At 39.0% G+C, this 144,179-nt stretch overlaps 1 protein-coding gene across 1 annotated transcript; it reads left to right on the top strand.

Annotated features, from left to right (window-relative positions):
• The first annotated feature begins 91,726 nt into the window (after positions 1 to 91,726).
• Positions 91,727 to 124,899, top strand: Stmnd1 (stathmin domain containing 1). The gene is made up of 5 exons (XM_020154686.2): positions 91,727 to 91,849; positions 107,971 to 108,151; positions 113,341 to 113,492; positions 120,367 to 120,498; positions 121,189 to 124,899. Exons 1-5 carry the CDS (start codon positions 91,769 to 91,771, stop codon positions 121,471 to 121,473), a joined length of 831 nt encoding a protein of 276 aa, XP_020010275.1. The 5' UTR covers positions 91,727 to 91,768; the 3' UTR covers positions 121,474 to 124,899.
• The last annotated feature ends 19,280 nt before the right edge of the window (positions 124,900 to 144,179 follow it).

Genomic DNA, 144,179 nt, shown 5'->3' with positions numbered 1-144,179 from the left:
GACTCACATTAATTTCCTGTGCGTGGGTGTTACCTTCTAGGTTAATTCTTTTTGATCTAACCTTTTCTCTAGTTGCTGGTCCCCTTTGCCTATTGGCCTCACTTGCTTTTAAGGTATCTGCTTTAGTTTCTCTGCGTTGAGGGCAACAAATGCTAGCTAATTTTTTAGGTGTCTTACCTATCCTCACCCCTCCCTTGTGTGCTCTCGCTTTTATCATGTGCTCAAAGTCCAATCCCATTGTTGTGTTTGCCCTTGATCTAACGTCCACATATGAGGGAGAACATATGATTTTTGGTCTTTTGGGCCAGGCTAACCTCACTTAGAATGATGTTCTCCAATTCCATCCATTTACCAGCGAATGATAACATTTCGTTCTTCTTCATGGCTGCATAAAATTCCCTTGTGTATAGATACCACATTTTCTTAATCCATTCGACATTGGTGGGACATCTTGGCTGTTTCCATAACTTGGCTATTGTGAATAGTGCCACAATAAACATGGGTGTGCAGGAGCCTCTGGAGTAACCTGTGTCACAGTCTTTTGGGTATATCCCCAAGAGTGGTATTGCTGGATCAAATGGTAGATCAATGTCTAGCTTTTTAAGTAGCCTCCAATTTTTTTTCCAGAGTGGTTGTACTAGTTTACATTCCCACCAACAGTGTAAGAGGGTTCCTTTTTCCCCGAATCCTCGCCAACACCTGTTGTTGGTGGTGTTGCTAATGATGGCTATTCTAACAGGGGTGAGGTGGAATCTTAGTGTGGCTTTAATTTGCATTTCCTTTATTGCCAGAGATAGTAAGCATTTTTTTCATGTGTTTTTTGGCCATTTGAATTTCTTCTTTTGGGAAAGTTCTGTTTAGTTCACTTGCCCATTTCTTTATTGGTTCATTAGTTTTGGGAGAATTTAGTTTTTTAAAGTTCCCTGTATATTCTGGTTATCAGTCCTTTTTCTGATGTGTAGCTGGCAAATATGAAAAATATGTAGATTTTAAAAACTAAAATTTCAGGCCAAAGTTGTTTGCATTGCATGTTTAGTCATATTTTTCTCCCTGGTTCGTGCTATCAACACAAAAGCTGCTGCATCATGACAGCACAGAGGGTGGAGAAATTGAGGTGCAGCATACAGCTTTTGACTTTCTACAACCTTTTTTTTTTTTTCCCAGTACTGGGGCTTAAACTCAAGGCCTACACCTTGAGCTACTCCACCATCCCTTTTTTGTGTTAGGTATTTTCAAGATAGGGTCTCATAAAGTATTTGCCTGAACTGGTTTCAAACTGCGATCTTCCTGATTTCTCTCTCCAGAGTAGCTAGGATTACAGGTGTGAGCCACCAGTGCCTGGCAAACTTTCTACAAAATTTTTTAAAAACTCAGAGAAGGTTCCATTGGACTGAATGAGCTAACCCAGGAAGCAGTCACTTCAGGTCAATTACCCTGCTCAGGTTGCAGCTGTCAGTTTGGTAGGCAATCTGGTTGTTAGCTGACAAAGTGTTGTGAAAGCAGATGTGACACTCCAGTACACACACACACACACACACACACACACTCACGCTATGCACACATACACATTAATGTTACAATCTGAACTCAAAGAAGAGATGCAGTATTTCTTACAAATTGAAAGTAAGTAGGAATGCCTGTCTTATTTTCTGTCATCCTCATCCAAATGACACTGAGACATGAATTGGGACATTTGTTATCTATTCAACTTCTAAGATTAACTCCACAATAACAATCAGGAATAGGAAGTTTAGTGTATGACAGTGAGTGCAAAAAGAAAATAGTCCAATTTTCTAGCAGGGAACTTCCATCCCATCCCTTCAACCACAGAGTAGGAGTTGAAGAGGCTATGTGACCCTAGCCTGCCTTTACAACTCTAACCAGAGGGCAAGCTCTGCTCATTTGATGGGATAGTCAATGCTCCAGTGATCTCCAGTGGCTATTCTAACAGAGCAAGATAATTGCCACTTGGGCAATTTTTAAATTTTTTCTTTTTGAGATAGAGTCTCACTATGTAACTCAAGCCAGCCTGGAACTCAAGATCCCTCCTCAGCCTCCTAAGTGCTGGAATTACAGGCACACACCACCACGCCTGCCTGGAATGTCCATTGATAATGTCAAAGGCCTTATATTTCTAAATAGCTGTGTGTTTGGGTGCATTTTCCAGGTGTACATGTCAGATCAATGCTCATTCTTTCATTTTTAGTTCATATTTTTCAAAATGCAAGCTTTAATATCTTAGTAAGTAATAAAGGTTTTCTTGGACATGGATTTAGAGTGCATAGAGCTAAGTCTGTACAAGGAAAAAGGAGTTTGTTGTTAACTCAGTTATATGGAAATTACCCTTCTAACATCCACTCTCCAGGAACTCCTTTGTAACTAATGATACAATGACATAAGTGCATTGCTAGTCAGGGCCACTGCTGACATTTTTTTTGTAATTAACAGTGGAAGCTTCTGATCTAGTTGCACAACCAGAAAGTGAGTGACTTCAGGGTATCTTGAGCCCAAGAATGCAGTATTTCTGGGACTTGATTCTTTGCATTCATAAAATTATTTCCCACTAGTCTATTTGCAAGGATTTTTGCTCCTGTTTGTTCCACACACCATTGCCAGATTGATTTTCCTAATGCAAATTCTGATCTCAGCCTTCTCCTGCTCAGTGGCCATTCTTCATCTTAAACTGATGTAGAAACTTCTCATCCACAATTGAAACCTGCTGATAATGTCAGCTGATTGTTTAGCCATTTTCCCCTCAAATTCACACTCTGCCCTTGAGCCAAAGTGAATTTTTTTCTTCTGTGACCATCTTTAATTCTTCTTTTTACAATCTCAATCTTGTAGCATCTCTCAGGTCCCTTAAAACCCATCTCAAATTCCAGCTCTTCAATGAAATTTTTTCCAAGGTCCTTCTGTTTAAATAACTGCTGAATCTGGTTCTCTCTCTCTCTCTCTCTCTGTCTTATTTTTGTTGTTTGTGGGGTATTTTTTGGGTAGGGGAGGGTGGTTGCCAACAGGCTCTTGTTACGTAGCCCATGCTGGCCTTGAACCCATGGTCCTTTTGCCTCAGTCGCCTGAGTCCTGGAATTATAGCATGTACCACCTTGCCTGGTGCTTCTTTAACAAGGTCTAGATTACTTCGAGAAGTGTGTGTGTGCTTATTTCAAGCCCATCTTCCAATTAGACTGAAGTTCCACAAGGGCAAACGACAAGTCTTCATCTTATCTTTGTGCCCACAGCCCAAATCATACAACACAACGCCTTGTACAAAATGAGTATCTGTGGAAAGGAATTGAATCAATATATTTTCCAGTTTATTTATAAACAAGGCAGTGTCAGGTATTAGAGGGGATGACAGAAGTGAAGTATTAGATATGAAAGATCTATGGAGAACCTGTTGTTTCTTCCCCTTAGAAAGAAAGAATATCTTTCCATCCAGTTTCATACTGGCCTGTTACTTCCCCATAACATAAATATACTGGTGAAATCAAGCAAAGAAAAAGAGAAAAAAAACAGGGCTTCTGATTTCTACACTGTGTGCCTCCAGAGTCTTGGAAAAGACTTGGAAAGACTGTGGAGGGTGGGTAAATACAGAGAGGGATTTAGAGTGGGTGGGGCACTCTTTATCAGTAATCAAGAAAGTTGTGTGTTTGTGGGGGTGATGGAGTGTGTGAGCATGGGGCTGGAAAAGAAAAAATGAGGCACACTGAAGGGCTGAACTTGTGGGTGGGGGTGGAGAGGACAAAAACCTTCGTGTTTGCTAAGAGCCAGACTCCTGAGAACCCTCTACACAGCTCTGTTCTTCTTTTAACCTAATCTCTGTCCTTACCTCCTTGTGTATGAAATTCCATGAGTCAGTGGAGGTCTAGAGCACATGAAGACTCTTGAATTAGAAGGCATTAGGTAAAGGCAAAGTGTTATCATTATTACAAGGAACCTGTTGTAGACAGAAACAGACACCACAATGCATAATTTTTTAAAAATAAATGCTGTCAAATTGGAAACTGACTGGCTGCTAGATAATTTGGCAATGGTAGCGGAGCAAATGTTCAGGAGAGGTGAGTGTTTTTCCACTCTTCTAGAAGGCTGAAAGCATAAACAGCAACAATTTTTGCATCAATCTTTCAGTCGTGTCCATCAAATTAGGCTTTCAAGTTTAATGTTGGATAAAATACCTTGAACACATTAGAGAGCAAGCCCAGGCTGAACATCTTCAAAGTGGTAAGCTGAAAGAAGAGTGTGCATGTTCCATGTGAACGTTGCAGCAGTTCAGAAAAAGGAGCACATTAGAAAAAAAAAAATCAGCCTGTGAATTTCCTCAGTGCATTCCCTTTTATCGGTCCAAAGGGAATTTCTGTTTTAACAACCAATGCTCTGTCATAGCCGCTCAGGCAACATTGAGAGTATCAGAAAGGAAAGAGCAGTTAGCTGGACACCCTGTACTCTATGACAAACTGGGACACTCTAAGAGCAGAGAAAATTTTTACAATAAGAACGTCCATCATGCAGGCCAGCTCTTCATACCAGCCCTCAGCACAAGACAAGATCCTCTGTGTGTGTCTGGATTTAGGACAAGGACGTAGCTGGGGGGAGTGGAAGTGGTGGCGTCCAGCCACGTACTTCCCCATAAGTAAAGAGATTGACTAATAATAGTTATGTTTATACCAGGGAGAATTGAGGCCACAGCAGAATGGGAAACTAAAGACATTAAATTTTAGTAGAGCTAATTTTGGAAGAATGTGGAAGAGGGAAATGAAACAGGATAAAGCTGTAGAGGAGAAAGCCACAAAGGAAATAGAAAGTGTTCAAAGATAAATTAATGCATGACCAAAATCACTATGAGCTACCCACTCATAAATATTCCAGTGGGGGGAAAAGGCCAAGGTGGATTAAAAGTGAAGATCAATGGTGAGAGAGACAGAGATGTTACATAAGAAGAATTTTTAGAAGTATAAGAAATCAAGGATTGGGAAAAAAAAAAAAAGACCATGACTGAATGAAAATAAAATGCAGAGAGGCAATTCGTTTGTTGAACAAACAGTTCTGTTTACTTCCCTATACATTCTTCCCAGTTCCTGTCATTCTGTAAATACTCCTATTTGACTTTTCTGTCTGGCATCCACTTCACTTCTCATGTTTACTCCCATATGCTCTTGACAGAGGGTGGTAAGGTGTTTCATCTGAAGTAACAGGTTGAGAGTGGCACCTCGGTGTCTTACTAAGGACTTAGTAGCTACCTTGAGTATTAAAACTCCCTTGGCCTCAGAACAGGACATGATAGAAGGTGTCCAAAGTTCACAATGAGTAAGTTGAGAGATAGACAATAGCCCAGAATCTTCTTAAGCAGGACACAGTCACTATTTGTGTTAGTCAGTTTCATGTCATTGTGTCAAAGTACCTGAGATACTCAATTTATAAGGGGAAAATAGCTTTGGTTCATAGTTTCAGTCCCTGGTTGCTTGGCCCTGTTGTTTTGTGCCTATGAAAGCACAGTGCCATGTCAGGAGCATATAGCAGAGGAAGCCTGTTTACTTCATGGTTCCCAGGGAGTGAAAAAGAGAGGGACAGAAAGGAACAAGGGAACTAATATTCCCTTCAGTTGAACAACCCTCAATGACCTAACTTTTTCCCACTAAGCCCCACCTCCTGCATGTTCTACCACCTCCCAGTAGTGCCACGGGCTGAGGACTAAGCCTTCTTCACATGGGTCTTTGGAGGACACTTATGAGAGGAGGAGGAAGTGTCACTCCCTCGCTGCTCCCTTTAGGACATTCCTCTGGATTCAAGGCATTCCTCTGGCTCTGTCCATCTATGACTCTGCACAAAGTGAGGAAGGCACCAGAGACCTAGAGCATTAAGTCCTAACTCTCAGTAAGTAGGTCAACTAGAAGTCTGCAAATTAAAAATGGAAATCAGGAAGGGGCAAAATTTATACCTCATGGCTAAATTACCAGCAAATGACTCCAACTCAGCATGACAAAAAGGGAAAAAATAATAAAACGAATTCTCTGATCTACAGTAATCAAATACACATATCAACAAGCACACATACTCTGCAATCCAAATAGCATGAGTATTAATATTTCACTTTAAGAGTGTTTGGGGGGTCTCTGTTTAGAGGGTAGCTTTCTTTTAGTACAAAGACTCTTAGAGAAAAGAGGAACCTTGAAAAGCTGACCAAGGACAATAAATTCACAGCTTTCTAAGGTCTTGAACCAATATCCCAATGTTGTGGGTTGTTTGAAGGTAAACGGAGAAGTCAGAAGACTTTTTCAAAGGTGAGTCTCAAGACAATTTTGATGTGTATGAAAGCAATATTTTAATCCTTATTGTCCAGAAGCTACAGAGGGAACAATGGGCAAAGGCAGAAAAGAAAGTGTCTTGTTTCCAAGAGGCAATGTTTCTAGCAGCACTCTGTTAGAGTTATTTCTTCCCACCCAAAAGCCCAGGGGAATATAAATTCTTCCTCTTTGTAGGCTTCAAGGAGACCAAAGAGACCAACTGATTGTTAAAATCAGTTTGGAGGAGATTCAGGCATTTTAAAATAAACCACAGACATCAGACTGGGAAGCTGTGTGGGCCATTGCTTCTGGGGTATTCTACAGTTTCATGGCCAATTCTTTCCTCAATCTTCAACATCCATTTACAACTCTTCACAAGTTTCCCTGAGGACCCAGCATCCTTCTTTCTTCCTCTTTTTTCTTTGTTTTGTACAACCTTATGTTTCACTTCAAAGAGAAAATTCAGGCAGTCCACCATGGAGTCCCTCTACCTCCTACCCCTTTTCTGCAAAGATCTGTTGCATCTCCACCTTTCCATTCTGCACCAAAGGAAAAGGTTCCTTTCCCCCTATGCTCAAAGTCAACTCTTTCCCTGTACTCTGTGTCATTTTCTACTCACAGAGACCTGGAGTCAATAGTTATCTCCTGCAATAGCTCCTATAACCATCAGTGGCCATTCTCCCCAATATCTTCCCTTTTGGAAGATTTTGGGAAAAACAAACTGCATTCAATCAAATCATTTCCAAACCACCCTGTTGCAGTCTGGCTTTTGATTCTATTATTGCACTGAAACTTTCTTAAACAAGGTGGTTACCAAGTTCGATGGACACTTTCTAATTCTTAGTGTAGTCAACAATATCATGGTGTTTGGTATTACCACCTTTTGAAATTCTACACTTCCTTGGCTTAACTGACACTGGGAATACTCTACCCAAAGGAAATCACCTATACCCATGTCATTATACACTCTGATGGTCCCCAAATATTATATAAATGTCTGTTCTTTCTCCTTATATTCATATCCTTTGGGGCATCCTGACTTAAGCTCTAAGTTCAACTATTGATTAGCTCTATTGCAACAAGTTCAAGGCTAAATTGGTCAGTCAGCTGTTTTGCTCTTCTTGGTCTCCTCCTTAGCTTATTTCATGCTTTACTGATACTTCGGCTAAACTTTCTTGAAGCACTAAGCATCTAGCTGAGTGGTCCTGGGTTTGATGAGCTAAATAGGATCTTGGAGAACAATAGAGGAGAAAGGCAGGCAAATATACAAGTCTTAGTTTAACAATAGAAGCAAAAGTAAAAGTGTGCACAAGATATCAAGGTAGCATGGAGTAGGGGTAATTGTCTGGACCAGAGTAGGAATGAAACTATGTCAACAGTGAATGTTTCCATAGGTAAATGAGATCATCTCTTCTCTCAAATTGCTGTTGGTCTACCTCAGTCAAGGCCACCACCTAGCCTAAAACATAGGAATTTTCCTATAGCCATCTCTACATCTATCCTAGAGTCATCTTCTATATTAGATTACTTCCTACCCATTATACATGCAAAAATCTCTCAAGGTTTATCTCTTGAAAACTTGCTGTCCCAACTTGCTTGATTTCCATTCCCTTTCCAATTTTACAAGAACAAGTTCATCTACTTTGCTGCTTTCTGGATCATGCATGATTAGATCCACTTAGTGGATTATACTTAATTGATGTTGTTGAATGCAAGGATGCTCCAGAGTGATACTCCTAGCATCAAACCTAGATCTGCCCATTTCTTTTTTACTCCATAAATCTTCAGAGATCCTTGTAACAATCAAAGTCAAATGGGAAATCAACTTAGCAAACAAGCCCTTCACAATCTGGTCTCTGAAGATTCTTATCATTCTCATTTTCATCACTTCCTCTGTTCAACCTCATTTTAGCCACATGAAACTACGACTATCACATTCTTTCAAGTTGGTGTGCCTTTGATCAGTCTGTGCTCTCCGTAGAAATACATTCACCCTCCTGGTCCTTATGGCAAACATCCATTCATCTTTCAAGATTCAGCCAAGCATCTTTTTAATTCTTCCATTCATCCTGTCTGACCAAATAAGGTTATGACTTATCCTTGACCCTCCATGTACTCAGACTCTTACAATGTTAATCACTAATTATATCTCTGACATATTTACATATCCTCTTCTCAAATAAAATTGTGAGCTCCTTGAAGACAGGGACTGGGAGTCAGAACAAAAATATCAACCTAATTAGCATGCAATGATGTCATTCTTGGGTCAAAGAGAAAACCAAAGAAACAAACAAATCCAAGCTGATCTGAGATTCTCCTTCTCCCATACATGTGTTGCCGTCTCTCTGGGAGAAATTATATTTCGTTTATATAAGAAGGCAGTCAAGTGTGTAATGTATTTAGAAAGATTTCTATCAAAATGGTTGGGACTTTAAAAAAAATATTTGGGAGCTTTCAGAGGATAAGCTTTAATTATCTAGACGCATTGGTATGGAACACCTCATTGCCTTCCTGTGATAGTTTAAAAAATGGAGATACATAAAGGTTACCAAACACACGGCAACACCTTCAGAGCCCATGTGAGGTGACAAAGTCCATTGGGATGATCTGAACCAATGAGCCCCAAAGAAACAACTAGAAAGACCATGGATAAAAGCCACAAAACTGAGGAGACTATAAAACATTCAGTAGGAGAAGGGCGGGGTTTGTGGCAGAAGGGACAAAGTTCTAGAAACCTGAAAGAGAACTTTCTTCTCTTAGACACAAAGGGCGACTGCTGCTTATAAAGTGTTTCCAAAATCATGATATTTATTATGACTTTGACCCTCTTGATTGGCAAAGCATGAGTATGAATATTAAGTAATTGGTCTACCTGCAAAATACTCTTTTAATTTCAGTTACTGGGTCCCAATTAAAAGTGAGCAAATATGCCTAGAGAAACCATGTAAAACTTGGTGGTTGGGCCCAAATCCTCTGTGGCAATGAAGTCAGCCCTTGCAGTGTAAATTCTTCAACTTGGGCCAGTGTCTCCCAAGTTCTGTAATCTTCATGAGATAAATTTAGTTCATAAAGCACTTTTTTACTTTTAATAATTGATTATTTTAATAGGATTTGGAACAATTACAAATGTACCATCTTAATTATGATTGTATGAGCTTAGCAAGAGTTAACAAAGTTAAAAAGTGAATGTAGTCAAAGAAAAATAGCAATGGAACTAATGTCACATGCCTATGAAGAAAGCCACCATGGTGGGAGATGAAATAACTAAAGTTTTGGGAAGATCTGAATAAGAAGAATGCTTACTTGCATTTTGAAAGTTAGGCCTGTTTATTTAATCTCCATGTCTACAAGAAAATGATTATAAATTTTTGAAGGTTTTCTTTTCTAACATGAAAAAGGAGGATGATATAAGGAAAAGGGAAAGTTGCATGCAATTCTAAAATCCAGTTAAAGAAAACTAGCAGAAATAAGTCTTTTGTATGCAGAGTATACAACAGTGTGCAGAAAGATGTAGCTCTATTTTATTTAGAACTTGGCTCTCTTGAGTGGCCTGGGGAGACAGGCTTCTCATTTTCCGGAGGGGTACAGGGAAGCAGCAGTCACTCACCTTTCTTCGTGCCAACATCTCACACAAACAGCACACAGCAGTGGCCCAACTGAACAACAGATAGCACCAGGAAGCACTCAGAGCCTGGTGCTCTTAGTAGAGAGAAGGATCTTGCCTAGAGGCATTGATTAAAAAAAAAAAAGGATTTTTGAAACTTCCTTTTTTTTCCTCTCTTTGTTCAAATTACATCTTCTAATTGCATGCTTGTAGTTGATAGGAATTTAACGAAGAAACCATAATGAGAAATATAAGAGAAAAAGTGTGAGAGAGGCATGTCATGTCAATCCTTCAAAAGATTGTTAAAGCAGGAGCCATGAGCTAGATCTGCCAGAATAAAGGCCGAAAGCCGCACATTTCAGTCCCAAAGGTGTGCTCTGTGGTCTCCTGTGGAAGGGTCCGACCTCTGGCCTTTGGAAAGCATTCAGCTTTATTTCTGATCATGTAAGCTCAGACGGCCCTTTCTTTCAGCTCAGCTGATACCTTCTTGTTTTTCATAACTAAGCTGGACCTCAGATCTTTCAGAAAACTTCCATGGGTCCTGTGGTCTGAGTCAGGTTCAAGGCTGGGGATTACCATAGTGTTCTCTTTCTCCCGTTCTCCATCCTTTCCTCCCCTGCCTCTCTTACCATACCCTTTAGCTAATATTTGTTGAGCGCCTTCTGTGTTCTGATGATTATTCTAGGCACAATAACAGGACTTCAGTTTTCATGGAATATCCATGGGAAAGGGTAGGGAGTAGAAAACAAGACACAACTACCTTAAAAACACCCTAAATTATAAACAACATAATTTTGATAATTCTGAAATGATAATAAAAAGGCACATGTCATGATGGGAATGGGGCATTTCCTTTACATGACAGTCCTTCTCCCTGAAGAGATTGTTTTAAGTTGAGGCCTTGATAACCCAAGGAATCATACATGGAAAGATTGAGTAGGTAAGCAGCAATAGCACATACAAATGTTTTAAGACCATGAAGGGCTCTCAGGTGTTTTAGGAGCAGAAACAAGGCCAGTGGAGCTCAAGTTGGGGTGAGTACAGATGGAGTCAAGATAAGGTCTAAGAGGGAGGCAGGGACCAGATCCTACAGGACATGTTAGGTCATGGTGAAGCGTGTGGATTTTATTCTAAGGGCAATTAGAAGTTGTCTACATAAGTAGTGAAGAGAGAGGATCTTGTCAAAATCTTTTGCAGGACTAATTTCATATTCACTTGTTTGTCAGACATTTGATCTCTCAGGTTTGGGGATGCCAGGCACCACATATGGTGAACTTCTGACTAAGATGCTCTGAACATACTTCAAACTTGACAATGACCAAACTCACCAACTTCCTCTCATTTATCCTTTATGTCCCAACCTCTGAACAAAGTGACTTCTCATGAACCCCACTGCAGGCATTGGCACTTCATACCCATCAAGTTGAAAATGAGGGTCATCTATGATTCTTGGTTCACCAAGAATTGTGAATTCTTGGTTCACAATTAAATTTAATCAGACTGTACTGTCACTTTTATCTTCAAATTACCTCTTGACCTGGTCCCTTCTCTCCTTCCCTACTGCCAGCTGCATTTGTTGATTCTATTCCCTCTCACCTGATGTCTTTACAACTGTCTCTTGGTATCTGCAAGGGATTTGTTTCAGGACCCCAGCAGATACCAAAATCTATGGATGCTCTTGTCCCTTCTATACTATGACAAAGCATTTATTTGCATATAACCTAGGCACATCCTACCATATACTTTAAATCCTCTCTAGATGACTTATAACACCTAATGCAATGTAATGTTGTGTAAAGAGTTGTTATATTTCATTGCTTAGGAAATAATAAGGATCAAAAAGTCTGTACATGCTCAGTACAGATTTTTCCCCAAAATACTTTCAGTATGTAGTTGATTTAATCTATGGTTGTAGAACCAATGAATATGGCGGGCTGACTATAATCATCTTCTAAACTCCCCTGTTATTTCTATGTGCAAACGAGCTTTCATATTGTACTCAGTGTTCTCTTTCACAAGCAGGGAGTATCATGCAGGTAGTGAGTTCAGGGAGCCCCTTTCCAGCAATGATAACCTTCTTACCTGTTGAGTATTGCTGACGACTCTAATGCACTTAAAAGTTAAATTTCAAGTTCTTATCCATTTCCCTAGCATCCCTTTTCCTACTTCTTGGCTCTAGAACACTCCTTGTCTTTTCATGTCTGTCTTCTTATAAGCTCTTTCTTCTATGTGGAATATTCTCCCTATGCAAAATTCACTTGATTTTTAAATTCTCACTCCAAAGGCTCCTGTATAAGTATAGGTTGTCTGTTATCAATGCCTCTTCATACAGCATTTAACACTTTATATATTCAGGACTTCTTATTTTGGTTATGAATATTTGTATAAGTCACATGTATCTCTATTTCTAGTGTCTAGTATGGTATCTGGCACAAAGTGCACAAAAGACATTAACTGAATGGATAAACCAATGAATTATCTCTCCCATTTGTTATTTACTTTAATAACCAACTCCCCTGCACAAGCAAACAATAACAAAAACAACAAATAACAAGGTTCAAAATTTCAAGCCCATGTGGCTCAGTGGCCCCCATGGATTCTTCATCAGTCACAGCTTTAAATAATGCGAGGTGATGCTAACTTGAAATTATCTTGGCACAGTCACTGCACCTAAGATTTAACTGAGTGTAGGCCAAAAGATTTCATTTTTCAAGTAGTTTGCCAAAATGGCTAAAACGGAAGCATGTAGACCTTGCTTTAAATATGGGTTTCTTCCTCTTTGTGCTGGGAGTGACTGATACACTTTATTTAAATCCAGTAAAAGCTCCCCAGGGGAGGATGAGTCTTCTTAGTTTAAGTAAAGGTAGAACTGCCACTGACAGACGCTGGAGGGTGTGAACCCTTTGTCTGGGTTTCCCTGATGTAGTGCTCTGCTAACTTGCTAATGAAAAAATGGTTTCATTAATGTGTAGCTAAGCTTAGAAGTCTAAGCAAGGAGTCAGCAATATCTAGAAAGAAGATGTCGGTCTATCTCCCTTAGACAGAGGTTTACTCTTCCCCACCCCCTGCTATCACAAAGCAGAACACAAAAAGCAAAGGCAGCTGTCAGGCTGAGCTAAAAGACTTTGATGCATAATCCCGTTGAAAATCAATCAGAAACTAGGAGAAGGGGGATGCCTATGCACAGAACAGACCTCTGTGCTGTTCACTTGGATTGCTCAATCGTGTCCATCTTTGCCTGGACAATGAAAAGGCAGCTTCATTGAGCTGTGGTCTCATTCTGTAGAATGTGAGTTGCCCAGATTCTGGGTGATGCCAATCCCACACTGGCAAGTTTCTATTTCCTCATCTGTAAAATAGGGAATTCAAGTGTAAGAGAAGATGGCTCTTTGAGATAGAGGGAACCAAAGATTGCTGACAGGGGGGTGTGGCACATGTCAGGAAAGACTGCACAGAAGCAATAGACTTTGAGCAGTAACTGGAAGAATGCATGAGATTTCACAAGAGCAGTTAAGGGAGAGTGAGGGGGACTGCACCAAAGGGGTTATTAAAGTGCAGAGGAAAGAAACATGCTCTGAGGACAGTGTGCAAACCAATTGGGTAGGACAGCTAAATTCTACCAAATCTATAATTTAAGTCTTTTATCTTCTAGCATTAATCAAGATCCACCTATAGACTGAGCATTATATTAGGAACCTAAGCAGACAGAGAAGACATAGTCTATGTCCGAAATAACTCATAGTCTAATGGAAGAATTAGACTTGTAAACAAGGTCAAAACAATGTGATAGATGCTATGGCAAGAGCGGTAAGCCAATGCCTTGGAAAAGCTTTCAGAATGGAACTGCTGACTGCAGGAGAGATTATAGAAACCTTCACAGGGATAACCATTTGAACAGGTTCTAGAGATAAGCAGGAGCCTCTTGATTAAGGCAGGAAGAGAACTCCAGCAGAGAGAATAGGATCTCTCTAAACCTTACTTCTTGCTTTTACTCCATGTGAACCTCCCTGAACCAACCCACCCTGACCTTGCTCTTTCTCCTTCAGTCCCTACCTTGGTGATTGGCACCTACTCTCTTGTTCAAGCCAAGAACCTGGGAGACATCCTCCATATCTAAATAGAGTTGCCACAAAACTTGACATACAACTTGCTGTTCTCTTGACAGTGACAGGAAGGAGTCACAGTTCTTGCTCTGAGAACGTTCTGAACAAGCAGGACCTACAGTGACTCACTTCTTACTTTCTCTTGCTACCTCTTTCTTCTTTCCATCACAGGCACTCAATCACCAAGTCCAGCTGATTTCATCTCCAACGTGTCTCTTGGGCTGTACTGCCCCATCCACATTGCCTTCATCTCTTGCTTAGATTATAGTGAGGGCTTCCAAACAGTTTCCTGCTCACTGTCTTCCAGTTTCCAGTCTGTTTTCCTTCTAACAGAGGTATCTTTTGAAAGCATATAATCATCTGATCCCTATTCTTAAAAATACTTCAGGAATCTTCCATTTTTAAAGAACAAAGTCCAAATTCCTCAATCTTATTCCCATTTACCTCTTTAACATCACTTCTTATTATACTTATTTCTCTTTACCCTGGGAATGATGCTATAGACATATTAAACTCCTAGAAGCCCATGGCAAATGCTATACCTTCCCATGCCCCAGCTCTTGAGCATGCTCCCCTCAGTTCCTGAAATTCTTCTCTTGCCCTCACATCTTTCATATAGGGCTTCTTGATCCTTCAGAACCCCTTCCATATTAATCCAGAGGCTTACACTCACCCTCTACCCAGCAACTGAAATGACCTAGCTAAAGCACAAAATTGACCATGTCACTTCTTTGTCAAAACAATTCAGTAATATCTCTTACAGCATAAATTCCAAACACTTTAGTAGATGTCTGCAAAAGTTGACTTCCCATTGGTCTTTCTTTCCTCTTAATGTTTTGTGTGCCTAGAATGCCCTGCTATATTTTGGGGGAACACTTAATTTGAGTCTTGGTTCTAATACTGACTTAGCTGGGTGATATTGGTGAAGTTTTTAACTGATTTGTGTTTTAGCCTTATCCTCAGTACAATGGAGAGGGCCTATCTACGTATCTTATGTATCTCAGAGTTATTAAGATAACATAAATTAGTAATTGAAACAGTGCACATAATAAGCTTTCAAAGCATGTTAGTTATCATTATTATTATCCTTATTGTTGATGTTCTAAGCATGAACTTCTCCAAGAAATGTTTGCTCAACCCTAGGGTTTTATTTATCAATTTGATAATATTTACTGAGCCTTTGCAGTGTTCCAGAAACTCTGCTAGCACTAGGAAATAATGATTAACGAGGTTGTCCTTGCTCTCAAGAATATTATAGTGGAGTCTTGGTCCCATGATAGTAGATAATCATATTCCTTTAGCATAATGTACCCAAATCCTCTGCCCACATGTCACCCACCATGGTATATAATATAATGTGCAGAGGCAGGATAGGATGTGCTCACTTTTGCCTAGTATACTCCCTGGCACATTGCTAGGTTTTTCAATTAATATTTGTTGAATTCGACAAACACTGCACTTCATCATTTTGTTCTTACTCAACTCTTGGCTAATATTCTGCAGACAAGTCTCAAATTCATAAAACCCAGCTTATTATATCAGTTTTAAATTTTCCCTTCTTATTTCTGTTGTGATTAAGAAAATAAAAGTGCTGCTGTACTGTTCTATTATCTCTGATGGTTTCTGTTGCCTGCAAACTTTATAGACAAAGTATGTTACAGCATCTTAAAAGTTATGGATGGAAATGAAACAACATTTATTTTGACTACCTTTTCTTAGTAGGCTCCATAAAATCATAACTGTGTACTCCTGAGGAAGCATCAGTAACAGTCCTTTTCTGTGGACAAATTTCAGCAAGATCACCAAACTGTAAAGTATCCACCCATATTTCTTACCCTCCCTTCTTCCATCTATCCATCCATGCATACATACATACATATATACCTATATACATTTATGCATCATGTATACATACATATACACATTTATTCATCTATCTATCCATCTACTCATCCATCTGCCCTCCCCTCCAGCCATCTACCCACCCATTCATTTACTAATTAATATCTACTAAGTTAAACTCTATGAGCAGAATGGTGTTGGGATGCTGAATGTTTTGGAGTTATAAGTATTTCTTCTTATACAGCATTACAAGTATAAGTAGAGGAAAATATAATACGGATGACTAATTTTTCCTTGACACATTTGTTATCAAATCATAAGCATTCTAATCAGAGTTTGTGTTAAATGTGCCATATTTTGAGAGGAATTACCTTTTTAAGAGAGCAAAATATTTTTTAAATTGCTTTGAGAAAGCAAGCATGGGTGAAGAATAGAAGCTCTAGGAATTTAATGAAGCTAGAACCGGGGACCTAATGAACAAATGAAGAGAAATGATCATATGGTTCTAAGTCAAACAGTGAATTCCCCACTGCTCAACTGGCAAATTGTAAGCATTATCAGTGCCAAGTGTGCTAATACATTATTAAATCCAACCCCCAAATCAAATTTTATTGACTTGGAATAATTGCAAAGAATACCATGAACTCTGTCTGTGGTTGTACTCTATCAGAAGCAACACCTCAAGAAACGCTTCCTTCTAAAAGAAAATACCCCAAGAACAATTCTGCCATCATACTTTGTGTTTTCAACTCTCTCAAGTTCTTATATCCTTTGGAAAAAAAAAAAAAAAAAGTCTGGCCTACATATGTCATTTCCTGCATAGTAACAGAGCTCCACCTACTGAAGAAGGCATGGACCAGCAGCACACCTGAAAACCAGGAGATTTCAAGGCCAATAAAAAAGACAGGATCTTAAACAGAAACATACACTAATAAACATTCAGCACTAGGTAATTGGTTTAAAAAAAAAAACAGGATCAGATCCATGATAACAAGGAAACTATCCCACACTTAGTATTTTAAGAGCTTCAACCTTCTGAGCTAAGTTAACTTCATTAAGTGAAACTAGGTTGTATTGGTGTCTTGCATAGTCTATCTCTATGGCAATCATAGGAAGTTGGAGGAATTTAAGACTATTTCCAGAATTACCTGTTTTCCTTCTGCTGTACATGGGCCTTTCAGCCCTAATCTTACATTGAATCAATACAAACATATCTAAGTGTGAATAATTGATGATGCCATCCCAAAAGAGCTTGTTTTCTATGTTCCAAAACCACTGCCAGGTGTTTCCCTTTAGAATGGACCATCAGAACATCGCAGACTGTGCTGCCCACCTTCTCGTCTGGAAGTAGCAACCTGTGGACTCAGCAGCAATACCTGAAGTCATTTTCTTCCTTAGATCCTTTATAGCTTTTGTCTTCTTGAAATCTTAAGAGGCTGGCAAGTCAAACCTCCTCTGTGGAAGTCATTGGGGAGACATTGTGCCAAAGAACAACCTTGGAGCCTTTTGATCTCTCATATTGAAGGATCCTAATTCCTCATTACTAATTATTCACTATTCCATGGGACTCCCTGAGGCTTTCTTAGCTATAGAATGTAAACACTATCTTTTTGCTATCTTATCTATTGATTTTGCTCTTCCCTTTGAATTCTATTCTTCTAATTACTTATTCTAGAATAAAGTAATGGAATCATCATCTCAGTAGTTAGATGCCTCAGATCTGTCACCCAGAAGCAGCCCACTGCTTGGAAGTGGTCATCTACAAGGGGACAGACTCCTTAGCAGGGATCCTTTGGGAACTTCTGTGAGACCATACAAATCAGGCCAGCCATGCAAGTGCTGAAAACAACCCACAGCAACCTTGCAGGCAAAGGTATATTTTGGGACAGCACAGCATACTGAAGTGTTCTTTCTTTCTCTCTCCATCTCTATCAATCTACTTCTCTACCCTTCTTTCATCTTATTTTCCCTAGTGTATTCCTTTCATTAAAACATTAAAATTCTGTTGCCAAATAGTTACCATTAATTGAGTCACAGAAGCTAGTATGCTTCACTCCATCCTCATACTCTAGAGATCTGAAAGAATAAGGATTTCCTGTGAAAAAGAAATGTATGTCTTTGTATTCCCAAGGTTTGGATGCTAAAGAATGGTCCAGATGCCTGCAAAAAATGTATAGAGAAGCATGCCTCTGGGAATATGGAGTGCCAGGTCTTCTAACCATGCCAAGGCAATCTTCAGCAAATTAATAACTTCCTAGGAAGCCATGTGGAGCTGAAGGCTAGGCCACAGGCTATCAGAATTCAGGTTGAAGTCATTCTGGTGATTTTATAAAAGTGATAGTATTAAACCCTTCCTGTAGAAATGCTTCTAACCAACCTTCTACAAGTTTCTGACGAAAAGACCTACAACCAACTTATTGCATCTGTGCCTCCACTTCAGTCCTATCCAACAGCCACAACAATGTCTCGTGGGCATTCTGAGTGAGAGGAAGAAGCAGAGTATTTCTAAGTAGGATCAAGAAAAATGATCAGAAATGGTCATCTAAAGGAACACTTCTCTTTTCTCTTTGTGCACTTGCTTAACTCAAAATAAATGGATCCAAGGCAGGAAAAGGGCCATTAACACAAATAATAATTAATTGAAGTTAGTAATTTCTAAAGAATATAGATCTGAAAAGAAACTGCTTTTCACTTATGAAATGTGTAGAGCTTCTAAACTGAGAATGGCAAATGCTATCAAAGAGATGGTGGAAAAGGCAGCGTAGGTAATGGTAGGCTGGTAAATTGGAAGAATGGTATTGGAAACCCGTCTGATGGACCATACAGATCCTTAAAACTTTTCATGGCTGTGACATAGTAACACAACTTCTGAGTAGAATTCTGGAATAGATAAAATATTAATTCAGAGATATTCATCTCAGCATTCATTATTGCACAAAGAAAGAAAAAATGGAAACAATTTTAATAACTACCAATAAGGAAATACTTATGAACTAATGTTTCAGGGAGAATTTTAAATATAGAGAAATGCTTATGTACAATACTGGGGGAAAGCAAGACAAGAAATAATCTAAACTATGGTGGTGATAAGAAAGAAAATCTGATTATGGGAATATAAAGGATTATTTTCCTTCTGACTTTATTGTGCTTTAAAAATAAAGCAAGGATTTGTTTTTTAGTTTTATAAAATCTTTACAATATTCAAATATCATTTTAATGATCTGGGGGTAGGGCATTGTTTGGCTGTAATCTGAGAGCTACGGGGTTTCAATACTTTGATGGAGACTTCATAATTTAAACTCTTCTACCAGTGTATAATGCTTGATTCGCTAAAATGTTCATTTGTAGCATGAAAATAATCCTCTTAGCTCACTGTAGTGCATTCATCCTTAATAAACCGTAGACTCAAAGACAGAAATTGAAACACTAATACAAACCTTCTAACTAGACTTACCAACCAATTCTCTGAAGTTTGGTTCCCTGAGAAAGCAGCTCAGGGAAAGAAGGATAAACGTTTCCTTCTGAGATCCTTAGACTCTGATAACTTTCTGTAATTATCCTTTATTGAATTAAAATAGTCACATTGCTGATTACCCACCCACACATAGGATTTTTAGAAATCTTTTGGAGCACATTCTTAAATCCTCCAGGGTTTTCTGTAGTTGCAAAATCAGAGGGTTTAGCTAAACTGGATATTGCATGAAAATGACAGTGTTACAAACTGGCTTACAAAAATTCTCTGGAAAGGTTTTAGTAACCATATTTGGTATTTAAATGGAACCAGGAGAGGATAGACGTCATATTTTGAGCCATCTTGATCTGGAAAATCCTGCTCTTACTTAAAAATCTCTCCCTGGGGACCTAGGACTGGCTTCAGGTACCACAAGACTATCAGTGGTCTCTCTTTCCATCTGAATTTAAGATGCTCTCCTAGAACCTGTAGCTCAGATAACTCAACATTGTCTTTGATTTGTGTATTCTCGGTACCTATATTTGTCACATATACATGTAGTAAAATTATTTTCTTCTTGTCTGCGGTTTGAGATTTATTTTCTTAATGATTTTAAATTTTTTGTAAAGTTCAATTTGTTAATTTTTTTTCTTTTAGTTTTAGTGCTGTTAGGTCCATCCTAAGAAATATTTGCCTATCCCAAGTTCACAAAGGTAGTCTTCTGTTTCCTTTCACAATATTTATGGCGTTAGCATTTTCAGCAATGCTGGGATTTGAACTTAGGACCTCACACTTGCTAAGCAAGCACTTTACCACTTGAGCCACTCTGCCATGCCAGCCCTTTTTTTAGATTGGGTATTTTCAAGACAGTGTCTCTCAAACTATTTGCCTAGGCTGGCTTGGACTCACCATCTTCCTGATCTCTGCCTCCTAAGTGGCTAAGATTATATGCATGAGCCACCAGTACCCAACTGGCTTTAACTTTTAAGTATAGGTATATATCTATCTCAAATTAATTTTTGTGAGGTGGAGTTGTTCTATTATTCAGAAATATTTTATTGAAGAAAGAAAACTCTTTACTTAATTCTCTTGACACATTTGAAGAAAATCAACTCAATATGCATGTATAGGTTTGACCAGCGTCTATTGTATCCCAATACCTGTACATCCTTATACCCACATCTGTGTCCTAAATAGAGGGCTTCAGAGTGATTTTTTTCTGTTTTTCTTTTTTTGGTAGCACAGGATTTGAACTCAGGGCCTCATGATTGTTAGGCAGGTGTTCTACCACTTGAGCCACTCTGCCAGTTATAGTGAGTATTTAAATCATATCCTGCAGGCCTTCCAACATGGTTCTTTTATTCCAAGATTACTTTGGCCCTTGGCATTTCCAGAAAAATTTTACAATGAGCTCTTCAGATTGTACATGATATCTGCTGAGATTTTAGTTGAGAATGCACTGAGTCTACAGATAAATTTAAGGACATTTGACATTTTAAGAATATAAAATCTGCATTCCATGAACATGGTACATATTTCTGTTTGTTTAGGGCCTCAGTTTCTTGTGAGAATAGCTTATCATTTTCAGTGTGAAGCTCTTACATGTCTTTCATTAACTTAATTTCTTAGTGTCTTATGGTTTTAAAATTGTTTTGAGTGAATTTTTTTCTATTATCCCATTCTTTGCTGTTAGTTTGCAGAAGTGCAATTAGTTCATGTACATTGATCATGTGTCCTGTGACCTTGCTATTCTTACCTATTATAGTAGTTACATAGATTCTTTAGTATTTTCTATATAAATCCTCATGTTCTTTGCACATAAGGACCATTTTGTTTCTTTACTTTCAATCTATATCTTTTATAGTTTTATTAATTTAAAGTCATCATACAAAAATTGAACATATTTAATGTGTATAATTTTATGAGTTTTAACATATGTATAGGCCCATAAACCATCACCACATTAAAGATAATGAAAAAATCCATTACACTAGAGTTTCTTCATTCTTTATATATTCCTTCCCTCTAACTTTTTCCATCTCATTGCTTTTTATTTCTTCAATCAGCCTTGTTGCTTTGGCTAGAGATCCAAATTATATATATAATGATGAAAGAGATGGCATCACTACAGACCTGTAAATATTGAAAGGATAAGAGAATATTATGAGTATCTTTATGCCATGATTTCATAACTTAGGTTAAATGGGCAAATTCCTTGAAAAAATAAAACTTACTGAAACTGAAGCTAAAAGAAATGGAAGATCTGAGTTACTCTATGTCTGTTAAAGATACTGAATTAATTGTCAAACACCTGCTCACAAAGAAAACTAAAAGCCCAGTGGCTTTACTATTGAATTCTATCAGGTACCAAAGGAAAAAGCTAAACAAAGTACATGAACACTTTTAGGAAATACAAAAGAAAGAAGCACTTCCCAGCTTGATTCCTAGTTGTCCTGCACCAAGAAAAAATGGGTACTTTCCTCCATGTTCCATGTAGGTTTTTAACCCCATGGGTGGTTCCCTTCCATCAAAGATCAATCATCCAACCATTTCTGCCCATTTGGGGATCATTTTCCACTGACTTCGGTCATTGCTTTTCTATATTATAAAGATCAGTCTAACCTAGGTTACTTTCCCACCATCTGAACTAGAATTCCTATCTCTATTTGTTTATCAAATTTTTTTCAGAAAGACCTTATGCTTTACCAATGTTTAAGATACTGGTGGAGATTGTATCCATGTTTGTATATCAAACAGTCACAGGTCACCTTTGGAAGGAAAGCTGTCCTGTGGGCAAGATGCTCTCTGTTCCTGAGAGCAGAGAGAGGGAGAACAGAGACCACTCTCACTTGCTCCAGAAGATAATAAAGGCCACTTTTTCTGGATTTAGATAGGGTTTTACAGATTAAGTTAATAGTATTGACTAAATGAATCTTTGTAATTTTGACCAGCACTTCAAGAGTTTGGTTGGTTGGTTGGTTTGGTTTGGTTTTTGGTGGTATCAAAGATTGAAATTAGCACCTCACACTTACTAGGCAAGTACTCTATCACTTGAGTCATACTCCCAGTCCTTTTACTTTAGTTATTTTTTCAGATAGGGTCTCATACTTTTGCCGGGATTGACCATGGACCATGATCCTCCTACTTCTGCCTCCTAAGTAACTAGGACCACAGGTGTGTGCTGCCACATGCAGTTTGTTTTTGAGATAGGGTCTTGCTAACTTTTTTCCCAGGCTGGTCTTGAACTGTGATCCTTTTATCTCCACTTCCCGAGCAGCTGGTATTACAGGCATGCACCATAACACTCAGCCTAATAAAAAGATTTCTGCAAAGAAACAAAAGATACAGATATATAAAAACAAACCAAACACCAACTTCTCCTACTCCTAAAACTGGTTCTTTGAGAGACACTTTAGGAAACATTAGCACTGATTTTGGAAAGTTATTCCAAATTTTGGAAAGTTATTCTCCAATGCAACAGTTTGGGAGGTGGGGCCTAATGGCAGGTGTTTAGGTTGTGAAGACTCTACCCTCGTGAATGGATTAGTGCTAACTCTAAAAGGATTTGATGCTGAAAGTTCCCCCCACCAATTAGGTAATGCAGCAAGAAGACCCTTGCCAGATGTGAGTCCCTTGATCTCAGACTTCCCAGCCTCCAGAACTGTAAGAAATAAATCTCTGTTCTATATAAATTATCCAGTTTCAGGTATTCTGTTATAGCAGCATAACATGAACTAAGACAATGTTCCAATCAGATCCAGTGATAAGTCAACCAGAGAGTATGAAAGCAGCAGAGGTCACCTGGAACCTTATAGAATATCAACTGCCAGAGGGTGAGTGAAGGCAATGAGCAACTACGTGTGTGACCCAGAGCTCAGTAGACTTCAGGGACACTAGAAGTGGAACAGAATGTGGCATCAGCCCCATAGGGAGTATTTTTTATAGCATCTTATTTTAAATTAGTATGTATTAATAATTCAAGGAGGTTTATTGTGATTGTGATAATCTCATACATGTGTACAGTGTACCTTGAACAAGTCACCCCTCCCTTATGTTCCTATTCTCTCTCTCCTCCTCCCAGTTTTCAAACAGTGTTTGGTGGGTTTCATAGGCTGTCATAGGTATATATGCAGTGTACTTCCATCTTTATCACCACTCGGTATCTTGAGAGGATGGGAAGTTGATGATCTGCAAGTAGCCGTAGAAGAGACTTAAGCTTAGGATAGTTAACTATATTTTGTTTCTTGGCTCTTTCAAGCAAGAGAGGGGTTTGATTTAACTTGCCCACATATAACTTACTCAGGAGTCAAATTACTCTGGATATTTACTAAGAGAAAAATATAACCTGAGAACCTTTTAATGGTGAAATATTCACTCATATATTCAAACCCTAATATAACAGCATTTTAAAATACTTGTTTATTCTACTGCAAACCTTCCCCTACTATCCCCAGATCTCTTTGTTTTTACTTTTATTTCTCATTGGCAATAATTGCACATATTTATGTAATACAGTGAGATGCTTTGGTACACGTAATGATCAAACTGTAGTCATTGTCATATCCATCACCTCAAATGTTTTTAATTTCTTTGTGGTGAGAATATTCAAAATCTACTATTCTGAAATATGTAATGTATCATAGTCAATTATAATCACTCTTCTGTGCAATAAAACACCTGAACTAATTCCTTCTATCTAACTGCAACTCTGCCTTTGCTACCCTCCCTAGCTTCTAGTAATGTCTTTTCTACTCTTTATTTCTTTTTAAATTCTGTACATGAATAAAGTAGGTGGTATTTTTCTGGCTTATTTTACGTAATGTAATATGCCCCCAGGCTCATCCATGCTGCCATAAAATGACAGAACTTCATTTTTTATGACTGGCTAGATATTTTATAAATATACCACATTTTTTTAATCATTTGTCAGCCAATTCCATATCTCAGTTATGGTGAATAGTGCTGCAATAAACATGGTGTGCCCCCTCATCTTGCCCACATGACTGGAAATATCTGTCTATAATCACTCCATGGTCTTGTCCTCTCTTCAGTTTTCAAATCACTGGGGTTTTGCTTCTGCTTCCCTAGGATTACCATGACCTTGCTACTGAAGCCAGCACACACCCTTCTGTTCTTACTGACTGACCTCCTCACACTACTACTGCTGGCCCTTTTTCCCTAGCATCTGTAACACACCAGTTTCCTGGTTCTCTGCCCATGGTTCCATTTCAGTTTTTAGTAGACTCCTATTCCTTTCTCTAGCCTTGAAACACCAGTATTCTTCAAGACCCTAACTTGGTTCCCTTTTCATTTCCTCCTTTTTCAAAAAATTTCCCCAGACACTTTGTCATTCTCATAGCTGTCATTACCAACTGTCTCCCAATGAACTCCAAATATCCATTTATAACCCAAACTTTATCCTTGAGTCCCAGATATTACATCCAACTGCCTATTTAACCTCTCCACTTGAGTGTCCAAACTCAACACACCTCAAACTGAACTCATTGTATTGCTCCCCAAACCAGAAACCTGCTCATCTTTCCATGTTCCTTGACTTATAAGAATGGGAAGTTCAGTTGTTCAATCAAGTTCTTGGGAATCACCCCAACTTCCACTTCTTCCCTATTATGTGTTGTCAAGTGATCTCTTAAATACAGATGCTCTTTAACTTATGATGTGATGATATTCTGATAAACCCATCTTGAATTAAAACTGCATTTAAGCCTGGTATGGTGGCATGCTACTATAATCTCAGGAGGTTCATAGTCCAAAGTCAGCCTGGGCAAAATCAGGAGACTCTATCTGTAACATAAACTAAAACTAAAAGGGCAGGAGGGAAGGAGTGGCCAAGTGGTGGGTTCAATCCCCAATATCACCCCTTAAAAAAACAATAGGTTTAAACTAATAGCCTAGCCTAGCTAAGAACACTTTGAACATGCTCAGAACACTTACAATAGTTTACACTTGGGCAAAATCATATAACACAAAGCTTAATTTATAATGAAGTACTGATCACTTCACTTTCACTGAAAACCAGAAAGGTTATATGGGTATACTCACACCATCATACAATCAAAAATCTTTTTTTTTGACAGAGAAGGAGAGAGAGAGAGAAGAGAGAGAGAGAGAGAGAGAGAGAGAGAATATGCTGCAACTCATGATCCTTCTGTGTGGTCTTCCTGAGTGAGTGCTGGGATTATAAGTGTATGCTACTTATTAAAAAAAATCTTAAATCAAACTCTTGTTTTAACTGAGGGACTATTTGTATCTCATAAAATTATCAAATCCCTTTCAATGTCACTGAAGTACCTAGTGAAATCCACCATCATCTCTCTTTGAGCATACTCCCATGTTCTAATTTTTCCCCTCCACCCCTAAGTCTTTTCTCCCTCTCTTCTCCATAGTTCGGCCAACTGGTATTCTAGAACTAAAATCTGATCATGACACTCCCCTGTTCAAGACTGTTCATGGCTCTGAGCTGCCCTTATTCTGAGATCCCACTGTCTTAGCCTACCTTACAAGGCCCTGTGGGATCTGATTGGTGACATGGCCCTTCAGCTTCTTAACACCCTACATTTCCCCTATCATAACATCGATCTCCCAATATCTTGACACATCAGTCTTCCCGCTTTTCCTTTCCCAGCATTCTTGTGCTCACATTACTTTTCTGTTTGTCAGAGGTATCTATTTTGCCTGAAGAGGTAAGATTGTTAAAGCAGAAATTTAAAAACAGGAAACAGTCAATGTTCAGTGTTTCTTTTTAAGAAACCTTCTAAAAAGGATTTTTGAATATCTGAGGAAAAGTCCAGAGGGGATCAGAGAACAGAGTTTAGACCTTAAAAAATAGAAGTATAAAGAGAAGAAAAGAAATCAGAGCATTACCTCCCCTTCCTATACATAGGGAAGGGCATTTGGGCTTAGGAACAAGAGTGTGATTGAGTGAATGATGGTCTTGGCCTTGAAGGAACTGGTGGTGGGAATGAGAGCTTTGACACACAGGACAAATATATAGCAGCATCAGAATCACTAATTATGGTGAATACCACCAAAGATTCATTGCAAAGGCCAAATAATGCTTGCCAATGATTTGTTGACAATCTCGGGTATATCACACACTGCTCAAAAAAGGAAGTCAGGCCAGCTGTTCATCTTGTTCTTAACAGCTTCCATTATAATTGTGCAATTATTTTCTGCTTTTCCACCGGGTAATGTGTGGGAAGTCTCTGGTCCCCTTCCCTTATCAAGGACTTATGGTACTCAGAAGGTCTTTTCCCAACAGAAGAGAGTGATAGGGCCATGGTACTCAGAGAAGAGATAGTGGTATAGAAAGGACAATCCCAGCACAAAGACTTGAGTATAACTGGGCAGTGGTGAAAAATAGTCCTATATACTGCATAATCAATATTGTAGTAACTTCTTTAATTTCCCTATCCCACTAGACTATATGCTTATGAAGGAAAAGATCAAGTTGGTCTTGGTCAAAATTATGTACAAAGCCCAATCCAGTGCCTGGTACATGGTAAGTACTAAGTAAGTGTTGGTTAAATCAATGACATAATAAAAACGGAATGATTTGAAAACATTGGTTTTAGTGGTTCCTTTAAAAATAGAAAGAATATCAAGATGGTGACCTCTTTTTATCCTAAGTATCTGTGTTGGTTAGGTTTTCATCACTATGACAAATACTTCAGAGAAACCATTTGGAAGGAAGAAAGATCTATTTTGGCTCAGGGTTTCAGAGGTTTCAGTTCATGATTAGCTGGAGCCACTGCCTTGGGCCTCAGGCAAGGCAGAATATCATGGTTGCTGGAGCATGTGACAGAGGCTGCTCACCTCATGGTTGCCAGGGAGCAGAGAAAAAGAAAATGCCTGTGCTAGTAGGTTTCCATCCAGGCCTCCAGCCTGTTGGGTGGTGCTACCCACATTCAGGGTGGGTCTTCCTCCATTAGTTAATTCTAACTGGAAGCACCCTCACAGACACACTCAGAGGCATGCTTTACTATTTTATAGGTGCTTCTCAATGCAATCAAGTTGACAATCAGTATTAACCAATGCAGTATCTAAGGACTAACATTTTTAAAACTTACAAACTAAAATGTTAATAATTTAAAAGTAATTTTAGAGCTCCCTGTTCTCTTGTTAAGACTTTCCAACCTTTGAGGTCTGTTTATAGGCTTTTGATTTCATCATCTGAAATATCACATGTATCTTGAATTTCAAACGGCAGCCTCATTGATAGCATAATACCTAGAGAGTTAGTCTGAGCACATGTTATGTATGGCAAGCAACCCGCTTCTAGCTGAAGAATAATTGTACTTAGAGAAAGCTATTATATTACACTTTTTTCCTTAGCCCAGTTTTAAATCAGACTATTGGGGGCATTGCTATGAGTTGTGTGACTTCCTTACATATTTCAGATCTTGAATCTCTCACATAAGGTTTGCCAATATTTCCATCCATTTGTTTAAACTTTTTGATTGTTTCCCTTGTATGCACAAGCTTTTAAGTTTGATGTTGTATCACTTTTTAATTCTTGCTTTTGTTGTTTGTGCTTTTGGTGTCACATAAAAAAAATTGTTGCTTAGACTAACGCCAAGGAACATTTTCCATATGTGCTCTTCTAAGAGTCTTAAGGTTTCACATCTTACATTTAATTCTATAATTCATTTCAAGTTAAAATTTTTATTTGGTTTAAGACAATGCTCACATTTCATTATTTTGCATGTGTGTACCATGTTTTCCAGAAGAACTTATTGAAGAGATTTTGTTTTATTCTTAATACATGTGTCAAAGATTAGCTGGCCATATATGCATGGTATTATTTCTGGGCTTTCTATTCTGTTCCATTGATCTACATAGCTGTTCTTATACCAGTACCATACTGTTTCATTACTGTAGCTTTGTAATATACTTTGAAATCAGGGAGTGTGATGCCAACAGCTCTCTTCTATTGTCCAAAAATTGTTTTGGCTAGTCTGTGTCTTTTGTGGTACAATACAAATTTGAATAAAGGCTAAAAATTATATAATTATTGCAACAGTTATAGATGCATTTAATCAAACTGAATATCCTCTCATGATAAAAACTCTTAATAAGTTAAGTATAGGAGGAATTTACCTCAACTTAATAAAGGCCATACTGACAAGCCTACAGACAGCATCATTCATACTCAGGGGTAAAAAACTGGAAGCTTTTCCTTTGAAGTCAGGAATATGACTGTGGTGATTACTCTGCCTATTTCTATTCATCATCACACCATAGATCCTAGCCAGAGAAATTTCACAAGGAAAGAAATAAAAGGCATTCAAGTTGTAAACCAAGATGTAAAATGGTCTTTGTTTAAAGATTATATCATCTCTTAGATAGAAAACCCTAAAACCCCACCTAGAAACCAGTTAGAACTAATAATAAATGAATTCAGTGAAGTCTCAGGCTTAAAATCAACATAAAAAAATCAGTGGTGTTTTTACACACTAACAACCAACCATCCAAAACAGAAATTAAGAAAACAATCTCATTTATGATATCATCAAAAAGAAAAAAACACTTGGGAGTAAATTTAACCAAGCAGGTAAAGATCTATACACTGAGAATTATAAAGGCATTGATAAGAGAAATTGGAGAAGACACAAATAAGTGGAAAGATAATTCTGTATAGGCAGATGGGAAGATTTAATGTTGTTAAAATGTTCATACACTCAAAGCAGTGTACAGATTCAACACAATCACTATCAAAATTCCAATGCTATTTTTCACAAAAGTAGGAAAAAAAAACCCGACAATTTATCTGGATTTTAGTATTGCTAACCTCCATAGTTGTAAGATAAGTTTTGAGTCTAGGAAATGAATGTCGTTCTGTAAACTTCACCAGTTGTATTAGGTGTGTTCACGAAAGAAGGTTTGAGAGGAACTTTCTGAGGTAATACTCAACCTGGAGAGAAAGGGAATTCTATAAACAGATCCAGTTAGGCTAAGGAAGTTAAATTATTCATTTATGTATGAATTATCTTATGAATATTTATAAGCATATCTCTGGATATTATAAACATATCCAGATACATATATATATATATATATATACACACACACCTCACACAAATACACACATATACCTCATCTTAAGAAAGGTGTAAACAGAAAAGTGTGATACAAGGGTATCAAATCCATTTTTAAATTACAATGCCTTATACAGATTTTCCACATATAGTACTTTGTTTTACTTGAAAAATATAAAGTGTTGCTGTAGATAGTTTTAGGAGGGGCAGATAGAGTTATTGGGAGGTAAATGGATTAATAATTAGAATTAGTTAAATGTAATAATTTGAAAATGTACCAGTCTTCCGTGGTGGAGGAATTCTTGACTTTACTGATTTTTTCTAAGAAGATGAAAATTCCTGGACACTTTGTGAATACATCTGGTCTTTGAGCAAAGATGAAAAAGTTTATGGTTCTTCCTTTATATTATTAAGATATTACTTGGTACTAGGATATCAAGTATATAAATAGGTACCTTGAGTTGTGGTACCAACTTTTTAAAGCTAAATTTTACCCCCATTACAATGTTTTGAGAGGTACCTGTCACTGAGAGCCTCCTAGTCACATTGTTACCCTTCATCCTCATCATAGGACTAAAGTACAATTAGCAGCAGTTTGTTCCATTAAGACCTCTTGTCTTCATGTGCTTTTAAAATCCCAACTTCCATAGACTGGATAACTCCCCTAGTGGTCATCACTAACTATCATAGCAGGAATAACTAATGTGGATTCCTTTTTAGGGAATTAGGAGGTGAGAAGGGAAAGGTATTTTTATAGGAGAAAAGAGAATGCCAGAATTTGTTTAACACTGGCCAAGCCAATCTAAGAACTCTGTGCTTAAACTATTACCAAACTTAGCTGTAAGCAAAATTGCAAAATAATTGCTAGCTGCATTAATTGCATTGTCTCACTTTTATCCCTACAAAAAGTCCTATTTATTAAGTGCTAATAGTTTCCAAATTTGCTGGTGTACAGAGTAAGGGATCGTTTGAGAAATGGAAGTCATCAAAACTGAATGCCAGGTCTACAGCGCTCAAAATGCTGCCTCCATTTTTCTCACAAAGCTTTCCTTTGGCATCATTCTCTTCCTCTGCTCCTCCATCTCAGATGCTCGGTACTCTCCTGTCACCCTGTTGCTCACAGTCTGTCACTCTACAGCCCCCATTTTGAGGGGCTTAACTAATTTATCTCCCTCCCTCAGTGGTAAATCTGGGGATTGGTTTAACTCAAAGTGAGTTGCAGTGAGAACTAAGAGATTCAATGGAGCTATCTTGGGCTTGGCAAGAAGTCTCAAAAGACAGAAAGTTAGCATCATGCTATTTCAGTGGTAGGCACCAGGCCATTACCATATATCTGTGTATTGAAACTCTACTCTGCACAAGGTGCTATGGTAAATGCTGGACAATTGCAGTCATAGCTAAGAATGTATGAGAGCACACAGTGGGAACACAGCCACATGGCTTGGAGTTCAGAAGCAAGACTTCAGTGTAGACGATTTTGTGCTAGGGTCCAAAACAACAATTCAGTGTTGAAAGTGAAGTACAAGAAACAAAGCAAGAGCCTGGTTACTAGACTAGGACCCAAGGTGAGAGTCAGTAGTCCAAGTAACAAGTTTGCCTTGACCTTGAACTACTCAGCTGAGTCTAAATTTCTGCTTGCTTACTAATGCTTGTCCAAACTAGTTATATAGCCTGAGATACTTTTTCTCAAATCATACAGGAGTCATAAGTGAGTACTAACCAGCACTCTTTAAAACAAATAAAATAGACTAGAATGGAATAGAAGAAGAAGCAAATAAGAATGTGCATTGTATATAGATCTCCTCTTATAGGTATATGTGTGCCTTGCTCTGTGATGTAAAATATATTTCCTAACATTACTGTCAAGAAAAGCTTGACTTTGAGTCACCTCTTTGAAACTTAACTTAAATATTAATAATGAAAAACAGGACTGCAAAAATGGTACAGTGTATGTGTATGTTGGAGGGCTACTACTGGGAGGGAGGAGGGTGAAGGAAGAAGATTAAGTTGAGGTATATGGTAGATGGACTTCATATATTAAATAGAACAAAGAAACTTCTTGCAAATTCTTTAAGTGGGGTGAGGAGAGGTTGAGGGGGAGAGACAATGGGGACAATGTAATTAATGTACAATATAAGTCTACTCGGAATTGTCTCTACGTATCCCCCCCATACAATGAATATATCCTAATAAAAAATTTATTTAAAAAAAAAGCTTCTGGTTTGGAACTAAAGTATGATATAGGGCAAGACGTCAGGTTAGTCATTATGTTTAAAATATTTTCTGCTTTTCCCAGATGACTGTGTGCTAATGTAATAAACCAACCCAGGCTGTAGTGTGGCTAGATATGAATGAATTAAGGATCACAGTTTCCCTCCTGGAGATTTTCCACATATAACTGTGCTTGAGAAACAGAATTGAGGAATAAAGATAAAATACTTTTTAAAGGAATTTATTATTTTTAGAACAGTTTTTGGTCCACAGCAAAATTGAAAAGAAGATACAGCGATGTCCATATGTCCCCAGATCCTACACTTGAACAGGCTTCCCTGTTATTGACATCTGTCACCAGAGATGACTAACCAACATCAGTGCATCATTATCACTCAAAGTCATAGTTCACATTGGGGTTCACTCTTGATGTTGTACCTTCTATGAGTTTGGACAAGTGTATAATGACATGCATCATAGCTATTATAGTATCATAAAGAGTACTTTCACTGTCCTAAAATTCTTTCATTTTCTACCCTATTTATTTCCTCCCTCCCTTAGCCCCTGGCAACCACTGATCTTTTTTACTATTCAGTTCTCCCTTTCCAGAATATCTTAGAGTTGGATCCACATAGTTTTGCAGCCTTTTCAGATTGGCTTCTTTCACTTATTAACATGTATTCAAGTTTCAGCAATGTCTTCTCACAGTTTGAGAGCTTATTTCTATTTAGTGCTGAATAACAGTCTATTGTCTAGATATACTAGAGTTTATCCATCTGCCTAATGAAAGACATCTTGATTTCTTCCAAGTTTTGGCATTATTAATAAATCTGCTATAAACATCCATGAGCAAGCTATTGTGGGGGCATAAGTTTTCAATTCCTCTAGGTAAATACCAAGGCATGAGAGGGTCGAATTGTATGGCAAGAGTATGTTTGGTTTTATGAGAAACCACCAAACTGTCTTCCAAAGTGGTACCATTTTGTATTCCCCTAGCCACAAATGGGAGTTCCTATTTATCTGCATTTAGTTTATAGATTAAATTGAGGATAACTAACATTTTAATAATATTGAGTCTTCTTACCTATGAACATGAAATATCTCTCCATTTATTTAGTTTTTTTTATTTCTTTCATCTGAGTTTTATGATTTCTTCTTATAGATTTTGAATATATTTTATTAGATTTATGCCTAAGTATTTCATCTTTGAAGGTACTTATGCAAATAGCATTTTGTTTTTAATTTCAAATTCCACACATTCATTGCTGGAAGGTCGGACGGTGCTTAACCTTTGTATGTCAGTCTTGTACCCTCCAAACTTACTGTGATCTCCTGTGAGTTCTAGGAGTTTTATTGAGTCTTTTGCATTTTCTACATAGACAATTATGCCATCTGTGAAAAAGACAGTTTTATTTCTTTCTTCCTCATCAGTATGCCTTTTATTTCCTATTCTTGTCTTAATGTATTTCTAGGACTCCCAGTATGATGCTAAAATGGAGTGGTAAGAGGGGACATTCTTGCCTTATTCCTGATCTATAAGAGAAAACTTTTGCCTTCTCACCATTAAGTATAATTTTAGCTGTAGGCTTTTTTTGCAGAGATTCTTTATCAAGTTGAGAAAGTTGCCCTCCATCCTAGTAAGATGAAACTCTTTACTTGCAGGGGTATATCTCCATCTTAACAAAAGTGTCACATGGGTCACTACCCTATGAGCCATTGAGCTGTTTGGACTTTGAGAATAGTGAACTAGAACTTGCTAGGAGGACCTCCCTCCACCCAGTCTAACTGAGTGAGTCAAGTTTTTCATGTCTTCTTTATCTCAACAGTTAATGCCAATGAAGCAGAAATCTGGATCCTGAAATCTTCCTTTGCTTCCAGGTCTTCATCTTTAATTACTTACTAGATATTTTCACTTCAGATCTTTCCTCCATGTAGTCCTATCAAAAACTTATCTTCTTTCCTAAAAAGAAAAGAATCGTCTCTTATCTTTTCTTTATTAATAGCACCAGCATCCTTTCAACAACTCACATTTAAAACCCATGAGTTGGCTGGGCACGATGGCTCGCGTCTAAAATCCTAGAGGCAGATATCAAGAGGAAGAAGGTTCAAGGCCAGCCCAGAGAAAAGTTGTGGAGATCTCATCTCAACAAATAAGCTGAGTGTGGTGGCATGTGCCTGTGGTCCCAGCTATACTATGCAGGAGGTTGTAGGTAGGAGGGTAACTGTCTGAGGTCCCCTGGGGCAAAGCAACAAGACCCTATCTAAAAATGAACTTTAATACAAATAGGACTAGATGTGTGGATCAAGTGATAGATCACAAGCAGAAATCCCTGTGTTCAAGCCCCATACCTCCTCAAAAATAAAAATAAATCAACAATTAGAGTCATATTTCATTCTCTCTTCCTCATTCCACTTTCAAGACAAAAGAGATATTTGTTGAGGTGTCATCTTACCTCACATAAATCCCATTACCTGTACAGTAGTCTTATCTTGGAAGCAAGGACCAGGTATGTAACTAGTTTTCACCTGTCCCTTTTGCTTCTTCTATCTCTTTCTTATCTATCCTCCCATTCACTCAAGCCTTGAAACCCTGGAGTATGTGAAAATATTACACAAAAAATGAATTTACATTAGAAATCATCATTTTATAGGCATAGCAAGGAGGCCTGGAGCATTTGTTTTTGGTCTTCTATGAAACAGATGTTAACAAGACAGAAATAGACATGTGAGAGGGGTATTAGGCTAAATGTTTGTGAGAGAATGGGATAGTCAATGGAGGTGCAGACCATAATTAGAGCACAATGCAGGGATGATTCTTGTAAAAGAGAGGAAAGAGGTTGGGTGGGAGAATTTCTGATGGCAGCATAGTTCTAAGAAAGTCTCTGGTGCCTGTGGAGTACTTAAGTTAAAACTTCCAGCAAGAGGAGACTAGCATTTCATAGGAAAAGATTACAGCAGGAATGCTGAGCCAAGTCATTGTCTAGAGCAACCCAAGGACAGGGTTGTCTGGGATGAACATGGAGGTAGATTTGGAGCACAATATCTGTGATCATTAATCAATTACACTTACTATAGCAGATTCTGAGTAACACATTTTTGTGATCATCACTCCTGGAATTGAACTGAATACTGAAATCAGAATCATAAATCCTAGCATTAGATCCCAAATGTATCATTTACCAACTCTGCTCATTCACTTAAATGCATCTTTATACCTTCATTTGTAAAATGGGAATGACCAATAGTTTATTAGGTATGATGGTTAATTTTGTGTGTCAGCCTGGTTGGACTAAGGGATGCTCAAGTATTTAGTAAAATGTCATTCCTGGATGTGTTTGTGGTAGTGTTTTCAAAAAAAATTAGCATTTGAGTTAGTAGACTGAGTAAAGATCACTTTTTCCAATGTGGGAGGGCATCATTCAGTCTGTTTAGACTGAATAAGAGCAAAATAAGAGCAAAAAGCTGGAGTAAGGGTGAATTCTCTCTTCTCTCTCTCTCTCTCTCTCTCTGTCTCTCAGCTGGGACATCATCTTCTACCTTTGTATATCAGACCTTAGGTTCTTGAGCATTAAGACTCCACTGAAATTTACCTCATCAGCTCTCTCAGTTTTCAGGCATTGGGACTCAGACTCAGTTATACCATCAGCTTTTCAAATTCTCCAACTTCCAGTTAGCAGACCTAGGATTTCTCAGGTTCCATAATCTCATGAACTGGGCTCTATAATAAATTCCTCTTTCTCTATCTACCTATCTATTGTTATCAGGTCTGTTTTTCTGGAGAACTATGACTAGTGCACTGGCCAATCATTAGGACCACATGGCAGCAAGAATGTACAGCACTGTGGCTGTACTACATATGAGCTTATCAACTATAATTACAATAACACCTAATATTTGTGAAATATTGCCCAGGTCACAGAGAGCTTTTGTTCCATCCAATAATCCTGTGAGGCAGGCAAGACAAACATTCATTTCCATATCCATTACCCTATTGACTCTCTGAGAAACAGAAAGGCTCTAGAAGAGAACTTTAAGATGTGCAGTACAGGTAGGGACAGGATCCAGGGCCCGTTTGACAGGTAAGGACCTGCTTGAAACCATGGCAGGTGAGGAATCCAATTCCTGAGGAAAACATGTGTAAAGGATCAGGTGGGCCTTGTTGGTCCAGGTAGCTATGATGGCTGGCCAGGAATCAACTTAGCCCGAAGGCAGACTGGACAAAACCAGAGTCCCATGGTCCCGGGTAAGAACAGAGTAGCACCTGCACATCTGAAACCCAAGAAGTGAGTTCTGCTTTGGGATACACATAGAGCTAATGCCCCCATCCTTTTCCTTGTGCAGGTGGAGGCAGACACATAAGTGTGTGTAGCAGGTTCAGGGAGAGGAAGAAGCTGTCAGTCCAACTGGCTGTATGTGGAATCAAAGAACTCTGCCTTCAAGGCCAGTCAGCTACTGTGGGATTTTGTAGTAAGAACTTCCTGGGTAACTCTTCATATGAGATCCTGGACTGCAAGACTAGTGCCAAGATAATAACCTAAGATCTAACTCTTCTCTTCAAGGAGAAGCATGGAGAAGGTAATGCCACATACAGGGAAAACTTCTTGCACTTCTATTCAATACCAGGTTGAAAGAATACCAATAGCACTTATGATCCCATTCTAGATACAATTTTGGGTAGAACATGACCAAAGTGCTACAAGTAGTAGAATTCTAAAAGAAACTAAACATGGATTCTGGATGGGTTGAATAATGCCCTCCCCCCAGAAGATATGTTGCAGTCTTAACTCTCAGTATCTCAAAATGTGACCTTGCTTGAGAAAAAAAGCATCAAATTAGAATAAGGTCACTAGGATGAGCCCTAATCCAATATGACTGTTGTCCTTAGAAAAGGGGGAATTTGGAGCTGGGCACCACTGACACAAGCCTGTAATCCTATCTACTGAAGAAGCAGAGCTCAGGAGGATCGAGGTTCAAAGCCAGCCCAGGCAAATAGTTCTTGAGATCTTATTTCAACTACACCCAATACAAAACAGGGCTGGTGGAATGGCTCAAATGGTAGAGCACCTGCCTAGCAAAGAAGAGGCCCTGAATTAAAACCCCAGTACCACCAAAAAAGGGTGGTGGGGGGAAGAATTTGGACATAGACACATGTGCACAGGGAAAACACCATGTAAAGATGAAGGCAGAGATTAGGGTGGTACTTCTATAAACCATGAACCCCAAAGATTGCCAGCAACCACCAGAAGCTGGGTGCAAGGCCTAGATGGGATCCCTCCCTCACAGTCCTCAGAGGAACCAACCTTGCCAAGACCTCACTGAGAACTTTTAGCCTCAAGCACTGGGAAACATATTTCTGCTGTTGAAGTCCTCAGTCTGTGGTACAGCAGCCCTGGAAAACACTAATACAGGATCTAGAAAAGTTCATCCAAGCCGCCATTAGTTCTAGAGGAGAATGGAAATGAAGTATACCACTGTACTTCTCTGTGAGGTCAAGCCCATAGCATCTCTTCCCATTTCTTTGTCCTCACTCCTGCCCTCCCACTCAGTCCCCAAGTTCTGTCCTAGAGAGATCTGAGAATGTGTAGTGACAGGGGGTCAGGGTGGGGAAGCTGGGAGAAAGTGATTTCCACTCCTTTTTTCCTACTTCCTATATATGGAGTATCTGACATAGAATATGAGACAAAACAAGAGAAGACTGAATGTCCTCAGAACATATCTGCATCACAATACCAGCTTCTGAGGTGACATGTGGCATCAGTTGGCAGGGTCTTGGAGTTTTTAAAGAACAAAGAGGCCTTCAGAAGTGACCTCACCCTCCTCTCTCGCATACTAACTTTCACTTGCATGAATGCAGGCCCTCCTTTTCTCAGAAGAAGAAAAAACAGATCTGTGGAATGCAAACCAAGGAACTCTATGATTGCGCAGCCTAAAAACACAGATCATCAGACTCACTACTTCGGAAAATGGTGAAGTCCACTGCCTTGAGCCCTTATGACATGAATTTGCCAGGCAGGCACTAGCAGGTGTGATCCAGGTTGTTCCAGCCTCCAGCACTGTGCCCAGGCTTTAAAAGGAAATGTAATACTTGCTTAAAATCTTCGTTTGCTGAAAAGCACTGACTCCTTATTTGGGATCATGAATTAACTAAAAGCAAGATAAAAGTGAGGCATCCCAGCCTCCATTTTGAATCTGTGTCCCTCACTGTGAGCCATTCTCTTCGGCAGTCCCTTTGCAGCCATCTTGGAATCCAGGAGAGACGGGACTGATGGATAAACATCCTATGACAGGAGACAAGTCTGCCCTCTGCCAGGCAGCAGTGACTCTTACTATAACAAGGCCCCACCTCATCAGTACTGAGACAATTTGCTGCTAGACCACCTTTGGCTGCTGCCAGCCAACTATGCCCATCAGAACACAACTGTGAATGGAACTACTTAATAATTATGCATATCTCTCCCTCTGTCCCTCCCCATTCTGCCTCCTATTTAAACCTAAAGCAAATGACTGTATGGGGAAGATGGGGTGAATGGCCAGACCTGGCCTACAAAACCCAGACGTTTGGGTCAGGGCCCTAAAACATCCTCTAACAGAATTGCTGTCTCAGAAAGTTTTGACAAGAGTCAGCAGGCTAAGTCTTTCTTTGAAATGTAGGTGGGAAGTTGGCATTTGCTCTCTCACAAGACACCCAGGGGGCTGGCAGCACGTGGGAGTTATAGGTCACCTGAGAGAAAACTACCTATGGTCACTTATGTAGCCCCAATATAGTGTTTCTGTTAAACAAACAAAAAAGGCTCCAATTTTAAGTGATGAGAACACCGTGGAACATGCTTTGAAAATCATGTCATGCCCAGTTCTGCCTTCCTCAGAGGCAAATAAATTCTTGAAATAAAAATGCTTCCACTTATTTTCAGATCTTTGCATGGGTTGCACCTTTCGTCACACATTCTCTCTCATATTACTCATGGGCAGCTTACATGGAAGTTAGCACAATGAATACTCTTCAAGACTGGATCACAAGATGAAGCAAGTTGTAAAGCCCCAACAGTCAGAGGGGGAAAAAGCAGATAGAATTTGCTTTCATCTAAAAAAAACAAAATGGCTATTTTGTGCAATTATGTATTGAGGGGAATGAATACAGTGGTCGATGATCAGGAAAAAATCAACTGAATCCAACCCACTTGTTAATTCACAAATCCACTTCAAGTGGAAAACCCAGCTGCGCCCTTAAGGAGTTGCACAAATGAATCATAAGATGAGATATGGCCCAATGCCTGGACGCTGCTGAGGTCACTGAACTCATTACTCAGAAATAAGCCAGGAGCCAGGCCCTCATTCTATTGCATTTTACTACAGCGAGGTGAATCCTCTGTCTCTCCCTGTTCCAACCTCTCATCATTAGACGTAAAAGGGGACTCCCAGGTGTTCGACTTTGAGAGTCTTACAGGGACTCAACGTGGCCTCTTTCATGTCACATCCTGGCTTTTTAGCTGGAGTTCTTCTTGCTCTGTCGAGAGGCATCTCAGCAGTTAATGGGAGTGATTCAAATGATCCTACTCCAATTCTTGCTATTTTAGGATACTTAGCTTTTCTTAGCCATGGATTTCTTCTGTCTAAATCTGCCCGACTAAATTGGAAGCTGCCCAGAATCTTCTTTGGAAATTACATTTGTGCATCTAGGGTATATTTGTCGTTCCACCCACGCTCCAGCCACTTTTTGAGAAGTGCAGAGCAAGTCACGTGACAGCCATCAGTGTATTTGCACCCTTTTTTGTTTAAAAACATAATCTGCATTACAAATTGCACCAATTCCTGTATGTAGTAAGTCATCATTCAATAAAAAGCACAAATGTATGCCTGTCACACTCAACATAATAAACTGCAAGTAAATACATCTTTCCTCAGTCCAAATCAGCCAGTAAATGATGTCTTTATTTTCTCTGTTAGGCACCAAGTTTGCAATCAGCTTTATTCTTGATTCTCTCAGGCCAAGCCTACACAGCTTAGGAGCAAAGGAAGATGATGCTTTTATCAGAAGCATTTAGACACCTGGGGACAGGACCACTCTATTTAACACAATCCATTTCCCCATTCACTACAAATTTACTACCTTCTAGAAAAGATCTGTTACAGTGTGTGTATCTGCAGGACAAGATGCTGCTCTCTCGCTGCCTGGCTGGGTTTGTAGCTTGAGAACTGGGAAAGAATCACCATCTTGTCCCTTAGATTAGGCACTTGACCATGAAATATTATTTAACCTCTGAAAGCCTTGCAAGACAAATATGGCAGCTTTCATTTGTACATGTGTTGTGCTGATTTCACAGGTTTTGCTCAAGTAAGTGTTCTACTGACACGACCATGCTCTTTAACTAGAGACATGAGCATGTCCTTGTGGAAAAGGGCAGGCTAGCCAGGCTGTGTTAACTCTGGCTGTGGTATTAACAACAGTGATTATCTTCATTGCTGCTGTGATCTCCTTTAATTCTGTCAGATGTGGATATGGTTGGCTCTATCATTCCATGTTTATCAATGAAGAAACTGGCAAGAAATCAGCCATATTGTTCTGTGTTCAATTTGGATTTATTTTCCACAAAGATCATGACCACTCCTATCAGCCCTCTTTCTGTCCCTCAAACAACTCAACCTTATTTCTACATTAGGAACCTTGTACTGGCTGATTGTTCTTCCTAGAAAATTCTACCCTCAGCTCTTTCCTTGTGTGACTACTCATTTAGGTTTGCACTCAGATGTCACCTCCTTAGGGAGGTTTTCCTGTTAATAACAGGCTCCTCATCCTAGCCAGGCCTTTAGCCTTCAGCACTGGAGGTCTTCCTGGACCACCCTGTTTATTGCAGGCTCCTTGTCCCAGTCAGGCTTTTGGCCCCCAGCACTTTATATCTCTACACTGGCCTATTGCCCTCCCAGTAGTATAAGATTTCTGTTATATAATAGCTAAGAATGTGAGCTAAAGAATTAAATGATTTGGGGACCAGGCAAGGTGGTTCATATCTATAATCCCAGCTACTCTGGAGGTAGAAATCAGGAAGATGATTCAAGGCCAGCCCAAAGGAAAATTAGAGACCCCATCTCAACAACAAGCCAGATGATGGCGGATGCCTGTGATACCACAGGTGTCATAAAGAGGAAGATAGTGGTCCAAGGCCAGCTCCAGGCAAAAGCATAAGACCCTATCTAAAAAAATAACTAAAACAAAAAGGACTGGGGCCATGGCACAAGTGGTAGAGTACCTGCCTAGCAGGTGCCAAGGCCTTGAGTTCAAATCCCAGTACTGCAAAAATAAGTAAACAAATAAGTAAAAATTAGATAATCCATATTTACATTTTAGTTTTAACTACTTATTGGTGTGACCTCAAAAGTGATTTAATCTTTCTTTCTGGGCTCCTACTTCCTCATCTATAAAATGGGGATAATTTCTCTAGCAACATAAAACTGCAAGAGGGATCAAATGAATACAACAGGTGGAGTATGTGAATCAACAGCTGATGTAGGGTAAACCCTCAATAAATGCTAGTGAAGCTTTCACAGTTGGTTACAGGCACACCTCACCCTGACATGATCTCAGCACCTGGCTGTTTGTTGCCTATACCTGCTCCATGAAGGCATAGCATGTACTTGTCTCAGGACAATTAGAATCACTTCCATTAGACATTCTCTAGCATCTAGACTGGCACACGGTAGAGATCCAATAAATGCATTGTTAATGAGTGAAAGAACATTAGGCATGCATATGAGATCAGGGAGCAAAAGGGTGTGGAGTGAGATAGGGATGGGCCAGAGCTGCTGTGTGTTAAAGTAGGAGAGTTTCTGAGGTGTCCTGTCTCTTTTCACTGTATATTGTACGTTTGATCTCTCCATGCCTTCCAAAGCCCTCTGTTACCCTTCATTCTGTGTTCGTTTACTCAAGCACAAATAGCTCCTCCACAAGCACTCACAGTTCACGGATGTGATTTCTAAACTGTTTCAGCTGAGGAGGAAAAAGCCACGTCGAATACCCTAGAAATAATCACAGATTTTTTTTGCCTACTCAATTGAGGCAAGCAGTGGGCTGACTCTAAAAATCAGCATTGCCATAAAAATAGAGCAGCATCCATAAAGTGAGCAAAAAGGAGGGGGCTTTGACAAAGCTGCTCTGTCACACGCCCTCAGGTGCAGATGCACTGACACCACAAAGCAAAACCTCTGCCTTGCAGGGCCTTTCCGTGACTGGTAGGAATGTGAATGTCTGTGAATTGTAGCTCAGAGACTCACAGACACTGTCTGACTCTAACTCCTCCGATGCATGCAGACCTGCCAGTGGCCACAGCACCTGCCTCTGTCTCTTTACCTTGGCAAACGTGCACATGTCTGCTGCCATTCTTCACCCTTAGGAATCTCAGTACCCTCCATTGCTGTTCTCTATGCATCATTCCAAGTGGCCATGCCTAGGATGACACATGTCCCTATTTACCTGATACAGCCCTGATTTACACATGAAAAATGGCACCCATTTTCAGCAGCATCCCAGTTTGAACATTAAATTATTCCATCCCCTAGTTATTCAGTTTCAACTGCGAGACTCAGAAGAAGATGAACAATGAGAGTCATCTCTAGTGAGCTCTGAAAACAAGCCATTGAGTCTTCTAAAACTGATAGTAAGTTAGTAATCTTGAGCTGTTCTGGTTCTAAAAGGAGGGGAAAGACATAGAAGAATGTCAGGATGCAAGGCTATGGGGGAAAGATGGAATATAGACGAACTTTAATTAAATGTAGTGAACTATAACAAAATAGGAAAAGTGGGATCTTCGTCAGCTTCCTACATCAAGTCAAAAGTAGATGTATTTGTCTGGCATTGATGGCTCACGCCTGTAGACCTAGCTTCTCAAGAGGCAGAGATCAGGAGGATAACAGTTTGAAGCTAGCCTGGGCAAATAGCTTGCAAGACCCTATCTAGAAAAAAAAAATCACAAAAAAAGGCTAGGGGAGTTGCTGAAGGTGTAGGTCCTGAGTTCCAACCCTAGTACTGAAAAAAAAAAAAGTTGATATACTTGCCATTTAGAATAGATACAACCCTGAAGAGCTGCCTGTATGACAAATTTCAGTTTATCATAATCTATGTGCCTATTGAATTTCAGTTTAAAATATATTGTTCAGTATTTATATATTCTCCTGGAACAAGTGTATTTATAAGTCTAATAATATTTTATGTAAGTGTCTCAGGGGTGAATATCTAGGCAGTATGGGTGCAGGAGTGTAACTTACCACCCAAGAGTTCTTCCCAACAGTGCATTCTCACAGGGTGTGGTAGCTTATGTCTGTAATCCCAGAGACTTGGTAGGGAGTTTGAGGACAGCCTAGACAAAATGTTTGTTAGTTGAGACCCCATCTCAACAAAGAAGCTAGGCATAGTGGTTCATGCCTATGCAGGAGTCAGTGGGTAGGAGGTTCACAGTCTAAGGCTGGCCCAAGGCAAAAATCACCAGTTCCTATCTGAAAAAAATAACTAAGGCAATGGCCCAAAAGACCAAAAATCATATGTTCTCATATAATGTCCTCATATGCAGACATTAGATCAAGGGCAAACACAATGAGGGGATTGGACTTTGATCACATGATAAAGCAAGAGCACACAAGGGAGGGGTGAGGATAGGTAAGACACCTAAAAAATTAGCTAGCATTTGTTGCCCTCAACGCAGAGAAACTAAAGCAGATACTTTAAAGCAACTGAGGCCAATAGGAGAAGGGGACCAGGAACTAGAGAACAGGTTTGTTCAAGAAGAATTAACTTAGAAGGTAACACACATGCGAGTCAACTCCCTGTATAGCTATCCTTATCTCAACTAGCAAAAACCCTTGGTCCTTCCTATTATTGCTTATACTCTCTCTTCAACAAAATTAGAGATAAGGGCAAAATAGTTTCTGCCGGGTATTGAGGGGGTGGGGGGTAGAGGGATGGGGAGCGGTGGGGGGGGTAAGGGAGAAGGAGGGAGAAGGGGGTGGGGGGGAAGGGAGGAGAAATGACCCAAACATTGTATGCACACATGAATATAATAAAAAAAAGTCAAAATAATAACTAAAGCAAAAAAACAGCTGAGGACATGGCATAAGTGGTAAAGCTCCTGCCTAGGAAACACAAGGCCCTGAGTTCAAATCCCAGCACTGAAAAAAAAAAGTTTACATCCTTAGTATGCTGCATTTTACACACTTATTTTATACACTAACCCTGTCTAGCAAGAGGTCCCAAAGGTTAACTTAATAATCTCCAAGTCCCTTCTAATTGTATCCTCATCTCCTGAATAAGACTGCAAGTGTTTGAAGCAGGAAACAAACATGGTAGTTTTCCTACTTTTCATTCCACTTTCCACACAGATAATAAAAATACATTTTTAGTGAAATATTCAGGTAATTGGACTGAGGGTGTGGTTCAGTGGTAGAGCACTTGCCTAGCATTCATGAGGCCCTGGGTTCAATCCCTATCACTGCACAAATAAAACAAACAAAGACACCAATTTTTTTTTAATTCAAGTAAAGGAGGAGCAAGATGGCAGATTGTTGACATCCCTATACCCCAGCAGTGACTAACTACCCTGAAAAAGGAAGATCAGGGAACCCCAAAAGGTACCCATAAATCAGCGAGAAGCAAAGCCCTCTCTGAATCCACAAATAGAGAAGCAACTCACCATGGGAAGAATGGGAAGAACAAGTTGCAGCTCAACACTCCTGATCCCCCACCCTGAAGTCTCCACAAGACTACAGTCTCCATTACTCAGCAGCTGGGGGGTAAGTCCTGCTTCCCAGCACACACACGAACTCAGAGCTCCACACTCCCCCCTAATACATAACCTGCTACCTGCTACCTGCTACCTTCACCCTGAAATGCCAGGGAAACCCGTACCCCTGTAGAAGCAGGATGCAGGGCTCCCACTGCTCCTTGGGTAACAGAAAGAGCAAGCCAGCAAGCTTAGTTCCCCCGAGCCAGCAGCAGTTACTGTACTGCACTCCCGGAAGCCTACTTCAGCAAGCAGGCCTCAGGGCTCCCTCCCAAAGGCTTGGTTCCCCCATGCCTACAGCAACTGCTGTGGCTCCTGGAAGCCCACGCCCCAACACAGTAGACCCCAGGGCCTCTGCTGCCTTGTGGGCACCAGATGATTCAAGCCCATCAGCTTTGCTGCCCCACAGGCACCCTCAACTTGCTACTCAGTGCCAGGACCCTGCTGCCACACAAACAAGTGAACTCCAGGCTCCATGTTTTGCTCTTCTGCTGGTGCCAGGAGGCTTCCTTCCTCACAGAGCATGGAGGCCCAGTGCTGACCACCAAACCGTCCCATGGGAGAGCTCCCACTGCCCTGTCAAAGAACAGGAACCTAGTTCTCCAGTGAGTGGTAATCTGCCATTCTTTGGGGGACAGGAGATCTGCTTCCCTGGGCACAAAAAGGCCTAGCACTTCCCACTGTGCCCATCCATGGGAGAGCCCCTGCTTCTCCATTAAAGACCAAAAACACTAGATTGCCCACTGAGGGGAGGAAAGCTATAAAGTACTACTCAGTTGGTGGCACCAGAAGGCCTGCCTCCCAAAGTGCACAGAGACCCAATGTCCCCACTGTGCCTGACAGCTGGAGAGCCCCTGCTCCCCCATCAAAGAGCAAGAATGCGAGGTTCCCCACTGAGGGGAGGAAAGCTGTAACTTTCTACACTGTGGACAGAACCAGAAAGCCTGCTTCAACAAAGTGCACAGAGGCCCAGTACTTCCCACCTCACCTGCCTACAGGAGAGTCCAGTCTCCCTTATCTAAGGGGTAACATTTCCAGTGTACCCCTCTCTGAGAAAAACTGCTGGAGCTCCAGGAGAGAAACACTCAAATTCCCAAATACAGGAGCATGAAGGATTAAAACACTAACGAAAAACAGCTCCAGATGCATAAATCTCAACACAAAAATGAAACAGCAAGATAACTGCTCTCCCTCAAAAAGTCAATGTCACCACTAAGGATCTAAACGAAGAGATATCAAATAATGAATTACAAAAAAAAATAGTGTCCTACACCTAAGAGACCCCCAAAATTCTACCAAAAAACTATTCGAAGTCATAAACTCTTTCGGCAAAGTAGCAGAATAAAAAATTAACATAAAGAAATCAGTAGCTTTTCTATATACCAACAATGAACAGACTGAGAAAGAAATCAAGGGAAAAATCCCATTTACAATAACCTCAAAAACAATAAAGTACCTTGGAATAAACTTAATAAAAGAAACCAAAAACCTTTCAATGAAAACTATAAACCACTGAAGAGAGAAATTGAAGAAGCTATCAGAAAATGGAAAAAACTTCCATGCTTGTGGATTGGTAGAATCAACATTGTAAAAATGGCCACACTACCAAAAGCAATCTACATGTTCAACACAATTCCTATCAAAATTCCAATGACATTCTGCACAGAAATAGAAAAAGCAATAGTGGAATACATATGGAAACACAAAAGACCTCGAATATCCAAAGCAATTCTGAGCAAAGAGTCCAATACCAGAGGCATCACAATAACTGACTTCAAACTATACTACAGAGCCATAACCAAAAAAACAGCATGGGATTGGCACAAAAACAGACAAGAAGACCAATGGATCATAATAGAAGATCCAGACATAAACCCACGCATCCATAGCCAGCTGATCTTTGACAAAGGAGCCCAAAACACACAATGGAGAAAAGACTGTCTCTTCAACAAATGCTGCTGGGAAAACTGGATATCCACATGTAGAAGACTGAAACTAGGTTCCTGTCTTTCACCCTATATCAAAATCAACTCAAAGTGGATCAAAGACCTTAATATAAGTCCTGAAACTTTGAAACAACTCCAGAAAGCAGTAGGAAATACAGTGGAACAGATAGGAATAAGGAACAACTTCCCAAACAGAACTCAAAAAGTTCAGCATCTAAGAGAAACAATGAGCAAATGGGACTGTATCAAACTAAAGAGCCTCTGCACAGCAAAAGAAACAGTCACAGATTCAAGAGACAGCCCACAGAATGGGAGAAAATCTTTGCCAGCTACTCATCTGACAAGGGACTAATATCCAGAATCTACAGGGAACTCAAAACACTCAGCCCCCAAAAAATCAACACCCCAATGAAGAAATGGGCACATGAATTAAACAGGGAATTCTCAAAGGAAGAGGAACAAATAGCCAGTAAATACATGAAGAAATGTTCAACTTCCCTGGGTATAAAAGATGCAAATCAAAATTACAGTAAGATTTCATCTCACCCTTATAATGGCTATAATCAAGGGTAACAACAGCAACAAATGCTAGTGAGGATGTGGTGAAATAGGAACCCTTATACACTGCTGGTGGGAATGCAAATTAGTACAACCACTATGGAAAGCAGTATGGAGATTCCTCAAAAAACTAGAGCTAGAACTGCCATGTAATCCAGTGGCACCATGCCTGGGCATCTGCCCAGAAGAACGTAAGACAGGATACAGTGGAGACATCAGTACACCAATATTCATTCAGGACTATTCACAGTAGCCAAACTTTGGAAACAACCCAGATGCCCTACAACTGATGAACACATCAAGAAATTGTGGTATTACTCAGCCATAAGGATGACACGTGGTTTGAAGGTAAATGGATGCAATTTGAGGACATCATGTTAAGTGAAGTAAGCCAGGATCAGAAACACAAAAGCTGCATGTGTTCTCTCATACATGGAAGATAGATCCAAAGATAAACATATACACAAAAACATGCATAATCATGTACAAACTCAGATGAAGAACATGTTTGTAAAAGTGGAACTACTGTATGCAACTCGGGGGAGGAGGGAAAGGAAAAGAGAATGACAGAGCATCAGTAATATCACATAACATAAGATGTGAAGGTAGAGGATATAAGGATGTGTATTGAAAGCTGTTGCAAAATGGGGGTTGGGAGATAAAGAGTTAAGGGAGAGAAATAGAAGGGGTCAAATGGACCAAAGTGAAGTACACTCACAATGGGCAGACACTGAGACATCACTTTGAACATCAACTTAAATATTAATAATGAAAACAGGACTATAAAATAGGTACAGTGTGTTAGGCAGGGGGGTTCTAGTGGAGGGTGGAGGGTGAATGAAGGCGATTAAGGTGAGGTATATGGTAGATGGACTTCATATCCCTATATGAAACAGAACTAAGAAACCTCTTGCAATTGCCTTAACTGGGGTGGGGAGGGAGTTAGGGGGAGAAACAATGGGGGCAATGTAAATAATGTACAATATAAGTCTAATCAGAATTGTCACTATGAATCCCTGTATAATGAATATATCCTAATAAAAAAAAAATTCAAGTAAGCCGGGCATGGTGGTGCTTGACTATAACCCCAGCTACTCAGGAGGCAGAGGTAGGAGGATGGCGAATTTGAAACCAGCCCAGGCAAAGATAGTGAGACTCTATCTCAGAAACAAAATACAAATAAAAAAGCTTGGGATGTGGATCAAGTGTGGGACCCTGGGTTCAATCCCAGCCCTGCAACAACAACAAAAAAATTCAAGGAAGCTATTTTTGCATCCTCTCAAAACATCTTGCACATACTGGGCGTAAAACAGTTGTTTAGGAAAACTTAAGTTCAGTAGATAACACACAGTGGTTCAGCATATTTGAAAATGCTGCAGATAATGTTCCATTAAAAGATTTTGCTCATTGGGAAATTGATCACACTTACAAAAGAGTGTATTAAACATATGTGTAGAGTTCAAGATACAGTAATAATGAGAATGCCCTAATACTTGTCATCCAGCTCAAGAGACAGGTCATTCCCAGTATGCTGGAACTTCATGCAGATAGTTCCTTCTTCCTCCCCCAAAGGGAGCTGTTATTCTGAAATTATCCCTGCATTTTCCTTACACAGCAAAGCAGTGTGAATTGTTTTCCAGTGATTATGCCAATTTACATTCCCACCGAGAGCAGATGAGAGTTCTTGATGCTCTGTCTTTGTCAATACTTGTTATTTTAGTCCTCTGGAGTTCTGGCAGTGGCTTTAATAGGCAGTGACGTTTCATTTACTTTCTAATCTGAATGTCCTGGATGCTAATCCTACATCAATGATAGCTTGTAGAAATATCTTCTAATTTATGGATTCTCTTTTCACTTGTTTTATGCTATTCTTTGGTAGATATCCTTAATTTCAATTTATATGTTTTCCCTTTAGGTTTTGTGCTATTTGAGGCTTAAGAAATGCTTCTCTGTCTAGAAGTCATAATGGCATTCTCTTATATTCCAGGTATTTATGATTTTTGCCTTCCACACATTTAATTTTTAATTTAGGTGGAAATTATATTTGCATATGGTATGAGGTAGTGATGTAATTTTTAAAGTCTGGATAGTCAGTTTTTCTAGCACAACTAATTAAATAATCCATCTTTCCCCTCAATCCTCACATCATCTCTGTAGTACTCAAGTTGCCGCATATGCATGAAGTGCTTCTGAACTCTCTGTTTTATACCATTGTTCAATGCATCTCTTCCTAAATTAAAACCACATGTGTTGATTATCTTACGAGTGATCATTTTTGATAGCTGGGCAGGCAACTTCCCTAGCTCTTGTCATAGTTACTGTTTTTTCTCCAGTCCTTTAACAAGCTCTACACAAAACCACATTGTAATTTTTATTGAAATTTTACTGACTTGCTTTGTTTTTATTGTTAAACAAATTGCAGATGTAGAAAACCACACAAGTATATACTGGTGAATAATTATTTGGTAAGGTAACATCTTTGTCAGCCATCCTGAAATCTCCCTTTGTTTCCCATCCCAAACACAACTTCCTTGAATTTTACACTAAGCACTCTCTTTAAGTCCTGTATTTCTAACTGTTGTATTGCTTATTTTTAAAATTTACATACTATGAAATTAACTCTTAGACTTGTACAGTTCAATACATTTTAATATATGTATAAATTCATGCAACCACAACAGTCAGGTACAGAATTGTTCTATTTCTCCCAACATTCTTTCTTGCTTTTATGGTCAAACTTTCTCAACCCCTAACTCTGGTCAACCACTGATCTTTTCCCTGGTCCTGTGAGACAGTAGAGCATATAGCCCTAACACTGGCTTCTTTTGTTCATCCTCCAAAGAAAGATATCATGCTTGGTATCTTAACTACTGCTGAACAGTAGTCTACCATATGGATGCACTAGAGTTTTGTTAATCCATTCACTTGATGAAAGAATTTTGAATTGTAATTTTGTTTGAGTGATTATGAAGAATTCTTCCACAAATATTCATGTACAGGTTTTTGTATAAATAAAGTTGCCATCACCTGGGAGAAAATATCTAGGAGTAGGATTATGGATCCAATGGTAACGGTTCTTTTTACTTTATAAGCAGCTGTCAAATTGTTTCCCAGAATGCTGGCATGGTTCCGCAGTTCTACCAGCAATGTGGGAAAGTTCTAGTTGTTCTGTTTCCACGCCCTCAGTTGGAATCACAAGTTTCATCTTTTTATGTTTTGTTGTAGCCGTCCTAACAGAAGTACAATGGTATTTCGATGTGTTTTTAGTTTGCATCACTCCAGTGAGTAATGATTGTTGAGTGTTTTTCCATACACTTATTTCACGTTCTTATATCTTCCTTTGAGACGTATCTACTCAGATCTCATTTTTAAATTGGGCCATTTATTCCCTTTCAGATGTTCTTTATGGGCTGTTGGAGTGGCTCACATGGTAAGAGAGCCTGCCTAGCAATTATGAAGCCCTGAGTTCAAACCCCAGTGCCACAAAATAAATAAATATAAATAAATAAATAAAATGTCCTTTATGTGTTCTGGATACAAGTCCTCTGATGCATATGAAATCTGAAAAGTATTTTGTCCCTCCAGGCAGCATACTTTTTTGTTTACTTATCATTATCCCTCAGAGAACAAAATTTTTTGATTTTTTTAAATGTTGACAATGCTTTATCATTTGTTCCTTTTATAGACCATATTTTTTATCTCATGTCAAAGAACTCTGTGTAGTCTAAGATCACAAAGATTTACTCTTTTTGAGTAATAGAGGGGGTTAATCTGATTAAAGTAAAATATATTTACGTGTGAAATACCATAGTGAAACCCCTTTGAACAGTGAATATGCACCCAAAAAACTGAAGGACAGTAATACACAACAGGTCCTATTTAGGAGTGGGTATTAATGGGAGGGAGGAGAGTGAATGGAGTGGGTGAAGGAAGACAAATATGACAGTGTATGTTATATACTTCTAGGAAAATAGAACAATGAAACCTGGTGACATTGTTTTAAGTGGGGGAAGGGGATGAGGGAGAATGATGGTGTTGAATCTAATCAAGTTACATCACAAGCATATATGAAAATATCACATTGAAGCTCCCCCACAATTAATTTTTATACTAATAAAAATGTAAAAAAATACTTTTTTCTTCTAAAATTTTTGAAATTTTATTTATTTTTTAATTTTTTATTAGGATATATTCATTGCACAAGGGGGATTCATTGTGACAATTCCAAATGGGCTTATATTATACATTGGTTAGATCACCCCCACTGTCTCTCCCCCTCAATCCTCTCCCTGCATGTAAAGCAATTGCAAGAGCTTTCTTTGTTCTATTTCATGTACATACATGAAGTCCATCAACCATATACCACCACCTTAGTCTCCTTCATTTTCTCTCCCCCCTTCCACAAGTACCCCCTCACACACATTGTACCTATTTTACAGTTGTCTTCTGTTATTAATATCTAAATTGATGCTCAAAGGGATTTCTCAATGTATCTCCACTGTGAGTGTACTTTACTTTGGTCCATTCAACCCCTTCCATTGCACTCCCTTACCCCTTACCTCCTACCCTCCATTTTACAATCATTTTCAATATATATCATTATATCCTCCAACTCCACAGATGTTATGGCTTACAATATTGTTGATGCTCCATCATTCCCTTTTCCTTTCCTTCCTTCCCCAAGTTTTATACTATAGTTCCACCATTACTATATATACGTTTCTATATATATGTTTGTATACAATCATGCTTGTTTTTGTGTATATGTTTATCTTTTGGATCTGTCTCCCACATATGAGAGAAAATATGTGACCTTTATCTTTCTGAACCTGAATTACTTCCCTTAGAATGATGTCCTCCAGTTGTATTCATTTACCTTCAAATCATATCCTGTCATTCTTCCTATGGCTGAGTACACACACACACACATACACACACACACACACACACACAAAATCATATTTTCTTCATCCATTCATCAGTTGTAGGGCATCTGGGTGGTTCCCATGGCTTGCCTGCCCTCCCCACTTCTATTCAATATAGTTTTGGACTTCCTATCCAGAGCAATAAGATAAGAACAAGAAATAAAAGGGATTCAAATAGGAAAGGAAGAAATAAAACAATCCCTATTTGCAGATGACATGATCTTATACCTAAAAGACCCTAAAAGTTCCACCAAAAAAATCTTAGAAATCATATTTTTGGCAAAGTATCAGGATATAAAATGAATATACAGAAATCAGTAGCCTTCCTATGTACCAACAATGAACAGACTGAGAAAGAAATCAGAGAAATAATCCCATTTATAATAGCCTCAAAAAATAAAGTGCCTAGGAAAAAATTTAACAAAGGAAACCAAAGATCAATAAAAACTATAGATCACTGAAGAGAGAAATTGAAGAAGACTTCAGAAAATGAAAATATCTTCCATGCTCATGGATTGGTAGAATTAACATTATGAAAATGGCCATTACCAAAAGCAATCTACATGTTTAATGCAATCCTTATCAAAATTCCAATGACATTCTTCACAGAGATCCTAAAATTCGTATGGAAACAGAAAAGACATCAAATAACAAAAGTAATTCTGAGCAACAAGTCCAATGCTGGAGGGATCACAATACCTAACTTCAAACTATACTACAGAGCCATAACAATAAAAACAGCATGGCATTGGCACATAAACAGACCCAAAGACCAATGGAACACAATAGAAAACCTAGACATAAATCCATGCAACTACAGCCAATTGATTTTTGACAAAGGAGCCCAAAGCCCAAAATAAAGAAAAGACAGCCTCTTCACAGATGTTGCTGAGAAAACTGGATATCCACATGTAAAAGACTGAAACTAGATCCCTATCTCTCACCTTGTACCAATATCAACTCAAAGTGGATCAAAGACCTTAATATAAGGCCTGAAACTTTAAAACAACTGCAAGAAGTCATTGGAAATGCACTGGAGCATATAGGCATAGGGAACGACTTCCTAAATAAACTCCAATGGCTCAGCATCTAAGAGAAAAAATGAACAAATGGGACTGCATCAAACTAAAAAATTTTTGTACTGCAAAAGAAACAGTTACTAGGCTTAAGAGACTGCCTAAAGAATGGGAGAAAATCTTTGCCAGCTATTCATCTGATAAGGAACTAATATCCAGAATCCACAGGGAACTCAAAAAACTCAAACCCCCAAAGAATCAACATCCCAGTGAAGAAATGGACACATGAATTGAATAGCAAATTTTCAAAGAAAAAGGTAAAAATGGTCAATAATTACATGAAGAAGTATTCAACTTCCCTGGCTATAAAAGAGATGCAAATCAAAACTATGCTAAAAGTTCATCTCACACCAGTTAGAATGACCATGGTCAAGAACAAAATCAGCAGCAAATGCTAGTGAGGATGTGGTGAAATAGGAACCCTTATACACTGCTGGTGGGAATGCAAATTAGTACAACCACTATGGAAAGCAGTATGGAGATTCCCTAAAAAATTAAAAATAGAACTACCACATGATTTAGTGATACCATTCCTGGGCATATATCCAAAGGAACATAAGTCAGAGTACAACAGAGACACTTGCACACCAGTGTTTATTACAGCACTATTCACAATAGCCAAGTTATGGAAATGTTTGCAATTTTAAAAAGTTTTAGGTTACGGGTGTAGCTCTATAGTAGAGAGCATACTTGTGATGCAAAGCATCCTGGGTTCAATCCCCAGCACTACAAAAAAATGTTTTAGGCTTAATATAAAGTCTATCTTAAACCAAATTTTGTATAAAATGTGAGGTGTATAGGTGACAATCGTTCCAGGACCATTTGTTGAAAAGACTGTCCTGTCCTCACTGAATTATCACCTTTGTAGCTTTCCTAAAAATAAACTGACCATATTTATGTGGTCTAAAAACAATGGAACCAAATGACCATGGACTGAAACCTCTGAAACCATGAGTCAAATAAACCTTTCCTCTTTTTATTTTTTCTTAGATCTTATGTCACAGCAACAGAAAGCTGCCTAATACAGAAAGTGCCCTTCCTATTCTGTTTTCTGTTCCAGATCAGGTACATAAGCATGCTTACTTGGGGGTGCACTTGGAATCTCATATAGAGGTTCATGGGATTCTCAAGGTCCCTCCTCTTTGTGATTTTTCCATGCTATTTCCTGGAGCCCTCTTTTTCTGGTCCCTTCTTGGAAATACAGGACTTTTATCCTCCCCATTGTGTAACACATTTTCCATGGTTGGTCCATGTTCAGGGTAAAATTAGAAGAAAAAAGAAACAACAGTAGTATCAAGATTCTCCCCACACTTCCAGATAACAGAGATCCTTTTTCCCCATCCCCTTCTTAGGGGAGAAGGATTTTTCTCCATTGGTGTATGGATTCAGTTTGACATGACTGCAGCCATCTTGAGTCATAACCACCATGATTGCTTCTGAGTGACCCTGCACCATGTCCCAGTACTATATAAGTAAAGAAAACCATTGAAGTAAAAGTGAAATTTTACACTGCTTCCAGGCATGTGCCTGACTCTTTGATATTTGCCTAAGATAAAGCAGGAACATTCTGACTTGAATGGAGTCAGTTCATATGTATAACCTTTCTCCTGACCCAAATTTCAGGATCCATTTTCTTCTTGTGACGCTGAGGACTGAACCCAGAGTCATTTGCTGAGCAATTACTTTACCAGTGAACCACATCCCCAGCTCTCCCCTCTGCTCATGAATGTTGCCCAGTTCCAGGATCCAGCTTCTTTCACGCTAGTCAGGGAGTTATGAATAAAGAAAAAAATAGCAAAGTTCCCACCACATCACCATTTTCTAAGTTTTCATTCCCTCCCCAATTACCTGCTATGATTTCTTTTCACAGTCTCAAATAATTGCTTTGTATATTCTGTCCAGTGTTTTTAGTTGAAGTAGTGTAAAGAGAGAGTGCTTACTCCATCAACTAAGTATTAAAGTCTGGTTTTTTCCATTTGAACAAAATTTGATATGTGGATTAGATCTCTTTTAATCTTAATATTCCTCTCTATTTTTCTTTTCCTTGTAACTTATTTCTTCAGTGATCTGGACCATACTTCCCTTACTCTAGGTTTTGTGGCTTAAGTTTGCGGTTTGACCTCTTTTGCAGGATAACTGTACTCTTCCAATGGGAGATAAATAATGCTTTGTTGTTGGGTTTTCTATAATCTTCATAACCATTGTGCTAAACCTGAGATGCATTAATTAATTAGTGGGTACAAAATGACAATATGAACTTCTATAACTTATTTGTTTATCATTGGGATAATTTTATAAGGAGATATCGCCATCTGATATTTGGTTGCTCACTGATACAGTTCTTACAGGAAAAATGCTTGGTTATTTCCCTCCTTGCAATTATTTTTAATTAAAGGTAAACCAGTTCCATATTTGACAAATAGAAGCTTCTTCAAGTTGGCTCCTAAGTACTTTTGACACAACTCTAGTAGTCTTTGAGAACTTTCATGCTAGCTGCTATGATAGGCTAGTCTAGGCATATTTTGTCCATTTGTTACTCCAGACCTAGAATCAACCATTTCTCCAAGAACCCTTGCTATCCTTCAGTGGGAAGTCTTCGCTGGTATTTCAGTGCCATAATCTAGAGGAGTGATTATTGCTACTGTGTTGATTATTGTTTCTATGGCATTTTTAGTAGGTTAAGCTAGAAAATGTGTATGTGTGTAATTTAAAATAACTAATAATTTCATATAGTCTTACTATTTAAATTAAAGGTATCTTCTTTCCTGGTTCTAAATGATGCCAAGGAAGATATAATTAGAATAAACTGTAATTATTTATTTTAACCACATAATGTATACAACAGTATCAGAAAGGCAAGCCAAAACTACCACCACCTTAATGAAATATTATTTAAATTTTTCCTCCTGAAAACTTTTAAAATTTTTTTGAAATTAGCTTTTACTTACTGAAAACATTTTTAAATTTTTACATGCTCTTCCCATTTTAATAGTTGTCCAGTGCCTACATCATCAAAGCATATATTCATTATACACTATCCTCTCTTCCTTTTGAATCTGTCTTAGTTCTAGTAACAATGCACAATGTCCATTAACTATCCTTATGTCATATACTGCTAATCATTTTGGTTGTCTGAATGCCTTTCTTCAGCAGATTACTCAGAAGCTCGTGTGAACAATATTCTCTGAGTTCCTGTATAATTATTAGTTGCTCCTATGTATGTTTGAGAGTTGGTTTTGCTGGGTATAAAAATCTTTCTCACACATTTTTTTCCTTCAGAAAAAAAAAATTTACCTGTTTTTAGAAAGTTTCATGATAGTCTAATTTTTTACCTTATATAATTGCATATCTTTTTGACCAGCTATCCCAAGGATTTTCTTTCTTTTTTTTAAGATTCAGCAGTTTTGCTAGAATATTGCTTGATGTTTATCAGTCTTGGTAGATATTCCAAGGTATATGGGTAGCTTTTCAATATGTATTTTCAAAGTACTATTTTTTTTCAAAGTACTGTTTTTTTTCAAAGGGGTTATTTTGAATTATAGTATTTTGAGAGGATTAATCAAATAATATGACTAAAGTGTCTAACACATTATCTTTTATGTTTTAGCACTCAATTAACATTAGCTATGATTAAATATCAAAATTTAGACTGCCTCTCTTCCCTGGTAGAGATAAAGGAACATTTTTTGCTTCAGGTTTCTAAAAATCTGAGTGTACTGTTTGAAGGAGAGAGGGATAGTAGCCGTGAGGAACTTATATTCACCACAGGCTGTCAGGAACTAATTTCCCCCATGCAAGTTCTAGGTGAGAGCAAGACTCTGTAAAGGTGTGCTGGTTTTGATTCTTGAACTTTGGAGCCAGAAATTCTCTGTAAGTTAGTCCTAGTTTTAGATCACACTTAGAAACTTGGAATAGAACAGTCTTCATGGGTAAAATTTATTGACTCACTACCCCATGTAGGACTGGACCTCCTGAGATATAATTGGAAGTTGGAATGGATTATGTCTGCATGAAGCACTGAAAGTTTGTTATCTGCCCCATTATATCTTTCTCACCAGACTGATCCAATGTCTGAAGTCTCCCCCATGACCTTCTGAAGAGAGCTCAGGTACAAACATAGCAGTGATGTAAACCAGAATCTTTCCGCCCTCCATGGCAAAGTTATCAGCATTCTGCTCTCTTTAGTTGCCTTCACATAGCTGCAGGCATGCACTAGCACTGTAATATCTTGATGGCACCTGTTTCCCAACCCGTCTTGGAGAAAAGCCATACATTTGTTCCAAGCACTTTGCCTTTGGTTCCCCATTGCCAATCTTAATAGTCAGCTCTAGTGGTGCTTGACTTTGCTGCAGCATGTACTCTATTAACTTGAGCTGTGTTAAACCTATAGGAATCCATCCTACAGATGTCAGCAAGTGTTTGCCTATGTTTCCACTTTTGCCCTTGGTCCTATCCTGCAACTTTGCTTCAATACAAAGAGCTTTCTTTAAGATTTCCCTGCCAGGCTGGCTGGCTGTGGAGGTGGCTGCCCAGAATTCCATAGTCAGGCAGCATTGTTGCAGTCACCTTCCACTGTTTACTTAGAACAAGGGTAGAGACTTTTTCTGTAGAAGGTCACTGACCATGGGACAAAAAATGTATCAAATATATATTAAATATAAGTCTCAGCTACTTTACACATGAAAATTTTTAATAAGAAAACAATAGGTCTCATTCTGTGACTGTTTAAAAGAGAAATGGAGAAAAAAGGAAAAGGAAGAAAGGAAATAGCATTGAAAATAAGCAACAACAAAAATGATTTTGATGGATGGAATAAACCCAAAGATCTAAAGAGAGCAGTTGAATATATATACAGATACATCTATAAATGCATATATAAGTATATGCATACATATATTTATATACCTATATTAAATTGAATATGTACATTCAATGATATATTTGATACATATTGAATATAATATTCAATACACATACACACAAGCATTGACAGAGTGAAAAAGATGTTAAAAGAGACATACCCTTTTGTCTACTCTACTTTGAGTTTCCTCTCCTCCCTCTCCAGCTCTTTTAGCTGTCTCCGTTAGCCTCCTGTGGACTCCAATTTGGCCCAGTTCCTTCCTGAACAAATTGTGAAAGAAAAGACCACAACTTTACTGCTGTCAATTGATGGATCTTGAAATTGAATCTCAGGACACAGACTTGGATTCCGATTGTCTAGCCTCATCTGTTTGGCAACCCAATGGCTCAACAAGTCTCTGTGATGTTCCAAGAAACCTGAAAACTTGGGGAGGGGGTGGAAAAGTATCACAAGACTGGAATCTCTGTGACATGGCTGAGCTGAGGTTCTCCTCCCCACCCAATTATTGTCCGGACTTTTGTTTTCCTGTGTCCAGAGCATGTTCCTCTAGGTGGAGGTGGGTTCATTTCTACAAGAATCATGCTGGGAAGAATCACGCTTCCTTTTTGCATGGGGCAAAAAGGAAGACTCAGAAGCAGATCTTAAACTGGAATACGGGGAAGTGTCCTTTCTCTGACTCTGGATTTGTTTGGGCCCAAGAACTGAGATGAGGAATACTTTGGAGCTCTTTGGGTGGGGTCTGGTGAAGCAACTGGAGGGTGACTAAGTATGTGCATGGTGTCAGCACATTTCTCTCCGAGTTATGCTGCTATGAACTTCCAGCAAACTCCCATAAGGCCCAGGCTGGTGACCACTCTCAGCGGGAAATTAAGGAGAAAGGACTTATCCCAGGTTGGTGGCAGGGGAGTGAGAAAGGAGCAATGCCTTCTCTCTCCAGGCTATGGTGTTTTCAGTAACAGTTGTCTCAGTGGCACCAGAGGAGAGTTGCTCCCTGGCCTTGTAGGGAACAGCAGCAACAGCATTTGGTGACAATAGACAGATGACTGGAAGCTTAGGGACCTACCCCCACACCCAGAAACTGCGAATTCAACTTGAAGAGGGATGACTTAGATAAGAAGATTTACGATGCATGCACCATTGGGTTACCACCATAACAAAACTGCTGCTCATTGTGTAAAAATGTTTTCTACAAATGATTCCACTTAATCATCTCAATACCCTTAAAAGGCTAAAATCTTTATTACTGTTTTGCAAATGAGGACACCTTAACTGAAACTCAGTAACAGCAGATAGCTAGCAAATACCACCCCCCAGGGCTGTGAACACAGACCTGTCGCCCACAAATCCATGCACCTTCCACTACTTGTGTAACAACAACAATGTTGCATTATGAAAATCAAAAGCTGCAAAGGGAATAGGTGAGGCTTGGGCACATGCCCCAACTTGTGGGCTTTTAAAGAAGTTGGTAAGGTCACTTGTATGTTTCCATTGTGTTTGGGCAATTTTTATGCATAAATGAAAATATAATATCTCCTTATTTGTTTGTACATAGCATTCCATTTAAGTTGAAGCATGGATCTGGCTCCAAGTTCAAAGTTTCTCCAATCTGATCTAAAATAATTTCCTCTATTAATTCCATTTTTTAGACACCTGGCCTCCATATAACCTGAGCAACTGCAATATTACCCTATTTTGTTCTGTCACTTGCCTGTCTCCTGATTCATTATCACAAGCTCCTCCACAGTCCCTGCTCAAAGTAAATATCAGTTACTGAAAGAAATTAACATGCCACAGAGCCTTCCTTCAGCAACAAAGAAAATACTGCAGTCACGTTTCCATATGAGGAAACCTCTAATTCAGATACGTGAAGTTTAAACAACCTTTAAAGATGGACCTTGAAAAGCTTTTTTTTGAGACGAGTACATGACACAAAAATAGAGGCTTCAAAATGTGTTCACATTGGGTTCGATATGTGCCACTATTTTCTCATATGTATTTTACTTTTATTTCCTAGTTATTTATGCCACTTTGATTTGCAATTATTTCATGAGATTTTAACAGATGGCTATACCGCTCTATAACATGTATTTGCAGCAGTGTGAGGGTATCTAACTACATTAAAATCATGACAAAATTTTACATTCATTAAGCAGTTTAAGAAGAAGAAGGAAAACACTCCAATAGCTCAGATTGCATGCAAAGCAAGATATATTCTGGGCACTCATCTCTGTACAGTGAGTTTTCTAAAGCCTAAATTCAGCTATAATCTCTCAGGTGTTTTGCTGCTTCATCTTGTAATCCTATCCAATTTAAATGGAAGGCTGGGTGTCATGGCCTATGCCTGTAATTGCAGCTACTCTGGAGGTAGAGGTAGGAGGATCATGGTCAAAGGCCAGCCTAGGCAAAGTAAGTGAGACTTTATTTGAAAAACAAACCAAGAGCAAAAGGGCTGGGGGTGTGTCTCAAGTGATACAGCATTTGCCTAACAGGTGAATTCTATCCCTAGTACCACCAAAAAAAATTTAAATAGGAAAAAGTCAAAGCAATCACACTGAAATCCTCTAGGTTCCTAGTATCAGGACATTAAATAGTGCTTCACTTAGATGTTACACAAAGTGGTATCAAAATCCTCTTCTTTTAGCAGGTCCATGGCTGTTGCAGGCAATTTGGATGTAGACTAACACAAAATGTCCTTGATGCAATAGGGATAAACTTTCAAACAATTGCTAAGCTGGTATGTAGGGTTTTCCACCTAAAATCAAATCTCATGATAAAAGACTCCCAGGTTACAGTTTTTGTTGGTTGGTTCATTTGTATTTGTCCTGTCCTGTTCCTGTGAACAACTGACCCTTGCTATCTGTCTGATATGGCATCTCATGCATTATTAATAAAAACTCTTCCATTCTGAGCATGGGAATGAAGAAAGCATTTTGGAGCTTTCTCAGTGCATCATTAAGATATCACCCAAACCTCATTCTGGCCCTAGTTGTCACTTCTAATCTTTTAATCCATGAGCCATGATTTTTAATGTATAGATGTTACTCTTTTTCATTTTAATTGACTAGGAACTTTTCCATATTCACAGTGCAAGGCAATGTGAAAAGACCTGATACTCATCTGAGAATGAAAAAGTCTTGATTCTAAGTAATTCTGTCCCCTAGGTGGTTTCACTCTAGGGAAGCAGGAGGAAGCTTCAAAACAAGACTTATTTATTTACCTGATTACTCAAGACCAGGAAGTGGTGACTTATATTGCATGCACTTTTGTGATCATTGTAGCAGCTTTCATTTATTAAGTGCTTAATCCATCCTTGGCTCAGTAATAGACAAAAGGTGTACATACACTTGGCCTTTACAATAACTTTGCTATTATCCTCAACTTATGACATAGAAAGTTGAGGCTAGACAAGTTAGGGACCCTGTTTAGAATGGTTTGGCTTTTCAGGCTTCAAAATCAGTCAGCCTGGCCCCAGGGCCTTTCCCTTCACCAGGATGAGACTGTGTCTCCCATCAGATGATATAACAACACACATCTAGGCTCACAAACCTCTTACCTGCTTCAGGGTCTATGAAAGAAGCTAAGCTGATTTCACTCATATTTACACATGGATTGGTTTGGTCGCTCATTTGGACATAAGCGTGGAATAATTGCAACCCCCATGGTTTTCATTTAGATTATCAAATTTTTCAAACATCCTAGACGAAGTGACTAGATTATAGATATGTCTTGCACAACATAATTGACAAGTATTTTCCTTGTAGTTGGCATTCATTAACTGAATTAGCAGAACTGGTTAATATTGAAGAGGCCAACACTTGGAGCATTTAGTTGAGAAGAAATTCAGGCAGAAGACCAACATCAATGCTGTTTTCCAGAGTTCACCCATATGACTAATCAACTTTTTACATATCCAGAGTACACATCCATCCCATCTCCATGAAAGTGAGTTCAAAGTCATGTCCAACCATAGCAACCAGCTCAACACTAAGCATCTACAGTCAACAAAACGTTAGCTCTGCCCATTCCAATACAATAAGAGAGATGTGCCAGGGTGGCCTTCAGATTCCCTTGGAAAGTGGAACAATAGCAAAGGAGAGAGAATTGGTTTAGTAAACTTACATAATCTCAGCAGGCCAGACACAGAGACAGACAGAGAGAGAGAGGAGAGGATGGAGGCTAGAAGAAAGATAAGAGCTAGAGTAGAATGTGTCAGGAGGGGCCCTCTTCAGGAGGAACCAAACACCACTTAACTCATTTGCAGGTGAAATTGGGAAACAAGGAACACTTGTGTTCCAGAAAATGTACTGCAGCAAATCAACTAAGAATAGTAACTTCTTGGGGCCAACATGGTGGTGCACTGCTTTAATCTCAGCTACTCGGGAGGCAGAGATAGAAGGATCATGGTCCATGATAGGCCTGGGCACTATTGAAAAACAAAGTAAAAGCAAATAGAGTGGGGGTGGTGGGGAGAGGGAGGTTGAGGCTTAAGAGGTACAGTGCCTGCCTAGCAAACTGGAGACCCTGAATTAAATCCCCACTTTAATAAGAATAGTAACTCTTTATTCTGTGCTTCATTCTCTCTGTGCAAATGAGAGTTTCCTTTACACTAAAGGATTAGTCCCTGCAGAAGTGTGTTGTAGCAGACACTGCTGGTTGGCTATACAGCTATCTTCCTTCTTGACAGACCTTTACTTTTGTGAATGTTCATCCTTCATCTTTGGAACTAGGGAGCAAATCATTATTAGCCTCCTACAATCACAGTGGTCCTATTCTCCTGAACAATTTTTGGTTTAAGGTGGGCATATTGCTCAGTTCTGGCTAAATGAGACACTGGAAGAAATCTACTGGGGTGAGGAGCACTTCTAGAAAAAGAGCCATTTTCTTATGTAGGAAGAAATAGTCCATGTTCTTCTACTTCATATTAGTAGCAGTATATAGATATAACAGCTATAGAAACAACCACCTTAGTTTTGTCCTCCCAATACAGAATAACTGGTGTCCTTAATCTTTCATGTATGCAAATTGACAGTGAAACTCTTATCTGACAAATTTTAACAATGCATTGCCTTTTTCCAGGAAAAACCAATATTCCCGATGCAAAAATGAATGCACATTTTTCACAGCAGTGCTTTCTTTTCAAACTTTCAAAAACTTCTGTAAAGATACATCCTTTAGTCTAATGTATTTCTTCTTCTAAGTCAGCAAAAAATTAAAGCAAAAATTTTTAATGAAGAATGATTCCTGAGAGGGGTGTAGAGGGAAATGCAAAGAATCTTATATTCTCTAAAGCAGTTGTATTTAATGAGCTAAACAGTAGTTAGAATTGGCCAGCAGTGATGAGTAAGGAGGGTTATTTGAAACCTCAAAAAGTTCCCTTCCTGGGATGAGGATAGGTAAGACACCTAAAAAACTAGCTAGCATTTGTTGCCCTTAACGCAGAGAAACTAAAGCAGATACCTTAAAAGCAACTGAGGCCAATAGGAAAAGGGGAACAGGTACTAGAGAAAAGGTTAGATCAAAAAGAATTAACCTAGAAGGTAACACCCACGCACAGGAAATCAATGTGAGTCAATGCCCTGTATAGCTATCCTTATCTCAACCAGCAAAAACCCTTGTTCCTTCCTATTATGGCTTATACTCTCTCTACAACAAAATTAGAAAGAAGGGCAAAATAGTTTCTGCTGGGTATTGGGGGGGGAGAGGGAGGGGGTGGAGTGGGTGGTAAGGGAGGGGGTGGGGGCAGGGAGGAGAAATGACCCAAGCCTTGTATGCACATATGAATAATAAAAGAAAAAGGAAAAAAAAAATTCCCTTTCTTATGAAGACAACTTTGGAAGAGTTGAATATGTCATGAGAGACTAGCTATTATGTAGCTAAGAGCATTGTGACCATGATGGGCCTAGACTGGATGTATCCTTCAAGTATTTTACATGTAACTATAACGGCCTATAAAACATCTCTGTACAATGAAGCAGTGTTCCTGCCCCCATATCAAGTTCAACCCATTTCCTAATAATGGTCTCAGCTACTTTAGGATTCAGAGTTAAATGATGATGATAAGAGCAATAACAATCATAGCAACTGTAATAGAAGCTATCATTTATTGAGCATTTATGATGGGTCAGGTTTTACATGTATTAACTCATTCACTCCTAATATCAACCCCAAGAGGAAGGGGTATTATTTTTACCTTCTGTTGCATCATACCAAAATCTTATGAACTTACCTAGGCTCAGAGCCCCCATTGTCAAGATCTACCTTTTGTAGAAGGAGATGAGACAAAGAAATTTATAGAGGTTGAGGAGATGGGGAGACAGGTAGGAATAGTTACAGTAATTATGACTAATGATGATGATCCATACATCTTTCTTTCCCTCCTTCCTTCAAGCCTCCAGCTCATTTCTTCTAATGTGTATACCCCAGTAGTAAATACAATAACAATTTTGAAAGCCAGGCTTTAAGCTACATAAAATAAGTTTGAGAGCTGATACTTTGATTAAAACAGCAAGGCAGAGATTCACCGCAAGGTATGTAAAGGGTGACATAGCTCTTCTTATCTTTTCCAGATGGTTTCCTATGAGAAAATAAATTTAGACTCAGGAATAAAAAGGGTTTATTAGCTAACATTTGGAAATGCATAGGGATTATACTTGCAGAAAACATAGTTCTCTTTAGAAATATCGATAATCAATAATCCATAATCATCTAATATCCAGGTACATCTAGAAGTGGATTGCATGGAAACATTTGTATTTGTATAATAATATATAGAGAAATTATTTCTACTTTATTCTTTGCTCTGCAGAGGAAAAACAAATGTCTGAAAGAGGAGAGAAATTAAACCCAAGGACAGCAAAAACAGTTCAAGTGATCTAAAATATTTATACACTAACCCATGCATTGCACAGTGTGGAGGACAACATAGTAAAAATTGAAATGCTATAGCATTTGTCCACTAATAAGTCATAATCTAAACTTGGCCATTAATAAAGGAGTGTCAAATCTACTGGCAGGAATTTCTAGGTCCCACCTGATGGAGGAAGAACTGCCTCAAAATAACCACATGAATTCTGACAAAAAATTTAGGACAAAAGATCAAGAATGTGTGGCCCAAATGTTTCAGTACCCCTAGCTGTGACTATGAATGAGAACATTATAGAAATAATTCAAACTTTACAGTCTATCTATATTTGCATAATCCATTTCTCCACCTCCCACTCCTACTTGCAAGAGGGTGTTGCACACACACTCCTGGAGAACCCCTCTTATGCTGTCTTACCCCCATGGTTTGCATTACCCCTTGGGGTGGGATGCCACCCCTATCACTACACAAAGTGCCCTTGTGTGGTGCTATTGTGGAGATGCTAACTTCATGATGGAGAAAACTATGTCTGACTTTCCCAAAATGTTTAACTATTACATTTCAAAACACTTAGTGTTCTGGAGTCATATCCTATTATTTGCAGAAAAGGGAGAGCCAGCCACTGGGTGCTGCTTCAGGTTCTGGCACCAAGTAGCTCTATATATCCCTGTCTTATATCTTATGAAAATCCCTCCAGTCTGCTGCTACCTGCAGCCCCTCCCTCCTTACTGCCCAGATATAGTTTATAGGGCCACCCTTCATCTTTGAGAAACAAATCAAGATACATTTGTAAGGCACTTCAGAAGATTTACCATCCCCTTCTCCTTCTCTTCCAGCTGTGTCAATGAGTAATTAAAAATTTACGAGCTTCCCAGAACAAGAATCTCATCTCCTCACCTACCATTATCTCACTTCCCAAAGAATGGAGCCTGGGATATCCCAATATTACACTCTTGCTTCTATACCAGCAACAACCTGATCACCACTAAGCCCTAGGAGACAGTCCAGAGTTATTGAAAAATAAAGGGAAGAGAATACCTAAACTTGTTGCATGCATATTGTGCCAATTTTGGAATGTCTAATGAGTTAACACCCTCTATTCATAAAAGTGTTTTTACAGGAAATGCATGACCAACCCTTCAGTTATGTGTATCGTATTTAATTTTGTACTTTGTAGCCATGGCTGACTGGACAAGTGATGGAAAGGTGCACTTAAGGAAATCACTCTGGCAGCTGACCATACCAGTCATGGTCCTGGGAAGAAAGAGGCAGCATTTTCAAACTGGGGTACTGAGAAGAGTTAATGCTGTGCATACAGGCGTTGAGAAACCTAGTAAGTTTGGTTCAGTACCCCCCAGGCTAGCAAGGGTTAAGAGTTATTAGTAGCAAAGGGCCTGAAGTGTAAGTGAAGAAAGGAGTTGTTAGATCTCAAAGAGAATAATTATATCAAAAGAGCCACCTGGCAGGAAGCACTGCCTTTGGTGGAGGGATGTGGCTAATCCTTAGAAAGCCATCAGAGATTGGGATGAGGTAATACATAATTCATTCTCACTCTCTTCCCACCCTCTTATCTCCCCCTGGTACCTCTCAATGGCTGAACACAGCCAAAAGATACAGTGCAAGGGTACCACCGGCACATCTTTATAGGTTAGCTTCCTGATGACAGAGAAGGATGGAGTAGGATTGGGAAGGGGAAGTAGATCTGGAGGAGTAAACCAAAGTCTACCTCTTCGGCCATTCAGTCTTCACACTTGAACTTTTCAGGTGACAAGTTATTATCTCCAACAGAACAGATGCACAAAATTGCATCAATAGTTCTGTCAATGTAAGAAATATAAAATTAATTATCACCAGTGATCCTCCTAAAAGGTATCAGGGGAAAATGAAAAGGTAACTAACATAAAGTGTAGTTGCTACTAGAGTCTCCCTTTCAGTAGCTGATATGCCAGTACTCCATGGACATTCTATATTACTGTCTGTTATTTCTAGCGAGTAATCTTGTTAGAGTTCCTGTGTGGTGGTGACTTAAACCTTTATTCCTGTAGGGTCTGAGTCCTTAGTGGTTCTGTTGTTACTGGGTTATTCTAATTTTCCACTGACAAGGACTAGTGTAAATGAAGTAATAAAAGGCGCTCTAACAAATCTACCAAACTCCAGACAATAATTTTTCTTGCCTATATTGTGTGGCAGCAATAAAACTCCCTCTAGGAACCAATATAGGTGATTCAAGAAAAATTCTGTCTCTTAGTTTAATGGCATGTGGAACCCTAAGTGATCAGGGAGTAGTTTCAATATCCAATTTAAGGGAAACATTACCCTGTTCCCTGGAGGAAGGATTTCTCCCTTGGGTATCAAGACCTCCAAACCCAAATCCCTCTGAGACCAAGTTTTTCGGGATGGAAAACCAAAAGAATTAATTACCAGCAGATCTAAACTCCAAAAAATATTAGAAGAAGGACCTCAAGGAAAAGGAAAATAATACCAGATAGAAATTCAGATGCACATAATGTCCATAGAATGTACATTTGAATGTAGAACACCAGGAAAGGCAAGTGTTTACATAAACATGAATTTTTCTTATGTTTAGTCTCTTAAAAAATAATTCAAATGGCAAAAAACACATGAAAAAATACTCACCATCTCTAGCCATAAAGGAAATGCAAATCAAAACCACACTAAGATTCCACCTCACTCCCTTTAGACTAGCTGTCATCAAAAACACCATCAACAACAGGTGTCAGTGAGGATGTGGGGAAAAAGGAACCCTGGTGCTCTGCTGGTGGGAATGCAAGCTAGTGCAAAAATTTGGAGGCTTCTCAAAAATCTGAACATAGACCAGCCATATGATCCAGCAATCCCACTCCTGGGGATATACCCAAAGGAATGCAACACAGGTTACTCCAGAGACACCTGCACACCCATGTTTATTGCAGTACTATTCACAATAGCCAAGTTATGGAAACAACCAAGATGTCCTACTATTGACGAATAGATTAAGAAAATGTGGTATTTATACACAATGGAGTTTTACTCAGCCATGAAGAAGAATGAAATCTTATCATCCTCAAGTAAATGGATAGAACTGGAGAACATCATTCTGAGCGAGGTTAGCCAGGCTCAGAAGACCAAAAATTGTATGTTCTCCCTCACATGCAGACTTTAGATCTAGGGCAAATGCAGAAATGTTGTTGGACTTGGGTCACATGATAAGGGGAGAGCACATACATGAAGTATGAGGATAGGTAAGAAACCCAAAACATGAAAGGTGGGTTGGTGAGGAGAGAGAGAGGGTGGGGGCAAGGGGAGAGAAATGGCCCAAACAATGTATGCACATATGAATAAATGAATAAAAACAAGAAAATTCAAAGAAAAAAATTATTTAAAGTAGAATAGTAATGTTACCTAAAGCATGATAACATTATTACAAACAGGAGGAGAAAATGGAAATAAGTATTCACATTAATTCCTAAAACAAGTAAGCAGATAGTGACTATAGACAGAGAAGGCTTGAACACTATCAAGAAACTTGTTATAGAATACCCCACTCAATAACAACAGAATATACATTAGTTTAAAGTACACAGGAAATACATGCCAGGGCATAGCATATTGTGGATCAAAGAAAAACAAATCTTAGTTAAAAAAAAAAAAGAAAGAAAGAAAAAGAAAAAGACTACAGATGTCTAGTGTTAGCATGGATATGCTGGAACTCTCATGTATCAATTTAAAATATGTGTAATAGTAAAACTAATTTGAAAAACTGATGATTTCTAATAAAGTTAAACATAGCCTAATAATATGTATGGATCCAAGATTAATGAGTGGGCAATATAAAAGTTCTTGCACAAGAATGTTCACAGTTAATTTATTCATGCAACCCCAAACTGAAAAAAGAACCCAAATGTCCACAGACAGGAGAAAGGGTAAACAAAAATATTCTGGTATATTCATAACATAGAATGCTATTTAGCAAAAAGAAAAAAAAAGAGAAGGGTTATAAATGCCTGGTATATGCAACCATATGTATAAATCTCAGAAATATTATGTTGAGTAAATGAAGACTGTGTTACCCACTTTACATTGCTCTGACAAACTAACTGAGAAAAACAACTTAAAGGAGGAAAAATTTATTTTGGTTCATGGTTTCAGAGATTTCAGCCCATGGTTATGGTTGTTTGGTCCCACCTCTTTGGGCCTAAGGTGAGGCTGAGCATCATCCTAGCAGAGCATATCATGGCACCCAGGAAGCAGAGAGAGACAGGAAGGGATGGAGAAGAAAATAATCCCTTCAAAGCCACACCCACAGTGTCCTACTTCCTCCTACCAGGCCCCATCTCCTAACAGCCCATTCAGCTATGAACTTATCACCAGATTAATCCATTGATAAAATTAGTGTCGTCATGATCCAATCACTTCCTTATAGCACCACCAGCTGGGAACCAAGTCTTCAACACATGAGCTTTTTGAGAGGGCACTTCATACCCAAACCATAACAAAGACAAAATCCCAAGGAGCCAAATTTGTGAGGCCTTTTATGTGGAATTCAAACCAGGAAAAAGCTAATTTAAGTTGAAAGTGAGAAAAATTGTTTATCTGGTGGGAAGTGGAGTGTTAACTGGGAAGAAAAGTGCATGAGGAAACTTACTAAGGTGATAAAAAATATATCCTGTGTCTTAGCCAGGAGCCAGTGGCTCATGCCTGTAATCCTAGCTAGTCAGGAAGCAGAGATCAGGAGGATTGTTGTTTGAACCCAGTCCAGGCAAATAGTTCAAAAGACCTTATCTTGAAAAAATCCACTGCAAAAAAGGGCTGGTGCAATGGTTCAAGGTGTAGGCCCTGAGTTCAAACTCCAGTAGTACTGTCAATACTGGATTGGAGTTTGCAGTATATATATATATATATATATATATATATATATATATATATACTGTCTTGAGCTGGGTAATGGTTATATTGATGCACATATGTATAAAAGTCATCAAGCTTTACTTTTAAGATTAATGTATTTTATATAAGTTATATATCAACTACTAAAATATAACATAGTAATGATCGCCATGACTCTCTCTCTCGGCTGAGAGGGTTGAATAAAATGATAAATTCTAAAATCAAGTCCACAGTAAAATTGTAAGATTAAAACAACACTACTAGTAGTAATTTTAACTCAATAAAGTTGTCCTTTAAAAAAATGAAAAAATGATTCCTGAAGTATTTATGGGTAAAACCGTATGTTGCTGGGAATTTGTCACAAAATAATCCAGGAGCATTGGAAAGAGGATAGGTGTACAAATGAAGTAAAGTTGGACATGAGTTAATAACTGTTCTTGAAGACAGGCCATGGGTACAGAGTGGACACGCGATTTCCTCAAGTATCATACTGCTTGAAATGTCCACAGCAGCGTTATTTGTAATATCCAGATGTCCATGAACTGATGAATAAACAATGAATAACCATGTAGTGGAACATTATTCAGTCATAAAAATGAATGGATTCTAGTAAAGCCTACAACATGGTGAACCTTAAAAATATTATGCTAATTGCAAAAGCAGACACAATAAAGCCACAGATTATACGATTCCATTTATAAGAAACGTCCAGAAGAAGCAAATCCAAAGGGACAGAAAAATTAGTGGTTTCCAGGAGCTGGGGGCAGGGGAAGAATGAGGAGTAAGTGGTAATAGATATGGAGTTTCCTTGGGGTGATAAAAATGCTCTGGAATTAGATTTTAGTGATCAATGCACAATTTTGTGCTTAGGCTAAAAACAAACCCACTGAGCTGTATATTTGAAAGGGCAAATTTTATGATATGTGGATTATTCTCAATAAAGAAAATGAAGGTGGAAAACTACGCTGAGTAAGTCTCTAAAATAAGAAGCTTGCTAGGAATATGGAAACCAAAGTATGCATCAAATGATGGTTAAAAATGCAGAAAAGAACATGGAGAAATGACCCATAACAACACAAGAGAGGATGTGCTCTATCATGAAGCCAATAGAATAGTGCCTGATACAGAGTTTTTTCCTGATTTTACTTCAGGTTGAACACAGACTGTCACAGGTAATCTCTACCCCATACTCAGGATATTAATAATTCTACTTCACGTCTTGAATACAACTGAGTCTTTCAAGCCTTAGTATGATTACCATTCAGTCATCAAATATTTGAAGAGTAAGACAGTTTCTGAGCCTGCCTCCACCAATAAATCTTAGTAGGCTTTCTGGAGGAATCAAGGGACAAATAGTGAACTCTTACAGCAATGAGACTGGAATTTGTGAAAGAGACTTGGGCAGGGTGCTGATGATCCAACAATTTTAGGGAGCCTCCCTGGAGTCTAGCAACTGGGAGCATGAAGTCTAGAGTTGCTTGACAACAAAGGAGCCATAGAGTAGTTACAAGAGGAAGTTAATACCAGTGAAGTTCTGGCAGGATTAATAAACAAGTTCAGAGCATCTTGGAGATTTGGACAAAGCATGGAGAAGCAACTGTAGGTCCTCTCTTCCACACACATGTGCACTAACATCACCAATGACAACTTCATCACCAACAGTCAATCCATGAGTCTTGGATTCAAATTTCACGTTTTCCACTGCTGTGTTACTCTGGTGAGATGATGTTAGACTGTCCTCTTGGGGGTGGGGGAGGTGAAGTCCTTAGGTACAGAAGAGAGGGCTGCCCATGACCAGAGGAAAGGTGAATGGCCATACTGATAGTTCCGACACTTGGCTTATCCACAGCACTGTGCTGAGGACTGGGTATGATTTAATTATTTTGATCCTCACAGGGCTCTGTGGGAAACACTGTTGCCTTTTTGTAAATGAGGCAAGTGAGGTTTAAGGGGGAGGAATGCCTTGATCACAGCCAATGGAACCATGATCTGCAGCCACCTGAAGTGTCACCCTTGACCTGTACGTTATATTGTCTTAGGGTAATGTAAAGACCAGAGGTTGTTCAATGTAGAAATTGTCTGTTCTAGAATTGCAACATTCATACAGAAAAGGAAAAACGAAGTGAGGGCCAACAAGGCAAAATGAGCTATGAAAAAGGGAAGTCAAGCACCAATGTATAATGGGCTTAAGTTCATGGTGAGCCTGTGGGAAGGGAAGTGTACAAGTGAATCTGAACTCCACACTGCAAAACAGGCAAGAGCTTTCAGGTGAAGAAAAGGCAAAGTGAGGATCTATCCAGAATCACTGTGATGGGCCAAATAAGTAGAGTACATTCCACAAGACTAAAGATGTTTATGAATCACTGGTGGGCATGGGTAGGTAATGGATTCCTTACATTCATATCCAATTCCAACTGCATTGCGTGCTCATTAGATTAACCTGATAGTTTTTGAATATAAGAGAGCAAATTTTTCTGAAGATTTGGCTTAACTTTTATTTAGCCAGGATGAACTAGAGCAATAACCAGTCCTTGGCATGGAATACCAAGGAGGAAAAAGCAAGTTTCTATTTGCCACAGATTGGTAAGAATTGTGAGGGCCAGGTGTCATCAGAGGGCAGACCTGTGTGTGTGTTTTGTTCACTAAGGGACAGAACTGTGGGGGGTTTCTTGTTGTTTTTGAGTTTGTGGTACTGGGGTTTGAATTCAGGGCCTTGTGCTTGCTAGGCAGGCGCTCTGTTCTTTTAATATGGATCACTGTTAACTCCTACACCGGAAATTGCCAAGGCCTAGAGCTGTTAAAGCAATGTGTATTCAGTTGATTTTGCATTCTAGAAAAAGCCACTGGTCAACACACAGGCATGCCCCTTATCCTAAAGACTGGCAGAGAACACTGAATTTTCTTCTACACCTTGCCTTCCGTGTCCCAAATATCCGTTTGTCAAAGCTTAATGTCAGGTGCTTTTATAAAGAGTGAAAATGATGTTTACCTATCTTTATCTTAAACAAGCAAAAAAATGTCATTTGTCTCATTTTTCTTCTACAAAATAGAAGAATATGTGGAACAGGTCTTGTGGGGGTGGTGGGGTAGGTTGGTATCAGTGGAAGGGGGAGGTGGCAGGGAAAAAGGGTAGGAGTATGAATACGGTGCAAATACTGTGTACACATGTATGTAAATGTAAAAATGATACCTGTTAAAAATATTCCAGGAATGGGGGAAGTGGGGAGATAAAGGAGAGTGGCGGAGGGGGTGAATTCAAATATGATTGTAAGAACTTTTGTAAATGCCACAATGTACCCCTATACAGCACAACAATAATAAAGTCAAGATATATAAATAAATAAATAAATAAATAAAAGGGAAAAAAAAGAAAATGAATATGCCTGATATAGTCGCTAGCCTTAGTAAGCTTTCAGAGTACTTGCTGAAACATAACTAATAGGGCAAGAAACAGAAACCAAAAAATGTGCAATAGAATAATGAATATGTTATGGTCTTTATAAAAAGGAGAAATTAATGTGGACTACTGTCATTAATGAATTTGACAGGAAGCTCGCACCCACAAAGATTTCAACAAATGAAGGCTCACATGTCTGTCTCAGCTCATATGATAACGTTTTTGTGTTTCAGAATTTCTCATTTGCGCTGTTTTACAGATAAACATGACCTAGTTGAGGACAATGATCAAGATCCTTGAAATGAAGGTGCCAGAACACAGAGATATCTACAGAGAGGCCCTCATCTTGTCCATCAAACACAAAAGGCAGGAGATAATGATTTAGACATCAATAATCCAAACAACTGCCTCCATATCGTAATTAGGTTTGCCCAATGGCAGAATATTGAATGACATTTCTATACCATGCTGCCGGCCAGAACTTCCATAGATCCCCTTTCACATGGTTTGTATTCTTTGGCAAACTAAGAACAAGAAGTTATATGGTATATACTGTGTGCCGGGGATAATATCAATGCCCTTAATTCTCTTAAAACAATCCTATGTGGTACATGCTACAGCTATCACTACACTTATTGACAAGGAAGTTGAAGCACAGAGAATAATTAGGACATAAGGTAGAGGCCCTCGTGGAATAGCTTAATGCCTTTATAAGAGACGTGAAAAAAAAATTCTCTCTCTTTCTCTCTCCCTCCCTCCTCTTCTTTTCCCTCTCTCTGTCTGCCATGTGCAGACACACTGAAAAGACAACTATTTAACAAGACAGGAAAAGGACTCTCAGACTCTCACTGGAACAAAATCAACTAGCCTCCTGACCACGGACTTTCAGCCCCACAACTGTACAGAAGTAACCATCCGTTGTTTAAGCCACCCAGTCTATGGTATTCTGCAATAGCAGCCCAGTCTATGGTAATTAGTTTGCCCAAGGTGACATACCTAATAAAGAGAAGCAGTGGATTTAAATCAAGAGACAAAATGGAGCCCATATCTGTAACCTCCAAGTTATGAGGTAGCACCCAGTGCACCATTGTGGTGCTTTGCATCTGCTTGGTTTTGCTAAGCAAAAGAAGATCCAGAGCACAGTTCCCTCACAGAGAAGTCATGCAAGAGGTACCGTGCAGAATGCATCCACAAATCACAGCTTCTCCACAGCACCAGGGAGAGTAAGAAAGCCACCTTGACCATCTAGAGACCCCACCAATGGTTCTAGAGCCTGGTGTGTAGGTCATGGCTAGAGAGGATTGCATGACAGAAGAGAGGTAGATGTGGTGCACAGAAATGGAAGCATAGTGAGGTGACCATCAGGAAAGGTTGGAGTGCAGGGCACTGTTTCAGGCATTCCAAGCACATTCTGTATCACTGAAATAACACCTAGCAACAAATTATTCTGCTATCTCAGTTCTTTTATCTAGACTGAAATATTAATACAATGGTCCACAATGAGTGTGATCTCAAAATTGGTGAATTACCACCATAAACTGGGAAATCTTTTATTTATTTAAGTTTCCATAATGAAATTTGACCAGAGTATATCTGTGAATCCTTGTAAACACTTTGCCTTGGTAGATGCTGGAGAAATTGATGAAGCCATCCAGCCCCTGCCCTTGAGTCTCAGCAATGGTCAAACATCTCTGTGAACAATGGCAATGCAGAGACCATGAAAAAAAAAAAGGAGCAAATGGTGACCAAGAAGAACACAGAGTAAAACCTAACTATCCAAGAAAGTTTCAGAGAGAAAGGGTTGTGGCCACCCATTGCAAGAATAGGAGCCTGGCAAGTAGAAGAGGATGAAAGAAAGACATTCCTGCAGTAGGGACAGTGGGATGGAAGTATGACACAGCATGCTGATTTCATGCACTTGGAAGGTTGCTTTCTGAGGATCCTTTTCATTGCTCATATTTCACTTGTTCCCACTTAGGGATAGTTAGTGACAGGTCACTGGTGGGAGGAATTGGTAGCTTTGTTGCGCATGCCCTGCACTGTACAATGCCTGGCTCTATCTGTAACAGTCTCCCAAATTGCTTTTTTTCTGTCTTCTAAGTTGCTGCAGAAACTTCGTGCATCACCCTTGTATCCATGAAACCAAACCTATGGGATGAGAATGTCACCAGCTCCCAACCTCCTATTTCCTACCAATGGCAAATTTCCCTTTAATCTGATTACTACTACATTACTAGACTCTGTTTTCATACCACCCTTTTTAGCATAAAGATGGAATTTTCATGTTTTTTCCTAAAAGATTAAAATAATTTTTACCCCATTAAACACCCTTTAAATGCCTTTTCAATGAATGTTGCTCATTATGGGATTTAGTTCCCTCTGGCTCCTTTCAAAGGGCATAGCATTAAGGAGATAACAGGTTTTAACAAGCTATTAAAGAAGAGTTAAATCCACAGATTTGTGGTATTTCCTGGCACAGTTTGAGGTAACAGTTTATATTAATTTTACTACATGAGGCTTTATCATATAATCCCCCCACCTGCCACCACAGCCAAGGAACCTACTATGTGGGAGTTCTTGTGACCATGTCTGGCTTACAAGTTGCCTGAAAGAGATCAGAGAGTATCTTAGAAACAAAGTAGAATTTGTCTCTGTCTCTGATCACGATAACCAGAAATGGAAAAGAACACCGAACCAAAAATAGTAGCACCATTTACTCTGACAGAATAGGAAGCGAACAGCTTCTGCTTGTGAGTTTTAGGATCTCGAGCAAGCAACACCTCTGTGACTCCTTTTTACTCATCTGTCAAACGGAGAGGATGATATAGATGCAAATGTATTTCCCCAAACAGAGTCCAGAATTAGTACAATTTTGAATTCAACTTGTACAGCTCTGAATTTCACCAAAAGAGAGACCTAACACAGTTGAGCAATCCACCAGCCAAGTGCCAGGCAGAGATTACCATGAGTTTTAATAAAATCCTATTTATAGTTAGAATTCTGGAGCCACATTTGCAATTATCTGTTAGAAAAAATAAATACATCATTATTGCATGCACCATTTAAAGTAGAATTGAATAGAACATTCTCATACAGAAATGAACAGTCTTTAAGAGTTAGATGCTATGTGGGAAGGTAGGAAATTTGCATGTTCAAAGTCCAAAAATATGGTTCCTATTCTCTGTATGGCTTCTGTGTGACTCTTGCACCCACTACAGCCTAAGTCATAAATTCTCAAATTTTTTCACACAGGTAGCCCATGTGCAAAGAGGAGCAAAAAAAAAAAAAAAAAATGCCCAGGAATTTGGGGGAAATCCTGGAGCCACTTCTAGTACTCATAATATCCTATTTTAAATATTTACATCGATAGCAAAAAACATATCAAGTTTAACTTGGTGTTTGAATTAACTTTATATGTGTCCTTGGTTTTTTAAAGAAAAATGTTTTAAATTCACCATGGTCATGGAAAATGTACCTTCAGGAGTTAGGCCATGCTTATCCCGTGACTTTGAGTTGCCACTGGTATATCACTAGGCATCTCAAAATGGGGGGTGAGAGGGAGTAAGATCACATATGCAGATCCAAATTGTGATGGTTTGACTTAATGATTTTTTTCAACTGCACAATGTTCCAAAAGTGATAAATACTCAGTAGAAACTGTACTACTGGTCTTCCACTTACAACATTTTTAACTAACAATGAATTTCTTGGGATATGACCCATTGTAAGTGGAAGAGCATTTGCATCCTGATTTTAAGAGTTCTGACCTAAGTAAATATACAGCTAAGAAAAATTGATATCATTATAAACACATGACCCAACTCTGCCATGACTAATTCATAATGTCCCCCCCTCACAGCTCTCACTCCCTCTACGTGATCATCCCCCTAGGCAAATGATGTTTTGTTTCCATAAAAGAGAAAACTGAAGCCATGGGACAGGAATTTTCAGACATTCCTTCACATAATTCTTCCACCTACCTGTATCTACATCTGTCTTTGTAATAGCTAATCTTGATTGGTAACTTGACTGGATTGAGAGATTCCTAGAATATCAGTAAAGCCCGCCCACTTCTTGGTGTGTCTGTGAGGCTGTTTCCAGAGACTATTGTCAGGTGAGTTACAGAAGAACTAAAGACAGAATACCTGTCCTGAATGTGGGTGGGACCGTCCATAAGCTGTGGGCCCAGTGGGACAAAAAGCAGAAGTGGGAAAGCCCTTTCTTATGCACAAGCTTGACTCTTCTTGAGCAATTACCACTTTTTGCTGCTTCTGTCATATGGGGACATCAGACTCTTAAGAGAGCTTCCATGCCTTCAGCCTCAGAATGGGGATGCATCATTGGTTCCCCCCTTGTTCTTCTACTTCTTGAACTGGAACACTACTGCTTTCCCTGATTTGCCAGCCTGCAGGCGCCATAGTGGGGCTATCCAGGCTCTGATTGTGTGAACCAATCTAATAAATCCTCTCTTCTAATTATATACACATTCTATTGATTTTATTCCTCTAGAGATCTCTGGCTAATACAGTCCTCTCCTTCATCCTTCCTGTTTTCACATGCAAAGCATCCATTTTCTCTGCATTGTTGTTATGAGCCCTCCTCCCTCTTGCCTTCTCAGGAACTCCCTCTTGCCTTCTTGGGAACATACTCTGGGTTATCAACTTACCTTCTGCATTGTTGTCTTCCCCTTCTTAAACACTTTCTTCCCATTGGTATCAAATATATTTTTCAGAATCTTCCATTAAAAAAGAAACAGTTGAAAATAAACAAACTTCCCTTAACCTTATATTTTTTGTCAAAGTTGTTCAGCATTGTCCCTCATGTAGGCTTCATTTAAATGTATTTCTACATTTAAAAAGATACATGCATCTAGTTTTATTACTACTGTACTAGTTATATTACCAGAAAGTGCTTTTTTGAAAATATGGTTTCCTCTTCTGTTCTCTTTGTCCAAGTCTGTTGGGCACACTTTCAATTTTTTAACTGTTTCATTGGATAGTACTCTCATGTTTCTAAATAATATTCTTGAATTTTATGTAACTGGACACATAGCATGTAATCTTCTGCACATTGAATGTGTGTGCAGTATTATGTGTATAACAGACATCTGTTCACTTTCACTGCAGGACGTGTTGTGGAACACTTTGTTGAACACATATTCCACAATGTATTAGGTCTCTTGGGCTCAGCCATGTGAACTATCTCTGGGCTTTTGCTACTATAAGCGATGTTACTATGAACGTCCCACTCCCTGTCATGGGGCAAGATTTTCTGTACGTCATGAGATGGAAAGCAACAGAACCATTGGCATGCATGTCCTCAACATATTTTTTATTTCTTAATGAAAGAGTTCTTAATAGTAAACTAACATAAAAATAATGAAATTTATCAGTCTGTCTTTTATGATTTACCATTTTTGTGCATCAAAAAGTTGTTTATTACTCTAAAATCATGAAAATATTCTTCCATGTTTTCTTCAGCAAGTTTTAACACTTTGCCTTTCACATCCAGGCCTTCATTCCATCCACGAGTTGATGTTTAGTACTATGTGCTCATTTTGTCTTCAAACTCTCTAATCCTCTGCCTCTACCATGTAACTGAAAATGGTCTCAGAATCCTAACCAATGGGTCCAAATGGCCTACTCAATTCTCCTTTTGAAGCTCCACAACTAACGTAATCAACTACTCCCTCCTTCTCAGAAGACCCTCTTTCTTTGGTTTCCACGATACCACATTCTCTGCATGTCTGGAAGCTTCTTCATAGTTACCTATGCATGTGTGTATCCGTTTCCTGCCTGAACTCTAATTGTTAGTGTCTCCCAGGACCAGCCCCTGACTGCCATTTCCTCTCATTCTACACTGCTTTCCCAGGTAATCTCTTCTATACTCAGGGCTTTATGCTGATGATGATTAAGCTTGAATCTCTACTTTCTACCTCCTCTTGAACTTCAGCTTGGATTCCCGCTTGGAGGTCTCCTGGCATCCAACATTATCTTGTCTAAAACTAAACCTTGAATCATTTGTTCATGTTCTTACCTTACTCAGTTCAACAAATGCTACTTCCCTCCATCCTGTCACATGCCAGATATCTGGAGGGTCATCCTTGACACCTCTCTCCCTTAACCCCCAACATCCAACACAAGTCTTATCTAGTCTCTCTCAAAATACATCTGTAATCTGTTTACTTCTTGCCATCTTCACTACTAAGCAATGTTTATATCTTTATAACTACAACAGCCTCCTAATTCATTTTTCCTATTTTTTTTTGCAGTGCTGGAGATCAAATCCAGGGCCTTGCACATGCTAAGCAAGTGCTCTGTCACTGAACTACATCCCCAGCCCTCACTCTCCCTGTTTAAACTCTAATTTCCCTTCCAAACGGAATCCAGACTGATCTTACAAACTGAATCCATATCAACTTTCTGTGTAAAACTCTTCAAAACTTGGTATTGTACTTAAGACAGAGATCTCAAATCCTTTATTCCTAAGCAATACTACAGGAATCCTTAGAATCAGGCCAGAATAATTGTCCCCAAGTTTTTTCATTTTTCTCTTCCCTCAAAGCCTCAGCTTGTCAATTTCTGGAAACCCCTCCCCATTTTCCATGATCTCACAACCACTTTTTCTTTTCTTTATATAATCTAATATAATTTGTGACTAGATGTCTGATAATTATCTCACCAGATCCTGGATTCCTGGGGGCAGGGACAATGTTTGTATTATTACTATTTTCCCCCAAGACACCCAGAGCCTAGCACAGTGCCTAGCCTAAGTGAGGAACTCAACAAGCCCATGTTAAGTGTTGAGGGAACATACAGGAGTTGATGCCCCTCTATCAATGAGAAGGCCATGTAGAAGCACAGAGTTCATAGTAAATGGGACTCGGGATTTCAGGCTCTGACCTGTTTCTAGGAGGATAAGGTTGGAGGATTCACTTACTCCTCATGACTTAAAGTTTTGTTTTCCTTATCTAGAAGATTCCTCTTTCCCTGGTCCTGTGCATACCCACTTCCCTGCCCCATCATAATCATCATACTCCCTTTGAGGACTAAGAGTTCCCTTTAAAGGGGAGGATAAGAGAGAAGAAGAATTTTCTACTCAAAAGCCTGCTGGTCTGTAATGGCTGCATACATTGATTTGTCATTCTTACTTTAAAGCAGAAATGTAATTAGCGCATTAGGACTTAATTGTATAGTACACTATAAGTACTACAAAATCCATTCACCTAAGATTATTCTTGTAGGTGATTTGCACACAATAAAGGCAAACTTATTACTATCCCAGCATCGCTGTGGTACTATCGCCCCCTAGTGGCCTAATTAATTACTTAGAAGTGGCTTGGAAATGATGCTGTTTAATAAGGGTCCAGAAGATTATGGTATTTGTTTCTCTCAGAATGAAACTACAGACAAAAAGGTATGAGGGCATTTTCTGTGTTGTCCCCACCAGCACTTTATCCTTAGAATGGACCTGTTCCAACCCTTCAACTCCTTTTCCCTTAGAAGATGTTTTTGTACCTTCTCAGGTACTGTCCAGCCAGGCAACTGCTACCACCATGAAGCCTTTTGGCCTCTAAGAACAACTGGTTAGGGACCCGCATTTCAAATGCTACATATGCAAATCCAATCTGATAGAAGCTCACATTTCTATTACTTGGATTTTCAGGCAGCCAAAAAAAAAATCACAGAAGCACCACAAGTAATTGGACATATGAAGCTCCATGTATGTTATAATTGCTGTGTATTCTTAGGAAGTGTTACCTGTTTTATGTTTCAAACGCATATTCATACTTCAAATCAGAAACTTACCCATGACATATGATTTGATTGCTCACAATAAACCTCAATCTTATTCTAGCCTTTAAAGCAAAATAGAAGAGAGGTAGATATGATGAGCTGGTGTAATTGATAGAAATTTTCTACTTGATAGGAAATGCCTCAGCTGAGTTTTCCAACCAAGAGTTAGCTCCAAGAACTGAAGATAGCTACATTTATCTTTAATGGAAACAATTCAGTTAAAAGACTATGTGTTCACAAAGCATGTGACTAGTGGTGGACATGGGTTCCTCTACAGCACTGGATTAAAACTCAGTAGGTACTAGGTCTGAATCTTGACTCCTGCACTACTGTCTGTGTAAGGTAAATTACTTAAGACTTCTGACCTTCAAGATCCTAATATACAAAACAGGTATAGTATTACCTATCTCATACACTTATAAAGATCTAATATGGCAACAAAGAGTATGTACAGTGCTTTTCAAAGAACCATGTACCTATTAGACATTCAAGAGACAGTAGCTGTTATCATTACTCTAATTACTTTAATAATTATCCATGACCTTGTGAATAGTCTTGCGGAAAAAAGTAACATAAAATCAATCAGAGCTCGTTGTTTGAAGCCAAGAGCAGTATTCACTCACTTAGAAGAGAACATGAGTAACACATAATTGACAAATAATATCCTCTCACTGCCCTAGTTCCTTTCTGTCCCAATGGTAGGCAGAATTCTAACATGGTTCCTAAAATACTGGTCCTCTAATATACAACTGGATAATTCCAACCCTTGGAAAGTGAAGGAAGTTTATGATTATGACAGGATGTGACAGTCATGAGTAGATTATATTATATGGTAAAAAAGAATGGATTATGAAGAAAGAAGATTCCAAATCAGTTGGTTTTAAGCTAACTGAAAGGGAGATTATCTATGGTGGACCTGACCTAATTGGGTGAGCCCTTTTAAAAGAAAGTTCCAATGTTAAAGACAGCAGACGCTGCAGACTCTCCAGCTTGGTCTAAAGAGGCATTCCAGTGCTCTATGGAAGTGAATTCTACCCATCAGCACATGAGCTTGGAAGAAGATCCTGAGTCTCAGAGGAAACCCCAACCAACACCTGGATTGCAGCTTTTGTGAGATCTTGAACAGAAAGCTCAGCTACTTCCTCCCTGGACCCATGGAAGGTAATAAAGGTATAGATTTGCTGTATAGGTATAGAAAACTAATATTCTCTCCAGCAACTCCAAAATGTTAATATGATGCTCTTTGGTGGTTTAGTTTCCCAAAGAACTGGGAAAAGAACCCAACTATAAGGACTCTTAGTTAAATATCTGATTGCTTCCTTAGACTCACATGTGATTTAGAAGAATTTTTTTCAGTTTATAAATGTCTGGGGATTTAGGCAGAGACTTGTTATTAGGTTTTTCCTCATTACTTCTAGCACAATACCATTTCTCCCCTCTTGGCCTGACTAGTCATGCCTGTGCTTTCACACACATCATATACCCCACTCTGTTTGATTACTATTTTGTTTAAACAATTAATTATCTTTAAAGATATTTAAATAGCAAGAAAAGTTCCTATTTACACATGTGGTTATTTCCAACGCTCTTCCTCCCACTGTATAAATCCATGTTTCCATCTGATATCATTTTTTTCCATCCCTACCTGAAGGATTTACTTTGGCATTTCTTATATAGGTCTATAGGTGATGGGTTCTTTTGGCTTTTGTATGACTGATAAAGTTTTCATTTTCACTTTATTTTGAAACAGATTTTCACAGGGTATTAAATTATAGGTGGCCACATTTTGCTTTTAGTATTTTAAAGTGTTCCCTACTTAAAATCCTTCTATACATAGCATATTTTCTTCCTTTGTCTACTTTCAAGATGTTCCCCTTTATCAATAGTCTTGAAAATTTTTATTCAGATGTTCCTTGGTATAGTTTCTTTTTAATGTTTCTTCTGCCAGGAGTATTTTGAGTGTCTTCTATTTGTGGGTTTATAGCTTTTATCAAATTTGAATTTTTTTCAGTCATTATTTTTTGAAACATTTTTTCCTGTCCCCACTTTGTCTCCTTCCCTTTGGAGATTCCAGTTACATGTGTCTTATTAGGTTGTGTGAAGTCATCCTTCAGGACACTGATACTGTGTTCATTTTTTATTTCAGTCTTTTTTCTCTGTGTGTTTCATTTGGGATGGTTTCTATTGCCATGTCTTCCAGTTCACTAATCTTTTTTCTAGTATGTCTAATTGGTCATTAATCCCATTTAATGTATTTTTTAAAATCTCATGCAGTGCAGTTTCATCTGCAAAAGTTCAGTTTGGAACTTTCTGATATCTTTCACATCTCTACTTAGCATGTTCATTCTTTCCATTGACTCTTTGAGCAATAATAAATTTTAATGCCCTTGTTTGCTAATTATAATGTCTGAGTCAGTTCCAAGTCAGTTTTGACTGATTTTCTTTGCTCCTAATTATGGACCACGTTTTCCTGTTTCTTAGCATGCCTAGTAATTTTTTATTAGATGTCAAAAAATTTTACCTTATTGAGTGCCAGATAGGCTTTGGTTCCTATAGCTAATCCTGAACTTTGTTTTGGGATGTAGCTCCATTACTAGGACATAGTTTCAGTCCTTGCTCTGTGTGTGTGTGTGTGTGTGTGTGTGTGTGTGTATGTGTGTGTGTGTGTCTGTGTGTGTGTCTGCGTGTGTCTGTGTGTGTCTGTGTGTGTGTCTGTGTGTGTGTGTGTCTGTGTGTGTGTCTGTGTCTGTGTGTGTGTGTGTCTGTGTGTGTGTGTCTGTGTGTGTGTGTGTCTGTGTGTGTGTCTGTGTGTGTGTGTGTCTGTGTGTGCTACTGCGGGTCCTGGCACATGCTAAGCAAGCACTGTATTACCAAGGCATGTCCCCAGCCCTGGGTCTTGCTATTGTGATATGTTAGGTGGGACCATAGCAACAATGAGTACAGGACTAATTTTTTCCATTACTAAGTCTGAGTCTTTTCATCTGTGCCCTGTGAGGTTTTTCAGTCTGGCTGGTGGGAATGTGGGGTCCCATCCTTCTACTCTTTTTGAGTAGTTCTTTCTCCAGCCTTGGGTAACGCTCTCATATGCAAGTGCTGGTCAGTCCTCTGCTAAGTACTCCACGGGGGGCTTGCAGCTCTCCACTATTCTTTCTTTCTCGGTCACCTCTAAGTTACTTTACCTAGCAATGTCTAGCCACCTTTTTCCTCCCTAGACTCTCACCAACTTCTTCTCTATTTAGGTTGTCCTTAGACCTCTACTATGGTTTCCTCCCCCAGCAGCATCCACCCAATTGTTTCTCACCTTTCAGGGATGCTGTCCTTCCCCATCTGAAGTCACTGTTTTGCATATTGTTTGGTAATTGTTTTCAATGAGAAGATAAATCTGGAGATTTTACTCTACCTGGACTGGAGGCAGAAGTCTATCTGGCCCCTGTTGCATCAGGAGAAAGGGCACAGTGGGAAGGAACAGCTTGCTGAGAATCTTGACACCTCTAGATCTATGACACTCATACTCTGGACCTAATTTTTCTGTCTCACTCTTTCTTTTATGTAGCGATTGAGAGCAGAGGGGAGGCAAAATGCATCTTTTTTTTGTCTTGTGACAACTAAAATCATTTTTTAACCTTTTTCCTAATAGAATGGGAAATAAAAGATATTTAAAAGCATTGCTGAATTTCATTCAACCCAAGGTAAAAGTACAAAAAAAAAAAAACCTAAATGTTTCCCTCTTGCCATTGCAGGTGATATCTATCACATCTGCTTGGAACAATTGAAAATACAATCTTACCTCATGGTGCAGTGTGTCCTTTGACACACTGATATACTGGAAATACCTGTCACTCCTGCCCTTTCAGCACTTATCTGGTAAATATTCAGTCTAATTACTAGTCCATAGGGATTAGCTCTAGAGGGGAATACGAATAAACTCAGCAGGGATGTTTCAGGCCTGCCTACTACAGATATTTCTTCAATTACTCCTTTTAAGTCTTCAGAGACTGTAGAGGAAGCATCAGTGGTGCTGTTAACTATAAAACCTGTCAGAAGAGAGGAATGTTCCTACCACAGCGCCTGCTGGAGCAGGTCGATGTCTGAGCAACAGCCCCAGCACCACCTGTTTGCAAAGTAAAACAAATGAAGGAATTTGTCATGTACGTTGGTTCTCTGCTGAGTACTATAGAGATCCTACTAAGAGGTCCACTCAGGCAAGATGGAGTTAAGAGCTTAGGGAGCAACCATATCCGAAGTCTGTAGCACAGCCTGTTTTACATCTACAGTTACTTAACAATAGCCCCTGAAAACATGGTCATGAGGTAACTAGCTACATGTAAAGACTGACCATTGGCAGCCAAGCTGGAGTTTTGCATTGGCTCATTTTCCTTCCAAGCTGGCACCAACTTTTTCTAAAAAAAAAAAATAATAATGAATGACATTTTCTCAGTGTCTGCTTGGCTCCCCTATCTATTAGTGGTTGTCACTACAAGAATTCTATCTGCTGCTGACACACAGCTGAAAGATGGATCTAAAGTTACCATGGGGCCCACCAGAGTGTTTAGTGGGTGCCCAATAAATATTTGAGGGAAATTATAGCTGTGCTCCCAGAAAGTCTGCTGAATTTCACAGGGAGACTGCTACCAATTTCCCTCTTGGCGAGGATGGGGAAACTCAGGTAGAAATGCAGAGACATTTCTGTAATGATGCTGGTACCGCCTAGTGTGTGAAAAAAAACCATTCAGCCACAGGGAGGTTGAAGACTGGGTTCCTCTTTCCTAGGGGAAACTGGTTCAAAATGTACTTGTGCACTCTGTCTATTGGGAAAGATACCCAATGCTGCCCCTCTTAAACGATCTCAAGATCAGCCTATCTGTCTCTGTCTATCCATCTATCCATCCATCTATCTAAACATCTCTCTTTCTACCTACTTACCTACCTAACTCACTCACTTACTCTCTCTGATTCTCTCTCTGGCTCTCTTTCAATCTGTCTCTCTGTGTCTCTTTTCCCTCTTTATCTATGTCTCTCTTTTCCCTCTTTATCTATGTCTCTGTCTCTCCCCCTTCCTCCTTCTCTTCCCTACACCCTAAAACCACACTTGTTCCTAAACTTCCCAGCCTCCCCAAGAAAGAAATTGGTAGCAGCCTTCCTCTAAGATTCAGCAGACTTTGGAAGAACTATAATTTCCCTCCAAATAGTTTTGACTATCAGGCCCACACTGCAGCTTTTTCTGAAAGAGAGCAGCTCGCTGTAGCTGCTGCAATTGTTGAGCAGGTGAAAGCGAGGATTGGGGGGTTTGGGGGGAGGGTGTGGGCAGGAGACACAGAGCATCATGAAGCAGTGCAAACTCAGCCCTGGGACTCCTCCAGAGGAAGACAGGCAGAGCTTCGGTCTGGTTGGTAAGATTTGGTGCACAGTACTGGCTTTCTGTTTTGCTTTTCCTTCAGCTTTTAGCCTGATGTCAGGCTGGAGGACAGTTGACTTATGGTGGGATAAAAATGAGATGTAATCAAGCTAATGGGTTATAAAACAACAACTAAATTTTGTTTAAAAAAACAGCTTATTTGACTTGAAATGAGGCTAAGTTGATAAATTTGTGGACATTCAACCAGAATTTGCAATTTTGCTCATTTTCTAATAATAGTATCAATCCTAAATGGCAAACTATAATTTAAATCCTCTTAGCTGACATGTATTTCTTAATTTCTATGAAGGAAGCACTTTCCAGGCCTTTTTTCCCCAAAATTTAATTCCCACTAACCCTAGGAAGTACATACTATTGTTATCACCTATCTTAAAGAATAAACTGAGACTTAAGAAAATGAAATAACTTCCCAAGGTCAAGTTGAAACCAGGTCCATCTTTCTCGAAGCCTGAGTTCTCTGCTCTTGGCAATCTGTTGGGAATTCCTTTGTATTGGAATAAACTGGGTTACATTAAATGGGGTTGAAGTTGTAGCTCAATGGTATAGCACTTGCCTGGCATTTCTGAAGCTTTGGGTTGGATCACCAGCATCAAAAAGAAATGAAAAGAAGAAAAAAATAAAGAGAAAAAAAAAAAAACAGATTCAACACATCTGTGACTGGAAATCTGTATTTATGACAAGTAGCAGAGATTCTTCCAGAACAGATGTGCTAAGCTTCACTTTGAGAACCAGAGCTATTAAATATCAAGCCTCTCCCTGTCCAGTTCCTTCATCTGAAGAGTGAGGGGCCCGCCCCCAGAAATTAAATGACTTCCTTAAAGCCATTCCACAAGCCCAGAGCAGAGCTGGGATCAGAATGGGCAAGTTGGCCCAGCATTCTTTCTGTTGCAGTCTACAGGAAAAAAAAAAAAAAAAGAAAGAAAGAAAGAAAAAATTCTAAGTCTCTTAGAGAACTTTGTTCTTTCCCAGTTTTTTTTTTTTTTTTTCAAACAGTCAAACACCCCTAGAACATCAAACAATATGTTCAGGGCCACACGGAAAAAATCACACCAGTAATGTGAAAAGTCTCAATGCTTTGTGCCCACGTACTGCCAAAATTGGAAGCAGTGAAAATCATTTAAATATTACTTTTCTTTAATTGTGAGAATATCAGTGTGTGAAAATTGCCATGTGTAACTTTGAGTTGTTACAGTTTTCTAAAAAGCAAGCTCGCCTTTCTAGCTGCCATTCAGTAAGGTTGACTTCTTTCACATGTCTCCATTAAACTCTCACTGCACTGTTAGATCTATATTAATATCTAAACTGACTCGTAAGTATAGATGTCAATGGAAGTTTTATAATTCTATAAGATTATTACAGCTAGCTTTCCCGGGAAGCAGGCATTCTCTGAATGATTACCCCAGAGATTGGTGTTTTCTCTCTGTTGTTTACCCATTTGTGTTGAATGAGCAAACATCAAGATTGTTGGCCTAATGCCAAGGTTCAGCAAACAATTGTTCCTCTGTTTGTGGGCTTACTTATTTGCTCTGGTTGTTCTCTGCAAGAGTCTGTCATACTAAGTCCCTTAAAGGGATAACTAAAAGATGCTTGCACTCTGGATTTTGGGGGCAGCTCCATTAAGTCATGCAACTGGAGTTATCACAAGTGTTTGGCCACACACTTTGCAAAAATCTTGATTATGCAAATATATCGTTGTTGTATGCATGTGTTCCTTAATGACAATATTCTGGCACAGTTTTTCTCCAGTCATGCAACTGTTCAGATCTGAAAGCCTTCTAAATGTGTTTGGTGTTTCAGATTGCTGAGGTACAAACTTCAGATCCGAGCAATACAATGTGTATGTGATTGGAGGACTGTTTTCCAGAAAACCCATAATGAGGTTGAAATGTGTAACAAATGGACACAAAAAATGGGAACAATATGTGACTTTAAAAATTAGGATTAGGGGACTGATAGAGTAGCTCAAGTGGTAAAGTGCCTGCCTAAAAAACATGAGGTCCTTGGTTCAAACCCCAGTACCAATAAAAAATAATTGGAGTAGGTCTCTGAATTTAAAATGATAATCAAACTGCAGCCCTGTACCTTACAACCTGGTTCTTTCTTTTCTTTATTTCTGACACTATGACGCCCCCTCCCCCCAACACTAGTCTCTACTGTGCTGCAAGGTTTTGTTCTACACTCGATAGCCCTCTTGTTGAACAGGGTGTTCCAGCGAAGCATGGGAGGGTATGATCAGCTAAAGGGAGCCACTTAAAATGTTTTGCAGGCCTGAGAATTCTGCTACTTAATGAGATAAACTCCTCCCATGTGTCAGTCATTCCCCAGGGGTGGGGATCCACTTCTGAAAGCAGCACAAACTTTTTCAGGCCATTCTGATCCCATGTAGTTATTTATTGGCTTTGTGGGAATTACTTTATCACTTAAAATCAGGGATCAGCAAGTATTTTCCATAACAGGCTAGATGATAAATATTTTAAGCTTTGTAGACCCTCTGATCTCTGTCCCAACTACTCAACTCTGCTAATGGTAACACAAAAGCACCATAGATAATATGTAAACAGACCAGAGGGTCAGTGTTCCAATAAGACTTTATTTATCAACGCCGAAATCTAAATTTCATGAACTTCTTCAAATCACTAAATAATATTCTTTTGATTGTGTTTTAGTCATTTAAAAACATAAAATTCATTCTTAATTTGTGTGTTCACAGAAAGGCAAGTAGTAGGCAGATTTGGCTCTGGGTCACAGTTCTCTATCCCTTGTTTAAAACAATAATGGATGAATAAAACAGAAATGCAAACATAGCCATCAGCTTCTCTTACTTACCTCATCCTTAGCAAGCACTCAGGATTAGCTGTTGTGTACTAATGTGGAGCTGTTTGGAATGAATGTCAGCACATGACTTTTCTATTTATTGGAAGAATGCTAGTAAAATTGGGGTAAGAAGCAGAGCTGATTTCTCTGCATGATTTTCCTTTGCCTAAGAAAAGCTCAGAATCTGAACTGATATTGGAAAGTGTGACATGTGGCATTTGAAGCCCTTTGTTCCTGCCTAATATACCAACCTACAAGTCCTGCTAAGAGATCTCTCTGCTCTCTGGCGTCCCCTCCTTCCCAACAAGGTCAACTTCATATCAAAAAAGAAAGAAAGGGGCAACATTGTCTCCAGAACTTGGGTAATGACAAGTAAGGATTTTCTTTTCTCTACCACCTGACTTACAAAGATCCCTTCTCAACCAAGGAAAAAGGACAAGAAGGAGGTGCAGCATCAAGATGCCCACTTACAATTTTATGCATAAAGGGCTTCCTAGACTGAAGAAGCCTGAATAAAATGGGGCCAGTATCTTTTTCTTCTATACTTGATTAGCTATCTAATAGACTTCATCTTTGCTCTTCCCCTTCATTTCTCTCCTCACTTATTTCTCCTTCTTTCCATTTTTCCTTTTTCTTTTCTGTCTTTCAAAGTGATAATTTAATATTCACAGGTATTGTACACTGCTGCTCAAAGTGTAGTTGTATTTATTACTGTTGCTTTAACATAATTAACTTAATTATAAGTTTATTAATTTAATTTTAATAATGGCTGTGTTTAACAAATGGGTCTAAATAGAGCCAGTACTGGCTGATCCTAGCACAGCCCTAGAAAAGGGGCATTTTACAGCTTTGAACTGGAGTCCTAGGATGCTCCAAAAGATGTTTGCATAACCTGTTTTGGTCCTACCCCATTCATTTCCTGCAGACTTCTATTCACAGATAACCTTAAAGGAAAAAACAGTGGGTAGCATTTCACTCTTACAATTTTTCAAACATCCATTAAACTCTCCCAAGAACATTTTATCCAGGTCCTTTGCATTGGATTATTCTAGTTGAGAATTTTGCAGTTTCCATTTGGAACATTTACTGTGACTTATTGTGCCCATGTTCAATACCTTCAGAGATGTTCCTCAAACACTCTTTGAGCCTCCTTTCAATTTTTCCTTCATAAATCCTTAATGTTTGTTGTCCTGGAATTATAATACTTTGACTTGAGTTTCATCCCCTCCTCCTCAATTTTTTTTGCAGCACTGGGATTTTAACTCAGGGCCTCAAACTTGCTAGGCACTCTTTTCTGCTTGAGCCACTCCTCTAGCCCTCTTCCTCAATTTTAGTAAAAGGAAAACTGACCAGCAACATCATTGGAGCTGTTGTTGGAGTCAACGGGGCTATTTTTCTGGGATTTACTGTGTGTCTAGAATTTGCCTTGAATTCCCTACTCTGGGGGCTACAAGCAGCTTTCTGCAAGCTCAAAAGTGTCACAGACCTTCAGCTAGATTCTGCAAGGTTTCCTGTGACTGTGACCACATTTTGTAGGGGGGTTGGGAGGAAACTCTGTAACCAACTTGTTTCTCTTTAACTGACTTGTCTTTCTGACCACCTGTGAACCATATACTGCAAAACCCCCCTGGTTACATAAACCACCTGGGGGTGGTATATAAATCATCTCCTGACACTGATGGGGGCTCAGGGCTTTTAGAACTTATCTCCTCTGAGTCTGCTAGCATCATAAAATTCCTGCTTCCTGCAAATTGGTCCTGGTGACTTTGTTTCCCTTGCCATTTCCCGAAACACTGTAAGGCAGGGACAGTGGAATGACTTTACATGCCATCCAGTAATCAACTTCTTATAATAGAGGTGACCGTTCCTTTCCTTGGAAGGATCCTGAACATTTATATTTGCAAGAATCCTTACTTGTATTTTCCTGTTGTTTGGATGCACTGAGGGACTGAGTCAGGCCACCTGATCCCTCATCACAGCTCCCTCAATAACTAGCTCCCTTGTGACCTTGGGAAAGTCACTCAGCTTCTCTGAGCCTAAATTTGCAGCCTGCAAAATGAAGGGCTGGCAGATCTCTAAGAACCTGTTAAGCAACTTTTATTAATCCTCACACACACACACACACACACACACACACAAAGCTGTTGAGAATAGGATAAAAAGGAATAAATGGGGAAAGACAAATTTGTTGCCCATTTGAAGTCTTGTTCTGCCTTTCTGAACGCATACACTGATAGTATTTAAGTCTAATATGCATATCCGTGTTCTTTCCTTGCAACTCATAAAATGCATCTCCCATAAAAATGATTTGTTTGGCCCATTTGGCAGCTGCTGATCTATTTATGGTCCTTTAGGTCTGATCGTCTTCATTGTGTGGGGATTTGTTTGTGTGACCATTCTTTCTGAGGTCCTTGTGTGACACTGCCTTCTGGTGCTATGCTGGTCACGTGCACTCAAGAAGGGTCTGTGACCTCTAAGTCGCCAACCACACTGTCGCCTTCTACTGTCCCCAAAGCGTCTGAAAACAGCTGGACCAGGCCGTGTCCTACCGGACCTTACAAAGAACAATAAGAGGCCCATGCAGGATGCTTAGACTGTAGTGTGATTTTAAACCAACTCGTCCAGACTCGCTCTTGGAGAGAGTTGCAATTAGCATTTCCTAGGTGTGATTTAGAGGATCTCATAGTTTTCCGTTACAAACACAGGTCCCAGGTCCTGGTGACGCGGTTTATTGTGGCAACAGTTCCTGGCAACTACCCAGATGCGGACCGCTTCCAGCTGAGCCTGTTAGCGCGGGAGGTGGAGAGGAGCGGGGCGCGGGAGCGGGGCGCGGGAGCGGGGCGCGGGAGCGGGGCGCGGGAGCGGGGCGCGGGAGCGGGGCGCGGGAGCGGGGCGCGTGGAGGAGGCGCCCGGCGCAGAATGGGCTGTGGACAGTCCCAGCCCGCCGAGGACCAGAGACGCGTGCCCGGGCCCAAGAAGGGCTGGGAGGAGGGATCCAAGGTAAAAATCTTCATACTAATAAAAATTAAACAGACGTGAAGCCTTTAGCCCAAGAAGCCTATGATCCCCTCCCTCGCTTGGAGGCAGCTGGAGCGGAGTGGGTTGGAGCAAGGTTTGCCAAAGTTCACAGCCCTTTTAGGTAGGTAATAAGGTAATAAGTAATAATAGGTAATAATAATATAATAGATAATAATAATAAATAATATAATATATAATATAATATAATAATATTATACATATAATAATAATAATAATAAATAATAGGTAATAGGTAATAAGGTAGGTAATAGGTAATAAGGTGAACTGATTGGGTGCAACTTTATTCTGCCAGTGTTTAGCTGGTGTCTAAGTCAGGATTGTCTATGTCTATATCTACAAATAAATGTCGATGCGTGGTCACACCCGGAGCAGAGGCAGAAACTGTGGTTTGAGCAGTGCTTTCTGCCCCCAGCTGGGGTTGGCCCTGATAATCAGGGGAAGATGGGAATTCCTGAAAGTGTTCATGGCTACCGGAAAATGGGCTGTTTGGCAGTTACTTAGAGCTGGGACCGTCTGACTGCATACTCTTGCTTCACAGATGAGGACTCTGAGGCCCAGAGGGGTGGAAGAATTGCCCAGCTGGCCTGCGAGCAGAGCTAGAGTAGAATCCAGTTTTCAAGGGTATCATTCCAACACTGTTTTCACTATGACTCAATGTTGCATACCTGTGATTCTTCCAGAGACATTCAGGGGAATTTTTCCAGAGTGGGGCATAGAGCAATGGGTTAGTTGTGGCAGAAATGAGGTCGATGAGTTCTTCCCATCCTTTGCATACTGAAGATTCCATGCACAGAACTAGGAACCACCAAGGGCCCATTCCAGTGACATTACTTTCAAAGATAGGGCTGCCAAATAATTTGCCATCAAAACCATATGTTTAAGAGTGAAAGGGAACCCCATTCATACACTTTCTCAGACAGTCTGACTGAAGCCCAGCTTGCTGGGACTTAGGACCACCTTTCCTAAAGGGCATTTGTGGAGCAGCAGTTTTAAAAGCACCTGTGTTCGGCCAGGAGTGCAAAGACCAATTATCCCAGCTATGTGGGAGGTGGAGCTAAAGCAAAAAGGACTGGGAGAGTGGCTCAAGTACTAGTTCAAACTCATACCACCATCAACAAAAACACAAAAAAAACTTTGTCTCAGCAGACACTGTGCCACATGTACAGTGCATCTCCTGGGCTCCTAGAGTATATTTTTAAAATAAACCCAAGTCTAGCAAAAGCTAAGACTCCAGGCTTAATACCTGATGCTCTGAGGGAAGCCTGCACCAAATGCTGCCTGTCTGAACACTATGTTTTGCTTTCTGTCCCTAAACTGCCACTTAGCTCTTCTGGGTCTTTCTGCCTCTCCCGTTACCATGATAACCATTCTAGCCCCATACTGCCACCTGTCCTGTACAAAACCCTTTAGGAGTGGGCCCCATCCTTTCTCTCTAATATCATTTCCACTGCCTGTCCCTGTCACTCACGGACTCTTGGGTCTGCAAGACCAAAGGACTCGGTGTGCTTGGATCTTCCAGGCATCCTCACACCTCCATGCCTTTCCCAATGCTACCCCTCTTCCTAGAATGTCATCCCTGCATCCTGTCCCTTGTTGGGATGCTGAGCTCTTAATTCATCTTTTAGTACTAAGCCACCAAACAGCCAAAATGACACACCCTATTGGTACATATCTGTTTAAACATCTTTTTCCTCTATAGACTTAACGGGGTTCCTGAGAATAATCTGGTCATTTTTGTTATTATTCATTAATGCTTTGAACTAATATATAGAGTTCTTCTCTCTTCCTTTTTCCATTTTTTATACACTTATTTATTTTGTAGGAATGATTATAGTAGACTTCAACAGAAAATTTTCACTGTTCGCATTTCTTTTCTGGTTATTATCATTTGTTCCATCACATGGTTATTCCTTTCTTTTGTTGTTGTTGTTGTTTTGGTTTTTGGAGGGGTTTTTTTTATTCTTTTATTCACATGTGCATACATTGTTTGGGTCATTTCTCCCCCCTGCCCCCCTCCTTCACCCTTTTCCCCCTTCCTCCCTCAGTTCCAGCCAGGCAGGTCCTATTCTGCCTTTATCACTAGTTTTGTTGAAGAAAAGAGACATGCCTAATAAGGAAGACAAAGCATTTTTGCTAGTCGAGTTGAGGATAGCTATACAGAAATATTTCTAGCATTGCTTTCATGTACACGTGTTATGACCCATGGTGATTCATCTCTAACTGATCTTTACCCTGGTTACTGATCCCCTTCTCATGATAACCTCTGTTGCTTTAAGGTTTCTATATTAGCTCCTCTGGAGTGGGGACATCAAATGTTTTCATGTTTTGGGTTTTCTGCCTATTTCTATATCACCCAAATGTGCTCTCCCCTTATCATGTGATCCAAGTCCAACCACATTGCTGCATTTGCCCTAGATCTAAAGTCTGCATATGAGGGAGAACATATGATTTTGGGTCTTCTGAGTTTGGATGACCTCACTCAGAATGATGTTCTCTAGTTCCATCCATTTATCTGCAAATGATAAGATTTCATTCTTCTTCATGGCTGAGTAAAATTCCATTGTGTACAAGTACCACATTTTCATGATCCATTCATCAGTAGTGGGGCATCTTGGTTGTTTCCATAACTTGGCTATTGTGAACAGTGCCACAAAAACATGGGTGTACAGGTGCCTCTGGAGTAATCTGTGTTGTATTTCTTTGGGTATATCCCCAGGAGTGAGATTGCTGGATCATATGGCAGATCTATGTTTAGATTTTTAAAAAGCCTCCAAATTTTTTTCCAGAGTGGTTGTACCAGCTTGCATTCCCACCAGCAGTATAAGAAGGTTCCTTTTTCCCCACATCCTCACCAACACATGTTGTTGGTGGTGTTTTTCATGATGGCTATTCTAACAGGGGTGAGGTGGAATCTTAGTGTGGTTTTAATTTGCATTTCCTTTATGGCTAGAGATGGTGAGCATTTTTTCATGTGTTTTTTGGCCATTTGAATTTCTTCTTTTGAGAAAGTTCTATTAAGTTCAGTTGCCCATTTTTTAATTGGTTCACCTGTATATTCTGGTTATCAGTCCTTTGTCTGATGTGTAGCTGGCAAATTTTTTCTCCCACTCTGTGGGTGGTCTCTTCAGTTTAGAAACCATTTCTTTTTTTTTTTTCATTTTTCTTTTATTATTCATATGTGCATACAAGGCTTGGTTCATTTCTCCCCCCTGCCCCCACCCCCTCCCTTACCACCCACTCCGCCCCCTCCCTCTCCCCCCCCTCAATACCCAGCAGAAACTATTTTGCCCTTATTTCTAATTTTGTTGTAGAGAGAGTATAAGCAATAATAGGAAGGAACAAGGGTTTTTACTGTTTGAGATAAGGATAGCTATACAGGGAGTTGACTCACATTGATTTCCTGTGCGTGAGTGTTACCTTCTAGGTTAATTCTTTTTGATCTAACCTTTTCTCTAGTACCTGTTCCCCTTTTCCTATTGGCCTCAGTTGCTTTAAGGTATCTGCTTTAGTTTCTCTGCGTTAAGGGCAACAAATGCTAGCTAGTTTTTTAGGTGTCTTACCTATCCTCACCCCTCCCTTGTGTGCTCTTGCTTTTATCATGTGCTCATAGTCCAATCCCCTTGTTGTAGAAACCATTTCTTTTGATGTGCAGAAGCTTTTTAATTTTATGAAGCCCCATTTGTCCATCCTTTCTCTTAGTTGCTGGGCTGATGGGGTTGTGTTGAGGAAGTCCTTGCCTATACCTATTAGTTCCAGAGTGTTTCCTGCTCCTTCCTTTAGTAACTTCAGAGTTTCAGGTCTGATATTTAGGTCCTGATCCATTTTGAGTTGATACTAGTACAGGGTGATAAACATGGATCTAGTTTCAGTTTCTTGCAGATGGACAACCACTTTTCCCAGCAATATTTGTTGAAGAGGCTGTCTTTTCTCCATCGTATATTTTTGGCACCTTTGTCAAAAATGAGGTGGGTATAGTTGTATGGATTCATATCTGGACCTTCTATTCTGTTCCACTGGTCCTCATGTCTGTTTTTAAGCCAGTACCATGCTGTTTTTATTGCAATTGCTTTGTAATATAGCTTGAAATTGGGTGTTGTGATACCTCTAGCAGTGCCTTTTTTGCTGAGTATTGCCTTGCCTATTTGCGGTCTCTTGTGTTTCCAAATGAACTTTAGAGTAGATTTTTCTATTTCTGTGGTGAAAGTCATTGGCATTTTGATGGGAATTGCATTAAACATGTAGACTGCTTTCGGTAGTATAGCCATTTTTACTATGTTGATTCTACCAATCCATGAGCACAGGAGATCTTTCCATCTTCTGTAATCTTCCTCAGTCTCTCTCTTCAAGAGTATGTAATTCTCCTTGTAGAGTTCATTCACATCTTTTGTTAAATTTACTCTTAGGTATTTGATTTTTGGGGGGACTATTGTGAATGGAATTATTTCCATATATTTCTTCTCAGTTTGTTTGCTATTGGTGTATAGAAAAGCTAATGATTTTTGTAGGTTGATTTTGTATCCTGCCACCATACTGTAGCTGTTTATGGTGTCTAAGAGTTTTTGGGTGGAGTTTTTTGGGTCTCTAAGGTATAGGATCATATATATCATCTACAAATGAGGATATTTTGACAGTTTCTTTACCTATTTGTATTCCTTTTATTTCTTCTTCTTGCATAATTTCTCTGGCTAGGAATTCCAGTACTATGTTGAATAGGAGTGGGGATAGTGGGCACCCTTGTCTCATTCCTGATTTTAGGGGAAATGGTTTCAGTTTTTCACCATTAAGTTTGATATTGGCTGTAGGTTTATCATAAATAGCCTTTACAATGTTGAGGTACATTCCTTCTATTCCTAGTTTTCTTAGAGCTTTTATCATGAAGTTGTGTTGGATCTTGTTGAAGGCTTTTTCTGCATCTATTGAGATGATCAAGTGGTTTTTGTCTTTGCTTCTAGTAATGTGCTGTATTACACTTATAGATTTGTGTATGTTGAACGATCCCTGCATCCCTGGGATGAAGCCAACTTGGTCATGGTGAATGATCTTTCTGATGTGTTGTTGGATTCGTTTTGCCATTATTTTATTAAGGATTTTTGTATCAATATTCATTAAGGAAATTGGCCTATAATTCTCCTTTTTGGAGGTGTCTTTGTCTGGTTTTGGGATGAGAGTAATATTGGCTTCATAGAATGAGTTGGGCAGTGTTCCTTCACTTTGTATTTTGTCGAACAGTTTAAGGAGAGTTGGTATTAGTTCTTCTTTAAACACCTGATAGAATTCAGCAGTGAATCCATCGGGTCCTGGACTTTTCTTTTTTGGGAGGCTCTTGATGGCTGCTTCAATTTCTTTTTGTGTTATAGATCTATTCAGGTGATTAATATCTTCTTGGTTCAGTTTTGGGTGGTTGTAAGTTTCTAGAAATCTGTCCATTTCTTCAAGATGTTCAAATTTATTAGAATATGTTCTCAAAGTAGTCTCTCATGATTTCCTGGATTTCTGTGGTGTTTGTTGTTATCTCCCCTTTTGTGTTTCTGATTTGGGTTTTTTCTCTCCTCATTTTAGTCAGGTTTGCCATGGGTCTGTCAATCTTATTTATTTTTTCAAAGAACCAACTTTTTGTTTCATTGATTCTTTGTATGGTTTTTTGGGTTCCTATTTCATTGATTTCAGCCCTTATTTTAATTATTTCTTTCCTTCTGCTTGTTTTGGGATTTGCTTGTTCTTGTTTTTCTAGGAGTTTGAGCTGTAGTAGATCTCATTGATTTGAGATCTTTCTGTCCTTTTAATATATGCACTCATGGCTATAAACTTTCCTCTTAGGACTGCCTTTGCTGTGTCCTATAGGTTCTGGTAGGCCATGTTTTCATTTTCATTAACTTCCATGAACCTTTTAATTTCCTCTTTTATTTCATTAGTGACCCATTCATCATTGAGCAATGGTTCAGCTTCCAATTGTTTACATGTTTTTTACTGCTATTTTTGTTGTTGATTTCTAGTTTTAATGCATTGTGGTCAGATAGAATGCATGGGATTATTTCTATTTTCTTATATTTGCTGAGGCTTGCTTTGTGCCCTAAGATATGATCAATTTTGGAGAAGGTTCCATGGGCTGCTGAGAAGAATGTGTATTGTGCAGAAGTTGGAATAAATATTCTGTAGACATCGGCTAGGTCCATTTGATCCATGGTGTGGTTTAGTTCCAGAATTTCTTTATTAATTTTTTGTTTGGATGACCTATCTATTGGTGATAGGGGAGTATTAAGGTATCCCACTATCACTGTGTTGGAGTTTACATATGATTTTAGGTCCTTCAGGATATGTTTGATGAAACTGGGTGCATTGACATTGGGTGCATATAGGTTGATAACTGTTATTTCCTTTTGGTGTATTTCCCCTTTTATTAGTATGGAATGTCCTTCTTTATCTCGTTTGATCAATGTAGGTTTGAAGTCTACTTTGTCCAAGATAAGTATGGCTACTCCTGCCTGTTTTCTGGGACCATTGGCTTAGTAAGTCTTCTTCCAGCCTTTCACTTTCAGCCAGTACTTATTTCTGTCAATGAGATGGGTCTCCTGTAGGCAGCAGATTGTTGGATCTTCCCTTTTAATCCAGTTTGCCAGTCAGTGTCTTTTAATGGGGGAATTTAGTCCATTAACATTCAGTGTTAGTATTGATAAGTACATAGTGATTCCTGTCATGTAGTTGTCTTTGTTGATTAAGAGTTTGATTATGTGTATCTGAAACAGTGTTACTCCTTACTTTCTTGCCTTTTCTTCTCCTGTGCTTTGATATTGCCTGCCCTTTCATGGTTTTGTTTGCTTTCATTTTCTGTGTGCAGAACTCCTTGGAGAATCCTTTGTAGTGGTGGCTTGGTGGTCATGTTTCTGCTTATCATGGAAGACTTTTATTGCTCCATCTATTTTGAATGATAGTTTTGCTGGGTAGAGTATCCTAGGGTTGAAGTTATTTTCATTCAGTGCCCGGAAGATCTCACCCCATGCTCTTCTTGCTTTTAATGTTTCTGTTGAGAAGTCTGCTGTGATTTTGATGGGTTACATTTGTATGTTATTTGTTTTTTCTCTCTTACAGCCTTCAATATTCTTTCCCTAGTTTCTGTATTTGTTGTTTTAATGATGATATGTCATGGAGTAGCTCTATTTTGGTCAGGTCTGTTCGGTGTTCTGGAGGCTTCTTGTACCTGAATGGGCATAGTTTTCTCTAGATTTGGGAAATTTTCTGTTATTATTTTGTTGACTATATTACACATTCCTTTTGCTTGCACCTGTTCTCCTTCCTCAATGCCCATGATTCTCAGGTTTGGTATTTTGATGGAGTCAGTGAGTTCCTGCATTTTCTTTTCACAGGTCTTGAGTTGTTTAATTAATAGTTCTTCAGTTTTTCCTTTAATTTCCATTTCATCTTCAAGTTCTGAGATTCTGTCTTCTGTTTGTTCTATTCTGCTGGAATGGCCCTCCATTTTGTTTTGTATTTCTGTTTCATTCTTTTTTTTGAGGTTTTCCATATCATGGGTTACTTCTCCTTTAGTATTGTCAATTTTTACCCTTAATTCATTTATCTCTCTGCTTATGGTGATCTTTGTTTCAGTTTGGTGTTTGTTTAGGGCTTCTATGATTTCATTTATTTGTTTCTGTGTTTTCTGATATTCTTGAGTTTTGTCCTCTTGGAATTTCTTGAGTGCCTCCTGTACATTTTGGTTGACCATGTCTAGTGACATCTCTATGAAATTCTCATTAATTACTTGTAGAATTTCTTCTTTCAGGGTGGTCTTGTGTTCTTTGTTGGGTTCCTTGGTATAGTTTATCTTTGTTTTGTTGGAGTCTCTGTCTGGGTATCCCATTTTCTTCATTTTGCTCTAAATCCTGTACTATTTTATTTTGGGGGGAAGAATGGTTTCCATCCCTTTTTCTTCTTCCCATATTTCCTCTAGGTACCGATTCTGTCCCTGGACTATGTGTAATTTGGTATTAACTGGGTTACAATATTAATAATAACAAAATCATTAGAGAAGGTTAAAAAAGAGAAAGAGAAGGGAAGATAAAAGGAAGAGAGAAGAGAGAAAAAAAGGAAAGAAATAAAGGAAAAAGAAATGGGAGAGATGGTGGGTGATCAAACAGAAAACCAGGCTGCCAAACCCTTAAAGAAGGGAGAAAAAAAATCACCAGTTCTGGAACAGTAGGATTGCAGGCTTAGTTGTTTTTAGTTCTTTAGTGTCCAGTCCAGTCTGTGAGTGTCTATTAGGCACACTTGGAGCCCTCTACTGGCAGCCCAGCGGTAGCCTGGTTGAGAGGTTATCTGGGAAGCCTGTAGAGCTGGGGCAGCTCCATATAGGGAGCAGGGTTCCTGGCAATCTTGGGGGTGCATCTGTCTCACACCAGGATGGTGCCTGTCCCAGCAGGGCGGGGCTCCAGTTGTTCCACATGGATCTGGAGCCAGGCAGGGCCTGATGGGTAGGGTGGATTCTGGTCGTGGCTGGGGCTCAGCAGGGCCTGAAGGGCAGTGGGCTGCAGGGAGGGGCGGGTATCCCGGCCAGCTGTGGGACCGGCTCCAGGCTGGGGTCTGGCGCAGACTGGTGGCGGGATCCGGGTGGTCATGGGTCAGTGGCATGGCCAAGGGGCAGATATTCCGGCGTGGTGTGGCCAGCGTGGCTGAGGGATGGGTATCTCGTAGTGTGTGGGTCTGGAGCAGAGCTGTGGCCCGGTGCAGCCCGAGGGGCGGAGAGCCGGGCAGAACAGAGCAGCAGCTCTGCAGACCTATGGGGCAGGGACTTGGCAGCCAGCTGTTCTTATATTAGATCATGGTGTGGTGAGGCCTTCCACGATCTAAGTCTTTAGAGTGCCATGTTTCTCGCTGTCCCTGGAGCTTTACCTCAGTCAGGGGTGTCTCCAGCTTCTCTGCAGGACCTCTGGGTCAGCTCACCAGGTCTACAGCTCTGTCTCCATCGCCATCTTGGATCTTCCCCCACATGGTTATTTCTGAAAATAGTTTTGTTGTGTAGAGCCAGAGGGAGTCCCTAAAAAAGCAGTAATCCCCTCCAAATTCAAAATGCACTAGATTCCTCTAGATCAAGTTACCCCAAAGGCTGGGAGGATTCCTGGGTTTTTTTCCTGAATTTACTGTCCAAGATGGTCACTGCCCTGCTTGGATTTTTGTTCAAATCTCCCTGGATCCTTTCTCCACTTCTCTTCCTACCTGTATTCTGCTTCATGAGGAAGTACCTAATCTTCCACATGACCTCCAGGCTGATTTTTGTAGAGTAAAATTGGATATGTCAGTCCTCTACTGCAAAAAAGTCAACAACCCATCAGATGAGCATGTATACCTATGATCAAGAGTGTGACAGCCAGGGTCTGATTTCTGGCTTCATTGCTGATTAGTTGTCTGGCCTTGGCCAAGTTCTTTAACCTCTCTGTGTCCCACATTTCTTATCTGTAATGATGGTACAAGAAGTACTTTATAGTGTTGTCATGAGAACTAAATTAATACAGTTCACATAAAGTGCTTATACAGTGCCTAGCATAGAGTAAGTGCTTAAAATAAGTCATTATGACTGTTGATATAAGATAAATCCTAAATCCTTAGCATGCTCATCCTTGATCTGACTCCTGCCACTTTTCCAGTTTTGTGCCTCCACACAGGTACCTTCTTCCTTGAGCCTATTCTGCTTTCATCTCCATGTGTTTGCACCTGCTGTTTTCTCTCTGTTGAGACTTTTCCTTCCACTTTTCTGAGGTCACATGTTAAATCATATCCATCTTTCAAGACAATTCACAGACAGTTCTCCCTAAGCTCTCTGGACACCCCTTGCCCCTGCCACCACACTGACAGGATCTATCTCATACCTTCTCCTATCTGATTACAAAATGTTTTATTATATTTATTTGTTTTCATTTTGCTTCCCATCCTGAGCTATCACCTCCTTGAGGACAGGAACTATTTTTAATCTTTGTGTCCCTAGTGCTTACTGCATTGCCTCATGCAGACCAGGCACTAATGAGTGCTTCTTGAGTGACTGCATGCCCCCCTCCAACCTGGCTTCCCAGATTCCTTAGTTGTTCTTGTTTCCTAGTAGCATAACTAGACTAATGACAGTCTGCAAGGAGGAAATTCAATATTTAAATAATCTGAAAATAGACTCAGAGTCATCTCACACATGCACCTTCTCTTTCTGTGCCCAAAGCACTTGACTTTGGAAATCTGATCTGGGAAGGGTATGATTATTATTAATTAGCTAGTCTATAGCTATCAGAATAGCAATGCTTCCACTTTCATAAGTGCATCAGGCACAGAGTTCAGGAGACATACTCTGTCTTTAAAATGAGATGGACATGTTTGCCAGCATGCAATGTTGATCTTTCTTCATCCAACTTCAAGATATTCTGAATTAAACTTCTTGAGAATTGTCTATAGACTTTCTCTTCACTTTTACCTTAGTCTAAAGGAGTTAGAAAACACTGCAGAAAATAATGCACACAAATAAGAAAACATGGGAAACTTTTCTTACCTGGAGTAATGCTCTTCCATACAAATAACTCAAAGTCCCTGAAGAGAGAGATTAGATTACAGTGGTCAACCTCCAAGGACCCCTCATAGTTTTTCTCTAACACCTGATAAGATAATTCTTGCTTATTGTCTGGAAAAATGACTAAATTACCTTTTATAGTCCAACATTTAAGCATTCATATTCTTGTGTGGGTTTTTTTTTGGGGGGGGGAGAGCTGGTATTTGTTATTACATTTACTAGAAGTAAACTAGGAAAACAACCAAAACTTGAAGAACAGATTCTTCCCATAGGTCTATAGACAAATATATCTATAAAATGCATCTGCTAATAATTTGATTTAAGAAGCTTTCAGCTCTGGGAGCATCAACAAATTATTCCTTCCAAGCTGTTTGGCAAATATGTTTCCCCAAAAGTGTAGAACACATATAGTACCTCTAGACCAAAAAAAGAAAAAACAAGACATTCACAAAAAGCAAACAGCAAACACCTGTCTATAGTTAAAAGCGATGCCTTTTTTTAGAATGTTGGTTTTCATGCATAGCTGTTACCTTGGAATTCACAATTGTTTAACTCTAAAATTGATGATTCCAAAGGCACTTAAGTATAAAATAAAATCAATGTGAAATGTAGAAACACACTGAGTCTGTACTTAAATAACTTCATCTCAAGGAAAAGATAAACCTTTCATCCATGTTCCAGGTCTTTCCCCAATACCATTTCTTACACAATGCAGATAGATTTCTTATTGGCATATATATACAAATTCTGCTCACATGATGAAACAAGAACACTGCTGATCACATCACAGAGAGGGATAGACTTAATTAATTTGTCAATATCTTGGCTTTTGAATTATGTCTGTTCTCAAGTCCAGAGTATGAAATTGGGTTAACATTACCACATTGATCTTTGAGAGATATTCTTAGGTATCAAAAGACAAGAATCTTCAATTTCTGCTCTGGACACTGAAAGCTGATATATGTTGTTTGATGTAAAAGATTACATTTTGTCTGCTACAACTTAAGTTTTGGTCACTAACAGTGCTCAAAAACAGGCTCTCTCTAGCCACAAATGGGTAGAGACCCTTGCTAGGGCTTGGATTCCAAATCTAAATGGCTACAGCAGTGTTGAGGAAGCAGCTGTAATGTTATTTGGAGTTGTGATATTTAAATCTATTCCAAGCTGTAGTTTTCAGAATGTCTTTGTACAAAACATCTTTTAGACTGAAAATACTCAAACTTTCACTCAATTCCATTTTGTCATTTTTGTTGTTGTTGTTGCTGTTACCAAATCAATTAAATTTTTCGGGATCTTCTCTTGGAAATGCTAAATGACAAAATTAGTTCCTGTGTTAACTCAGTGCTTTGCTGTTTTCAAAAAAAAGAGATGAATCTGCAAAGTAAAATGAACTTGTGAAAGTATTTGTCTTATTATCACTGCAGATGCTGACTTTTAATAGTCTATTTGGAAGCAAGGGAAAGAACGCACAACATGATTTACACGTTTACTGTTAGCATGAACTGTGAGCCCTTGGGAGAAAAGCATCAGAGAGGGGCACTTTTTCCTTTGTTATATGTGTATATCAAGTAATTATGTGTGTCAGATCTTGTATGTGATGTCAGATGTTTGTGGTGTATAAAGACCATTTTCATGGGTCTGCATAGGTATAGACAGTGTCTATGAAGAAAGATAGGTAGAGGGAGAAAGAAAAAGCACGTGGTTGCTTTCAGGCTTTCTTCTTGTGCCAATTTTTATTTCCAATGTATTGAGTTTTTGTTTGGTAGGTTTTTCATATTTTCCCATGCAGTCTTGAGCCACAGATACAATGAGCAATCAACACAATGAACTTGGCTTAGGAGGAGTGATCATTTTACGTGAACCATGTAAGGAATTATGCAAACGTCACTGTGAACACACAAGAATTCCTATCTGAATTATGAGATCTTGAGCGCAGCCATACCCCAGCTGTTGAGATTTCTACTTAGCCTCTAAGGAACTACAAACTTTGGAGTGCTTCCAGAAAGAGGCCAAATGTGATTATATTAAAAAAAAAAAAAAACTTACATGATTTTTACTGTAAAAGTACCAAGGTCCTGTTTTTTTATTCAGTTTCCCCAAAGGGGATGTTTTCTGTCTGACTCCTAGAGTCCTAATTGTAGAGCCAGAAGAGACCTCCCTTTCTCAAACTGAATCTCTGAGAAGCATGTCGGGATCTACCTTTCCAATATTTTTGGTACATCTCCTTCTCCTGCTTTCACTGCCTCTGTCTGAGTTCAAGTCAAGCCAAATCTCACCTAGGCAATTATAGTAATCCTAACTGGTGACTTGTTCCCTCCCTCCCTTCCTCTCTCATTCCTTGCACAGCAATATTTCTAAAAAAAAATACCCTTTATGATTTAATTTCATTTCTGTGGATAAAATCCTATAAGTAGAGGATTCCGGTCACATTGAAAATATAATCAACCTCCTTTTGTCACAAAAGATTTGCTGAGATTTCCTATCTCAGCATCTTCTACTGTCTTCCCCAGGCTGTTTCACCTCCTCTAGAATAATTCAAGTTTCTGGACAAGCAACAACATGGTTTCCAACCTGTGTCTGCATGTCTGTCTGTCTCTCTCTCTCTCTCTCTCTCTCTCTCTCTCTCTCTCTCTCTGTCATTCTTTTCTTTTTTTGGCAGTACTAGGGTTCTAACTAGGGCCTGGCATTTGTTAGGGAGGCACTCTACCACTAGAGCCATGTCTAGGAATGGGTTAAATAAATTTGTGGTATAATTGCATAATTAACAGCAGTGCCATCATCATATAAACAATTACTCCTTACTATTAAATAGAATGAGATAGACTTATGTAAATGTCTCTTGATATATTGCTAGTGGCAAAAATGTGTTTCAGAAATATAATACCATTTAATATATGATATGGTCTATTTTATTTTTAAAATGGCTTGATTGAAATAGAATTGATATACTCCATAATTCAGCCATTTGAAAATACAATTAACAACCATCATCTTTATCTAATTTAGAACATTTTGTCCCCTAGAAGAAATGACTACCCATAAGCACCCAGTCCTCATTTCCCTCACATCACCCTGCCCTTGGCCTTGTGCAGCCACTGCATCTATTTTCTGTTTCTGTGAGCTTGCCTATTCCGAGCATGAAGAGTCTTTGTGATTGGCCTCTCTCACTTATCATGGGTTTTCAAGTGTTGTCTGTGTTGTAACATGCCAATATTTGATCTCTTTTTATTGCCAAATAATATTCATTTGTATGACTATACCACATTTTTTGCCTAGTTACCAGTTGGTACACAGTGGGTTGTTTCCACTTTGGGGACATTATGAATAATAATTATATGTATTTGTGTGCAAGTTTTTGGATGAACGTGTATTTTCATTTTGCTTGGGCATATCCCTGGTATTGGAATTTCTGGGTCATGTAGTTAACTCTATGTTGAATTTTCTTGAGGAAATTCCAAAGCAGTTGCACCATTTTGATTCCCACAGAAATGCATGAGGGTTCCAGAATCTTCTTATTCTCACCATTATGTGTTAGTGTGTATCTCTCATTACAATCATCCTAGTGGAGATGAAACATCTTATTGTGGTTTTGATTTATATTTCCCTGAGGACTAAATGATATTGAACATTTTTTTCATAGGCTGATTGGCTAATTCCAATTTATTTTTAAAGAGTTTATATGAGCAGATACATTTAGGGAGATGCTATACCAAGATGTTGATACTGCTTCTGTCTAGGGGATATCTTTTGTTAAAGTCAACTGAAGACATGAATCACACTATAAAACATTTTCACAACAATACCTATATTAGTGTTTGCCTAAATAACTGATTACTATAGCCTAAACCAAATGACACATAAAACTGACATCACAGTTTCATTCTATATTATTTAGTTAGTTTTATAATGTATCTACATGACAGGTTTTTGGGTGATTAGCAAAAACAGTATGATCTTAATCTTTAACACCTTTTCTTTCACTATACAGTAGCATCTCTGTTTTTGCATAATTGTGAACTTGTTTATCTTGGCATTCTTTAAATAGTTCAATATAGTAGTTTGTATCTGACAGATTCCTTCTAGATGCTAGTATGAATAGTAAAACTATATTAGTTTTCTAGTACTCGTTTAACAAATCAACACCCGTTAAGTGGCTTAAAACAACACACATGTACTCTCTTGCAGTTCTGGATGTCATAAGTCCAAAAATCAGGTGCTGGCAGGGCTAGTCACTGTCGGTGACTCAAAGGAGAGAATCCTGTGTTGTCTTTTCCAGCTTCTAGAGCTATGTTCCTTATGTTCCTTAACTCACGGCCCCTTTCTCCATCTTTAAATTCAGATAGTAACATCTTCACATCTGTCCCTACTTGCATCACCCTGGAGTCAGAGCTCCCTTTATTAGTTCTTTGTTGCTGTAACAAAATACCTGAGAAAAGCAACTCAAAGAAAGAAAGACTTGTTTTGGTTCACAATTTAAGGTTTTGGTCCATGGTTACTTGGCTCCATTCCTTCTGGCTCATGTTGGTGAGGTAGAACATCAAGGTAGGGAGCATGAAGTGGAACAAATTATCTTACCTCATGGCAGACAAGAGGCAGAGAGAGAGACAGGAAGGATCTGGGGCATGATATACCCTTCAAAAGCACACCCCAGTGACCTGCTTCCTCTAGCTACACCCTAACTCCTAAAAACCCATTCATCTATGAACTCACCAGTGGGCTAGCCCGTTGATGAAATTAGTGCCCTCACGATCCAATCACCTCTCAATAGCACCACCAACTGGGATCCAGGCCCTCAACCTATGAACCTTTTGGGGCCACACTTCAATAGTCACAGTGACAACCTCATGTCTCAGTACCAATTTTCTCTGATAGTCAGTTTTTCATCACTGAGATAAAATACCTGAGATTAAACAGCTTAAGGGATTTATTTTGGCAAGTGGTTTCAGAAGCTTCAGTCCATGATCATTTGGCTCTGTCACTGTGGACCTGTAGTGAGACAGAGCATCATGGCAGAGAGGGCCTGATGGAGCAGAGTTGTTCAGCTCATGGCAATTGGGAAGCAGAGCGAGAGCAAGAGTGAGAGGGACTGGAGACAAGATATACCCTTCAAAGTCACTGTCCCAGTGACCTACTTCCTCCAAGTAGGCCCCATCTCCTAAAAGCCCATTCAGCTATGAATTCATCATTGGTGAGGTTAGCACCCTCACGACCCAATGAACTCTCAGTAGCGCCACCCATTAGGGACTAAGCCTTCCACGTATGAGTCTTTTGGTTCACTTTATATCCAAACCATAACATTCCCCTCGCTTCTTTCTTATGAGAACACTTGTGTTTGCATTTAGGGCTCACCTAAATAACTCAGGATAATCTTGCCATGTCACGAACATTAACTTAGTCACATTTCCTAAGTAATGTTGCCATAGAGACTTCTGAGTACTAGTCACACTATCACACACAGTAGTTGGCACAAAGCCGACCCTGCAACACTGTTTTCCTTTTCCCAAGAAATTTCTACTCTCATCAAGCTGTTGTTCCCTTTTCATAGGTTGATGTCAGAGTGACTCATTCCAAGGAGAATCGCAGTCCCCAGACTGACAGTGCATGGCCCAAGGACACTGTGAACAAGGCAGAAGGCCTGGATGAACAAGCCCAGATGGGGAGCTTACCTGGAATTATTCCAGAAAGTTCTCCACCTCCTGGTGAAAGAAATGGAAGATTGAATTCAGGTAAAACCCCAGCCCCACCATTCATGTTGATCTTCATAAAATACCACTTCTCTACATAAGTAATGTGTGTTCTATGGTCCTTTATCCATGCTTTGTAGGTCATGAGGTTTTTAAGTGGCAAGTTTCTTATCTCTAAGACCATTAGAATTTAATTTTAGGCCTTCATTGTGTGAGGAAATGATGCTAACTGTTAATCTTTCTGTGAATGATGTAATTAAAGCCATCTTTTTATGTTTAAACTTCAGCCTTTATTGAAAATTGAAAATACAATTTAGGAATAGGGGTTGCACCATTGAAAGAAATTTAAATTCCCACTGTGTCAGCATTTTTCTAAGGGAAAGTTCTAAATTTGAAAACATATGTAAAACCTTCATTGAACCTCCCCACCATCCCAGTGCATCCAAAGTATCAACAAATATGCAGTAAAAGAATCTTTCAGTTGGGTGGTGGTGGCATGTGCCTATCATCCAAGCAACTATGGGAAGCTAAAACAGGAGGATCACAATTCAGGTTGGTCTGGCAAAAAGTGAGATCCTACTGTCAAAATAACCGTAGCAGAAAGGACTGGAAGTGTAGCTCAAGCAGTAGAGTGCCTGCCTAGCAAGTATAAGGCCCTCAGTTCAAACCCAAGCAGCACAAAAAAAAAATTGTAAAGGAAGTAATTACAACCTGGTTTGCTTCTTAGACACTGTTTGTGGTTTTTCTGCTGCTGTGTTTTCCCTTTCCTTGAGTTACTCCCTACTGTTGATTTATGACACCTTATTTATATTTGACCAGACTTTGAAACAGTGTGAACTTAGCAGACCTGGAGGACAAAAAGTCTGTTTTGTTTTGAGGGAAGACTCATTTCATTCCTTCTCACTGTAGTCTTTTTCCTTGCTACAAGTTAGGGTTGAAAAGTAGATGAGTTAATACATGAAATTCCTTCCCATGGACCCAGCTTATCACAGATTTTATGTTCGTCACCTTGTTGTGGTTCTGATGTGGGGTCCACATGACCTGCAAAGGAAGCAGGAGAGAGGGAAAGCAGTCCCAGACAGCTCCTTCCTGTCTTCTACCTGCCAGGAGGCAGACCTGTTCTCTCTGATGGTAATGTTGCTGGATCCACGCATGCTAAATACCTGTGTGGTTAGTTGACTGCAGAGCATCAGGCAGTCAGGAACAGGTGTGTGTTCAGGACACTCAATTCTGCCAGATGTACACTATTAAAAGCAGTATGGGGAGGGTGGCAGAGAAGCAGAAAAGTGCTAAGAGAACAGCTCAGGGAAGAAGTCAGCTACCAGCACAGATATTTCTAAATGTAGTGTAAAAGCATTTTCAGGAAGCATCTCATCACAAATTGCCCTGGACTTTACATGTCTTTTCTGCCCTCTTTTCCTATCTTCCTTTGTTTTTTTGGTTTTTTTTGTTCTTTAAATCAACTTCACATCTACAAAGGACATTTGTTAAGAATTTCAAGTTTCACACTAACATTTATAAAGTACAAATGCTCCTTGATTTACAATGGAGACACCTCCTAATAAACCCATCATCAGTTAAAAATGTACTAACTATATCTGACCTAAAGAAAAATCCAGAAGTTTTTCCCTGTTCCACAGTTAAGATGACTTCATCCAGGTTTTCTTATATAATTTCACTTTTTATACTTATGCTTATGAAGAATTTTTAGAACAGATGCCAGTGGCTCACACCTGCAATCCTAGTTACTTGGGAGGCTAAGATCAGGAGGATCAAGGTTCAAGGCAACCCAGGCAAATAGTTCAAGAGACCCCCATCTCCAAAAATAAGCAAAGCAAAATGACTGCAGGTGTGGCTCAAGCAGTAGAGTGCCTGCTTTGCAAGCCTGAAGCCCTGAGTCAAGCCCCAAACCCACCTATAAATAAATAAAACAAAAACAAAATCTAAAGAATTTCTAATGACTTGAGAAAATGCTAATATAAATGTTAACTATTTGGGAAACAAAACAAGGTTCAGTATGATACTGAATTTATTAAAATAAACTGTATTTTAATGATGGCATTCTCTGGATGGTGAGATTATAGGCATTTTCATCTTATCTTTTATTCTTTTGTGTATTTTCTAAATTTACTATGACAACCATATATTATCATTCTAATAAAATAAAAGCAAATTTTTTGTTAGGGGCTATTTGTTTTTTTGTTTGGTTGGGGTTTCTTTGTCTGTTTGTTTTTAACAGCGGCGTGTATTGACCCCAAAGCCTCAAACTTGCTATGCAAGTGTTCTATCTCTTGAGGCAGGCCTCAAGCTCCTTTGTTTCTACCTTGTTTTTTGAGATAAAGTCTCACTAACTTTGCTTTGCTGGCTTTGAATTCAAGATCCTCCTGCCTCTGCCAAATGAATAGTAGTGGGTTTGAACTCATGGCCTCCTGCTTACTAGGCAGGCATTCTACCACTTGAACTGCTCTTTAGTTATTTTTTGGATAGGGTTTCACATTTTTCCCTGGGGCTGGCCTCAAACATGATCTTCTTACATAGCTGGGATTACAGTCACACACCACCACATCTAGTTTGTTTTTTGAGATTAGGGGTGTCTCACTAACTTTTTGCCAGGTCTAATCTCAAGCTGCGGTCCTCCATTCCTGTCTCTGGAATAGCTGGGACCACAGGTGTGAGCCTCACAATTATTTTGAAACATTCCCCAATATTCTTCAATGTCCCAAGAAAACATGAAAATGAGTGAAATGCCTGACATATTCCAGGACTCTCTGTATGGATTAGCTACTATAAATGTCAAGCCACATACTTTAGTGGACTCAGAAAAGAATGGATCAGAATGGTTATGATAATTTTATTATGTTAGTGGCAGATGTCAACATGCCATTCCTTTAGAAATATCCTGGAAGAGAGGTAAACCACTGGTGGATTGAGGTTGAGAACAAGTGTAGAAGTCAAACAGACTTGGATTCAGTCCTAGTTAACACACTTGCTACTTGTGTCCCCTTGGGCAAGTTAGTTAGCTTCCACCATATGAATATGTTTATTTGTAAACTCGGGATAATATCTCTCTTACAGAGTTTATGCAGAATTAGATGTGAAACAGTATATAATGTAATTAGCATAGTGCAAGTGCAAACGTGCTCAATAAGTAGTCATTATTATCATGTTGACCCTCCACACGAATCTATCTTAACAGCAAGAACAAAAAACACTTGAATTCCTTGCAGAAATTAACCTGTGACTTTTATGTTGAAATTTTCTTCATTTCTTCAAGTTTCTACCTGGATGACATGTGTTACCACTCTTTCCCCAAATCTGTACAGAACATTTTATTTGTTTTTCATTTTTATTAACATATATTCATTGTACATTGGATTTGTGACAATTCCTAATAGGCTTACATTATATATTGTTAGATTGCTGCCATTTTCTCCCTCAAGCCCCTCCCCACCCTACTTAAAACAGTTGCAAGAGGATTCATCTTTCTATTTCATATACGTGTACTAAGTCCAACAACCATATTCCCCTCCCCTTCATCACCTCCATTTATCCTCTCCCCCTCAAAAGTCCCCTTTCCCTCAGTCCCTATTGTACAGAACACTTTAAAATGAGAGTTGGTTCCATTTCAAACACCCTTATGGGCAGCAGAGGCAGCACTGGATAGGCATTGAGCTGGTGAAGAATTTGTAGGTCCTACATGCAGTGGTCAGATAGAAAAATCCCCTGTAAAAGGTAGGCTAATGTTATAAAGTGAGAAACACTTGGTCGGTGTGTGTGTTCATCTGTAGGTATGTTTTCTACCTTCTCAGCATAAACTTATGGAACTGTCTTTGTAACCACTGGGGGAAAGTTTCATAAAAAGATACCAGTCCACTAAATGAAATGGACTTGGTTACTGTCAAGACTTCCTGAAAATTACAAACTAGAAGAGAGCTCATCTCCAAGGGCTCTCTTTGGGCCCACAAGCCATCACCTTTTATTTTATAATATAATGACATGAAAGTGGCTGCTTTTTTATTTACACATAATTATGTGATTTGCAGTGAGGTGTCCTTTCTCATGAGTGCAGTTTATAAAGGGTCCCCTAGAAACTGTTTCACTGCTCATTTAAAAAATCATAAATAAGATTTTAGCTGGTATTACTGTATCTCCAATTCTGATTTGGTTCAAAGACTCTTCAAAAAGGCATACTTCCCTTCTGTAGATTTAGCAGATGGTGTAACTGTACACTCAGGGTTGCAGAACTAGACGTCTCTTGGCAACATCATGCTGTTTATCCTTTGTATACAAAGCGTAGAAACCAAACTGCAACTCATAAGAGTCACCAGAAGAATGTCTTGAGTCTTAGCTGCAGCTTAGCTTCATAATTAGTGGAGCAAACTCATGCCGCCTTACCCAAGTGTATAAGTGTTGTTACAACAAAAAAGTAGTACATAGCAGCACACATAAAATTTTTTTTGTTATGCTACTATGAGATCTGCTAAGTAAAGAATAGATTATGTAGGCTCGGCACAGAAGCTCTAGCCTGTAATGCTAGCTACCCAGGAAGAGAAAGTAGGGAAGACTGCAGTTCAAGGCCAACTAGAGCCAAAAAATTCATGAAACCCCATCTCAACCAATGGTTGGGTGAGGTGGTATGTACCTATCATCTCAGCTATATGGAGAAGAGTAAGTAGGAGGACTGCAGTCCAGGACAGCCCAGGCATACAGCGAGACCTTATCTCAAAAATAGCATGTAGCTGCACACCAGTGGCTCATGCCTGTAATTCTAGCTACTTGGGAGGCTGAGGTTGGGAGGATTTCAGTTCAAAGCCAGCCTAGGCAAGTAATTCGCAAGACTCCATCTCCAAAATAATCAGAGCAAAATGTACTGGCGGTATGGCTCAAGCAGTAGAACACCTGCTTTGCAAGCAAGAAGCCCTGAGTTTAAACCCTGTCCAACCAAAGGAATAATAGTAATAAAAATAACCAATGCAAAAAAGTGTTTTGCAGAGTAGCTTAAATGGTAGAATATCTGTCTGGCACCACCGGGGGGGAAAAAAAAGCACTACATCATGTCAATACGTTTCCTTGGTAAGAATCGTAAGAATTTGAACTTTATAGAACCAAATTTTATAATAGAAACAGATACTTTAATTAAGTGGTATGATTTATAAGGCATTCATTTAGCACTTGATTAATTTTAAAACTTTGTTCTTAAATTTCCTTTCTTTTTTCTTTTCCTTTGGAAGACCCAGTGACAAATGGATTAATCAATAAGACCAAACCTCTAGAGACTCAAGAACGACAAAAGTCATCAGACATTCTGGAAGAACTCATTGTTCAAGGAATAATACAAAGCCAAAGCAAAGTATTTAGAACTGGAGAGTCATATGATGTCATGGCAAGTAATTTCTAATTCACATATGCTTATAGTTAAATTAGGAATAGAATATGCTTGATTGCAAGTCATTATTTCCAGTATGTGCAAGTTATTTTTTTATTCATATGTGCATACAATATTTGGATCATTTCTCCCCCCACCTTACCCCCCACCTCGCCCCCTCCCTCTCCCCCCCACCTGCTCACTACCCAGCAGAAACTATTTAGCTCTAATTTTGTTGAAGAGAGAGTGTAAGCAATAATAGGAAGGACCAAGGGTTTTTGCTGGTTGAGATAAGGATAGCTATACAGGGAGTCGACTCACATTGATTTCCTGTGCATGTGTGTTACCAAGTTATGATGCAAATGGCAACATTTATCTAAGCCAGATATTTCTTCCACAAATTCCTTTACAACTATGCACACAATCCTTGCATGGATTCAGGAATTGCCCTAATCACTAATGATTAATGAATCCAATAAAACATTTCTTGGGTTTCAAATGTGAAATGCAATAAGCCCCACTGAACGACGTGCCTTCATCCTTTCAGCAACTTTTTTTTTTTTGGAACAGAAAACTGAATTGTGATTTATTCAATATGAAAATAGTCCTTAATGCCAATGTTACAACAGATATGCTTACACATTTATACACATGCACACCCTAGAACCAAACATGAGGAAATAAACACAGTTCTAGAAATTATTATATTGTTGTTTTTATTGTTTCATCTTGATCAGTCTGTCAGTGTTTTTCCTTAGTATGAATGATGTTTTCACTCTGATTTTTTAACTGGCTTGACCAAAGCTTAGGCTCTTAAATTTTTGTCAAGTTCTGTATATATCTGGGAAGACCACAGCATGTTTTGTTGTCTTGTTTTCTTTGTTTGTTTTTAACACAATGAGAGAAGAGAAAAAAGAAGAAGAAATAACAATGAAAAGAAGCCCAAGGAAAAAATGAACAGATAAGAAAAAAAAAAAAAACCAAAAAACAGAAATGGTGGAAATAGAGTTACATCAAAACATCCATGGTTGTTACCTATTCCTGTGTTGTAGGGAAAACAATTACAGATTAAAACATTCATTATTCAAATCAAGTTTGCACCTAGACCAACTCCCTTAATGCTTATATAAAGGTAATTTTCTTTTCTGTGTGTAGAGGATATTGGAAACTCACGAATTAAAGCCAAAGTAGCATTTTCTTTTGACAAAAGGAAACAAATTCTGCTGTAAGTAGTTAGGAAACGTGAACTGCCAAACCTTGAGGACACACAAGGCTGCCACTAACAGGAGGATGCAAGGGAAAGGAGAAGGAACAAATGCTTCTTACAATGGCAGGGCTGATGCTATCACATGTCAGTTTACATTCACACAACAGTATCATGATCCAAGGCATTTTGGAATACTTGCTCTTATTTGAAAATAGTAGAACATGTCTTTCATATGGAAAGGGAGAGAATTTTTTTCCAGCTGTAGGTGGGTCTCTGGGGGACAGAAAAAAAGATGAGAGGCGTTCATGTGGAGGAGGATATACCTTGGAAGTACTTGGTAGCGGCTGTCCCATATCTTCTTAAAGGAAATGCTACACACACCTTGATGCCTGTAGTAATAACACTAAAGTATCTCAGTGATCCAATCACCAGGGATGAATGAGTGCTGGCTTACATCTGGACAGAAGCCCACATGTTAATTTACATAAACTATGTTCTGAAAGAAATGTATCTGTTATTGACAACTATAGGCTTGACTTTCAATCGCCTCATGAAGTGAACTAAAGATGAGAGCTGTTTTCATATTATATAGAAATGAAATGGTTATTAGGAGCATGGTTAAGACATTCTCAAAAGGATTAAATGTGACAGGCTGAAAGAATGCCACAATTCTGTTATTTCCCCTTAGGTATTGTGCCAAGATGTTCCAGCATAAGCCAGGCTTCCAACGGGCCAGCAGCAACACACAGCTCTTTTATTTTATTGCCTAATGTTCTGATTCTTAACCTGACTGAACATTGGAGTCACCTAGAGAGCTTTCAAAAACCTCAGAGCCCAGATTCCACCTTGGACTAGTGCCTGGTGCAGGCCCCAGCTTTCATGCTTTCAAAAGCTTCCAGATAATTCTTGCGTGTAGCCAGGCTGTGAACCACTACTCTGAAATGTTGACAAGCCTGTACACAAAGCTCTCAAATTTGTCATCAAGTTGGGGAGGGTTTAAGCTTTTGAAATTATTTGTAATTCATTCCTCGTTCGTTGTGAAAGAGAATTCTACACAATCCCTTAGCAATAACACTTCAAGAGCATTTCACTTCCCAGGAAGCCTAGGGAAAGGCAGAAGAGCTACAGTTGCTCAGTGTCATGGATGAAGCCTCCTTGTGGTCAACAGTCTTAAGAGCATATCCCAGCAGATATGTACATATTATTTCTTCATTGCTCTAGGAGAAAAATATTTTAAATAAAATGTTATGGGAAAAATAGAATCAGTTTGAGAATACTTAAAAATAAAACTTCTTATTTGGAGCAATAGTATACTCGACTGCAAGAAAATTCCATACATGGATCTGTCCCTTCTTAGCCAGGTCATTATCTTTCATTGTATTTCCATTTAAAGTGAAATAGAGGGCTGGGGCCCTGGCTCAGTGTTAGAGCACTTGCACAAGGCCATGGGTTTAATCTCCAGCATCACATGATAGATAGATGATAGATAGATAGAAATAAAAATAAATTAGAGTGAGATAGAATAAAAGATGCTGAAAGGTGAGGGCCCTCCATTGCTGCTTGGAATCAAGACAGGCAGTGAGCCAGTCTCTTCCTATAGGGTTCTTGGTAATATCTGTGTCTACCACAGGGCCCCCTTTCATTTTTTTCTTAATTTTTATCTTTCACTCACCGGTGAACACTGTAATTCAATAGTGCTCTCTGGATAATCAATTTTTGAGCATGCTCATATGAACAGATTTTATGCTTACTTAAGAGTTAAAATGAGTGTAAAAGATAGTATTAAGAAGGTAAATGTCAGATCATTAAATGAATCTTTAAAACATTTTAATGAGACAAAGCAGCTACATTGTAAATGTGTATTGGTTTGTACACATGCTAGAGTATGTATGGATTGGTACAGACCTCTTTGAAGATCTGTGGATGGCTATCATTTATCCACATGTTAGTAAGTTTAGGTGTCTTTTATCCCAAGCTTATCTCTTCCTACCTCTTAGCACACCCTGGTTCTCTACAGGAGGCTCAGTGGATTTTCTATTAATTTCTCCTGTGAGTGGCCAAGTTTTATACTCTTTATGCACCTTCTGTGCTTGGTAACCTTGAGTGTAGTTAGGGAGTTTGCTTACATTGCATCACAATCTCTAGCATTATTTGTTGAACCCCATGGGGAGTTTTCAAAGGAAGAGGAAGTTGACTGAGTCAGGACTAAAGGAGGTCAGTTAATCATCAGAGTGACCTTCCCCAGAAGGTCTAGAGGTGAAAGAACAGGAAGGACCAGATTTTTTTTCAGAAAGCTTTGGCCCAATCTGTGCACAACACTCCCCTAGGGAAGAAAATCAAGGTAGTAGGTTCATCTGTAGGTCAAGAGTCGATTAGGAAAGCTCTGGGGAATTCATTGGCGATGTGAGACATAATGTATACAGGTTAAGTTGGCTAGAAACATGATGCAAATCTTTGTGGGGTCAGGATCCTCTGATCATATTGCCTTTTTGTTCAGTATGGGATTTGAATTCAGGGCCTCATGCTCTACCACTTGATCCACGCCCCAGCACTTTTTGCCTCACTTGATTTTCCAGATAGGGTCTTGTACTATTTGCCCAGGGTGATGTTGACCTAGATCTTTCTACTTCCACCTTCTACCTTGCTGGAATTACAGGCATGCTCCACCAGGCCCTGATTGTTTTTTGATAGGATCTTGATAACTTTGCCAAAGCTGGCCTGGAACTGAAATCTACCCATCTCCACCTCCCATGTAGCTAGAATTACAGACATGTACCACCACATTTGTTCTCCAATAGATTCTTAAAGAAAATAATTGAACTGGCTAACTTCTCTAGGCTTTAAGGTGGTGGTCATTCAGTTTTTACAGGCAACATCTTTATGCAAAATATAATCATCATCATTTTTAAGTGCCAACATTTGATAACCCCTGATGTCATGAAATTCAGTTGTGAAGAATACAGATATGTTTATACAGGTCTTTCTAATTTTTTTACATAAAATATCAAACTTAAGAAAGGACAAGGGTTGCACAGATAGGATTAACTTCTCAAGGGGAGGAAGAATGTGATTTCACAGGCATCATTTTGAGATAAAGCCAGCAGAAAATTCAAACTTCTCTCAGAACTACTGAGTGGTCTCATTGTTTTAGTCAGAGTTCAGAATGCTATGTAAAACCCAATCCAGCATTTATTTTTGCTTTATTTTATCATTTTTACATTTACTTATATGGGTATGCATTATTTGGGACAACCCTCCCCAACACCCACCGCTTCCAGGCAGAACTTGTTCTGCCCTCTTGTTCTCCAATTTTGTTAAAGAGAAGACATGAGAGATAATAAGAAAAACATAGCGGTTTTGCTAGTTTGAGATAAAAATAGCTATACAGAGAGATTCCTAGTGTCGCTTCCATGCACATGTGTATTAGAACCCACATTGGTTCATCTCTACCAGACCTCTTCACTACTTCCTGGTCGTCTTCCCATAGTGGCTATTGTGAATAGTGCTGCAATAAACATGGGTGGGCAGGTGCCTTTGTAATAACCTGAGTCACATTCCTTCAGGTATATCCCTAGGAGTGGTATTGCTGGATCATATGGCAGATCTATGTTTAGTTTTTTAAGAAGCCTCCATATTGTTTTCCTAAGTGGTTGTACTAGTTTACATTCCCACCAGCAGTGTATGAGGGTTCCTTTTTCCCTGTATCCTCGCTAGCATTTGTTGTTGTTTCAACCCAGCATTTCTTTATGGGATCTTGGATTATTATTTTCTTTCAGCTTTCCCTGATGGAACATCCCTAAGAAAGGTTTTATGCTAATTTCAAAGTTCCTCTAGTTGAGCCTCCATAGCAAGTACCACCCTCTTTCCAGCAAACAGCTTTCCACAGCAGAAAGCTTAAGAGCCAAATGTCATTTAAAAAAAAAACAAATGAAGAGTAGAGGAAACTTGCTTTAATGAACATCTCAGTTTTCACGTAAAGGAACATTTCCCACCACATAAAACTGTCTAATGGTTGTACCAGAGCCAAATCTTCAATAAGTGTTTTCCTTTTTAAAGACTGAGAATCATAGATTTTAAAGATGGGAGGAAGCTTAGGAGTACTGTGTCCCATCACTAAGTTGTAGTTAAGAAAATGAGTCTAGAGAGAAGAGGTGTTCCTCTCAAGCCTCACACTGGATCACTCCCAATTCTGATTCCTGTTCTGGTGCTGTGTACTTCCAGTTCTCCTTCCCCACCATTGTGATAATTCTGTATCCTGGTTATGGTTTTGTGTGCTGTCATAGAAAAAAGTCACTGATGTCATGTACTGTAAAGTAGTTACCATTACTGAGCAGGTATTATATACTTTCTCCTCTCTTAAAAAAACTAAGTACTACTAAGCCTATTTTATAAATGAGAATGTCAAGGCTTATAGAGTTCTGTCACTTCATAGTCAAGTTAGGATTCAAACTCATATCTGAGTACCAATCGCTTGCCTTTCTGAATTATGCTAATCTGCCTCTCTTTTCTGCTTGATTTATTTTCCTTTCTCTGAAAAGGCAGTCTTTTGGAAATTATAGTAATTATTAATAACTCCTTTGTGTTTAAAAAAATCTCTAGAGAAATTATTTAGAAAATATTTCAGTTCATTTTACAATTAAGACTTGGAATTAATTCAAAATTTCCACAGTCATAATAAATCTGTATAAGAGAGAAGTCCATATTAAATTAAGTGAAGAAAGAAGATTGCAAGCAGGGTATATGGCATTATCCTGTGTAGGTCTTGTTTAACATTACAGATCTGCTATACATGTATATGTATAGAAATATATGAACACAGAGACTATCTAGAAGACACACACAAAACTCTTTTTAAAAAAAGTTCATGTTGAAGAATAGGATGGGACCAAGTGGTTAAAGAGAGGACTAAGAATTTATTTATGTATCATTTTCATTTTTCATATTAAATATGTTTTAGAGGCTAATTTTATAAAAAGAAGAACATAAATTAAAACTTTCTTCATACAACCTTCATAATAGTTTATCTTTTTTTAAGTAGAAATTATAATTAGAAAGGCATTATCATTCTTTGCCCTGTTGAAAGAGTGGGTGGTCAACATATGAAAAGGCTCATTTTTCCCTGCTGTCATGAAAATAGTTGTAGAGTATCAATAGCAAAACTATTTCCCTGCTGTCATGAAAATAGTTGTAGAGCATCAATAGCAAAGCCCAGCACAGAGTTGTTGCTCAACAGCAATTATCTTTTCCACCATAAGATCAAAAGTAGTAAAAACTCATCTTTATCCAAATGAAAATAATTTGTGGCTTGTGGACTATCATAAAATCAATTAATATTATTATTAAATATTATAAATCAATGAAGGTAACAATTTGAACTTTTTACATTAAATTCCTCACTCATTCTCTGCCTTTCTAAGCTCTCAAGAGCTTTTTTTCTTATGAGTCATCTTTCAGCTAGTTTCAGAACTCACATTCTTAGCACCTTTTTTAACAGCCTGATGTTTCTAAGGCACCTAATATATTGATCTTGAGAAGTTAATTCTGTTGTGACCAGATTTCAAGTTGTTTTTGCTGCTTTCGGAAAATTTAGATTTTTAAGATTTACATTTTAAAGTGTTTATACTGCCCCTCCTGCCTTTCTCTTTCAACTAATATATATATATAGATGTATATATCTTCCTCCAGGTGGACACAACTGAGAAGCCACTAAGAAAGCCACCAGCCAGACTGAAAAAACTTAAGATAAAAAAGGAAGTAAAGGATTTCACAATGAAGGACATAGAAGAGAAGATGCAGGCGGCAGAAGAGCGTAGGAAGGTGACTGAGCTCTCAGGTGCTCTAAGCCTGAGGAATTAATTGCCTGCTAAAGGGAGCTGCTGTCCTCTCAGCAGCTTTAAGACAAATTACAAGTTTTATATTCTGTGTTTCAATGATCTGTGTGCTTCTTATACTGTATGCTTGGTGTTTTCTTAAAATTACTTTTGTGATGGAATGAACCAATATCTTAAATTTGATGGAAAATTATAGTGTCATCCTTATAGGCAAATAAATAGTATCCAATTCTCAGGATTAAGTACAGTATGGGGTTTTCTTCATAGGAAAAAAGGAAAACTTCCTTTGGGGGAAGGGGTGAGAGGAGAGGCAGGGTGGGGTGGGGAGTTAAGCGAAAAGGAGGCTCTGCAGACTTTCAGACAACAGCTCCTGCAGCTGAAGCACCTGAGCCCCATAGCACTCTAACAGCTGTTCTGCTGGAACCAGCCTTCACAGCTTTGTCCCATAGTCAACATTTCGCCTCTCCACTTGACCACCAAGGAAGAAAGGACTACACTACACACAGCATGAGAATAAGTCCTGTGTCTATCTCCTTCAGCAGGGGTTCCTCAACGATGTTTGTTACATGGTTGAATAATGAATGGAATTTTCAGAAGTAATCATGATAAGCAGTGTTGATAATTGCTTGTAAGGAGTCATTCAGAGTCCTTTTCATTTTTTAATACTGCTTTTCAGATGAAAGAAGAAGAAATAAGAAAAAGACTACAGAGTGACCGACTTTTTCCCCCAGTTAATCATTCAGATTCAGCTCAACTAGGAGGATCTGAGGTTCCACTTGTCAAAGGACTTCCAACTGTGAATTCTGCCTCCTTTGAACCATCTGACCCACAGGGAGGAGAGGCTCTGAAGAGGAAGAAGAGTAAAAGTGAGGCAGCCCCAATTGACAGAAACTATAACTATGAAGGTTTTGGGGTCATAGAGTCAGACATGTCCTACAACCAAGAGGACGACATATTCTGATAAGCCATTTTTGTGGATTTCATTAAAAGGCACCTATTCCCCCTAGCTGTGACATTCTTAGTGTGTTTCATATTCTATGATTGTGTGGCTTCACCCATTGGGACTTCTGTCATGGGCTTAGGAATGGTTGTGGGACCTGCAGTGGCTAAATGTCAGTTGAATAATTAAATGACTATGCTCACAAAAAAAAGAAAGAAAGGAAGGAAGAAAGAAGAAAGATAGATAGACTTGACAATCATAGATACTGTAAGATTGGTACACTCACTTAATACAACTTCCAAAATTGTTTAGATGCCTTTCTGAGTCCAAGCTTACCCAATTTCGTGCCAAATAAAATTCTTTTTCACACTTGACTGCGTCTACTGATGGTCCTTTAGGACAAATTGCATAGATTTGATTAAGTATTTAATAGTCTACATGCCTCCTGTACTACATGTTTATTTTTCTAATTCTTTGTGCTGCCAAGGAATAAAACAATATCTTGAAGTTGGTTGAGTTACAGTTTCATTCATATAATCTAAGTAAGTAATATCCAATCTCAGAATTCTGTATAGTTTTCTTCTAACTGAAAAAGAAATACCTCAATCCAGGCAGTGGTAGGAGGAAGCAGGGAGACTGGAAGTTGACCCTGCTGTCAGTTCCTCTCTTTCCTAAGGCAGTGTAAGCTGCAGAGTTTGTTGTCCTCTTCCTATTGGAATTATACCCTGGTTCTTCCCTCCCTTACCACCCACATCCAATCAAGGATCAGGTCTTATGAGTCTATATTCTGAATCCATTTTCATATTTTTCTCACTACCTAGTTTAGACCACCCCACCTACCATCATTCAATTAGGTTTCTACAACAGTTTCCTTGATCTTTCTGTAACTGCGGTCTGTTCAAGACTGCTTTGTTTGGTCCTCCTTATTGTCAAGATAAAATCCAGACTCCTTTTTGCTGGTCAGGATCTCAGATTTTGCAATTCACCCAAATTGAACTTCTTCTAGTTCATCAAACTAAGCACATGCCCCTAGCCTCTGCATCTTTGCCCTTCTGGCTATTTGATCTGATGAATGCTTTTTTGTTTTCCATTTGTCAACTCAGACATCACTTCCTACAACGTCTTGGTCCAGGTTGTGCCTCTCTCTCATAGTCTCTCTGGACAACTCATCTTAGGGCTTATCACCCTTTGTAAGAATTGCTTGATACATTTCCATCTTTACCAAGATAGCTTCAATTTCTTCAGAGTGAAGAAGTGGCTCTGTTGTGATGGTGGTTGTATTTTTGGTACTTCAGAGAGTGCATGGCAGACAGTAGTGCTGTGTAAATATTGCTTAGTGGGTGAATCAATATATCTGTACATCCTCCAGGAGCAGGAGGGCAGACCCAGGAAATGGCTTTTTCCCTGGGATCTAGTTGCTGGGAGCAGTCCCAATTTGACTTGAGGACCTGTCAATTAGGATCTCCTGCTTATACATTTCTTTGGGGATCTTACAAAAGGATACCTTGCATTTCTGTTCCCTCTAAAACTTTGGACTCCTGGGGCCACTGAAATACAATATTAATGGAGGAGAGAGTCATTGCTGAATCAATACCTTCAGAGTCAGAGTCTACTACTGTGTGACCTTGGAAGGACATAGACTCTTTGTGTCTCAATTACCTTATATGTTACTTTAGGATTTTCACTATTATAAAGATGTATCAAGTGAAATAATGCATTTACAAGTACTGGGAAGCTATCATATGTCACAATATTTATAGAACACTAGTTAAATAAAATCTCATGTGAGCAACATGAGGTTTTTTATCCATGATGATATGCCTCTAAGGAGGTGTTCCCATAGTGACATGTGCCAATCTTACAAAATATTAGAGTAGCTAAAACAATTGCACAAGGAGACTTAGAAGATATGAATGTCATTCATGTCTGCAAATAATAATGTGTAAATTACCACAAAACATATTCAATACAAGTTTATAGTACTTATAAACTGAATTCACAAATTTCATAAACATTGAAATAAGGGTTTCTCTTACGCTCTTGCTTATGTTTCTTAGAGTGGCTTGAATGATATGTTTGTTGAGTTAAAATGTATGCAGCAGCCCTCTGCATCTGCAGGTTTCTCCTCCAAGGATTCAACTAACTGTGGACTGAAAATATTTTTTTAAATAGTGTCTATACTGAAAATGTACAGACTTTTTCTTGTCATTATTCCACAAACAATACAGAATAATAACTTTTACAGAGCATTTGCATTGTGTTAGGAAGTATAAATAATCTAGAGATGATTTAAAGTACACAGGAGTATTGCATAGGTTATACATCATTTTATAGGAGGGACTTGAACATCCTCAGATATCATTATCTCTATAGAACCTTGAAAGCAGTCTTCCCATGGATACAGAGGGATGACTGTCTAGCATAGATGTGAACATTATCACTGGTACTGGCTTGGAAACTTCTTTACATACATAGAGCTAAAAATGCAAAAAGTAACACATCTTAAGTGATAATCTGGATATTTTCCTAGTGGTGCCACCCACATTACCAGGGTAGGGAGAGAGATGGCTAGAAAGTAGAACATCAGGGTCCTGGAAATCCTCTAAACTTCGGAATATATTTTTGCTCATGGAAAGCATCTCAGGGTTTAACTAGGAAGAAGCAGAAATTCAGGACTGTCAGCAACTTCCTACACCAACTCTGCCCTACTCTGCCCTCCAAGTGCTACCAACCCCACCCCCACATGTTTTTAAAAACTTCACCTGAAAATGTGACTATCCCATGATGATCTTTCTCTCTCTTTTTAAAGGACAATTTGCACAGAAGAGTAATCACAAAGAAAGATTGCAATTTCTAAAGCATAGCCTCTGACGCTGTGTTAATTTTATGTGTTGAAGTAACATATTTGTTTTTCTCATCCTTAAAACAAAGTTCTGAACAGCCACCAAGGATATTTCAACCCAAATCAAATCACAAGCTTTATGAAGCTACAAACAAGGAAACACAAGATGAGGTAAATGTCTCTATAATCATTTTAATTGGTGGCAACTCGAAAAATGCCTGTATAATTTTCTTTGTGAAAGATGACTTTGCTGTGCCTAATAAGAGCTACTTTGATGTTAGTAATCCTCTAACTTTGTGTGTGGTGGGGGGGACTTACGGATAACTCATTTTTAAGGTTGTTTATTTAAAATAACATATTTTGAACATGTTACTTAAAATATTTAAATATGTTGTTTAAATATGAGACATTTTAAATATTTCACATATATTTAAAACATACATGTTGTAAGATAATTGTGTTAGTAAAAGTAATTTTATAAAGCAGTGTTGCTATAGTGACTACCAGTAATTTATGACTGTGCCTGTTTCTGTGTTCATTATTCCATTATTGGTAAATAGCTGGTGTTTGATGGAATAATTGTAAAATAAAAATTCCATCCTAAAGATGGGTGACGCCAAGCCGTGTCTCTTTTGCATCCGTATAACCTGTATATGCAACACTTTCATGTATGGACAGTGAAACTATGTCCCAGACAAATCAGTAAAGGGATTTATCTTGAATCAAGCTGTGGGAGATAAAAGATAGGTTCATTCTGTGCCACGTTCACCTTCTTTGATTTTCTTTTTTTTGTTTGTTTGTTTTTTAGTGGTACTGAGGTTTGAATTCAGGTCTTCACACTTGCTAGGCAGGTGCCCTTTTTGCTGTGGTTACTTTGGAAATAGGGTCTCAATTTTTGTCCAGGCTTGCCTAGACTTCAATTATCCTTTCTTATGCTTTCTGCCATAGCTGGAATAACAGATGCCATTATTCCTAGACTTTTTTTCCGTTGAGATGGAATCTGGCAAACTTTGAACCACTTGAAACTACAACCTTCCTGATCTCAGCTTCGCACTGTGCCAAGCCTTTGTACTGGTTCTTAAAAATAGTAGCTGCCCAGCTATGTAGGGAGATGGAAGGATTGCAATTTGAAGCCAGCCTGGGCTAAAAAGTTAGTAAGACCCTAAGATGATCATTGTCGTACATACCTATAATCCCAGCTATGCTGGAAATGCAGGTAGGAGGATCAGAGTCTAAGGACAGTCCCAGGCAAAAATGCTAGACCACCCTATCTGAAAAATAACTAAATCAAAAAGGATTAGAGGTGTGGCTTAAGTGTAGAGCACTTGCCTAACAATTGCAAGGCCCAGAGTTCAAACCCCAATACCACCAAAAAATAAATAAATAAGAAAGTTTCCCCACAGTTTTTAATCACATGATTAACAACTAGTAGGAAATACTAAAAAACATCAGAACAAACAAACACGAGGAATCTAGCACTTTCCCCTTTCCTTAGGATTATTACTGGCAAATTTTTTCCTTACAAACATGGACTTGTACTACATAAACTGTTTTGTACTTTGGGTTTTTTTCCACTCAATAACTCCCATGCAAATAGATCTATTCTCACAATATCATTCTTTCTGAGCCACCTCAATGATGTAAGGTTACCACATTGAATAGCAGCTTCCCTATTGTGTTTTGAAGGGTTCTCTTAGTTAAAGATAGTCATACCATAAGTTTCCATTTCTGTTTGAGAATGTTGATCAGTAAAATAATGTTGTATCATCACAGCTTTCCATTGCTGTGACAAAATACCTGAGATAATCAACTGAAAGGGAAGAAAAATTTATTCCAGTTAATGGTTGCAGAGTTTTCAACCCATGACTGGCCCAGTCATTCTTAAGCCTCTAATGAGGAGGCTGTTCACCTCATGGTGGCCAAGAAGCAAAAGAACAGGAAGGAGGAAGAGGCTGGCCTCCCAATAAACCCCTCTACTCCTAAAATTTCCACCACTTCCCAATAGTACCACCAATGGGGACCAAGTTTTCAATGCACAAGGCTTGGTGGGGGGCATTACAGATTCAAACTACAGCAAATTGAACATTTTCCTCACCAAAGCACAGCGGTCTAAGTACCTTCGAGAGCAGAGCTGTCCTTGCTTGGCCCAGGATCCACTCTGCACCATTTTTATTCTTGATCACTGTTCTCTGACAAAGCCCATGAGTTCTAAGAAACACTCAAGAGCAGGTGTAGCCAGGTTTGTAAATCCTCCTCCCAACCCTTCTCCTATTCAGAGGTAGAATTAAACTCATGACAGTTTTTATTCAACTCACCAGGTCTCAAGCATGCTTCAAAAGCCCCCAGGATAAAAAGGGGGGTGGGGAAGAGTAAATACTATCCTTATCTCATTGTTGGCTTTTCACTGGTCAGGAGTTAAAATTGGCCACATTTGCATAGTGTTTTTGGCAAAGAAGTGTTTGCAGTTAAGGGTCTGAAATTTTTCACTTTGTTATATAGAAACAAAAAGTATAGTCATAAGTATCAAGTGATCAGCTATTTTAGTCATAAATTACAATCTTTCCAAACATTGGGGTCATGACAGCAGCAATTCAATTGCAAGTCATTTCTAGTAATTAACATACACATTTCTCTCTATGTTATTATAATTCAAGTCCTAAACCAAATACAACACATTCATCTTTCAACTGATTTCAAGACCTCTTGCAGGACTGCAAGATCCAAGGATGTTCAGGTCCCTCATATAAAATGGCATAGTAGTTATATACAACCAACCCATGGTCCCATACTCTCTAAATCATCTCTAGGTTGCTTAGAATACTTCATACAATGTAGATGTTATGTGAAAGTTGTTATACTGTACTACTTAGGGATTAATATCCAGAAAAGAAAGTTCATACATGCTCGGTGCAGATGAACATTTTTCTGGATATTTTCAATCAATGGTTGATTGAATCCTAATGCAGAATCCATAGATACAGAGGTCAGCTATACATCACGGGAAAATGTGTTTGACAACAATCCAGGCATGCTTTTTCCTGCCTAACTTAAAATAAACAGCAGTGCTCACTTGTTAAATGAGAGAAAGTATTATAGAGAAGTACCTCATAACCACATTCCATTTACTTACCATCTTCACAGAGGCCGCCCCACAATCAGCGGTCTTAGCATCACCTGGTAACATGTTATAAATGCAAGTTCTCAGGCCCTACCTCAGCCCTTCCGTACAAGATGGTGGTGTTTAGGGCTCTGGGTTTAATAAGCCTGCCTGGTAATTTGCTGCACCATTGATATTCTAAGCTTTACATTCACTGTATTAAAAGTACCAAGCAAAACCCACAATAAGCCACGCATTCCTGACCAGAAGGCAACTTTCCAGCATCCCAAGTACTGCTATCTCTAAGTGTTGAACATTTGCCAAGATTCACTTACATTTCTCCTATGACTTATTAATGCTCTGTGTCAGAGACTAAGGGCAGAGACATAGGTGTATTTCATATTATTTTACAACTGCTTTAATTATTTATGAATTAATTATCTCCCAGGCCCAGTTGCATGTATTGCATTTTAAAGAAATTTTCTAATATAATACTTATGTATTAACAAAAAATTTTAAATTTAAAATCAGTTCTGTCTCATGTGCCATGCAAAATTGCTTTTTTTTTTTGCAGTGCTGGGAGTTGAACACAAGGCCTTGTCCATGTTGAGCTACATCTCCAGCTCCAATAAAAAAATATTTTTAAACACTTAAGAGAATTTGCAATTCTAACTAAGTTGGAAGACACTACTATTATTTATTTAACCAATCCTTGTTATTAGATGCTTTGGTTGTTTTCAATTTATCAATATTGTAAGTTATCACAAATAATTCTACTATCAACATAAAAAGGTGGCCTATTAGTCTTAAGTGTCACCTCGAGGTAAAAACAATGTAGAATTGCATTTTGGATCTTGTGTTCATCATTGCTGAAAATCTGACAATGCCAGAAAAATTGCCATTACCACAAAAGTAATGTGACAGTGACTACTTGACTAACCCAGATAACTTGGAACCATTTGTTTCAATTCTCTGAGGAAGAACTGTTTATTCCATTGTCCTTTTAAACTTGTGGAAATCTGGAGGTGTGGCTTAAGCAATAGAGCACATGCTTTGCAAGCATGAAGCCCTGAGTTCAAACCTCAGTCCCACCAAATAAAAAGGAAACTTGTGGAAATCGTGCAGTTTGAATGCTGGAAATTCACAAACAGAAAAAACACATAAAAGCCATCACCAGTTGCAGCTGAGGTAGAGAAATTCATCTGGACTTGAATCTTTAGTACAGGATGCACATGGCCACTGGAAAGACTACCATCTCCAGCATAACACAGTGCACAGCAAAACAGAAAAAGTGATGTCCTTGGAAGACAACCTTGGCTCACTGGTTAGGCTAAAGTATTACATTTCACAATAGTTGGCAATTTCATGTTGCTGAGCCCAATCAAAGTCTGTGATTTCATACTGTGGGGGAATAGTTCAAGGCTTGTATAAACAGTACATCCCCAGGCATGCATGCAGATAGTAGGAAGAGGAGAGAAAGCTAGGGTTCTCAGTGGAAGACACCAGGAACCTGAGAGTCCACTTTGGATCCTTCTAGAAATTAGCATAACCTCTCCCACAGGTTGCTGCTTATTACCTCTTTTTCCCATTTTCTTCCCCATATCCACAAGATCAGTGAATATGATTCAACACATTTAGTTTTCCTTTTCCCCAAGGTTTTAAGGTGAAAGTTTTGGAATGACTTCAGTTTCCACCCCTTCCTTTCACTACAACTCTCAAGTTTTTCTGAGACAATTTTGTAGTGTTTTGTTTTTCATATTGTTAAATCATGCATAAAGTATGCTCTTCCATTTCTAGAGTCTATATTTGACTCATGTTACAGATTTCTTGATAGTCTACCCTTATTCATTTAGATAGATAGGATAGATATATACATACATACATAATTATGGATAGATTGTAAATATAAGTATCTCAAATCTCATTTTCAACCAAGGTTCTTCTCATCTTCCTCTTGTCCTATCTTAACCTCCAAAGGGGTTTGTTTGTGTTTCATTTAGAGTATTCTTGGGCAAATATCTCATTTGGGGATAGTTATATAATCTTTGAATTCTTACAGACTTTGAAATTTCTTTCTTTAGATGTAAGATGGGATATCTTGGCTGGGTGTAAGATTGTGACTTGTAGTTCTTTTTTCTCAGAAGTCAACAGATTCAATTCTAATAGTTTCTACTATTACCGACAGAGATCCAATGCCTTCTGATTCTTTTTCTTTGGGAAGTGATTTGTTCTTTATGCCTGAAGATTATATGCCTTTTTCTTCCTCTTTTGAATTCAGGAACTTTGTTGGGATTTGCCTAAATGTAAGTCTTTTCTCATCAGGTAGTATGGAAATCAATATCCCCTTTCTGTCTACAGACCATGATACCTATTCAACTTTTATTATTTTTTAAGGTATTTCCTCTTCCTCTTCTGAAGTTCTGTTATAAATTAGACTTTCAAGCCTATTCTCTGAGTGTCTTGTCATTTGTCTATGTATACTGCGTTTCTCTCTTGTCGTTAAGATATTTTTTGTATGTGCTCTTCCAGGTTATTTATCTGGGTTCTAACAGTAAATATCTCATGTTCTACTTATCATTGGAATGCTTAATTGATGTTTTGTTTGGTCTTGCTTTGTTTTGTAGTACTGGGGTTTGAACTCAAGTCTTATTTGTTGAGATGGGATCTTGCTAGCTTTTTGCCAGGGTTGGCCTTGAACCAATCTCCATCTTCTGAGTAGCTGGGATTACAGGTATGAGCCACCTTTCCCAGCTATAAATTATGCTTTTTAGCTTCAGAAATTCCTACTTTGACAATGACTCTTTTTTCTGTGTGGTACTGGGTTTTGAACTCATTGCTTCACAGTTGAACTCATGGCTCTATACCACTTGAGCCACTCTGCCAGCCCTTTTTTAAGTTGGGTATTTGTGAGATAGGATCATTACAAAGTATTTGTCCAGACTGGCTTCGAACCCTGATCCTCCTGAGTAGTTAGGTTTATAGGCATGAGCCACTGGCACCCAGAGACTCCCTGTTTTTAATCTTTTTCTTCTACCCAAATTTTGTTTTATCTCCTCTAGCATCTTCATTTCCTAGGGCATGTATTCTACTTATTACAACTTACCTGTCTTTAACTGCTGAATATCTTTAGGTGGGATTTGTTGTTGTTGTTGAATATTTGATTGGAGAACCCAGGTAAGATTGATATCTTAAAAGGCAGCATACGCAAGAAGAGGAAGGCAAATAAGTTTCCATTCCAAGCAGTTAACACATAGAAATAAGCCAGCCAATCTCTGCTAACGTATATGGAGGAAGTTCTGTGGTACTGGTCTCCATACACTTCACCAATCCCACAGGCAGAGGAATATAGCTGCCCCTCAGCTTCTCCTGTCTTCAGAGAAGCCCAGTAACCAGGTACATCTGTCAGAGTGGGTGGTAATTTTCCTCAGGGACTTCTTTGATCTCTGTTCTCTACATTCTTCCCAGTATCCAGCATTGTCAGTCCTGAGCTCTCTGAATCTGGCCTCCAAACTACCACTCACTCCCCCCCTCACCCCAGGAAAGCAAGTCCTGTGCTGGTTCTCTCTGCTAGAGTACAACTAGCCCTAAGACCTTGCTTTCAACTGGTTTCCTATGGACCCAACAGTTTGAATCAGAATGTCCATATGAAGTAAAGGGGATGGATAACCACATTCAGATGGTCACATCCCCAAAATGCTTCTGCCTTTTCTGAGAGGGCTTGGAAGTATTTTTCTATTCAGTGCTTAAAGACAGAAACTCTCACTCACAAATGTATTTTGCGTTTTCCCAAATGCTTCTTCAATATTTATCAGAATGATGTTTCTCTTCTGACCTCTCGATGGAATGAATCATACCAGCATCTTTGGTAGTACAGTAAAACACCAGCACTTCTAGAATAAACCCCCAGCCAAGTAATTCTATGACTTATGATGCTTTCACCTAAAAATAATAACCATTAAAAAAAAGCCCAACTCACTCCAATTTAAATAATAATGAGTCCAACTTAAATAATAAAGAGCTGCATGGATGTATATAACTAGAACTAAGGTAGCTTTGTGGTGGGTTGATCCAGGAGACCCAGGCTTTCTGTCACTCAGCTCTTCTCCCTGCTACATCAGCCTCATTCTAGGGCAGATATTCCTTGTGCTCACAGTATGGACTTAAGCAGCAACTGGGTCCATGTGCTTCCTCTCCTACATCTAGCAGGAGAGTCATTTCAGGAAGCTTTCCAATAAAAGCAAGGAGGAAACTTCCTAAGGGACCCTGAAAGTGTCTTCTTGCATTCTATATGCCCAATTATGTCCACGCCAATTCCAAAACCTGTTACAGTAAAGCAGGAATAGCTTTAAACTAATCAAATCTCCCTTTGGAATTGGAGCTAGGATGGCTTTCCTTGAGGCAAGTAGGGAAGGGTAGAAACCTGAGTAAAGTTGGGTCCACTTAAGTGGGAAAAGGGCAAATAGATTTTAGATAGGAAAGCAACAACAGACACCACAGTTAGTACAGGTTATTATTTTAATATAATACGATGTTCATTTTGTGGAAAGCTTATTTTAAATTTTGCCTTACTGGTATATGGTTTTCTTTATCATAGATATTTCTCATAATAAATATATATTAGGAATTTTTTACTAGAGGTCTAAAGTATCCAACTCCCCTTCTTCCCAAACTGTTAGATTTGGGTCTGATAGTTTCCTGATATTGTTTCTACCAACTCTTTGAACTATTGGTCATCAAGGGGTTTGAATCATTTGCTTTCCACTTTGCTAAACTACTACACTGATAAGATTTAGATCATCCTTCCTATTTCATCAATGTCATTTATTTCTACTTCTAGTCTTTGATTAGTTTATTTTAAATACCAAATCACATTTTATATACTTATTCTTTTTTATTTTTCAGTCATAAAAAAATAAAAGAAAGAGCTCTATGTCCTTTCCCCCCAGTTTCTTCCATGGTAACATCTCATAAAACTGCAGTACAAGATCACACCAGAATATTGACATTGACATAGTCAGATCTGGAATATTTCCATCACCACAAGGATTACTCATGTTGCCCTGTTAAAAGTATTTTTACCTTCAACTGTGGCTTAAAAACACAGGGCACAAAATTTACCCTCTTAACGGTTTTAAGTATACAGTTGAGTAGTGTTAAGAGTGTTCACATTATTGCACAAATATCTCTACTCTTAACTGTTTCCCCTACTCCAGTCTTCAGTAAACATTAAGCATCTCTACTCTTTGCATGGCCTTGCTACAAGATGGCGCAGTAAGGGACTATGGTATATCGCAAGTAAGTTTAAGACGAGGTACCCCGTTACAGAGAAGTTTAATCTATTGGGAGGGAAAAATGCATTCGCATGTGTAAAAGTAAGGCTTATTAACAGTATATTCCCCAAAATATAAATCGCAGAATAAATTCGACAATTCTGCCACCTCATTCCAGTCTGATATCTTTTACCTCTTTGTGTGCCTTATTTTCAGTCTTCCCCATACTGTTTCCATCTTGTATGTCCTTTTTTGTTCTGTTTTCCCTAGATCTTCGACAAACCAAGGTTTTTGAAATTGATTACCTGTAATGAATTCCCATGCAACTTTTCTAATTAATTCCAGTTTACTAAGTGCTTGTCTTTGTCTCCCCACTTGCCATGAAATTTACTAAAATCATGAGCCAGCAGGTGGCGCCAAAGTATAGTTAATAGAAATCAATGCAGTTTGACAGTGAATACATTAAAAATTAACCGAATTTTATGGAATTTTGAATCTTTCTATGTGATTGCATAATAACCAAAACTTTGGACAGTTTATCATTTAAATGTTTTAGCTCCTGATCAGTATTACACTCTCCAACATTTCTGTCATCCTACTTTGGTGATTTCAATATCCACCTGGATAATCCCGACCAAGTTCTCATCTCCTAGTTGTTTGACTTGCTTTCCACCAGTAGTCTCTAAAGCACATATTTATGTTGACTGATCTTACATTAAGTTCATAATTACTGGTAATTCATGATTACCCCAATGGGCTCTTAAAGTCTGGCTGCCTCTCTAGTTCATTCACTCAACTAAATCTACCTTAGATGACTCTGAAAATCCTTTTCTCCTGGGCAGTCTCCAAGACCAGTTCTTCATTCTCACTCTTCTTAAACCAATCAGACTTTAGGTGATGATCTGACTTTGTACTTCCCTGAAAAAACAGAATCAATCTCATGTAAATGTGCTCTTCTTTCTTGCTTCTTGAACCCTTGGCCTTCCCTGAACCCATTTTCCTTCTTATCCACACTGTCCTCTTCAGGTCCCGCCCCACGTCTTTCCTTCCTTTTATAGACAAGTGTATTGAAAGAGTCGTCCATGCCCAGGTCACCAATTTCCTTTCTCTTCTCTGTTTTCCCTTTAACCCTTTCGATTGATGGCTTCACTTCCACCATTTCAGTGAAATGTTCTTGTTAAGGTCAAGGCTAGCTAAATCAACTGGATAATTCTCAAGCCATATCTTGATCAATCACAGAGTTTGACAAGGTTGATGGTTCCCTCTTTCTCAAAACTCTCCCTTCCTTTGCCTCCAGGAGGCACACACCCCTGGGCTTCCTTGCAATTCATTGGCTGTTCCTCTGGGGTTTCCTTTGTTGGCTCCTGTCCCTAGTCTCTTCTACTGGAGAGTCCAGAGCCCTCTCTGCTGGAAGTTCTCTCATTTTTGTCAACATAGCCATATATGGTGATTTCATTCAGTCTGATGGATAGCATACCATTTCCGTACAATTGACTCCCAAATGTTTATGCTCACCTCAGACATGTTCCCCTAAGCCCAGACTCCACTTGGATGTCTTATCAGCATCTCATTGCAATGTGTCCCTGAGAGTACATTCTCCAAAAGGTTTTTCTAGCTCAAGGAATGGCAATTCCACCGCTGCCCTCCATGCCTCAGGCCCTAACCTTGATTTCTATCTTCCTCTCACATTTTCTGTCTACTCTTTTAGAAGATCTTGTCAGTACCGCTTTCAAAATATTCCAGAATCTTACTACTTCTCACCACCCAAGCACTAAAATACACGTCCAAGCTACAGCTACCTCTCACCCTGAGGATCATAAGAGCCTTCAAATCCATTCCTTACTCTGCCCTCATCTCCTTTCAGTCCATCCTGAAGACAGCAGCCAGGTACTGTTTGAACATAAAATAGATTCTATCACTTTTCTCATCAACAGCCTAAGAATTTCCCATTAAAAAACAGAATGGTTACAATGCTCTACATGCCCATACATATCCAGCCTCTTTGTATTCTCTTGGAGGACCTCCTCTTCAACAACTCTCCCTCTTACTCATTCACTCCAGCCAGATCCATACCAGTTCTTATTCCTCTAACATGTCAGTGGATCCCACTCAGGGTTTATGTCCCTCTTGTTTGCTCTTTCTAGATAACTATATGGGTCACTTTTCCACCTCCTCCAAATCAAGCTTTTTTCCAACCATCTGGCTTGAAGGCCACAATCTCACTATACCATCATCCTCTAGGCAGCCTCCAGCTTCATGAATCTCCATAGTGATTTATATTTGCCTACTGCCTACCTCTCCATGAGGGCAGTAACTGGTGTGTGTTTTGGTCATTGCTGTATGCCCAGGGCCAAGAAGAGCACCTGTCACAAGGTTGGCCCTCAATAAAAACTTGTTGAGTGAATGAATAAATGAATGATTACCCCCACACTGAATTAGCATTGGGTCCCAGATTTCTCAGCACACACACACAAGCATCACCCATCACTCCTGACATACAGCACTTTACCCTTCTGAGAACAAACACAGGCAGATCTCCAAGTCCTTGGTCAATGTTTTATTGAAAGAGAAGATTAAAACTCAGAATAAACCAACTCATATGCTTTTGTAAATCATTTACCAACATATGCTCTGCCAACAATTTCCTTTTCTTGAGCCAGCTTTTATCTGAATGTGCAGCTCTTAATGGCTTAGATTCTACAAGGCTGAACACAAAAGACATGTTTTATAAAATAACAGCCAGGGACAGAATAAAACCCTTCACCCCGAGAATCATCTACAAATTTAATGTTTCCCCAGTCTAGTCTATATTTTAGGACCCTGAAAATGGGTGGCTGTGATTTATATTTTTCAACCATGCTAAATTTCTCCTGTGACTGCTTATGTGTCTTTAAACCCTAAGACACTTGCATTCATCTTAATAAAACAGAATGACTTTGGTTCCCTATCCTCCAAATTACAATGTGTCTTATATTTCATCGGTGAAGAGTTTTATTAAGTCATTTCTCTAACTGCTCATAAGGTGAAATGATTTGCAGTTTGTTTGCTCAGATGGTTGAGACCACATCCAAACTCTCTTTTTATACAAGTCACATTTAAAATTCTGAACAGTTTTGGGGGATTGGTGTAGGGAATGGGAAAACTGCATTAATTCCTCTGTAGAGAGAAAAGTGGTTTTAAGAAAATCATTTTTGGAAATCTGCATCTTTTCCATGGTGTCCCTCCTTGAAAATGATTCCAGATTCCCCTAAACTGATCTAAAGAATGGTTCTGCCTTTTTAAGGAAAAAGTCAACCAATTCTTTGCTTCTGTAGTTTGCTCCTGACTCTCTAGTCTTTAATGAAATAAATGTTTACTTAGCATGTATTCTGTGCTGGACACTGTGGTAGGTCTTGGGGATGCAGAGAATACAGAGATAAAGAGGATAAAATTTCACATTGTTTATAGCTCTCAGGATCTATTAGGGGAGGAGAGCAATATGCAAACAGGAAATAAAAAATGCATTGAGATATATTCTAAATCAGAGCACAGAGAAGAGAAACTGTATTTCTGAAAGGTTCTGTGAAGGTTTCATGGAGATAGTGACATTTAAGTAGAGTCTTGACTGATGAGTGGGAGTCTACCCAATATAAAAATAGGAGTAAAAGACTCTGGGAAAAAATTGTATAGCAAAGGCTAAAGATATGAAAGGACATGGTGTGTTGAGAGAACAGGGAAGTGTTGTGGGCTTGAATCAGAGATGCAGAGTGGAGGGAGATGGCGCTGGAACTGCTGGGGTCACTGTGGACCCTGTTCTGTGGTTGCCCTTTTTCCTGTAAGGGTTTGGGGCAGTGAGTGTATTGGGACCATCAAAGTGCCTCTCCAAGTATGGCCCCAGATCAGCAGTAGTAACATCACTTGGGAACTTGACAGAAATCCAAATTTTCACCCCCAGACCCAGACTTCAGGGTGATAAATTCTACTCGTGGTGCCTGAAGTCTATTGAAACAAAGCATCCGAGTGATTCTGACACACTCAAGATTGAGAACCACTGAGGGGAAGGTGATATAGGGAAAAGGCAGATATAAGCTCTGTAGACTGTTTCAAATAGCTCAGACTTAAAAAAAAAAACCAGGGGTATAAGTCTGGGAAAGATAAGGTGGAATTTGGGGGAACTTTCTGGGTAGACTGGGGGGACCATTCCAAAATCTCATGTTTGACAAGAGATAAGCAAAGATATCTAGGTTACTAGTTCTGAAATCTCATTGATTACCTAAATTCCCCAGGTGGGTTTATAAAAAACATAATTTCTTCACCCCACTCCCATCTTACAAACAGAATTACCATCTCTGTTTTGGACTCTTCTTCTTCTGCTATTCTTACATCTTTCTTGCAGTTTGTGTTTTTTACTCTTGCTAAAGTTCAACTCCTTGCTCTTTGGGCATTTCTGGTGCATTTGCCTACTTCTCTGTAGGGGAAGGCAGAATTCCATAGCATTAGAGCTGGGAGGAGCTGTCCCTACATAGCAGCTGTGGTTCTTCATTCTGGCCATGCATTAAATTCCCTGGGAAGTTAAAAAAAATTAAAAAAACTGAAGATGCTCAAGTTTACTCTCAGGCTAACTGAATTCAAATCCTTATTTCTAAAATACTCCCTAGGTGTTTGTAATATGCATCTAGCATTGGGAAATGTAACCTGGTCCAACAACCTTCATTTCAGTAAGAAGGAGTAAGAGACCCCAGAATCAAGAGGAAAAGCGTGTCTTGTAACAGAATGTTCAAGAGGTGGGTGGGGGAGTATTGAGGAAAGGTCACTGTTTAATAGTTAGGGCCATACTATTGGATTCAGGCACAGATGGCAAAACAAAGCCATCTCTCATCATTTCTCTCCCCAATAGCTAATTGGTGAATGGAATACTGTGAACGAACACAAATTCTAAAAGGAAACAATAAAAACTTACCAGTTACAATTAAACAAGAAAAAAGGAAGAAGTGGAGGTACAGAAGAAGGATAAGGATATTCTAGACTAGTGCAATACAGTGTGGTTCCTGCCTGCTTTCTCCTTGCAAGCACTATTGAGGAAGGAAGGAAAATTAGCAGAATATTTACCCTCTCAGAATGCCTTGCAATCTGCAGAAGAGGAGACCAAGGGCATGGATTAACATTCCTGGAGAAAACTGTAGAAAAGTCTTCACATCAGAAGCCTTTCTCTCTTTAGGGGGCCTTGGATGATTATAGAAAAGCCATCCAGTTCTTCTCACCCTCCAAGACGTGATGCTGAGCTGGGGTGATGAGACAGAACCCTTGCAAGTTATGTGCTCTCTCTATGGGTTCTGCGAGCTCTGTTTATACTTGACCATCTCAAAGCACTTTTAGAACTCATGTCATTCAGGCTCAGACTTTAACCCAGCTTATCTCTACCTCCATCTTATTTGTGTCACTAACCTCCAAAAAAGTGAACTAAAAGCAACACTTAGCCTTAAAGTTGAAAGATACAATAAACTAATTGGTTTCAAAATAAGGTGAGGAACATATCAAGTGCAATTCACTACACTCTATAAGAGCAATGAGACATCTGAGCAGAGCTGTCTATTTAAAGCATGAATAATTTGCTCCACAGGTTTTCCATGACAAAAAAACCAAACCAGCAAAGCTAAACTAAAATGAAATTAAAAGCGGAAGAAGAGAGCATGCAAAGGTGGCAAAGAACCCAGTCTAGAAGAAAACATAAACCAAGAAACAGAAGTAGTCTTCCATTCATGCATCATGAAGAACTTTATTATTTGTTTACATTTTTTCTCAAGAAGACGCTAATGTCATTCAAAATATAGCTTTAGAAGAGTGGTAAGGTAGAAATCAGGTCACAAATTGTAAAGGACTAAACGCAGGAGAATGTGGGGTTTTGTTATGTTTAAGAGGAAAACAGAAGCTTGAAGGTTTGTCTGAGAAAAGGGATTATTATCTTTTGTTATTTTTATTATTATATAATGAAGTGGAATAACTGACTATATTTGTAGGCTAAAGAAGACAACCAAACATAGGAAATCTTTCTTAAAAATTTTATTAATTGTGCATGTAATATTCCCATACAGACATATAGCATGCACTGATCAAATGTCTTTTCCCAACTCACCCCCCACCCCCCCCCACACCCTTCTCAATCTCTGGTACTCACTAATCTACTTTCAAGATGACTTTTTTTAGCTTCTACCTATGAGAGAAAATGTAGTTTTCTGAGTATGGTTTATTTCACTTAATCTAATGTTCTCCAGTTCCTTTCATTTTGCTGCAAATGACAGGATTTCATACTTCTTTATGTCTGAATAACATCCCATTTTGTATATACACCACATTTTCTTTATCCATTCATTACTTCATGAACATGTAGGATGTTCCTACATCTTGGCTAGTGTGAATAGTGCTGCAAGACATGGGAGTGCAGATGTCTGCTCAACAGACTGATTTCATTTCCTTCATCTATGCACCCAGAAGGATAGCCGGATCATATGGTGTGTCTACTTACATTTTTCTAATACCTTCCATACTATTCGCCATATTGGCTGTACTAGTTTATATTCTCACCAGTAGAGTATTCCCCACATCCTCAACAGCATTTGTTATATTTGCTTTGTTTTGTTTATAATAGCCATTCTACTCAAGGTGTGATAGTATCTCACTGTAGTTTTGATTTTTGTTTCCTGAAGGCTAAGGATATTTTGAACATTTTTTCAGCCACTGCGTTTCTTCTTTTGAGACATGCCTATTTAGATAATTTGCCCATTTTATTAAAACCTGGATTAATTGAAAAACATTATCCTTTATAAAAGAAAGAAATCCTGTCACACTACTACACAGATGAACCTGGAGGACATTATACTGATGAAATAAGCCAGTAAAAAAAAGACAAATGCTGTATGATTACACCTACATGAGATATATAGAGCAGTCAAACTGTACAGGCAGAAAGTAGAATGGGAGGTGTTGGGTGGAGGGGAAAAGAAAAGGGGGAGGTGTTCAAAAGGTAAAGAGTTTTAATTTTGTGAGATGAAGTTCTAGAGATCTATTGTACACTAAGCAATAGGTTAGGAAGGGAAGTTTTATGTGTTTTTTAACCATAATTACAAACACACATACACACATACATATATAAACATAAAATTGTCTGAACGTCTAAATAGCCATGTTTCATCACTTTACTCTGAGGGTTGCTGCTCATCTGTTTGGAGTCATTTCCAACCTTTCTGATGGAAAAAAGAAATCCAATAGGAGTCAGCCTGACTTTTTATGGAACTGAGATTGAACTCAGAACTTCATAGGCAAGTGCTCTACCGCTTGACTCATGTCCCCAGTCCCTTTGGTTTTGTTTTTCTCTTGTGTTTTTGCCTGGACTGGCTTCTGACCAGAATCCTACCATTTTTGCCTCCTGAGTAGCTGGGATTACAAACTCAGCTTGTTTTTGAGATAGGGTCTCAATAACTTTTGCCTGGAGGTTGGCTCAAACTGCAATCCTCCTATCTCCACCTCCCAAGTAGTTGGGATTGCAGGGGTATACCACAAAAGAACCCTGACTTTTTTTTTTTAACTATCCTTCAGTCCACAATGTGGACTGAAGATAAGACAGCTTGTTAAATGCTAGTTTAATAACTTTTAATAAGTTAATAATAGATTTCAAGTACTCCACCACAATGTCTCAATGAGTGTTGTCTCAATGAGTGTTGATTAAGTAGCTGTGGATTGGCTGTGACATGGTTGGTTATATAATTTAAAACCATTGGCCATGTCCAGAAAAATGAACTGTGGCCTCTGTGTTGAGCAACACCTTTCCTTTCTGATACATAACTAATCTGATTCTTATCCAAGCTTCAATACCTATGATTGTTCTGGGATTCTCACAGATGGATTTTCAAGATGTTTATTTGCTTCATAACAATTCTTCTTCTGTACATCAACTTTCCTGTTTGGTTATTTTTCCATTACTCAAGTTGGAAATTCTGATCTGCCTGGAATGAACCAGACCCTCAGATTACTTTTTAAGGTGATTGGCACAGTTATTCAGAACATCAGGAAATTTCAAGTTGAAAGGACAGGACCCTAGCAGCAGATCATCTAAAAAAATGAATTCAATATGTTTTTCACTTCTCTCATATGCAACATACATAGAGAACTTCCACTGGATTTAGTTGACTCCTCTCATGGATATCCAGCTCTTTTTCCAAAGGAGTACAAGTCAGGTGGTTGAAAAAAAATTTAAAAGCGTCCAGTGAAAAGGAACAACTATATCCAAAGATAGACAGTTTAAAGACTAGAACCCAAACTGAGCATTATAGACCAACTAACATAGAAAGCAATTATGTGAGAAGTCAGAATAACTATCCTTCCAGGAGAGGAATTGTTTTGGAATTGAAAATATCCTATGTGGCTTTTTAAAACCCAGCTGACATTGCAATTTACAGACAGCATTCTATCAAGATTTTTTTATCTTTATAGCATAAATATTTATATGTAAAACATGATTTTCCTTTCTATCCATGTTTCTTTTCAGTAATTTTTATTAGTGTATATTAATTGTGCAAAAGGGTTTCACTGTGATATTTCCATGCATGCAAATGGTGCCCTTTGATCAAATTCACCTCCTCTATTACTCTTTCTTATTCCTTCTCCCCCCCCCTTTTATAAACAATTTGAAACAAGTCTCATTATTCTATTTTCATACATGTCTAAAGTACTTCTATCTTATTCACCCCCATTCCTACCCTTTCCTTTTGCCATCTTTTCCTCCCTTTGGTTCCCACCCCTAAGCAGTCCCTCAGTTTACACTTGTGTCCCTTTTTTTTTAAGTCTTGATTCTGGATGGGAGAGAGAATATGTGATATCTGTCTTTCCCAGTCTGACTTAGTTTACTTAACATGCTAATTTCCAGGGCCATCCATTTTCCTGAAAATGACATGATTTCATTTTCCTTAAGGACAAACAATACTCCATTGTATATATCACATTTTCTTTACACATTCATCAGTTAATGGACACCTATGCTGATTCCATAGTTTGACTTTCGTGGATAGTGTTGCTATAAACATGGATGTGGAGGGATCCAAGATGGAGACTAGAGGGAGGAAGCAGACAGCATGATCTCGTAAATCAAAAATCTTGCTGAGACGCTGGAGCCACACTTGGCAGGAAAAAACTACCAAGAAAAAGCAAAACTCCGACACCCCAAGCCCCCAGTCCATACAAAGCTTCTCCATGCCGTGTTACACTGAGAAAACAGGAGGGCTCCTGTGCCACCAGACACCAGCTCCAAACCTGCTTGGGAGACATAGACCAACAGGTGAGCAAATAAGTGGCACATAGTACTCCCACAGCCACCCCTGGGATAAACCAACATAGCCCTCTGGACAGACTGACCCCCACCCCACAAAAATACAAGGAACTGAAAATGAACATGCATCATCAGGGATGGGGTGCTCTGAGCACACCAGAGAAGGGGGTGATGAGCAAGGAGCTGATCTCCACACAAACTTTCAGTAGACAAAGCCTGGAAAAGTAGATGGCCGACAAGCCACTGCACCAGAGAAGGGGCAGGGGCAATGAGCTGAACTCTGTGCAATCATTCAGTAAATAAACCCTAGAAAGGCCAATGGGCTGACAGCAGGCAGGTGATGAGCTACTGCCTGAAATAGGGCAGATAGAAGTCACAAAGCTCGTCTCCTGACCCAACCACCTGGCAAGACTACGACAGAGCTACTGCTTAAATACCAACACCAGGACTGGATGCTGAAGGAGTAACACCAGAACTACTAAGACTGAAATTTTATTTTTCCTGAACCTGGAATTTTTTTTTTCTCTTTCTTTCTAAGTGTTTGTCTTGTTCACTGTTATGTTTGTCCACAATCTCTCCATATTGATTTCTTTGGTTCCCTATTTTTTTCTTTTCTTTTTTTTTTTCTCTTTCTTCCTTGGTTTCATTAGTTTTACTATTGTAAGTTAGCTAATACTAAATTACACACAGACCAGGGACAGAAACAGTACCAAGTGGAACAATGGGAAGACAAAAAAAGGGATGGAAACAATTCTTCTCCCCCAAATAAATTAGTACAGGATTCAGAGGGAAATAAAGAAAATGGATACCCAGATCTAGACTACAACAAAACAAAGATAGACTATCCCAAGGAACCCAACAAAGCCCACAAGAACACTCTGAAAGAAGAAATCTTGCAAGAAATCACTGATATTTCATGGAGATGTTACTAGACAAGGTCTACCAGAATTTACAGGAGGCACTCAAGAAATTCCAAGACAACAAAAATAAAGAATATAAGAAGACACAAAAACAAATAAGTGAACTCATAGGAGCCCTAAATAAATACCAAAGTGAAAAAGAGAACACCATAAATAGAGAGATAAATGAAGTAAGGATGAAAATTGACACTATTAAAGAGGAAGTGACCCATTATATGGAAAACCTCAGAAAAAAGAATGAAACAGAAATACAAAGCACAATGGAAGGCCACTCCAGCAGACCAACCAGAACAAGCAGGAGACAGAATCTCAGAACTTGAAGATGAAATGGAAATTAAAGGAAAAATTGAAGAACTATTACTCACACAACTCAAAACCTGTGAAAGGACTATGCAATAACTCACCGACTCCATCAAAAGACCAAACCTGAGAATCATGGGCATTGAAGAAGGAGAAGAGGTGCAAGCAAAAGGAATTAGTAATATATTCAACAAAATAATAACAGGAAATTTCCCAACTCTAGAGAAAACTATGCCCATTCAGGTACAGGAAGCCTCCAGGACACCAAACAGACTTGACTAAAAGAGAACTACTCCATGACATATTATCATTAAAATAACAAGCACAAAGAATATAGAAAGAATATTGAAGGCTGTAACAGAGAAAAAACAAATAACATAAGAAGGTAAACCCATCAAAATCACAACAGATTTCTCAAGGGAAACCTTAAAAGCAAGAAAATTATGGAGTGAGGTCTTCTGGGCACTGAATGAAAATAACTTCAACCCTAGGATACTCTACCCAGCAAAACTATCATTCAAAATAGATGCAGCAATAAAAGTCTTCCATGATAAGCAGAAAATAAAACAATATATGACCACCACACCACCACTACAAAAGATTCTTCAAGGAATTCTGTACACAGAAAATGAAACCAAATAAAACCATGAAAGGACAGGCAATACCAAACTACAGGAGAAGAAAAAACAAGAAAGTAGAGAGTAACATTGATTCAGCTGCACACAATCAAACCCTTAATCAACAAAGACACCTAACTACATGACAGGGATCACCATGTACTTATTAATACTAACACTGAATGTTAACAGACTTGACTCCCCCATCAAAAGACACTGCTTGGCAAACTGGATTAAAAAGGAAAATCCAACATATGTTGCTTACAGGAGACCCACCTCATCAACAGAAACAAGCACTGGCTTAGGGTGAAAGGCTGGAAGAAGATTTACCAAGCCAATGGCCCCCGAAAATGGGCAGGAGTAGCAATACTTATCTTGGACAA

The sequence above is a fragment of the Castor canadensis genome, chromosome 8, assembly GCF_047511655.1.
Source record: "Castor canadensis chromosome 8, mCasCan1.hap1v2, whole genome shotgun sequence".
Taxonomy (NCBI): domain Eukaryota; kingdom Metazoa; phylum Chordata; class Mammalia; order Rodentia; family Castoridae; genus Castor; species Castor canadensis.
Note: the sequence above shows the minus strand (reverse complement) of the source record. Positions and strands in the feature narration are given on the sequence as shown.

Bases quoted from the DNA above. Each gene is read 5' to 3' on its own strand.
- Stmnd1 (XM_020154686.2), top strand. From the start codon at position 91,769: ATGGGCTGTGGACAGTCCCAGCCCGCCGAGGACCAGAGACGCGTGCCC. The intron at 108,152-113,340 runs GTAAAACCCCAG...TTCCTTTGGAAG, and splicing joins AAATGGAAGATTGAATTCAG to ACCCAGTGACAAATGGATTA. The intron at 113,493-120,366 runs GCAAGTAATTTC...ATCTTCCTCCAG, and splicing joins GAGAGTCATATGATGTCATG to GTGGACACAACTGAGAAGCC.